The 143,491-nt window shown below is 45.8% G+C and overlaps 7 protein-coding genes and 1 long non-coding RNA gene across 14 annotated transcripts in view; 2 read left to right on the top strand and 6 right to left on the bottom strand.

Moving 5' to 3' along the window:
• Positions 1-2,157, top strand: part of uvrag (UV radiation resistance associated gene) — a 66,074-nt gene extending 63,917 nt beyond the window's left edge. The window contains exon 15 of the mRNA XM_077019455.1: positions 1-2,157. This exon is cut by the window's left edge and continues 62 nt beyond it. Coding sequence (XP_076875570.1) covers positions 1-692 — 692 coding nt within the window. The 3' untranslated portion in view covers positions 693-2,157.
• Positions 2,158-13,002: 10,845 nt separating this feature from the next.
• LOC143524890 (uncharacterized) lies at positions 13,003-24,628 on the top strand. Of its 2 annotated transcripts, XR_013133501.1 has the most exons (4): positions 13,003-13,500; positions 18,379-19,508; positions 22,063-22,177; positions 22,332-24,628. It is a non-coding gene; the product is annotated as an uncharacterized LOC143524890 (long non-coding RNA). The 2 variants fall into 2 exon arrangements; XR_013133500.1 differs by lacking the exon at positions 13,003-13,500 and having other exon boundaries at positions 17,553-19,508.
• A 27,520-nt stretch (positions 24,629-52,148) lies between these two features.
• Positions 52,149-62,928, bottom strand: wnt11 (wingless-type MMTV integration site family, member 11). The gene is made up of 6 exons (XM_077019453.1): positions 62,684-62,928; positions 61,058-61,273; positions 59,173-59,399; positions 56,894-57,174; positions 56,067-56,359; positions 52,149-53,639 (listed from the first exon to the last, which is right to left on the bottom strand). Exons 2-6 carry the CDS (start codon positions 61,138-61,140, stop codon positions 53,465-53,467), a joined length of 1,059 nt encoding a protein of 352 aa, XP_076875568.1. The 5' UTR covers positions 61,141-61,273; positions 62,684-62,928; the 3' UTR covers positions 52,149-53,464.
• Positions 62,929-72,974: 10,046 nt separating this feature from the next.
• On the bottom strand, positions 72,975-89,781 carry LOC143525451 (uncharacterized). The gene is made up of 14 exons (XM_077019447.1): positions 89,476-89,781; positions 88,838-88,958; positions 88,377-88,484; positions 87,734-87,770; positions 85,816-87,641; positions 85,547-85,574; positions 83,702-85,470; positions 83,513-83,561; positions 82,937-82,977; positions 82,789-82,849; positions 80,842-82,652; positions 80,676-80,712; positions 80,391-80,522; positions 72,975-80,255 (listed from the first exon to the last, which is right to left on the bottom strand). Exons 1-14 carry the CDS (start codon positions 89,562-89,564, stop codon positions 74,434-74,436), a joined length of 11,931 nt encoding a protein of 3,976 aa, XP_076875562.1. The 5' UTR covers positions 89,565-89,781; the 3' UTR covers positions 72,975-74,433.
• A 477-nt stretch (positions 89,782-90,258) lies between these two features.
• Positions 90,259-93,909, bottom strand: thap12a (THAP domain containing 12a). Its single transcript, XM_077019448.1, has 5 exons — positions 93,626-93,909; positions 93,001-93,121; positions 92,811-92,891; positions 92,621-92,660; positions 90,259-92,502 (listed from the first exon to the last, which is right to left on the bottom strand). Exons 1-5 carry the CDS (start codon positions 93,712-93,714, stop codon positions 90,632-90,634), a joined length of 2,202 nt encoding a protein of 733 aa, XP_076875563.1. The 5' UTR covers positions 93,715-93,909; the 3' UTR covers positions 90,259-90,631.
• A 563-nt stretch (positions 93,910-94,472) lies between these two features.
• Positions 94,473-98,228, bottom strand: LOC143525453 (cytoskeleton-associated protein 2). Of its 3 annotated transcripts, none has more exons than XM_077019450.1 (7): positions 98,126-98,228; positions 97,616-97,655; positions 96,570-97,369; positions 96,090-96,465; positions 95,940-96,000; positions 95,518-95,821; positions 94,473-95,412 (listed from the first exon to the last, which is right to left on the bottom strand). In XM_077019450.1, exons 2-7 carry the CDS (start codon positions 97,634-97,636, stop codon positions 95,115-95,117), a joined length of 1,860 nt encoding a protein of 619 aa, XP_076875565.1. In that variant the 5' UTR covers positions 97,637-97,655; positions 98,126-98,228; the 3' UTR covers positions 94,473-95,114. The 3 variants fall into 3 exon arrangements, with proteins under 3 accessions (XP_076875565.1, XP_076875567.1, XP_076875566.1); XM_077019452.1 differs by having other exon boundaries at positions 95,518-95,818; XM_077019451.1 differs by lacking the exon at positions 98,126-98,228 and adding an exon at positions 97,832-98,047.
• A 2,049-nt stretch (positions 98,229-100,277) lies between these two features.
• Positions 100,278-105,242, bottom strand: LOC143525449 (uncharacterized). 2 transcript variants are annotated; one of them, XM_077019443.1, is made up of 3 exons: positions 101,461-105,242; positions 101,092-101,194; positions 100,278-100,872 (listed from the first exon to the last, which is right to left on the bottom strand). In XM_077019443.1, the coding sequence occupies exon 1, from the start codon at positions 102,627-102,629 to the stop codon at positions 101,715-101,717; it is 915 nt and encodes a 304-aa protein (XP_076875558.1). In that variant the 5' UTR covers positions 102,630-105,242; the 3' UTR covers positions 100,278-100,872; positions 101,092-101,194; positions 101,461-101,714. The 2 variants fall into 2 exon arrangements, with proteins under 2 accessions (XP_076875558.1, XP_076875557.1); XM_077019442.1 differs by having other exon boundaries at positions 101,092-105,242.
• A 133-nt stretch (positions 105,243-105,375) lies between these two features.
• On the bottom strand, positions 105,376-129,445 carry lhfpl6 (LHFPL tetraspan subfamily member 6). 3 transcript variants are annotated; one of them, XM_077019445.1, is made up of 4 exons: positions 129,126-129,445; positions 128,220-128,817; positions 107,431-107,529; positions 105,376-106,952 (listed from the first exon to the last, which is right to left on the bottom strand). In XM_077019445.1, the coding sequence occupies exons 2-4, from the start codon at positions 128,602-128,604 to the stop codon at positions 106,834-106,836; spliced, it is 603 nt and encodes a 200-aa protein (XP_076875560.1). In that variant the 5' UTR covers positions 128,605-128,817; positions 129,126-129,445; the 3' UTR covers positions 105,376-106,833. The 3 variants fall into 3 exon arrangements, with proteins under 3 accessions (XP_076875560.1, XP_076875559.1, XP_076875561.1); XM_077019444.1 differs by having other exon boundaries at positions 129,229-129,445; XM_077019446.1 differs by having other exon boundaries at positions 129,262-129,445.
• Positions 129,446-143,491: the final 14,046 nt, after the last annotated feature.

Here is a 143,491-nt window from a genome sequence, read left to right as displayed (position 1 = left end):
CTGTGCCAGACGTGGGCCCTCCGGCCTCTCCGGACCGAGGACCCCGTAAGAGAGCCAGCTCAGAGGCGGACAAGCAGAAATACAAAACGCCTCCACCCAGCTACAACACGGCCACAGCTCAACCCTGTCCCCCAGCCGTCCTGGAGGTCCCGCCCACACAGGACACTTTCCTCTCGTCTCTGCTGGACACGAGCGCTGAGCAGGGCAGGGAGTCTGGGCCCCCAGATGTGGGGCTGGGGCCCCAGACGGAGGCTGTGACTGAGACGGATCTCGGCCAGCCTGGTGAAACCACCCAAGCCTGCCTGCCCAGCGCAGGTTCCTCAGAGCACACCCAGCACCCGGGTACCATGAACGGATCAGCTGTTCCTGGAGAGAATGTGGTGTTGGGTGATGTGGGCACAGTCATGGCTACCGCTGAGGTTTGCTGTTCTGTGGAACAGGCGGAGGAGATCATGGGTACTGAGGCTACGGAGCTGAGATTGGGTTTGGGCTTGGGTCTGGGCTTGGGTGGAGGCCCACGCCTCCATGACTTCCCCTGCATTCCTGTGGACCACGCCGTGGCTGTGGAGAGTGACGATCAGGTCCTCGGGGAGTTGGACGCCGCGGGCTTTGAGGAGTTCTCCCGCCGTATCTATGCACTGAACGAGAACATGTCCAGCTTCCGACGCCCACGGAAAAATTCAGACAAGTGACGGACCCACAATATGGACCTGAGGATGTGGAGGTCATAGGTGAAAGGTCTCCGGATAGACCTGACCTTCATAAAACCTCCCCACGACAGCATTGAACATAGACTTTACATAAAGAGATATATTATTCTTCTTCTTATTATAATAATAATTATTAGGAAATATCTGGAATATTGACCAATTTGCACTTCTATGAGCATTTCTATAACCATTTCAAACAAAATAAAGCGAATGTTTGTGGTTGAACTGCTTGGCAGGTGGTTTTCTGTGAGCGCCGGGCAGAACTGTCCAGTGGAGACTGCAGGTGTGGAGATTCTTTTCTTTGAGATGCTTAAGGAGACCTCCAGAAGTCAGAGTTCAGATCCGCACTACCACAAGAACGCAGGCGGAGAGGGTCACCAGTGACGCCAGCTTACACGCACGTGCACACATACACATGCTCATTTAGAAGACTTGCTCATTTATCAGGCGCCACTCAACAGTGTTATAGAATCATGTCCCAGTTCAGGAGGTCTGGAGCAAGTGGACCAGTCTGGTGTCTGCTGGGAGCTGCTGGACTCCCCGCTGCTGCAGAGGGAGGGACATTTCAACTGTATTCATCTCTATTATTAATGAATTATTATTAGTAGTTTTCCTCCACTGCTGGAGCTCTGTGCTGTGATTGGTCCAGGCGAGGAGATCACTGTCCCTGTGTTGTGATTGGCCAAGCCGAGGAAATCACTGTCCCTGTGCTGTGATTGGCCAAGCCGAGGAAATCACTATCCCTGTGCTGTGATTGGTTTGGCTGTGGAGATCACTGTCCCTGTGCTGTGATTGGCCCGGCCGAGGAGATAACTGTCCCTGTGCTGTAATTGGCCCTGCAGAGGAGATCACTGTCCCTGTGCTGTGATGGGCCCCGCAGAGGAGATCACTGTTCCTGTGCTGTGATTGGCCAAGCCGAGGAAATCACTGTCCCTGTGCTGTGATTGGTTCGGCTGTGGAGATCACTGTCCCTGTGCTGCGGTTGGTTTGGCTGTGGAGATCACTGTCCCTGTGCTGTGGTTGGCCCGGCCGAGGAGATAACTGTCCCTGTGCTGTGATTGGCCCCGCCAAGGAGATCACTGTCCCTGTGCTGTGATTGGCCAAGCCGAGGAAATCACTGTCCCTGTGCTGTGATTGGTTCGGCTGTGGAGATCACTATCCCTGTGCTGTGATTGGTTTGACTGTGGAGATCACTGTCCCTGTGCTGTGATTGGCCCAGCCGAGGAGATCACTGTCCCTGTGCTGTGATTGGCCCAGCCAGGGACGTCCTGCTGTCTGCTGCTCCTACTGCAGATGCTCTTTCTTTTTCTTTCTTTCTTTCTTTCTCATTTCTATGATCAGCAGCAAATGCTGTTTTGTTAACTGCTCATATGGGTTTTATTTAAACATAAACGCTTGAAAGAGAGCCTTCCTTTTGCTGTGACGATGTATATTTACTTTTATATGGAAAGTGTTTTGTTATTAAAGTTCATAGACGAATGAAATGACTGTAAGCAGTTCGGTTTAACTTCTATTCTCACTCTCTCTGTTTGTGTGCATGTTATGATTAAGTTGGCACTGTGTGTGTGTGTGTGTGTGTGTGTGTGTGTGTGTGTGTGTGTGTGTGTGTGTGTGTGTGTGTGTGTGTGTGTGTGTGTGTGTGTGTGTGTGTGTGTGTGTGTGGCTCCTTCTCAAGCACGCTCCATTTGACAGCAGTCGAGCTGCAAGCACTTCACACGTTCTACAAACAGCAGACTGATGACACACTTTCCAAATCATCTCCCCTCTGCTCCTCTGCAGCCAGCCCTCGCCCCACTAACACCACTAACACCTCCTAGAAGGTTACAGACGTTACTTCTTTCTCCCATCACTAACTGCAGTTTTGCAGAAGGCTGTGCGTGTCTACGCTTTGCTGAGCTGCCTTCATGAGGGTGGCATAAATGAACAAAATGTTGCAGTCATGAGAAAACCTCTGAAAATGGAGCGTAACCTTCATCTCTGTTGGTCCACTTATGAAATGTTTCAGTGTAATGTGCAGCTGGTGCTCATAAATGGAGAAAAAAGACAACGTTATGATCTTTGCTTATGACAGATGGTAAGTAAGACACTGTTAGCAGTGTGATGAGTGGGAAGTGTAGATGAAAGATCCGTTCTTCTCTGTCTGCGTTATGGCAGGATCGACGATGCCCTCTTGTCTGCTTTGTGGGGGTGTGGTCCAAGCATGAGGTGAACAGTTGGATCCTTTCATTATCAGCCTGCAGAGACCCTTCCTCACTTCACACACACACACACACTCCGGTTCCTTGCAGAAAGCTGCAGGACTGGGTAGAGAACTGTGCTTTGTTCCAAAGTTCTAATCCACTGCAGGTGTGTGGAATTCTGGGATACGGGAACATCACGACGCCCAGCGCCGAACGCAGCAGCGTCAGGGTCGGAGGAATGTGTGAGCGCGTGTGATGTGCTGCGCTGGGAGTGCAGCCGCACGCTGTGCATTATGGGTAGTTCATAGAGCGTTCCCAGCAGCTGGTGCGAGCTGCTCAAACCTAAATCATTTAAGTTCTGACTGGAACAGGCTGGTCATGACCAGAAATCCGTCCCTACACACACGGCTTCACATTTGGCTTTGTTCCCCTGTTTAACTTAAGCTTTTAAGTTTCTCTGCCAGAGGATTCCCATTTATATAAGTTGTCAGTTAAATGATTAAATGATTTATTTGTTTTTTCAGTCTGTTCTAGTAAGCTCTCTATGCCAATTGCCATCTAGCCCTTCCAGATACACACACCAAATTTGCTCTTGTCTTTTCTCTTTCTTTACACTCACCCTGTTTCCATCGAGAATAAGAGTGATGAGAGGAGGTTACATTGACTGAGTCTCTTCTGGCCTGAATCAACAGACCTTAAGAGGCTCACAGGTTTGGATAGTGGCCTAATCCCACTGCAGACTTGTGGATACCATGGAGGTGCCCAGCTCTCTCTCCTAAACATCTACCTACATCTCACCCTACATCCCTCACTAGGAGTCATCTCTGTCTCCTAAACATCTACCTACATCTCACCATACATCCCTCACTAGGAGTCATCTCTCTCTCCTAAACATCTACCTACATCTCACCCTACATCCCTCACTAGGAGTCATCTCTCTCTCCTAAACATCTACCTACATCTCACCCTACATCCCCCACTAGGAGTCATCTCTGTCTCCTAAACATCTACCTACATCTCACCCTACATCCCTCACTAGGAGTCATCTCTCTCTCCTAAACATCTACCTACATCTCACCCTACATCCCTCACTAGGAGTCATCTCTCTCTCCTAAACATCTACCTACATCTCACCCTACATCCCTCACTAGGAGTCATCTCTCTCCTAAACATCTACCTACATCTCACCATACATCCCTCACTTGGAGTCATCTCTCTCTCCTAAACATCTACCTACATCTCACCCTACATCCCTCACTAGGAGTCATCTCTCTCCTAAACATCTACCTACATCTCACCAAACATCCCTCACTAGGAGTCATCTCTCTCTCCTAAACATCTACCTACATCTCACCCTACATCCCTCACTAGGAGTCATCTCGCTCTCCTAAACATCTACCTACATCTCACCCTACATCCCTCACTAGGAGTCATCTCTCTCTCCTAAACATCTACCTACATCTCACCCTACATCCCTCACTAGGAGTCATCTCTCTCTCCTAAACATCTACCTACATCTCACCCTACATCCCTCACTAGGAGTCATTTCTCTCTCCTAAACATCTACCTACATCTCACCAAACATCCCTCACTAGGAGTCATCTCTCCTAAACATCTACCTACATCTCACCCTACATCCCTCACTAGGAGTCATCTCTCTCTCCTAAACATCTACCTACATCTCACCAAACATCCCTCACTAGGAGTCATCTCTGTCTCCTAAACATCTACCTACATCTCACCCTACATCCCTCACTAGGAGTCATCTCTCCTAAACATGTACCTACATCTCACCCTACATCCCTCACTAGGAGTCATCTCTCTCCTAAACATCTACCTACATCTCACCCTACATCCCTCACTAGGAGTCATCTCTCTCTCCTAAACATCTACCTACATCTCACCCTACATCCCTCACTAGGAGTCATCTCTCTCTCCTAAACATCTACCTACATCTCACCAAACATCCCTCACTAGGAGTCATCTCTCTCTCCTAAACATGTACCTACATCTCACCCTACATCCCTCACTAGGAGTCATCTCTCTCTCCTAAACATCTACCTACATCTCACCCTACATCCCTCACTAGGAGTCATTTCTCTCTCCTAAACATCTACCTACATCTCACCAAACATCCCTCACTAGGAGTCATCTCTCCTAAACATCTACCTACATCTCACCCTACATCCCTCACTAGGAGTCATCTCTCTCCTAAACATCTACCTACATCTCACCCTACATCCCTCACTAGGAGTCATCTCTCCTAAACATGTACCTACATCTCACCCTACATCCCTCACTAGGAGTCATCTCTCTCTCCTAAACATCTACCTACATCTCACCCTACATCCCTCACTAGGAGTCATCTCTCTCTCCTAAACATCTACCTACATCTCACCCTACATCCCTCACTAGGAGTCATCTCGCTCTCCTAAACATCTACCTACATCTCACCCTACATCCCTCACTAGGAGTCATCTCGCTCTCCTAAACATCTACCTACATCTCACCCTACATCCCTCACTTGGAGTCATCTCTCTCTCCTAAACATCTACCTACATCTCACCCTACATCCCTCACTAGGAGTCATCTCTCTCTCCTAAACATCTACCTACATCTCACCAAACATCCCTCACTAGGAGTCATCTCTCTCTCCTAAACATCTACCTACATCTCACCCTACATCCCTCACTAGGAGTCATCTCTCTCTCCAAAACATCTACCTACATCTCACCCTACATCCCTCACTAGGAGTCATCTCTCTCTCCTAAACATCTACCTACATCTCACCCTACATCCCTCACTAGGAGTCATCTCTCTCTCCTAAACATCTACCTACATCTCACCCTACATCCCTCACTAGGAGTCATCTCTCTCTCCTAAACATCTACCTACATCTCACCCTACATCCCTCACTAGGAGTCATCTCGCTCTCCTAAACATCTACCTACATCTCACCCTACATCCCTCACTAGGAGTCATCTCTCTCTCCTAAACATCTACCTACATCTCACCAAACATCCCTCACTAGGAGTCATCTCTCCTAAACATCTACCTACATCTCACCCTACATCCCTCACTAGGAGTAATCTCTCTCTCCTAAACATCTACCTACATCTCACCCTACATCCCTCACTAGGAGTCATCTCGCTCTCCTAAACATCTACCTACATCTCACCCTACATCCCTCACTAGGAGTCATCTCTCTCTCCTAAACATCTACCTACATCTCACCCTACATCCCTCACTAGGAGTCATCTCTCTCTCCTAAACATCTACCTACATCTCACCCTACATCCCTCACTAGGAGTCATCTCTCTCTCCAAAACATCTACCTACATCTCACCCTACATCCCTCACTAGGAGTCATCTCTCTCTCCTAAACATCTACCTACATCTCACCCTACATCCCTCACTAGGAGTCATCTCTCTCTCCTAAACATCTACCTACATCTCACCCTACATCCCTCACTAGGAGTCATCTCGCTCTCCTAAACATCTACCTACATCTCACCCTACATCCCTCACTAGGAGTCATCTCGCTCTCCTAAACATCTACCTACATCTCACCATACATCCCTCACTTGGAGTCATCTCTCCTCTCGTTCTGCCTATGAGCAGTCCTCACACCTACAGCTTCACACCTCCGCCCACCTGCCTAGCCCTCCAACAGCAATCCATGACCTTTATAACTCCGCCCACCTGCCTAGCCCTGATCCCTCCAACAACAATCCATGACCTTTATGACTCCGCCCACCTGACTAGCCCTGATCCCTCCAACAACAATCCATGACCTTTATAACTCCACCCACCTGACTAGCCCTAATCCCTCCAACAACAATCCCTGACCTTTATAACTCCGCCCACCTGCCCAGCCCTGATCCCTGCGACAACAATCCATGACCTTTATAACATCGCCCACCTGCCTAGCCCTCCGACAACAATCCATGACATTTATAACTCCGCCCACCTGGCTAGCCCACTGACAACAATCCATGACCTATATAACTCCGCCCACCTGCCTAGCCCTCCGACAACAATCCATGACATTTATAACTCCGCCCACCTGCCCAGCCCTGATCCCTCCGACAAATACCCAAGACCTTTATAACTCCGCCCACCTGCCCAGCCCTGATCCCTCAGACAAACACTCATGATCTTTATAACTCCGCCCACCTGCCCAGCCCTGATCCCTCAGACAAATACCCAAGACCTTTATAACTCCGCCCACCTGCCCAGCCCTGATCCCTCCGACAAATTCTCATGATCTTTATAACTCCGCCCACCTGCCCAGCCCTAAGCATTTTACCGTCTTTAGCCAGTGTGTCAATTACAATAAAGGGAAACCTAACCAGCCTGTCTCCTCACGCCCCTGTACAACTGGAATAGTGGGTACAAAACACAGATATGTGATGCTAGTGTGAGCCTGGAAGGAAAACACCTCCGCTTACCACAACTGAGATGGAATGGTTTGATTTAAATGCATTAGAGAGGGCAAGCCCATTACATCATAGCTACAGGTTTGACCTTTCCATAGAGTTCTTTGCTTTATCTGACAGCCCCTTGTTTTTGAAGGCTCCAGGCTCTAGAAGGTGCCATCATGTGTACCTCCACTCTGTCCATGTACTATAACGCAGACAAAGACTGCGTGAACTGTGCTGTGACTGGATGGCTGATGGTGGGGAGGGTGGTACTTCCTACAGGCCACGCCCCCTCCTGCTCACCTGCCATACTCTATCACAGACCAGTCTTCTGCATCTGAACATTTTAGCTGTCTCAACATCACAGACAAGTTCTGGAACGTCTTTGGTCTTCTAGAACCACAAAGTAAATTGGTCATGTGACCATGATTTCACACACAAACACACACACACACACACCCCTCTCGGTGGAGTCTCTAGGGCGCTGCAGACTGGGTCTGACATCACTTCTCCACAAAGGTACAAACTTAAACGTTTCACATATTGTGAGGGGGGAAACAAACCCTCAGCAATCTGTGGTTTTCTGTAATTACCATTATGACTTGTAAACGATGTCACCGACACCAGCCTGTGCAGTCATGTGGAACCCTTCCCACCATACAAAGACTGAACACACCTTTGCTGAAGACCTTTGCTCAACAATGGGTAACAATATCGCAGTAAGGCCTTGAAAAGAAAAGATCAGATTAGTTACAGTAGATCATACCTGCATGTACCTTTGTGTGTGCATATTTTGATCTATGTGGCTGTCGGACAATGCGTAACCTTTTCTTTGATTTCATCCCTTCTTTTTCTCTCTCTATTATGTGCTTGGTTCCCAGCTTCCTCTGTCCCGTAGCCGCAGGGCTTGTGGGGGGTGACACAGCAGTTTGTGGTTTACGCGTGAAGTGCTCACAGGATGCTTTTCCCAGACACGCCAAGCAGAGTGCAAAGTGTCTCGTCTCTGTTGTTTGGCTGATGTGCACCAGCTTCACTGGAACAAGCACACATGCAGAGACCTGTGGCGTCTGTAGAGGGAGAAGCTCTAGTTCGTTCTGCAGCAGAGGGAAGGTGTTTGAAGGGTTGAGGTGTGTGTGTGTGTGTGTGTGTGTGTGTGTGTGTGTGTGTGTGTGTGTGTGTGTGTGTGAGGAAGGGAATAGGGGGCCAGCTCGTTGGAAACAGCTGGAGTTGAACCAACGTGACATGAAGTACTCCTCAAGGTCAAAGGTCAGTTCTGCAGAGAGCACACAGAGTCCTGAATCATCAGACGTGGGGGACACGGGCAGTCCACGCCTGTAACAAAACACCAGCTTCATTCTGGACTAACAGAGTGATTTTATTCTAGCACTAACCTCGCCGTATCACCCTTTCAGGAGTTCTCTCACACGTGCAGGTGAGGACAGACTGTGTCTGCAGCGGCCAGTCTGCTGGACAGCGAGGAGGCTGCAGGATGCTGGTCACCTCTGACCTCTGAGTGGGCGTGGCCTCCATGTGACCCACGTGCCCTCTGAGGCGTTAGTATTATTAATGGTAACGGAAGTAAATGATAATGGCACTGAGACCCCAGCTGAGAGGTGATGTGCTGTGAACTCTCTCCAGTGTGTGGCCTACGCTTTAACTCCGATGCTTTTGGGAAGTTGGGCCCGCTTTACAGAGAGGGTCCGTACGGAGCGAAGATCAACACGGCGAACCGCTGCATCCGGCGTATTTATGGCCTTTGTTTTGGCGCCGTAGCCGGCAGCAGCGATGATGGAGGCAGAGGAAGAGGGAGATGAAGGATGAAACGAGCGGAATGAGGAAATGATGAATGGAGGTGAGGTGAAGCTTGGAGAGAGTGCGGCAGTGGCGTGAGGGGAGGGGGGTTGGGGAGGGAGAGAGACACTTAATAATGGAGGTCTAGCGGTGGAGGCTTCGTGAGGGGGGGTTCAGCTCCAGGCACCTCCGGGGTTATCGAGGTTAGACTAACACGTGAGCTCAGCTCTACAGACACCCAATAACACACAGCTGTGAACGTCTGACACCCTCGTTGTAAGTCTATCCTTCCTTTTCCGTACACACACACAGCACGTTGTGTGTGTGCTCTCTGGAATGCTCCCCATTCTCTGCCAACTCCTCTCTGTCAGTCCAGCAGCCTCAGGAGGCATTACCACACGGACCCAGGACCTACAGACCCAAAACCAACAGATGAAGGATTTACAGACCCTGGACCAACGGACAAAGGACCTACAGACCCAGGATCAATGGACCTCAGACTGGTTTAATACCACCTTACCACCCCAGACTGGTTTAATACCACCATACCACCCCAGACTGGTTTAATACCACCTCACCACCCCAGACTGGGTTAATACCACCTCACCACCCCAGACTGGGTTAATACCACCATACCACCCCAGACTGGGTTAATACCACCTTACCACCCCAGACTGGGTTAATACCACCTTACCACCCCAGACTGGGTTAATACCACCATACCACCCCAGACTGGGTTAATACCACCTCACCACCCCAGACTGGGTTAATACCACCATACCACCCAGACTGGGTTAATACCACCTCACCACCCCAGACTGGTTTAATACCACCTCACCACCCCAGACTGGTTTAATACCACCTCACCACCCCAGACTGGTTTAATACCACCTCACCACCCCAGACTGGGTTAATACCACCATACCACCCCAGACTGGGTTAATACCACCATACCACCCCAGACTGGGTTAATACCACCTTACCACCCCAGACTGGGTTAATACCACCATACCACCCCAGACTGGGTTAATACCACCATACCACCCCAGACTGGGTTAATACCACCATACCACCCCAGACTGGGTTAATACCACCAGTCCATTAACCAACAGGTTCTGCCTCACTTGTGCTGATTACATCTCTTCCTGTCAAACATTTTAGATCTTGTCATTCTGTTATTTTTCTCCTTATTTTATCCTAATGTGCCCCACACACACACACACACACACACACACACACACACACACAGCCATGGCAGTTACATTTCTCTTACACTTGTACAGTGTGTTCGTCACGTTTGTGCTCTTTCTGTGTTTTATCTTTCTCTTGTCTTCTTCACTCTGTCATCTTTCTCTCTCTGTTGCTTCCGTCTCTGCTGACTGGGAGTTTGGAGGCTTTTCCAGAACCTTGTTGGGACAGATCTGACCTGCGCTTGTGGTAGGATCACCCCAGGGCGAGCTTCCATACACACACACACACACACACACACACACACACACCAGCATTCCAGCACCTGCTGCGTGTGACACCGCTGTCTCTGCATGGATGGAGGAAGAGGCGTGACTTCTCACAGGAGTCATGCAGCACTGCAGCAGGCCACAGAGCACTGGTCTCACCCTGGTCTCACCACAGCTCCAGCAGTGCTCCTCAACTCTCAGGATGAATGGTACTAATCTAAATTCCTATTCTTAAAATGAGTGTGAAAGGTATCTGTAATAAAGAAGTCATGGGGGTGGAGTCAGGGTGGAGCGGCTCGTTCTCCTGCTGGAGCTCCACATCTGTGGTCTGTCTGGCAGCTGGAGGTGGTTCCTCACACCCAGCTCCACCTCACAATTCCTCCTCACACATCCAGCAGAGCTGCTGTTCTTCATCATGGAATTCATCATTGCGTAAGACAGAGAGCCAACTGAGCAGACTGACATAGTGTGTGGCTCTCTCTCTCATTCTCGGTCTATCTCTCTTTCTCTCTCTTTCTCTCTATGTCTGTCTTTCTCTCTCACATACTTTTAAGAAACCTAAATGTGCCTTTGTTATTTGGGTGTCTTAAGCCGAAGGCAAAGTTGTCATTTTTTAAGGGGACAAATAGAGATGTTTGGCTTTGATGTCCCCAGTGGGGTTGAAGTCTTTTTAGAGATGTTTGGAATGTCCTCCATGTGCTTGTTGGAGTCTCAGAGGTCCAGGGGCTTCAAAAGCTTTATGGCCCTGGCTTCTATTTGGTGGTGTCAACAGAATTACAGCTCTGTGTTCTGCTGGGGGCACTTTGACTTCGACTCCATGGCTTAGGAATGTCTTTAGCACTCGCCTGTCATTATCATGGTGAGAAAACTGCCCCGCCCTGCTCAGCCGGCCTGCTCTGGGAGGCGGGGCTATCTGCTTCCTCCTGAGGCAGGGTGAGTGGGGCAGTAGGACAGGGGTATAAGGGGCAGGACGAGTGGGGCAGTAGGACAGGGGTATAAGGGGCAGGACGAGTGGGGCAGTAGGACAGGGGTATAAGGGGCAGGACGAGTGGGGCAGTAGGACAGGGGTATAAGGGGCAGGACGAGTGGGGCAGTAGGACAGGGGTATAAGGGGCAGGGCGAGTGGGGCAGTAGGACAGGGGTATAAGGGGCAGGACGAGTGGGGCAGTAGGACAGGGGTATAAGGGGCAGGGTGAGTGGGGCAGCTCATTGGCTTGGATATGGTCAGCAACTTAAGTCTTTTTTGTCTCTCTGACTGTGTGTGTGTGTGTGTGTGTGTGTGTGTGTGTGTGTGTGTGAGACACAAACCACAGGACCAAGATGCTCTACATCCAGACAAATATGTTAATAAATATGGACATCCACTCTATCCTGTGGGATCTTCGTTTAATGCTTCGAGACACAGGTCATCTTCAGACAAGGACATTGGGCTCCATTACTTGACTATCCGTAATGTTTTTTGGCTGTAAGACATCAGGATCAAAGGACACAAACTGGTCAGCAGTGGGAGGGGCCTCCTTGGTGTGGGTGAGGCAGGCTGGGACCACTGATCCCTAATACAGAACAGTTCTTCACAACACATCCGTTAGTCAGACGCATGGTGCATCAATCTGGGCAGATTTTCTGCGGATTAAAGCAACACTTCTGGCTGTGTTCCTCCTCTTCCCAGCGTGGGTCCTCTCACAGCCGGCCAAACTCTTTCATAGTGTGTCTGGTTTCACAGTAAAACCGGTAATCACAGGGAGCTTAATGGAGCAGTACGACTGCACCATCATTAAAGGGAAAGTGCGCGGGGGGGAGTTGGATCCTTTTTCAAACAGGCTAATGCAGTTTGCACATTGAAACATCCACGCTGCAGCCTGTGGGCTTGGTGTATTTGTATTTCACTATGTATTGGGTTGTGTGTGCTAACCCTCACTGATGTAAAATTGCCCACCCAGCTAAATTAGGAAAAGACTCAATGTGTTATTCTGTTTCCTAAAGCACTTGTGACAGGGCAGAGGGGGGACTGCTGGATGGCATCATCACTGCTGCTCCGTGTGTGTGTGTGTGTGTGTGTGTGTGTGTGTGTGTGTGTGTGTGTGTGTGTGTGTGTGTGTGTGTGTGTGTGTGTGTGTGTGTGTGTGTGTGTGTGTGTGTGTGCGCGCGCGCGAGTGTGTGCGCAGGTGTGTGTGTGTGTGCGCAGGTGTGTGTGTATGTGAGACAATTACCAATGCAGCTTGGGTTCTTGGAACAGCTCTCAGTTATAGGCTGCTCCTTCAAATCTAACCGCAGAACGCAGAAATTTTAAATTGCTGGAATTTTTGAATTGTTAACATTAATTGTTATTTATCATGGTGAGACCTTTCATAGAGTAGTGGTGAGATCTTTCATGGTGTAGTGGTGAGATCTTTCATGGTGTAGTGGTGAGATCTTTCATGGTGTAGTGGTGAGATCTTTCATGGTGTAGTGGCGAGATCTTTCAAGGTGTAGTGGTGAGATCTTTCATGGTGTAGTGGTGAGGATTCTGTGTCGGTGTCGAAGTGAAGAGTCTGTCGGTCTGGATTCTTGAGCTCAATTTGTTATGGATTTTAGAGTTGTCGTGGAGCCCAGTTTGAGCGCCCTGCTAATGTGTGTCAGAACCTGAGTTTTGCTGCTAAGATTTTCCACCCACATATTCCTGCACACAGCCCGTGGCAGAGTGGTGAATTAAACCCTTTTTTGTTTAACGACAGAACTGCAACAGACGTATTAATTATAGCACAGAGGAAGAGCTATGCGCTTATAGAGACCGAGACTGACTCCAGAACAGATCTGTGTGCTTGCGCAACCAAATGTTTGTGTTCCTCTTCGTGTGTGTGTGTGTGTGTGCGGCAGAAGACACTGGGTGGTCTGCGTTCCAGTGTAATTCCAGTCTGCTGACCTTCACCTAGGCAGATGCAGGACTCCCTGGTGATGGACGGTCAGTGTGCACCACATTATCACTGCAGTTGGAAAATCTCCAAACAGTTCAAAAATCATTTGTAGTAAAATTTTGGGTTTTTTTCTCCCACTTTTTGATCTAGGCTCTCATGCACATGACGGGTGCGTGGGGTGTTGAGTAGTAGCTGCTCTGGGGCGGTGTGTTCAGTAGTAGCTGCTCTGGGGCGGTGTGTTCAGTAGTAGCTGCTCTGGGGCGGTGTGTTCAGTAGTAGCTGCTCTGGGGCGGTGTGTTCAGTAGTAGCTGCTCTGGGGCGGTGTGTTCAGTAGTAGCTGCTCTGGGGCGGTGTGTTCAGTAGTAGCTGCTCTGGGGCGGTGTGTTCAGTAGTAGCTGCTCTGGGGCGGTGTGTTCAGTAGTAGCTGCTCTGGGGCGGTGTGTTCAGTAGTAGCTTCTCTGCGGCGGTGTGTAGCTGCTCTGGCGCGGTGTGTAGCTGCTCTGGGGCGGTGTGTTCAGTAGTAGCTTCTCTGGGGCGGTGTGTTCAGTTGTAGCTGCTCTGGGGCGGTGTGTTCAGTAGTAGCTTCTCTGGGGCGGTGTGTTCAGTAGTAGCTTCTCTGGGGCGGTGTGTTCAGTAGTAGCTGCTCTGGGGCGGTGTGTTCAGTAGTAGCTGCTCTGGGGCGGTGTGTTCAGTAGTAGCTGCTCTGGGGCAGTGTGTTCAGTAGTAGCTGCTCTGGGGCAGTGTGTTCAGTAGTAGCTGCGCTGGGGCGGTGTGTTCAGTAGTAGCTGCGCTGGGGCGGTGTGTTCAGTAGTAGCTGCTCTGGGGCGGTGTGTTCAGTAGTAGCTGCTCTGGGGCGGTGTGTTCAGTAGTAGCTGCTCTGGGGCAGTGTGTTCAGTAGTAGCTGCTCTGGGGCGGTGTGTTCAGTAGTAGCTGCGCTGGGGCGGTGTGTTCAGTAGTAGCTGCGCTGGGGCGGTGTGTTCAGTAGTAGCTGCTCTGGGGCGGTGTGTTCAGTGGCTCCTGATCCCACAGCCTCCCTGCACTCCGCTTCAGGTTTAACCCTCCACATCTCATATTTTTGTCCTGAATTCTGTGCATTGTTTTTCTAACCCACCTGACTTTATTGAAGAAGGCCCAGATTTTACCCACTGAGTTTAATCATTTGTGTCAGAGTGGGAAAACACTGAAATGTGTCAAGCGTGGGATTCCCAGGTGTGGGATTGGGAACGGCTGTCTTAGCCCGAGCTGAGCACGCAGGTTCCTGATCTTAGCCTGCAGGGTGAAGCCCTCTCTGGAGTTGTTCTCTAAAGCCTGACTCGGGGACGTATCACCGGGATCAAAGATACCACCAGTCATTTCAAAACAACCCTGGGGAAAATGTATCAGAGGAGATTCCCCAAAGCCAGGAGGACAGAGTCAGTTCCCTCTCACATTCAGGGGCAGGAATTAACCATGAAGAGAGTCATGTGTGAGGCTTTGTGTGGTTTCATCTGCACTGTGTAGAAACACCAGAGTCCCAGTCTCCACTGTTCTAGCTCCCGATGGTCTGGAATAACGACATCTGAAAATGTGGCGTGTAGTTGTGAGAATATTCCAAACTCAAGCTGCTTGAAAACACCACGTGCTTTATGAAGATATGGAGAGGCTGGGGGATCTACAGAGGACGGGGATTGAGGGGAAAGACAGAGAGGTTGTAACAGAATGATTGTCCCCTGTGTTTCATCGTCCTGCCTTCTCCATCCCTCAGCCACAGTCTTCCTGCTGTCTTTCTCTTACGTTTTGCAGTGTCCCTGAAAGCTTGTCAGCTGCATTTACTCTTTCACTACAGCACAATGTTCTGAATGTGGAGAGGATCCCAAACATCTGGACCGTGGGGCATCTGGACCGTGGGGCATCTGGGCCGTGGGGCATCTGGACCGTGGGGCATCTGGGCCGTGGGGCATCTGGGCTGTGGGGCATCTGGGCCATGGGGCGTCTGGGCCGTGGGGCATCTCTGCCTCTGGGCACGGATGAGGAGGGTGAGGTGGTGTTATGGCTCACACCTGCCTCCCCGGTGTGAGTCTCCTCCATAACAGGCAGCAGACGCGTTGGTCTCTCTTCGGAGCTTGCATGATCAAAGAACATGGTCATGGTATCTCAGATTGAGTTAATGTGAACCACCTTCCATGTTCACGCCTCCCTTCTGAGCAGCTAACCACCCGGACCTCCATCCCTGTGATCAACAGCTTCTTCTCCTCCGAGTTCCTCTCCCCCCTTCAGCGTGATCAGCTTACAGGCTAATCATCCCCTGTGAATTCCTCCTGCACCCTACCAACCTCGTCATGATCAGCTAACAGCAGCTCTCCTGTATCGGCAGGTGCTCACTCCCCATGAGAGGTTTCCCTCCCAGACCCAGACCAGTGGTACTTTATTCAGTCTGAACCAGTGGTATCATTTGCTCGAGAGTCTGTATCTCTGCTTTCTGGTGTGATCACTCACTCTCGGACTGTGGCTGGAGTTGACATACTGTGTTTACCATACGGCAGCAGGGAGACTTCAATCGACAATGTCTCTTCCTCTATCTCCCCCCCCTCCCTTCTACTCTCTCTCTCTCCCTCCCTCTCTCTCTCCGTCCTGCCGTGTTGGCAGGCTATGACGATGAGTCCGCAGGTAGGTTGGTGAAGGCTGATGACAGGACGCCCCGTGTTCAGTCCAGGTCCTGTTAACACCCTCCATCTGGAGTCAGGCCTGGTCAGGTTCAAACAGACCCCCACCAACACGCTACACGTGCTAAATGCAAACAGTCTTTCCCCCGCCAACGAGACGGAGATCGCACTGGTCCACACACCCGCCACACCACCCTTCCAAGAAAGTCTTGTTTCACAAAAGCTTGGATTAAATGCTTGGATTAAAGAAAGCTTGGATTAAGTGATTGGATTAAGTGTTTGGATTAAAGAAAGTTTGGATTAAGTGCTTAGATTAAGTGCTTGGATTAAATGCTGCCTTACATCTTCCTGTGATGTTTTGTTTTTACTGTCAGCACTGTACTGGTCAGTACTGGTCTCCATGGTGATGGATGGGTTTAATCAAATGACTCCCGAAGCTGGGGGTTTTAATAATGTCTTTCAAACGCACTTCAAAGCTGCTCCGAGCAGGGCTGGAGATATTGAAGCTGTAATATTTGATGTGTGTCTTGTGTCCAGTGGTACCTGATGGAGCCCAGCTAAGTGAGTGAGCTCCATAACCTTACAGCTCTCAGTGGAATCATCTCCCACTGGGACAGCCATGCTGGTGATGACAAAAAATACCATGGCAACAGAAAGCCAGATGTCAAGAGAAGATTCCTGTTTTCTTTTTTGACATATTTGCTGCAGCCCTTGGATACTGGATATGAACAGAAGGAGTTTGGTAATCTACCACTGATGGTGGTGTCACAGAAGGATTGAGGCCTTTTCACACCCTTACACACACACACACACACACACACATACACAGTGTGTGGGCGATGTATGAAACATGTTTCTATTCCCATCACAGGGTCAGGCCTGTGATGATGGGAGACACTTAGAATAGTCTGCCTCAGAGGGTGGGGTTGTGGAGGGGGGGTGGAGTTTCTTGGTTCTGCGGGTGGGGTCGTGGAGAGGGGGTGGAGTTTCTTGGCTCTGCGGGTGGGGTCGTGGAGAGGGGGTGGAGTTTCTTGGCTCTGTGGGTGGGGTTGTGAAGAGGGGGTGGAGTTTCTTCACTCTGCGGGTGGGGTCGTGGAGAGGGGGTGGAGTTTCTTGGCTCTGCGGGTGGGGTTGTGGAGAGGGGGTGGATGGGTCATGATAAGCAGGAGAGTGTGCACGGAGCCATGGGACAGCGCGCTGATGGCCAGCCTGTCCCCCCAGGAGCATCTGGGGCTCAGGGGTAGGAGGGTGGAGGAGGGGTGGAGGAGGGGTGGAGGAGGGTGGAGAAGGGTGGAGGAGGATGGGGCTGCACTGCCTGGGCAAAGGGCAGATTTACGATGATCTGGTCTCTTAAGGCTCATAGAGGGGAGAGTCATGACTCTCAGGGGTTACAGAGATGATCCACTGGTCTAGTTGTTCTAAATTAAGTGTGTGTGTGCACGTGTGTGTAGGTATGTGGGGGTGGGTGTGTGTGTGTGTGTGTGTATGTGTGTGTGGGGGTGTGTTTGGCAAGAGAATTTACGGTAGTTCTTTATGACCCGGGTGTTCAAGTGTGTCACTCAAAGCTTCTCGTAATCTTTGGAGGTTTTCACATAAGCCTGGAATGAATCAATTACAAAGACTGTTGCTTAATATGTCCTCATTTATCTTCTCTACCTCAATATTAGTTTTCATTTTAAGTCTTTCATCGTTTCATGGCTTTCTTTATTTATAGTTTCTGTACTAATGCTATATTTCATTTGTTTTTATTACCTGTTTACTGTTTGGTTTTTATAACCTGTTTACCCAAGATATCTGGCCATGTTAAAGTCATTTATGAATACTGCAAAACTTGCCTTTTAACAGCATATCAGATACAAGAGGGCTTAACATCACTGAAAGATGAAAGATCTTCGTGTTTTAATGAATCCCAATCCTTGAGAAAATACACAGGGCATTTAAAAACCAAAATGGCCTTTCATATATACGGTAATAAAAACAGCTGCTTTCAGTAAGGTGATATTTTGACAGATGACCTGGGACTCTCTGAGCAGTAAATGCGTAACATTTGGGCTGTGAGGAAACTGCCTTTGTGTGTGTGCGTGCGTCTGTGTGTGTGTGTGTGTGTGTGTGTGTGTGTGTGTGTGTCCTCGCCTGTGTATAATCTGCTTCCTGATCACCAGAATGGGCTACACACCACCGTAGCTGTTTCTGATAAAGTAGTGACATATTCAACATGTTCTTTTACAGATTCGTGTTCGTGATGCTTCCAGCTTACTTTGCAGTGTTGACTGACTTTTCTAGGCATGAAAGACAAAAAGCAAGAAAGTGAATGGGGAAACGTTCAGTGCGAAGAAAGACCCTTTAGGACGAGCCTTGAAATGAAATTGGTACAAGGGAAGTCATACTTCATTTTTACCAGACTTGAACAAACAAATGCAACTGATGGCATTTTTGAATGGGGTGTTCTTTAAAAAATGGAACGCTCAGCTTTGGCTGACGGTACACCACTGTGGAAAAATCATTGTTCAAATTATGAAAACAAGGCAATAATCTTATGTAAAATATTTTCTTTTAATTAATACCTAAATAAATATTTTATTTTAATATCCAAGATAAACATTTTCACAAAGAATGTTTTATGTTCCAGGTTTTGCATTTTTTCCCTACAACATTTAGAGGAGTGGTTTGAATTTTCTTTTCAAAATTTAGATTTTTCTTTTCAAAACATAGATAACATTTACCTTAAAGCTATTAGCTAACATTACATTGTTACTTATTAGCTAACAGGCTTTGACTATGCATTGTGGGGAAATATGGCAAAGTCATTTGTATGCACATGCCACCTCTATTAGAGTAACACTATGCAGCCTAAGTGAACTGTTGGTAGTTCAGTTGATTTCACAGTTCATGAATATTCATATAAAGTAGCTTATGATTTGCTATAGTCATATATATAGTTTTATTAACTAAAGTGTAATTCCTAAACTGTAGACATGGGAGCAATATACAAAAAAATTTAATTATTTTATGCGCTCCACAGTGCCCAAGAAATGGTAGACTGAACAGAAGTGTCAGAATGCTAACAGGGTTCCTGCTAATAGCACAGATAGAGTATGGAAGGGAAAGATGTGGAGGACCTTTAATATTACTGGCTGTGTTTGTATGTCTCTCTCCCTCTCTCTCCCCCTCTCTCCCTCTATGTGTGTGTGTGTGTGTGTCTCTGTGTGTGTGTCTGTGTGTGTTTATGGAAGAATCCAGACCTCCTGCATCTTTGGTCAACCCTGTAATGTCACTGGAGAGCGTAGCCAACCGGTGGGAGACGTACTTCATCAGCTCATAGCCAGACTCATACATCGCTTCTGCCTGCTGTTATGAAGTTGTCTGCTGTAAGATACATAGCAGTGGCTAAAATACGACATTTATTTGCAAAGGTGCATATTCCCCTAAACGTCATCCATGAAATTCATAACAGAACTGTTGAAGCTGTGAGGAAATTACTCAGTCTTAATACTCAACCAGTGCATTATTTGGTGAGGATGTTAATACTCAACCAGTGCATTATTTGGTGAGGATGTTAATACTCAACCAGTGCATTATTTGGTGAGGATGTTAATACTCAACCAGTGCATTATTTGGTGAGGATGTTGATACTCAACCAGTGCATTATTTGGTGAGGATGTTGATACTCAACCAGTGCATTATTTGGTGAGGATGTTTTGTGAAGAACATTTTATTTTATCACTCAGTATCGTACATAATCTATGCTAGTGCCACTCTCAGTGAGGAGGTGATTGTGTGTGAAAGCACTTTAATAGGGTGCTGTGACTCAGTCTGCTGTTGCTCTCTGGTCACATTCATCTATGTTCCATACTGTTCTATTCAAAATCTTTCCCAACATCTGGAGTTGGTTGCACACATGAATAGCTGGAGCTTTTTAAGGGGCTGTGTGCAGCTATACATGACCGGCGTGTGGGCTTGATAGCAACTCACATTCTCACTACACTGCATGGGAAAATCTCGAAGCACTCCGAACTTAGATGTGCACCACAGCTGAAGTCTTTGAAGGAATCACTAATACACCGGATATTGTTTCTATCTTGGTGCTTCAAAAGACGTTTTCATTTTTGAAGAATCATGTGCTTTTGATTTAATCTTAAAAGAGTTACACACCACATCAGTAATGAAATTTCAAATCAATATCTTATCAACATGATATATCAACCATAAACTTCTACCAATGAAACACTTTGGCAGGTCTTGGACATCTGCACCGATTTGCAGTACGTGGATTTCATACTGCAGGACTGCAAAAGGCAAAAACGTTTGTCCCATCTCAGTCAGCAAAGGAAGCTTATCTGGGAGGAGATGCTTCTCCCCCCTTGTGTAATGGTGTTGTGGTGTAATGGTGTTGTGGTGTAACGGTGTTGTAATGGTGTTGTGGTGTAATGGTGTAACAGTGCTATGGTGTAGAGGTGTTGTTTTTATTGAATGTGGATTCAAATTAATTTTTAAAAAAAGCTGCGTGTGCAGGACAGTTGCTGTGTGTGTGTGTGTGTGTGTGTGTGTGTGTGCGTGCGTGCGTGCGCGCGCAGGATGAGTGTCTGCAGGACGTCTGTTTTTGTCTATGTGCGGGATATGTGTATGTGCGAGATTTGTGTGTGTCTGTGTGGGACGTGTGTCTGTGTGGGACGTGTGTTTGTGTGTCTATGTGTGGGACGTGTCTGCGGGACATGTGTGTGCGGGACGTGTGTGTGTGTTTGTGTGTCTGTGCGGGACGTGTGTGTGTGGTACGTGTGCATGTTTGTCTGTGCGGGACGTATCTGTGCAGGACACACGTGTGTTTGTCTATGTGTGGGACGTGTTTGTGTGTCTGTGTGCGGGACGTATCTGTGCAGGACACACGTGTGTTTGTCTATGTGCAGGACGTGTGTTTGTGTGTCTGTGCGGGACGTGTGTGTGTGGTACGTGTGCATGTTTGTCTGTGCAGGACGTATCTGTGCAGGACACACATGTGTTTGTCTAGGTGTGGGACATGTGTTTGTGTGTCTGTGTGCAGGACGTATCTGTGCAGGACACACGTGTGTTTGTGTGTCTGTGCGGGACGTGTGTGTGTGGTACGTGTGTGTGTTTGTGCAGGACACACGTGTGTTTTTCTATGTGTGGGACATGTGTTTGTGTGTCTGTGTGGGACGTGTGTGTGTGGTACGTGTGTGTGTGTCTGTGCGGGACGTGTCTGTGCAGGACACACGTGTGTTTTTCTATGTATGGGACTGTGTCTGTGTGCAGGACGTGTGTGTGCGGGATGTGTGTGTGTGGGATGCACACATTGTCAGGGATGAGCAGACTCTGCTTTGGTCTGCTGGAAGCTGGAGGTGTCTGGATTCCTTTGGAAAGTCTTAGTGGGAGATCAGAGGCGGCTGTGGTAGCAGGATCACGCTAAATGAGCCCAAAGGGATGAAGTTCTGATCCGAGGGGAAGCAGAGTCAGATTCCAGCAGCCCGTGGGAGGGCTGATCTGGGCAAGGCTGAGAATCGTAGGCCCTGAGACAAAGGGAGATGGAGAGAGGGGTGGAGGAGGGGTGGAGTGGGGGGCGAAGGGGGGTAGCAGATAATTTAATCTCCTAAAAACAGTCTTGTCCAGATTAATTCCTTCATTCTGTGATGTTTGGTTAGTGTTAGCAGCCTCCACTCTGACCTCCTCCTCCACATCTGCAGTCGTATTAGAGTCACATGTGGGTCTGGGTCAGAACCTCACTACGGCCGAGCATGACCCTGACCTCCAGTCCACCGTGGGTGTGGCTTAACAACAAATGATACTCCTCCAATGAAAGCACTCTGGCTAACAAAAGCAGCTTAAAATAGACCCCCGGTCTGAATTTGATCCTGTGCTAAGGATCCTTATAAAGAAAGGTGACAAGACCTGCTACATCCTCCCTGATCCTTGGGCTTTTGTTAGAGTCTAAAGGACATGTGTTCCCCATAGCAGATACCAGAGGGTAACGGATACCACCTCTAACACACACACAACCTCTGGAGTTCAACCTGTGTGCAGTGAGAAACTAGAGGATGCTGTTTCTGCCCCGTCTGACAGTGATTCACGAGTATGTCCCTCTCACCCTCATATCTTAGCAGCTCAATACACAATTTATTTTAATTCACAATTTAGCATTTATTTTTATTGTATTCTTGTGTACCTTTTTGCAAGGGCCTTTCTGAGGCGATCTCATTATGTAACACATTATTTTATTAATTAAGCACAAGAAAAATTAAGAGACTGTGGCTTGGTATGAAGTGAAGGAGAGAGAAAACACCAGGAAGAGAGACATCACTGGAGAGACCGTTCTGGAGTGAGAGAGAGACACTACTGGAGAGACCGTTCTGGAGTGAGAGAGAGACACTACTGGAGGGACCGTTCTGGAGTGAGAGAGAGACACTACTGGAGAGACCGTTCTGGAATGAGAGAGAGACACTACTGGAGAGACCGTTCTGGAGTGAGAGAGAGACACTACTGGAGAGACCGTTCTGGAGTGAGAGAGAGACACTACTGGAGGGACCGTTCTGGAGTGAGAGAGAGACACTACTGGAGAGACCGTTCTGGAGTGAGAGAGAGACACTACTGGAGGGACCGTTCTGGAGTGAGAGAGAGACACTACTGGAGAGACCGTTCTGGAATGAGAGAGAGACACTACTGGAGAGACCGTTCTGGAGTGAGAGAGAGACACTACTGGAGAGACCGTTCTGGAGTGAGAGAGAGACACTACTGGAGGGACCGTTTTGGAGTGAGAGAGAGACACTACTGGAGAGACCGTTTTGGAGTGAGAGAGAGACACTACTGGAGAGACCGTTTTGGAGTGAGAGAGAGACACTACTGGAGGGACCGTTCTGGAGTGAGAGAGAGACACTACTGGAGAGACCGTTTTGGAGTGAGAGAGAGACACTACTGGAGAGGCTCCGCCCCATTGCATTTGAATTTGGATTCCAGTAAGATGATCTCAAAAACCATGGGAACCAGCGGTCAGTGGGAGGCGATGCTAACTTGGCATGACCATTCACATACTCACATGCACATAGGAACTGTCTCACACACACACACACACACACACACACACACACAGAAACAGTCACACACCTCTAAGGTGACACTTTCTCTTGCTGGCATCAGTGATAAATGTAAAGAGTGTAAATGGAGATAAAAAGAAATCCTCAGTGAGATCTGTGTGTGTGTGTGTGTGTGTGTGTGTGTGTGTGTGTGTGTGTGTGTGTGTGTGTGTGTGTGTGTGAGTGTGTGAGTGTGTGAGTGTGTGAGTGTGTGAGTGAGTGAAATGCAGGAGCACTTCACTAGTGGTAGGGCCAGCTCAGAACTGACAGATGCAATAGGAAGAAACGTTAGAGTGGTGGTTTGTGTGTGTGCGCGCATACGTGTATGTGCCACTCTGCCTATATGCGTGGGTACATGTATATGTGGGTGTGAGAGAGAGAGAGACAGACAGTCTGAGTACCAGGGATGTAAGCAAATCCCTGAACTAATGGACAAAAGCATTAAGTAGTAGATGGTGAAACTAAATTGGCCTCCAGGTTCTAGTCACTGGACCACAGGTTCAGCACCTCCACACTGCCCCCTGCAGGCCGATGTGACTCCTGCTCAAGGTGTACAGCGTTTCTCACTGTCAGTGGAGGACTAGAGCAGAAGGTGTGAGGCACTGTAGCTGCATGGGGAGGGTGTTGAACTCCCTCTCACACACACATTTAACAGACAGCTCAGCTGCTAAGGCTGTCTCATCGTCACATTGTCTCACCAAGGACCTCATGGTGGACTTGGAGGAGGTGGGAGAGAGTACACCCATCGATTCACATCAACGGGACTGCGGTAGAGAGGGTCAGCAGCTTTGAGTTTCTCGGCGTTCGGAGGACCTGACATGGACGGTGCACACCACACAGATAGTGAAGAAGGCCCACCAGCACCTCTACTTCCTCAGAAGGATGAGGAGGTTTGGTCTGAACCCCAGCATCCTCAAGACCTTCTACACCTGCACTGTGTAAAGCATCCTGACGGGCAGCATCACCACCTGGTACGGGAACTGTGGTGCGAGCAGCACAGTCCATCACCGGGGTTCAGCTCCTCAACCTTCTGGGTTTATACACCAGCCGCTGCCTGAGGAAGTCCAGAAGGATCATGAAGGACCCCCACCACTGTCTGTTCTCTCAGAAGCTTTAAAGCCAGAACCTGTGGCGTCAGAGACAGCTTCTTCCCCCATGTGACCAGGCTAGTGAACAGCCAGTAATCTCTGCTCTGGCCAGCCCATACCCCCGATTACATGTATGAGCACCACGGCGCTTTTTTCTGCACTTTATTTCACGCTGCACCCCTGCACAGTTTGACTATTGGACTTTATCAGAGAGTATTTATCCAAGACAATACTCTACCACTGAGCTTGCACATAACTCATTCTGTACCTTGCACCTTCAATTACTCTAGCATCATACTCACTGTGATTACTGGCACATCTACACAGCATTGTAATACGCATAGCTAGTTTTACACTCATCTTACATTCTCTGTGCAATATTATATGTCTCTAATATATTTAAAATATCTAAATGTGTAACAATACTCTATTTTCTGGCTTCAGAGCAAGTTTTTTTATATGTATACACTAGTTAAATTGTTTATAATTCATATATCTTATTATAAACATTGTCTCTGCAATTTGTGGAACTCGCCCACAAAGTTTTTCACTCACCGGTGTCCCCGTACTCTGGTGATGTGACAATAAATCAGATTTGATTTGTCTGTATGAGAACTGTTGCTAAGGCAATCTAAGCAAGCTCCAGATGAAGCAGCCTGGAAAGCTGTGTGGCTATGTGGCTAACACTCTTCACTTACCTAGCTGCTATATGGCTAACGTTGTTCACTTACCTAGCTGCTATGTGGCTAACGCTCTTTACTTGTTAACTGCTACCAATCAGTCCAAAATCCACACCACCTTACTCAACCCTAGTCTACTACACTATACCCTACTGTAATCCTAGTGTACTCCAATATAGCCCACTCTAATCCTAGTCTACTTCACTATACCCTACTCTAATCGTTGTCTACTACACTATACCCTACTCTGATCCTAGTGTACTCCACTATACGCTACTCTAATCCTAGTGTACTTCACTATACCCTACTCTAATCCTAGTCCACTCCACTATGTAGAGTGTGAAAGTGTGTATGGTGTGGGAGAAACCTCAGCTTTAGTCTCTAAGCAGTAGAGTCTGTTAAAGTGGCGGGTGGCCTAACAACACAGTCAGAGCACTCTCAGTGTTCCTGAGGTGGTTCCTGTGGCGACTGTGGACTGTAAGGGCCTTCTGAGTGGCTCCCAGGTGGGCCACAGCTGTCCAGAACGAACGCACTCAGATCTAATCTCTCTAAAAATAAAAAAACACGTCCCCTGTGTCAAACCAGGAGAATTAATGATCCACACAACTGCTTTAGTTTAGAGACCCTTCACTGAGATGAAATGTTTGGGTAATGAAGCCCTTTTTGACCCTCAGTCTGCAGTGTGGACAGAATCCTGCAGTGGTTACAGGCAGTGCTAGTACTGTACTGTACTATCACCAGCACAGTGACATAGTCCACTGCATCCAGCATTTTACACTCAGTGTGTGTGTGTGTGTGTGTGTGTGTGTGTGTGTGTGTGTGTGTGTGTGTGTGTGTGTGTGTGTGTGTGTGTGTGTAATTGCACTGTTCAGTATGTATAAATGGGCACCCTGCAGAGAGGACAGGAGGTCAGCTTTGCAGCCTGGGTCAAGAGGTCAACCACATGCCCTCCAGGTTAAACAGGTTTCTACCTTATACCCAAACATGCTAGCTCCAAACACACTACACCCAACCATACAGCCATTAAGCATTTCAGAATGTGGCATTGACCTGGGGTGAAAGGTCATAATGCATACTGAGAATGTACAATCTATGTAAATGAGAATCTATCTATCTATCTATCTATCTATCTATCTATCTATCTATCTATCTATCTATCTATCTATCTATCTATCTAAATATAATACATTCTAAATATAAATTCTGAATATGAATTCTGAATACGTGTATTTTGTCAGCCTCAGCCTTGTGTGTTTGTGCAAGTACTATGTACCTTTTCTGTGTGTGTGTGTGAGAGAGAGACCTTGTCCTATGATGGTGGAAATTTTCATGCAGTTTGAATGTTTGCCCAAATGTTTGTCTGTGTAAATCCCATTTTAAACAGGGGTGTGATGAAGCCTGTTTAGTTTAACTGTACCTGTGGTTGGCTGTAGGAGAAAGCAAGGCGCCGAAAACAGCACCTCCTAATGACGTCTGAGCTCTGAGGGTGGACCTCTCTCGCCCCCTCTCGCTCTCTCTCTTTCTCTCTCTCTCTCACATACATCCCCTCTCTCTCCCTCTCTCACACATATACTCCCTCTCTCTCTCCCAAGCAAGCCTGTGTGTACAGCCGTCTTGACAGTTCATCTCTGCACACACAGTCTGAGCCAAACCCAGAGGGTGAGAGAGGGGTATGTGCCCCTCGCCATAGTCTCCCCTCTGTGCCCGCGGCTGTTGGCACGGCCGCCGAGGGAAACGCTGAGCGCTCACATTCACACACACTGACCCTTCTGACCCTTCCGCCACACACACTCTGACCACACACAGCAGACATTAGTGACTCTGACCACACGTACACAGACGCCTCAAGGTCATGTTTGCACGGCCAGAATTAGAGACTGGAGCTCAAAGCCTACGGAGAAGCAGTGAGACTTATCAAAGCAAAGCGGCCGGCGGCAGCCAAATACAGCTCCACAAGGAGAGGGAGAGGATGGAGAGAATATTTCCCTCACTACACATTTAAATAGTCCTTTATAACACAGGCAGTGGTCTTTAAATCACTGTAACTAGAGTTAGCTAGAGTCCTGATGCTCTCAGGGGTAGAGTGGCTAGAGAACGCTGCCTGAGGGCCTCAGAACTCTAGAACTGTGTGTAAGATGAGTCGGGAGCCTCGAGGCAGATCGATGAGGTGAGGCCTCCCCCACCGTGCTGGAGTTGATAACTCATCTCTTCACTGGAGTAATGGAGCTCTCTTCAAACCCAACCCAGCATGGAGCCTCGGGTGAATCAAAGCAGCCGGGCCTTTCCTGCCCAGCAGTGCAGGTTACTGAGAGGCGGCGGTGGCGGTAAACAGGTGTGGCTCCCCGCAGAGGAGCAGTGTTACTCCGGCTTCAGCACGCCACCAGAGGCCGTCCCGCACTGCCTGGCAGGAGGGGATCACCAGGGTCCCGCGTCACACCACACGAGACTGTTGACCTGGAGGATGGAACCACTGTGGGACTCATCGCTGCAGATGCAGGGTCCTCCGGTGTGACCTCCGGTGTGACCTCTGGTGTGACCTCCGGTGTGTCCTGGTTTTGTGAGCTTCATGTTTACAACACTGTGACTGAGCGAACACGCACTTCATAATGATGTCTTACATTCTAGCAGTGCACTGGGGTTTCTTCAAGTGCACTCTGGAAGCGCGTGTGTGTTTGGATGGCAGTGATAGTGCGGGTTAATCTAGTAAGCCGAATGACATCTCCAGGGAAGTCAGGAGTGTTTAGAGCTGTGTGAGGATTAATCAGAATACCTTAGCACTTTTTATCCAAGCTTACAGCAAGTGAAGGAACAACTCCTTTACAACTAAAATACGAGCAGCTTCTTAAAGGTTCTTAAAAAAAAATGCTGACTGCCCTACTGTACCTGAACGGTTCATTGAGTCTTTGTGTTCAGCTGTAAGGCTGTCCTGTACTCTGCTAGATTGTCCTGTACTCTGCTAGACTGTCCTGTGCTCTGCTGGACTGTCCTGTGCTCTGCTGGACTGTCCTGTGCTCTGCTGGACTGTCCTGTACTCTGCTGGACTGTCCTGTACTCTGCTGGATTGTCCTGTGCTCTGCTGGACTGTCCTGTGCTCTACTAGACTGTCCTGTGCTCTGCTGGACTGTCCTGTGCTCTGCTGGACTGTCCTGTGCTCTGCTGGACTGTCCTGTGCTCTGCTGTACTGTCCTGTGCTCTGCTGTACTGTCCTGTGCTCTGCTGGACTGTCCTGTGCTCTGCTGGACTGTCCTGTGCTCTGCTGGACTGTCTTGTGCTCTCCATGGGGTGGGTGGGGGCTTCCTCCACCCCCAGCCCTTGAGGAAACGTGGCTGGGCGGATCTGTCGGTGGTTTGGCCTGCTCTATCTGTCCCCTGGGCCCTCCTGCCCGGAGGCTGAGAGGCCCCTGTGCAGGGCCTGCATCAGACATGCTGGTCCCCGTTCTCAGCCCCCTTCCTCTTCCTCTTTTTCATTCTCCCTCTGTCTCTCTCTCCTTCCTTCTGTCTCTCTCTCCCTCCCTCCCCACCTCCTGAGAGTCGTACACACAGACGGTGGTGTTACTGGAGGTGTTATCCGAGACACCCCAACACACAGCTTTTAAAAGACAGACTGCGTAACAGAGGGAAAAGTGGGAAAAATACTTTTTTTTGTCATCTGTAAGAGGTTCGCCTATGACCTTCACATTTTACACACTAATGCATCCCTGCTTTTAATATGGAGTAAAGTTGAAGTCTCCGTGCCTCTCTCCTGCTCGGCACAGCGCTATCAGCTAACACCTGACACTGTCTGTGCCGACCCGGCAGCAGGAAACACAGGAGGTCACACGCCGTCATATTGGAAACCACAAGAACTCTGAGACAATCCAGACCTACCTGGGACAGACAGGGAGAGAGAGGAAGGGAGAGAGAGAGAGAGAAAGAGAGAGAGGGAGAGGAGAAGGGGGGCAGTTACTAGACGTTAAAGAGGTGAAGCATTTTGTTTGGGGGATTTGGGCTGTAATTTACCTGTGAAACACATTGACCTCTCACCTCCACTATTCCTCCATTGCATCTCATCCGGAGCTTCACTCCCAGCAGGGCGGGGTGCTTTGTTGGTTGGAGGCGGAGCTTTAACTCGCCGGCCCTCCCTAGCCTCCGCCTCCCTGCCGTGTCCCTCCCAATCTACAGAGGTCTCGCACTGAGATGAATTAAGCCATTATTAATGACCCTGCAAGAGCCCTGACCCAGACATAAATAACCAGAAACAGAGCACCACCCAAAGCAGAGAGGAAGAGAGAGAGAGAGAGAGAGAGAGAGGGAGAGAGAGTATGGTGAGGTAGAGGAGGTGTTTTTCGATGTCAGGAGTGTTGCATTATTAGCTGGTAATGAATGAGGCAGCCTTACACAGGCAGCAGGGGGATGATGTCCAGGCGTAAGCTCCGCCCACAGCTCCCAGCTCCCTCCTGGAAAACCGCTCACCATTTGTAACTGGTATCAGTGAAAACATGCCGTAATGAGCGATAGACACGAGTTCCTGTTGACCAGGTGTTATTAGTCAAGGTCTGCTCTTAAAAAAAGACAAAAAAAAACATAACAGCTCCTCTGGAATCTCCATAAATGTGCAGTTTCATGAATCAGCACTTCTCTAAACTTTGTTAAAGTGCCAACGTCTCTGGTGTAAACAGAACAGTAGCGTATCTCCTCCTGCTGTGTCTGCTTCCAGGGGATTTTTTTAATGTGACTTGACAATGAAACGCAAACATTTTAGTGTTTGGTCCACATTTAATAGACTTGTTCTTTGGCTTCTACTTCGGCTGAGTGAAATTCTACTGTTTGATTGTCTCTGGGGTCGGTTGACTCTCCCTCGCGCGCACACACACACACACACACACGTTTGTTACTTGGTGTTTTCTCTGCTGTCAGGATCCATGCTATATTAGCATTAGCAGTTTTGACTAGAACCAGCTGAAGACTGTCAAAGTGTTCACCTCCCAGATAGAAGAAAACACAGCGGATACAGCAGTTGTGAATGGAAGCGGTGATGTGTTTGTTGACTCGGGTTCAGCCGGACCGTCGGAGTTGGCACGGTGAAGCGAAAACATGAGGTGGATTTAAGCATCCGCCGCCTCTTCAGCACTGAGGTCTACGAAGACTAATCCCTCGTTGGTTACTGGACAAACATTTAATTTCAGGGCCTTTTCAGCTAAGCTCAGGCCTGCGTCCTCTTTGACTGCTGCCCTGTTTATGGAAGGCTGTTCACTTTAATGCCGTCAGGCCAAAGAGAGAGAGGAGCACAGCAGAGAGTGAGAGAGAGAGAGAGAGAGAGAGAGTGAATCACTGCAGAGAGAGTGAATCACTGCACAGAGAGAGAGTGAATCACTGCACAGAGAGAGAGTGAATCACTGCACAGAGAGAGAGTGAATCACTGCACAGAGATAGAGTGAATCACTGCACAGAGAGAGAGTGAATAACTACAGAGAGAGAATCACTGCAGAGAGTGAATCACTACAGAGAGTGAGACACTGCAGAGAGAGAGAGTGAATCACTGCAGCGAGAGTCAGTGAATCACTGCAGAGAGAGAGAGAGAGAGAGAATCACTGCAGAGAGAGTGAAACAGATCAGAGAGCCGGTGCATAAAGACAGAGTTCTGCACTGCAGTGTCCAATCATTTCTTCAGCAGTGAGAGGAGACGTGTTCAGGCTCTAGCAGGACTGTTGGATCACATTCACTTTTAAGGAGTTCCTATCTCTGCAGTGGCATACTGGAGATATCGGACCCACCTCGTACGCCAAAGCGTCCCATGAACGTTCATGACTCCGTGTGAGAGGCACCGTGGGGACAGACAGAACTAGCACAATGGCGTCAGTGTTGTACGTTGCAGGATTGCTGAAGCTCTGGCCTCCTCCAAGCCAGTGTCCTTATCTCTACATGCAGTAATTACACTGAGGTCACAGGGAGCCACACCTCTCACATTCCCTGAGCAGGACACAGACAGCACACACCACAACCTGGAAATGATCAGAGCCTCAGTCTTGGTCGTTTAGCGTAAAGAGATAGAGAGACCAGGAGAGATGGAGAAAGAGAGCATCAATCTCTTAAACACTACAGAAAACATTAGAAACATCACTGGAAAGTGTAAAGTGTTTATCTGGCCTTCCTGAAGATATATTTGTTGTTTATATAACTAGGATGGTAATCAGTTTGAAGTTTTTTCCATGACATAAAAATATAACTGTTGACACCATAATTCTGTTTTGGATACAAAGTTGCTGCTGTGATGATGTTCGTCCTTGGTAATTACTGCAAAATTTTAAATATTTTGACATGAATAATTTTGCCAAAAAAATCAAATTTCCTAAACATTCCTCCAAGCACATTGTACACCCATTGCATCACTAGTGGCGAACAATTAAGAAAGATGGAACTTTATGTAGATTTCATTAGACAACAATGACACACAAACTGCATGAGGTAATCTGAGTGTACATTTCTCCTCTATCGATGCTATACAAATGCTGAATACAATAGTGCTTTCCTCATACATGATTACGATTTACTGAAGCCTCCACCGTTGACCAGTTCAGTCGCATATGTAATATGTTCATAAAGAATTGTGAATTGTGTATATGTGTGGTTTTATATAAACTTTTGGACATGTCACCCTGTATTTATAATACACGTGTTGGTCACCTTCACCCATCCACCATGTTGGTCCTGTTTCGTTAATGAGCGTTACGCAGGGACAGAAGCTTCGTCTTCTCCATGGACACTGCACGCCCCTCGGAGCTGAATTCATTCCCCATATATCCAGGAAATAGGAAATAAATACATAAATAATGCGTGACTGAGCAGAGCACGGTGAAGATGAGGTGCGGATCAGCAGGATGAACCGAGCCTGAAACACCTTGATCGTGTTTGACGGCATTTGGACGCGTCACTGAGCACCAAAGTGTTCTGTGTTCTTAAAGAGAGGGGGGAGAGAGATGGAGAAAGGGAATGCTTTTAATCGCTATCACAAAGAGGGCGTCAGGCTGCCAGACAGGAAGTACAGTAGAGGAAGACACTCCATGAGCTCATAGCCATGGACCACTTGTTCAGACAGTCCACTGGACCAAGGATGAATTCTGCTCTGCCCGAAACTCCAGGAGCCTGCATGTCAAAATGGAGGTACATGTCAAAAACTTGTGGTACACTTCTGTGTATATCCAAAAAAACAGTCTGAACATATCTCTCTATGAGGATATAGATGCAGTCTGAGTGAATGTTTACCAGAAAAATAGTAGTTAAGACAGAGAGTGAGACAGTGGAAGAAAGAAGGAAGTGAATTTGTACTTTAAACCATAAACCTATAAAATGACCCAAAACCAGCCTGTAAAATATGTTAGCGTATTAGCTCTGCTTTGGGATCACAGTCTACAAAAACGCTTGAGGCACTAAACTCTGGATCCTGAGGCTTCCTCCTTCCCATCAGACAGAATTAACTTGACAGCCTTTCTGCTTCTTCTGTCTGTTTCCACACGCCAGCTGGAGTATCTGTGATGAGCTCCATTCCTCGTTTCCCTCACCGGTTCCTCACAGTCTCATGCTGATAAGCCCTCAGCCAGAATAAGCCCTTAGCCAGCCTCAACTTCCATGGTCTTCCTGTATCGTCACTGTGCTTCCTGTAAGGCTATATTGCCCTTCAGCTATATGGAATCCAGCATTAAGCACTCCACCATAGACATGCTTGTGAACCCCCAGCCTCTCCCCACCATAGAGCAGCAGGCATCTCTCCACAGAGCAGCAGGTCTCTCCCCACCATAGAGCAGCAGGCCTCTTACCATTTCACATTCCTGCCCTATTGATTTGTTTCAGCATTCTGTAAATGATTAGCAGGCCGTGGTTATGTGTGAGGAGCAGGAGGGTGTGTTGTGTGGGGGGTTGGGGGGGGGGGGGGGGGGGGGGACCCCTCCAGGCTGATGAGGACAAACGGGACACACAGGGCCTTCTGTAACAGCCTACTAATGCAAGACTCACGTAAGCACAGCTACACATCTCCCCCGAACATCTCTACACCCAACCCCCCCGAACATATCTACACCCAACTCCTCTGAACATCTCTACACCCAACCCTCCCGAAAATCTGTACACCCAATCCCCCTCGAACATCTCTACACCCAACCCCCCCACAAACATCTCTACACCCAACCAGTGATGGCTTAGTTACCTTGAAAATGTAATCCGATTACTGATTGCTCCTTTAAAAAGTAACTTAGTTACGTTATACTTGATTTTAAAAGTTACTACGTTAGATTACAAGTTACTTTAGTAGTTACATTCAGCAGCGAAATTAATTTTTCCAATACTCACTTTATTGGAAGTGCATTTTTAACAGTAACAATGTATCTCCTGACATCACGTTTGTGTAGCTGCGTGGTATTATTTGTAAATGTATTTGTAAACGTAATACAAGCGAACTACTCAGTCAGACAGCTACTTGTTGTGAAACGAAATACAATTACAATTTCAAACATTTTAAAGTAGGCTACTTTAGCCAAAATTCCAGCACTTTTCAAACCTGGAACACAATGCAACATTAAAATTCGTCAGGTAAATGTTCCTTCCCCTGTTTTTGAGGGGTATTTCTTTACACTATCACATATCGTTATGGACAACGCTGTACAGAATTACGTGAACGCGCTCGCGCTCTCACAGGTTTGCACGCAGCGTGCGGAGTCGAGCGCTACGGTCAGACGCAAATGTATAACTGAGCCAAGAAGAAAGCAAAAATATATATTTTTACTAGGGAGAATAAAAATAGTAATGCACAGTTACTTAGATAAGTAACTTTAATTTGATTACTAGACTGGGAATAGTAACTCGTTATATTACTCGTTACTGAAAAAAGTGGTAAGATTAGAGTAATGTGTTACTGACATCACTGCACCCCCCAAACAAATTCCACTTCAGTTTCAGTGGTCTAGAACTACTTGTTTTAGATTTGTCTTGTGCATCACTAAAATGTGTCCTGTTATTGGACCTGTATCAGTGAAGAACTGCTATCTTTCTCCTCTCTGTCTTTCTTTCTTTCTCTTGCTCCCTCTTCTCTCTCCCTCTTCCTCTTCCTTTATTCTCTCCATCTCTCTCTCTCTCCATTTCTGTCTGTCTCTCCCTCTGTGCCTTTGTTTCTGATAAGTATTAGGGAAATGTAATTGTTTCACATTTTTATTAGTTGAAAAACACAAGAAAGCAACCCAGAATCTGCCTGCATGCACGCACGCACACACACACACACACACACACACACACACACACCCTGAAATCACATTCACAGCTGCACACGTGCAATATTTAAGCCCCACTAGCCCCGCCCATGTCAACATGCCCAAACATTCCGCTGCCCTTTGATCACACTGAAGCCGTGAAGCTACAGATCAGTTTACCTTCATGATGCTTGTGAGCACCGTCAAACACATGCAGGCCACCGTACAAGCTGCTGGTGGAGGCAAGAGGCTGGCATAGTCCAGCAGGGGGAAGCAGGTCTGGTACTGGAGTGGGGGGGGCAGGCCTGGTACGGGGGGGGGGCTCAGAGAGCAGTAGAATCTCTCCAGCTGAAGACCTTGCTATGTGGGTCAACTGTGTGCAGATAGGTTTGTGCCTTATGACCTGACCCATTTCCCTGCAATAAACCCAGGTGCTGGGGTTGAGCTGCAGGGGCCCAAGGGCCCAGCGCCATCCAGCCGGGTCAGGGTGAGGCAGGCCAGCCGACCCAATCTCCTCCACCACCGTTCTGACCACTCATGTTCCCGTGTAGTGTAAGGTCACACGCACTGCCTTGATGTCTGTGACCTTTGAACTCAGGCTTTCAGGGAGGGCGGAGTCATATTTCAGCTTGCGGGTGACTGCACGGATCTGAAACCAAAGCCGACTAATGATAGAGGCTGATGCAGCACCACAGGAGCGGGTGTCCCTCCGGGGCCGAGCCGGGGCCGACACAGACCAGCCCAACTCTGTGTCATCTCCGCTCACAAACACACATGATGTACTTGTACTGTACAGTATCTACATACAGTAAAGTCCTGGAACTGTGGGTCTGGTGCTTTATAGGGTAACAGTTGTATCAGTGGGTTTATGTCAAGGTGGCAGATGAAAAAACTATTTAGAAATGTAACATTGTAACACCCTAATACTGATCCAAACCCTGATCACAGGACAGTCGGGAACACAGGACAGTCAGGAACACAGGACAGTCAGGAACACAGGACAGTCAGGGTGGAGCAGGTTTATTAAAGAACAGTCAAGGTGGAACATCTTTATGAAAATGAAATTTTATTGCTGCACAGTCACTTTCTATAAGATCTGTGACATTCAGATGCTGTATAAATCAGTATGAAGTGCTACTGTTTTAGCACTTGCACTCCATATTTATTTTTTAACTAAAAGTTGTATTTTTTATGCATTTTTACATAACATAGGGTTGTTCTCTCTCTCACTTTCTCTCCATCTTAACAAACATAATCATATAGTGTGCATTCATATAGTGTGCAATAACTCTGCATTCTTCCAGCTGGTGATTTATACAACATAATGTCTCCTGCTCTACACAAGTCCAGGACGTTCTGGACGCAGCAGGCCGTGGTGCAGAAGGGCCGATACAGACCAGAGTTCTGGGGTTTCAGCTCTTCTTTTTCTGGCCTGCAAGGAGCCACACCAACATGCAGGACGACCTACAACCTACACGGCTTTCTTCATCAAATATATCTCCACACAGCTCGTGAAAGTGCTCTGTCTCACTTCTGACTGGGTCTTCCTCATTGTGCGTGAGTCTCTTGTGATCCGATCACTCGATCTCCGTCCATCCTACTGTATCCAACAGATCACACAGTACTGACTGCTCATAATGCATAATGTCTTCCCAGCACTTTACACCCGTGATGTCCCTGCCAACGTCCACAGGTCTGGGGACAGATGTGTCCCTGGACACACTAGCAGCAATCAGATAACAGGGCCATATTAGTGAGTATGAGTTTCTCACAGCACGAGAGGTTGAGCTCCTGGGGGTGCGGCCGTTCCCACAGTAACACAACTCTCTGCACAACTGTGCCAGGCCTATGAACTGATTCCTTTGAAGCACCAGGGAGCCACCACCGTGTCTGGAGGTGAAAGACCCAGCATGCATTTCTCCAGACCATGTTTTCCAGAGTCAGTGGTCATATCGCTGCCTCCCACCAGGAGCGGCGAATAGCTCCTGCTGCACTGTTGACCTTTGATGTGGAGAGTGGGCCTGGCTGCTCAACCCTGACCCCTCCCGCCGGGCCTCGGGGTGGGCTCTGACCCTGGGCCTTACCCACAGGCCTCGGGCTGGGCTCTGACCCTGGGCCTTACCGCCTGCCACGGGAGAGCCATTACCCTAGTGGCTCCTCGCCGGACAAGGGGCCAGAGGCCAAGATTGTGGCCATAGTTTTGTCCACTGCAATAAAACCCGCAGCAGGAGGACTGCCCTGGAATACCCCGCAGCAGGAGGACTACCCTGGAATACCCCGCAGTGGGAGGACTACCCTGGAATACCCCGCAGCGGGAGGACTACCCTGGAATACCTCGCAGCGGGAGGACTACCCTGGAATACCCCGCAGCGGGAGGACTACCCTGGAATACCCCGCAGCGGGAGGACTACCCTGGAATACCCCGCAGCGGGAGGACTACCCTGGAATACCCCACAGCGGGAGGACTACCCTGGAATACCCCGCAGCGGGAGGACTACCCTGGAATACCCCACAGCGGGAGGACTACCCTGGAATACCCCGCAGCGGGAGGACTACCCTGCGGAGCAGGATGCGGTGTGGGAGCTGGAGAAGCTGAGGTTCTGATGTCAGGATCACAACCTCCAGACAGGATGGCAGAGCGCTGGATGATCGTAGTGAGGATGGGAGGTTTGGCGCTGGACCGCGTCTCTCCTTTACTGCCGTGGTTCTCTGTAAGACTCATATTCCATCTGACTGGAGGAAGTCTGCTCAGCAGTGAGGGGTGGACGTGTGTCCCAGTGGTACCTAAGAAACAAACTATGTCTGTCTGTGTCTGTCTTGTGCCTATATATTTCTTTCTCTCTCTCGAGCATTTCCCTCCCTCCCCCTCCATCTCCCTCTCTCTCTAGCTTTGTCTCCCTCTGTCCCTTTTCCTCTCTCTCTCTCTCTCTCTCTCTCTCTCACACACACACACACTCCCTCCCTCTCTTTCTCTCTCTCTTTACCTCTCTTTTTCTCTCTCTCTTCCCCCTCCTCCCTCCCTCTCTCTTTCTCTCCCTCCCTCTCTCCCTTGCTTTCTCTCTCTCTTTACCTCTCTTTACCTCTCTCTCTCTTCCCCCTCCTCCCTCTCTCTTTCTCTCTCTCTCTTTACCTCTCTCTCTCTTCCCCCTCCTCCCTCTCTCTCTCTCTCTCTCTCTCTCTCTCTCTCCCTCTCTCTCTCTCTCTCTCTCTCTCTCTCTCTCTCTCTCTCTCTCTCTCTTGGTTTATGATGCCAGTAATAGTGCTCAATGGGAGAGTGGAGAGTACTACAGATGTATATGCCCAGTCACCATAGAGATGAGAAAAGTATTTATGCATGTCTGTTTTCTCCGAGATCATAGTCTGGCATTCTTCTTTGTTAAGGTTGTGTGTGTTTGTGTGTGTGTGTGTGTGTGTGTGTGTGTGTGTGTGTGTGTGTGTGTGTGTGTGGAGAGGGACTGAGAGAGAGATGTCATTCATGGGCCCTTTCTTTTGGCTGTGTTCTTTTCTCTCTAGGGCAGGTGTTGTAGTTACACTGGATCACACGCCCACAGCACACTGGGTCACACACCCACAGCACACTGGATCACACGCCCACAGCACACTGGATCACACGCCCACAGCACACTGGATCACACGCCCACAGCACACTGGGTCACACACCCACAGCACACTGGATCACACACCCACACTACACTGGATCACACGCCCACAGCACACTGGATCACACGCCCACAGCACACTGGATCACACGCCCACAGCACACTGGATCACACACCCACAGCACACTGGATCACACACCCACACTACACTGGATCACACGCCCACAGCACACTGGTTCATACACCCACAGCACACTAGATCACACACTCGCAGCACACTGGATCACGCACCCACAGCACACTGGATCACTCACCCACACTACACTGGATCGCTCACCCACAGCACACTGGAACACACACCCACAGCACACTGGATTACACACCCACAGCACAGAGCAGATGGACTGACTGCAAATTATTATCAGTGCAGTTGTAATATTCATCATTCCTTAATAAAGTCCATTTTATAAAACAGCAACAAATTAATAATGAAATCAAATCTAAACTGGTAGTGGCTGTTTACAATATGTAATAATTACAATATTTACATTTACAGCTTTTTAAATTAATTATTAATGATTAAGAAACATATAACATTAAAGTGTGATTAAGTGTCTAAACACTAACAACTAACTAATATAGTAATACACAGTAACTTTTGTACACAATAAACAATAAACATAATGTATGAGCAATTATATATTAATGAAGCAGCCGTATCGTACTGTTTATTCTTTGATATGATTAGTATTTTATTGGAGCTGTTCTCCAGGGTTAAGACCTTGGACTAAATCACAGGACCCGTCATGTTTAGTGTGGGACAGTGATTCATAGCAGGGCTGAACTCGGTCCTCCGAGCTTTCTAAACAGCAGTAGTTATTTGAAGTATTACTGCCTATTACTCCACTAATGGTGTGTAAATTGTGTCTAGGCACAGCTGTAGTGCATCTTCTTCTGGGCCTTGAAGAAAGAATCCTAAAATACTGCTAGTTCCCTACAGCTCATCTGTGGTCTTAGCCGCAGGAAGACTGCAGATCTCCACAGCCTGACGCTGGTGCAGACATTCCAGTTTACGCATAGTACCCTAGACCTGTCAGAGACCAGACACTGGTGTACCTCAGCAACGTTCCCCATTCTGAATACTTTTAGTTTTACGGGGTGGGTGGAGGGGAGTTGTTTAAAGTCATTTCTAATGGACTATTAAATCTGCTCAAGCTGAGTTGATTTTCTCTGAAGTCACAATTTGGAGCAGAATTTGTTAATACAAAGTGAGATTGCTACCAAATTACTCAATGCAAGCCCTTTGTAAGCAGCGGTTATACAAGCCCTTTATACGCAGGGAATAATAAAAAACACCATGTTTGTTTTACAGCAGCATACAATGTGCTGAAGTCACACAAGGGTAGGATGGGGTGCTGGCGTCACAACAAACACAGAAAACATATAAGGACACGAGAGAGAAAGACCATGAAAGACGGAGAGAGGAACAGACAGAGAGAAAGGCAGAAAAACAAAGAGAGAGAGAACTGAAAGAAACAATGAAGCAACCTGTTGTAAATATTTGTGAGGTCTTTACTCGCCATGGGGCTGCAATGCCAGAAGGTTTTCTACTGTGATTTTGTAAAAAGAAAAAAAAGACACTTGGTATGAAGCAATGCTTCAGCTAACGTAAATAAACACAGCATGAAGACTCAGAGCCCGTGAGCACAAGCAAGAATTAAAGCACAATGGTAACACAGTCACATGGTCAGTCACATGGTCAGTCACATGGCTCTGAACATACACAGCTGGTTAGTGAATTCATCTCCTGACCCATCAGCTATAGGTTCACTCCATTACCCTGCCTGAGAACTGTCTTAGCTGTCATAAATAAACATTACGTGATCCTGCTGAGCTGATTAAAGGGCTTCAGGTTGGGGAGCTGTAACCTCACCACTGTAAGACAAAGGAGCAAAGCTGGCGTGATATCAGGACGAGGAAGTAATCCGTCAGCACCTCAGCCCAGGTGTGAGTGGAGAAACAGAACGGAGAAGAATCAGCAAACAGAGGTGTGTGTGTGTCAGGGCCCCACTCTGAGCTCTGCTATGCATTAGAGCATCAGTAAATCAGCAGTTCCACCCTCAGCTCCTGTCTCACACCAGAGAACACCCAGCCAGGCTAGAGAGGCCTGTGGTGCTGCCCCCCCCCTTGTCCATGAGGCATAACTCAGCTCACACATCCACAGGAAGTGTGTGCCCCCCCCCCCCCCCCGGTAAACATCCGCGCACACGCCTGCCCTCCACCCAACAAGCTGCAGAATCCACCTGCAGAGGAAAATCTAGTCATGGTTGTCAGTGTCTCTGAGATGTTTCTGCTCCGTTCTAGAAGTCCAGTGAACCGTAGAAGCAGAGGAACAGCAGGCAGGAAAAACCAGTAGTCAGTGTTTATTCTGGAGTCCACGCTACAGCAGAAAGATTGATCTGCTGGAGGGTATATGACAGCTGTCCTGAGCTGTAGGAGACGATCTTCATGGCCAGACGGACATGTAGATGTGTGCTGTGGTGGACGTGAGCAGGATTCAGAGGACTCGAGAGCAGATGAACTGTGGACGAGCGGAGCAGTAGTTGTGTGCACGCAGCCCAGCTCAGCGCCGTGTTCCACACGGATACTTCAACTCATGCGGACAACAGGCAAATTTCACAACGCTTTGGAACAGTCACGTGACGCGTTATTTGAAGCGATGAGTGCGCTGTCATGGTGTGGCACGTGAAAGCGGCGGACGATAAAACACATCGTTTATGCTCTCTGCATCCCAGCCGCTCACAGTCTGGCCCCCACGTTCCATTCCAGTGATGTTATAATCCGAAGATTGTTTCCCATCCTAAAGCAATAGAAGAGATTCATGAGAAGGCAGACATCCTGTGTGTGTGTTTGTACACTCTTAATCTACTTTTAAATGCTATAAAACAACTTTGAGCCACCAGATGCTGCTGTGTGGGGCTTGAGAGGGGAGAGAGAGGGGTGTGTGTGTGGGTTGAGGGGCAGGGAGAGGGGTGTGTGAGGGGGAGAGAGAGGGGTGTGTGTGTGGGGGTTGAGGGGGAGAGAGAGGGGTGTGTGTGGGGGGGGTTGAGGGGGAGAGAGAGGGGTGTGTGTGCGCTGTCCTCCGGGCTCGGTAGTACTGGTCAGGCATGTGGGTGAGCCTCAGGCCCTAGAACATCGATCAGGCCCTGACACAGCTCCGCCTCACACTACACAGTCTGCACTCTTTAGGGATTAGGGGCACTGTCAGCAGGAGAAGATGAGGGCCTCACAGGAAGTGATCTGCATGTGCTGGCCCATACCAATCCAGCCCATGGGGGACGGGGTGAGGTCTGAGGATGAGGGAGCTGGACAGGCTGCAGGACAGGGAGCAGGACAGGCTGCAGGACAGTGAGCAGGACAGTGAGCAGGACAGGGAGCAGGACAGGGAGCAGGACAGGCTGCAGGACAGGGAGCAGGACAGGCTGCAGGACAGGGAGCAGGACAGGCTGCAGGACAGGGAGCAGGACAGTGAGCAGGACAGGGAGCAGGACAGGCTGCAGGACAGGGAGCAGGACAGGCTGCAGGACGTGGAGAATGGGCTCTTCCCTGTCCCAGCGCTGCCACTGGGAATGGAGCTGCACCAAAGCAAAAAGCCCAGCGGCCAACGTGGAGGTTCGCCAGCCACATGGAAAACCAGCATGCTGAAGGCCAAACCAGCAGGAAGTGAAGAAGGGGGAAGACCAGTAACAGATTGCTTCCTTTATCCTGTTAATTTGACTGGTGAAGAAGCCGGGGGGCGGGGCTTGGAGCCCTGGGTCGCAGGTCTCAGGTCTGCGCAGCATATGAGCACGTCCCATAGCAGCACTTACTGTATTCCCGTCCAGCTGCGTCTGCGAGGGTCCTGTGTCTGCATGTGTTTCCTGGGCCCCCCTGACGGCCCTGTTGCCCTCACTGACTTCCACTCTCCTAGCAGAGCCAAGGACACTACCAGAGGAAACCATCTTGTCTTCTTCAGAGTTTTATTTATACATTTTGTATATTATTTTCTATCTACTGTATCTAATTGATGTCATATTTATACAGGAAGGAACCATGATATGTATGTTGTTATGGAGTTCATTAAAGCCTGTTTATGGTTTTCCTGTAATGAAGTGTCGGTTTACATGCAGATTTTCATTAAACTACGGTGAAGTTGGACCTTGATTGGCTGATCTACTGTTTATGTGAGATGCCGCACTAGAATGCTTTCAGGATCTGTAAATCTGTGAAGGGCTCACAAACCTCTTTGAACCTCCGTGCCTAAGCACACTGCAGAATCATGCCATGTTTATCAGAGTGCAGCGAGAGAAAAGTCGAACAGACGAACGATTATCAACAACAATCAACTGAAATATGCAGTCGGCAATCCGGCGCACGCCGCCGTCCTCCAAACGCTCCAAGAGAGCATTCTGGGACGTGTGGGTGGAGCTGGTGCAGGATAGGGGTCAGCTTTGAAGTGTGAGCTATCACAGATCTCCATCACACCCGTCCCTCGATGCTGCCTCAGTCTTGGTTCATGGCCACAGCACGAAACAACCCCCCCCCTCGTGTTTCCACACTGGCTCTTCTGTCCTCTCCAGCGGTCTGCTGGTCCACAGGGGTGTAACTGGAAGAACCCATGTGCTTCTGCTGATAGGTGTGACCAACCAAATTAAAAATAGAATAATTAAAAAGCTCAATCTCCCAATCTGCCCCCCCCCCCCCCTCATTCCTGGACTGGGCCAATCCAGACAGTGAGCACCTTTAGAATTCTCTTATATCCAGCACACAAGGATCCGTGTCCAGCTTGCAACAGTATTTTCTGTTCTCCCGGGCCTGATTCTTCTCAGCACTTTGGAGACCTCAGAATCAGTGCTGACTGTCACTGAATAAGTTCCCCTAAGATAGTAGGAGAGATTATACATATAAAAGTAAAACTGAATGAAAGAAAACTAAAGAGCTGTAATATTTTTCTGTAAATTACCCTTGATACATTCAAGCATGAAAGGGAAGAGCAAATGTAAAATATGAATAACTACTACTTTGGCTGTGAATCATTTGCACTGTTTCAGGAAACTGCATGGTTTAATAATGCTTCTATTTCAGGTTTTGAGTCTGTTAGAGGCTACAGCAATACTGTGAAATCAGCATGTGTAAGCCTGACCAAAAGTCGTTTCACTCTGCTTAGTCTGGAAATGACCCTCACAGAGAGACAAGTAGAGGGAGAGAGAGAGAGAGAGAGAGAGCGAGAGGGAGAGGGAGAGACTCAGGGAAAGGCATTGAGAGACATTATTACTCCATGTTACTGAGAGATGTGTAATTGGCCATGACTTCATGCCAAGGTAAAGTTGGCCTAGGTACAAGTAACCTGATTGTCCATGCTGAATAGTGTTGATATAGACTTTTCTAAACATGATTTAATTTCTATTTAATAAAGGCCTTCTGGCTGGTGCATGCCTTAACTCAGGACAATTACACATCTCCTGAAGTCCTTCAGTCTGTTCTCAGCCCGGTGCTGTGCTCATAATCTGTGCTAAATAGAGCCAAAGTCTCCATCTGTTATCTGCAGTGATCTGTTTCAGAACCATAGCCAAAGAATTCCACAATCCTTCCGTGATTTTCCGATTTTGTTCCGGTCAGTTTCTTTTATCCTGCTCAGAACATTCTAGAACGTCTATCAGAATCTGACCTAAATCCCCCTTCCAAACTGTACTGCTGTGTGTGCTCTCTCTCTCTCTCTCTCTCTCTCTCTCTCTCTCTCTCTCTCTCTCTCTCTCTCTCTCTCTCTCTCTCTGTTGATGCTAACAGCAGGTTCAAAGACTCTCCGTTGAATACAGCAGTGTTTATGGGGGGCAGGTGTGAATGTAATCGTTGGGATGCTCCTCAGTTTGGTTGCAGGCTGGCAGACATACCAGCGACAACAGCACACAATTCACCTCAGGACATCTCTGCAACAAACGGCTGCAGCAGAGAACATGTGACCGATTGTGGAATGCTCCAGCCCGGACCGAACCATTTAGGTGGGTGGGGAGGTGATGAGGGGGTTATTCTACCCACGGCGCTAATCTCCACTTGGCAGACTGGAGAGTTGGCACAAGACCGCAAGGCATGTCAGGAACAAAGTGAGTAGCAACAGAGACAATAACACCAAGAGGTCACTTTAGAGAGGTCACTTTAGAGAGGTCACTTTAGAGAGGTCAATTCAGACCCATATGATGCTGGTCTCTTCTTCCTGGCCACTGGGAGACACTCAGTATCTTCATTTATGGGCTCTGCGTGACTGATCAATATTGCAGTGCACATGTTTTAAGCAAACACAGTGTGTAAATAAGGCCGATGTTGCATTACAGGCTGTAGACAGATTGTGGGGGTGATCTGAGAGGCAGCGGCGGTGGTGAAGAGGGGCCTTGTGACCCAGGAGTGAGCTCCTTTTACACGTGTCTCAAAAGACGAGCGTGTGAATACGACGGCGAGGCTGATGGAACGTTTACTCCCCTCTTGTGAGTAATTACTCTATTTACAACACACACCAGCTCAAATATACCGCTGCACAAATAGTCTTAACAATTCAGTCTGTCACTGTCACGCATGCATGTACGCCCACACACACACACACACACTCTCTCTCTCTCTCCCCCCCCCCCGAGGTGAGCTGAAAGGACACTCCCTTTGAGACTATATTAATGAGAACATCAACTTCCAGATTGTATCTGCACTCATCCAAGCAAGGCTTCTAACTCCCAGTAAACATGAAGATATGCTTCAAAAAATGAGCATGGAGCACTGAGGATGGGGAGAGAGAGACTGAGAGAGAGAAAAAAAAAGAGAGAGAACAAATTATGCGCAGACATCTTTGGTGCACACTGGGAGGGTGTACTGGGAGGGTGTACTGGGAGGGTGTACTGGGAGCATTTGGACGGCAAGAGTCATGATGGTAAGATGTTCAGGAAGAGCTTCCATGCCTCTCAGACAGAGAGGAGTGTGCCTGGCAGGACTTACAGCAGGGAGGCCTGGATCCAGTCACACCAATCCCTTCTCTAGCATATAGCCTAACATTCTGCTAGTTCATCCTACATACCAGCCATACCAGCTCTGACAAACGACAAACCTCTCCCCCCCCCAAAAAAAAACATTCATGGTTATATCAAGACAGAGTGCCACATTTCTCTTTCAGTAAGTTAGTGTTGTCCCCTTAAAATAAAGATTAATATCTGCAGACCTTGCAGAGCAGAACACAACTGGTCTTCATTTGCTTCCTATCAGCTGGGAAATGTTGTTGTAGATTTGAACGCTAAATCACGTTCTCTTTTATCTGTGGGCAGGGTCAGAGGTCACTATTGTGACCCACTGTTGTGTAAGACATGAGGTACCTCCGTTCTAAATCATCGTAAGGGAAGCAAAGAGGTGGGAGGTGGTCTGTTTGGCCTTCAGCACACACGCCGCACTTTCTGTGTTTAACCTTCCAAACACAGTCATCACTGCAAGCTGAGACGAACTCCTCACTCCTGAACCCTGTGATAGCTGAATTCTTCACTCCTGACATTACTCCTCACTCCTGAACCCTGCAATAGCTGAATTCTTCACTCCTGACATTACTCCTCACTCCTGAACCCTGCGATAGCTGAATTCTTCACTCCTGACATTACTCCTCACTCCTGAACCCTGCGATGGCTGACTAGCATGACTAGCGTGGCTGTGTGGTGACGTCAGGAGAAAGGGTGATCATTACGTACCGTCTCATGTACTGCAGCACCAACCTGGAGACAGAGCGAAGATGTTAAGATTGTGCATTAGAAATACACTTTCATTAAATAAAATATATGCTAACTTGGTTAGGATTTGCGCTAGTTGCTAGCTAGCTTAGCAACTTAGTACACCAACAAGCTTAAATAATACACTAAACTCCATCATTTTCAATTGCTTTAGTGTAAATTTTGTTTTTATAGTGTTTAATTACAAAGTGTTATTACATTATTACATTGTAATTACAATGTAATAGTTACAATGTGTTTTTACATTGTAATTTCATTAATAAATTATGTGCAATTATGTTATTACGTTATTATGTACATCATTAATATATATCATATACATCATTACATCATATTTATCAATATTCATGAGGACATCAACCCTCCTTTTTGCCAAAAACTAGAGGAGTAATATCCATTTTAAAGTGTGTAAATTCAAGACAGAAATGCACTGAGGTTGCAGTAGTAATGCAACAGGTGCAGTAGTGCCTGTCTGGGACTGCATACATGCTGTAGTAACTCAGTCTCCCTCTCTGTAAATATCACTTTAGTGTTGTTACTATCATTTCTGCATAAATACTGCATTGTGGTGTATGCGTTTGTAGAAATGTATTAGTAATAGTAAAATAGCAGTGCTAACAGGGTTGTTATTGGTGTTAGTATGTGCACACATTTGAACTCTAATCACAGTTACTGAGTTTCCTGCTGAACACTGAGTGTTTTGACGATCCTTGATAAGTGCTATACAGATAAACCTGCTTTGGAGCTACTGTGAAGTGGTCTAGCGGGTAACTGGTTTGCCTTACAAACATTTTGAGAGCTTTAGTCAGAGTTAAGGTTCTTGCAGTATCTCCCTGTATCTCACCCTCTGTCTCACTCTGTCTCACTCTCTCTCTCTCTAAGGTTTTTTGAGGTCTGGATCATGTTCATTTATACCCAACTCTGCATCCAGGCATGTGCTATGCATGCTGAGTGGTGTTAGCCGCCCAGTTGAATGTTTAACACATCACTGCGCTGTTATAGGTGAGACTAAATCAGCTCTTTATGATGTATGTGGCCCTAGAAAGGGGTCAGCTGCTCTAGAAGTGATGGACTGCTCTTCCTGTCAAAACTCCACTCCGCTCAAATAAGCTGAAGAGTGATCACACTACCAGCGTATAAATCTAAATCACCAGTGAGTAACCTTACCTTCACCTACAATAACAATACACTCATGACAGATGATGAGACCAGAATGCTGATTTGCTGCGCTCAGACGCGACACTCTGAGCCTTGCGTCTGGTTAATGGGCCTGAATGTAAGAACGTGAGTTTCCTTTTTGTATTTTGGGTTTTTTTTTGAGGAATCGGTTGGGCTTCCCGCTGGGTGAACCTTCATCACACAGTCCTCATCTACCTAGGCGAAACCTCCTGCAAGCGTTCAGCTCTGTCACAATGTTCCTTCCCAACCAAATACGCGGCATTACCTCATCTACAGAAAATATATGGAAGCAATTAGAAGAACTGAAGGAAGACTGGCTACCTTTCAGAACTTCTCAAAATGACCCATATGTGGAGAAATCAAATGCAAATTGGTATAAATGGCCAAGTATATACATTTAATTTCTCTCCAATCACTTGGAATCCACTGTCTTCATTACTTAACGTAGTAAAAAAAAAGTTATGAAAACATTTGGAGTTAAATTAATTAACTGTCTGAAGATTGTTTTATGGGTTACTGTTGTGAGGAGGTTAGATGTCAGAGTTTAGTGGTTCCACCCTCGGAATTCAAATCCTGGACGTTCTTGTGCATGAGAACTAGCTCGAGTGTATTAGGATCCGTAACCGTTAGCAGAGCATTTACGGGGTTCTAAACCAATTGTTATGGAGATAACAGTTACTGTGTGGATACGATATTAACTGACTCTGAATACAATCCATTACTTGCGCACAATTTCTCTTTTTCTCACAGTGCAACTGTAAAATGAGATCACCCTTGGTGTTACATTATAAGATGTACAATAGCTTTTTTTGTCCTTAATCAGTAAGGAGAATGGGTCAAAAGCCATCTTAAATGACTAATCATAAATGACCTTTGGCATGGATTGCCTCGATACAGATCCTATTTACTGTTTACTGGGGTAGTTCACAGTTGCACAGTGGCCACAACCATGTTCTAGTGGTTATATGAACTTGTGTTTGTCCTTTGGAAATGGCGGTGGTATTTAATGTCTAATTTACAAGAGTTTATGAGCACCATGCAGCTTATCAATGGAGCAACAGCTGTATATTAGATTTAAAATCTGTACTGTAAAAATACATCACACGTGGCAGCATTACGAGCGGCCCCACAGACGCCCAGTCTACCACTGGCTGGAGGTCAGTTTTACTGAGTGTTACAGTGATTGATGTGGTTAGTGGTACTGATCCCAGGCCTGTTAGATCACACTCAGCACATCGGCACTCTGGCTAGGGCTAAGTTGAGCGTGTGTGTCATGGCTGCGACCCCACAGCCAAAGCAATGAGCACCATAACTCATTTGGATTTTGCATTTTAAGAGGGTTTAAGAGTGGCAGGGAGCGGAGGTGCTGAAACGCGGTGAGGTTTTCTGAGCAGCTGGCCACAGCAATTACTCCCAGTGACAATGCAGAGCCTCAGCCAAAGGTGATGAAGTTCAGTCCCGTTCTAACAAGAGGCTCACGTGAGGAATCGCACGCAGCCCGGCAGAGGCCCCAGGCAAACAGTGGCCATTAAAGCTGCTCTCAGATCGCCCTCTGATGCCCATTAAAGCTGCTCTGATCAGCCTCTAATAGTCTTTAGTCTGCCGTGTTTGTTGACTTTGGTGTTCGGTTCTACGCTGCTCACATTTTCTGTAATTACAGAGCATTGTGTTGACTTTTCCCAAAGAGCTTAAGTGCCCCAGTCCACTCAGCTGTTCCTGGATCAGTTTTGTTATTGTGTGGACCTCTCCGTCCTGCTCATTTCACACATAGTTGAGGATGGTTTTGGACGGCTTGCCTGAGAGAGGTTACCACCAGCACTTCATTAGCAGAACTTTCAACATATATTTTGGTATGTTGATTTCATTTTTTTAAGATCAACATCAAGACATCATTAAGAATAATTTTTAAATCATTCTAATAGTGTTTCAAAGTAAATGTTTTCACACCTGTCTTGCTTGGTGTTTTGACTGTTATGTGACTGTTGATTGAAGAAATGTCTCTCATTCTTGCCTCTATGTTCATGAAAGTTGGAGATGTGTTTTGGCCATGGTGAAGTGTGAATATTGCTCTTTGTCAGTATTTTCACGTGGCGAATTTTTAACCCAGCCACCTGCAAAAGACTGCATTTCACAAAGGATATTCAGTTCACCCCCCCAGAACCATGTTCACTATAGCAACACTATAGTGTAGACATTCAGAAACAAAACTCTACATTATTCCAGCATGAGGCTAGATCCACCTTCTATAGAACTTCTATAGAATCATTTACATTTACATTTATGGCATTTAGCAGATGCTCTTATCCAGAGCAACTTACAAAGTGTGACTGTATCACTGTTGCAGAAACCAGTATCAGACACTCTGGTGTGCCATCAAAGCATGGCATTGTGGGTAACTTCCGTCGCTGCTCGTGATGTTGGGGCTGTCTCAGTGACTTAATACTGAGAGATGCTGCATTCTTTCCTACAGTCCTCTCCATGGTGATATGCCCCGCCCCTAAATGCCTGACAGCAACCGTGTTGACAAAACAGCATTTAACAGCACGCACTGCTGGGGCTATTTACCCAAGGCCGGGGGGCCAGTTACACAAAAGAACTCTTACAGTACGGGTCAGCACATCTCAACAGCCACACCGATTCTCCCCGCTTCTTTTGTTCAGCGGAGAGCATCATGTCCATGCCACCGGCTCTTTATGGTGCAACCACACCAACCTCTCGCCCCCCTGGACACTCCTCCTCTAAGCTGGGCTGTTCTCGCAAAGCATCTTTCACCGGGGGGGGTGTGGGAGGTGGCCTAGGGTGGGAAGGGGGGGGGGGTGTAGGAGGTGGCCTAGGGTGGGAACGGGGGGGGGGGGGGGGGGGTGGGAACGGTGGGGGGGGTGTAGGAGGTTGCCTTGGGTGGGAACGGTGGCCCCAGTGACGCCCGCACGCTTCCTGTGGTGATCTGTGCCCTTATCGCCAACGGGAACCTCAGCCACTGAGTGTCGAGCTAATGAGGGGCTGTTGGTGTGCGTAACCAAGGGCAACCTCGATCTTTTAGGGCTCACTGTGGCGCCTCCGCTCAGGCCAGAGACGTGCGCGGATCTCACGCTGAGTTTGACCTCTGACCTCTCCGCCCCCGTTGTCTCTTAATCCCGCCTTTTACAGAGGTCAAAAAGGGGTCAGTCTAGCTTGGGTACCAAGACGCCAAGTTGTGAAGGAATCTGAAATGACCCGGATCAGAAACTTCAGCAGTTTGAAGCGGTTGTGATGAACTTCATTGAAAAGACAAAAGGGTCCAAACTAAGATCTAAATCCATGTGTAAACTCTAAAAACAGGGATGAATCATTTCTGTGTTTTCATTTAAAAAATAAGCTGATTGTAATGAAGCAATACGATCCCTCGATTTCCCAGCACAGAAATGTTCTTCTCTCCACTTAATAACATCATAGACCTGTTTAAAACTGCCCACCTGCAGGAAGTAAATGGTAAATTAACTTATTGTAAAGTCATTTACAAAAACAAAACCCATAATATGTGGGTCACATTGACGTGCTCTGATCAAATTACACTAAATTCACCACACTTAACTGAGCAGCTCATATTTGCCATTTATATATACAACCTAAAAGAAAATCACTATTGATACACATGCAGTGTCTTATTAATGACGCTCTTTATTTTTGGTAATGATCTGCATTTCAACACGGTCCCTTTTAAAATGTTCCATAATGGAGATGTTGAAGGCTGGTGTGGAGAGTGATGTTTGTGCACTATTAACCAGAATCTGCTCTGTGTAATGTAAGGTAGAGCAGACCCATTTCAGGCAGAGCTGCAATGCTCTGGCTGACCAGCAGAACTGATCTGATGGCTTCATGCATACCGGAACCAAACCCAGCAGCCTGGTGTTGGGCCTCTAGTGCTGCTCTAAGCCCACAGTCATATGTCCTGTTAACAGGACTCATGTCATGTGTCCTCTCACTCATCACTCAGGCCCCCCTGACAGAGGGAGGACAGGGACGAATGACCCTCCAAGCCCCCCAGCAGCAGCGGTCCGAGCTGGGCAGGCCACTGGCGGAGGTGTCCTGGAGTCTGCTGACAGGCTGGGCTCCTGGTGCAGAGGCAGAACTCTCCTGAGCAGGGTTACCAATTCCTTTCCTAATATCATACCAGCCATGGATGAAAACATTCACTAGCATACACGCATGTGATCACACACACACACACACACACACACACCTCATCTTGAGTTTGTTCTCGAGGGCGAGCGACCCGTCTAGACGAAGTTATATCACAGCTCAGAGAGGACGTCAGCTGGTAGACGACTCCTCTATGGGCTGGAATCAAAGTCCACATCTCAGGAGGCATTAGCCACCTTCCCTGACTGACACCCAGCCCAGGGGCTCAGCGGGCAGAGCCTGTAGACACTGGGTCCAGTGTGGCTGCCCATTGGTCTGCCTGGTTCTGCTTGGACCGATCTGCAGTGATTTGTGCTCATGCTGCTTCCGTCTCAGCAGTTCACAGATGATCTTGTGGGGAAGCGTTTTCATCACCACACACACGACCCCAACCGCTGTCCTTGGCCTGAGGACAATGATACAACAAAAACCCTTATGGCCCTGCCACAGCCTGACAGGTATACAGCCCTGCACCGTAGTGGGTGTGGAATTTGCACCGCAGTGCGCTTGAATCATTAAACCCCACTCAGAAAACAGGCTAATCACGCTAGCATGCCTTCACACAGAGCAGCAGTCAGCTGTAAACAGACTGGGGCCATAAAAGTGCCTGACAGGCGAATGTAATGATAATTGCGTCGTTTAGCAGGCCTCCCAGGGTGCTCGCGTGCTGTCTGTGGGCTGGCGGGGTTCCCGCGGCCGCAGGCCTGCGCTCCACCGTGGGCCTCCACCAGGCCAGAGCTCCAACTCCACCCAAGGGCTCCATGTTAACCCTTCACCTTCATTCAGGTCACAGGTTCAGGACATGAGAGACCAGCAACGTTAACCATAGCAGCAGATTCCTGACCCTGCTCCACATCCTTTTTATCAGAGTCTCATTCCATAACTCTCCTCCTATGTTGCTGAAGAAGTTGAACTGAACAGTCTCGCCCACGTTGCTGGAATAATGGGCCATTAAATGCTGAGCGATGCGGGCAGTGCCAGACTTGAGGTTTTCCTGGCAAGGCAGCGAAACAGAGTACGGTGGAATATATTTAAAGCCTTTCCCAGTGCTTTAGTATGTTAAGTGTCTGATCTTTCACCTTCAGTCTGAAACACAGCAAGTGTCAGATGATTTATACCAACGTCAGGCCTAATAGTCATAAATTATTATTTGTTCAAGAATTTAAATGAATGACACCAAAGCAGATCTGTGCAGTTAAAGTCATTCCTGGACTGGCATTGCACGACGGCACTTTAGTAAAAGAATAAACAACAACTAGACTTCAATGAACTTTGTAAAGATTCTTTAATTAGTCTATAAATATTTCTTTTTTAAATTCAGCATACAAAAATGATAGTATGTACATCCACAGATAAGTGGTTTATGATGTGGCATTGAGTATGGTATCAGTGTAACAGCAGGGATCTGCACACCAGATAAAAATGTAACAGAGTAACGTTAAGCTTACGGTCACTTACAGTCCTGCGTTCTCAGTGAGGATATATAGGTAAATGCAGGTATTCTCCCATTAAAATCATATTCATAAACTACTCAGACTGACACACACAGAAGCCATTTCACAGTTCCATATCCGTGAGCTGTAATAAAAGATTCCACATCCAGAACTTTGTACTGGGCTCTTTCTTCTTTTCCCAGTCCATCACACTTTTTGGACTGTACCAAGACGTACAGTACCATCTGATTCCATTTCAGAACTCCAGTCCCTCGCAACTCAGAGAGAGGATTTCATCAAAACTTGGAACTCATTCAGTTCCTCTTCTGTTCAAAGGAGAACTCAAAGTCACCGTCTCACCAGAGAAGGTTGACGGCACCGTTAATGCAAGAAGCCAGCAATGTAGAACAAAATAAACTCGTGATCCAGATATGAGACCAAATGTAGTTTTGAACAGCCTATAGGACGGAGGCCTTTGCAGAGACAGTCTGTACAAAAAGCAGGTACTGTCACACCCGCGTAAACCCGTGCTCGTCTTTAAACAATCAAGTCCAGAGTCTGGGTTGAAGTTTCATTAATAATATTCATAAGGCAAAAATAAACAATTCCTCGAAAATATACAAGCCAAAAAAAGCTTAGGACAAACGTAAGCCTTCTTTGTCACACAGTGCTTTGGTTCTGTGGCCCAGGGAAATTAGGTCGGTTAGGTTCTTGGGTTCTAGGAAATCACAACTCCGCCTTTACTCAAACTTTACTCAAACCAAAGTTCTAGATTTTGCAGCCAAAAGTACATGGGACTGGCACTGGAACTCTAAAACTCTACAACTGTGGGACAGAAACAGATTTGCCAGAAAGTTCTGGAGCGCCGGCGTGTTGAAAAAAAAAAAAACAAAATGCATCAAATCTGAAAAAAAACAAACAAACAAAAAAAAAGAACCCCAAACTGCAAACATGGCTGTAGAAGTCATGGCTGAGGGCCACAGGCTGTAGGAGAGGCAGCGCCAGGTGGAGGGCAGACAGCCACCGGCCCCGGGTGGAGGGCAGACAGCCACCGGCCCCGGGTGGAGGGCAGACAGCCACCAGCTCCGGGTGGAGGGCAGACAGCCACCAGCTCCGGGTGGAGGGCAGACAGCCACCACCCACGCTGACTCATTTACACACGTATCTCTCCACCGTCCTATTGCACTTCTTGCAGGTGACGTAGCAGCACCAGTGGTACTTGCAGTGACAGCGCTCCACCACGGTCTCCGTGTATGGGTTGTAGCCCCGCCCACAGCACATCAGGTCACAGCTGTCGCTGCCGCTGGACGTCTTATTGCACTGTCTGGAGCGGAGAAAGAGAATCGGTTAAACTGGCACGCCTCGCCACACAGCTCTTAACCACAGAGAAGGCAAAGTAAGTGGAAAGTAATTAGATGTCTTTAAAACAAGCCACGCACACACACACACACACACTCACACACGCAAAATTACCAAACTTCTCACTACACGCTAGCAGATTCTCCTCACACTGTATGGAAACTCCCAGGTACAGGCGGAGGCTCCCATTCCATCCCCCACCCTGAAGCACCACAACGTCCATGAGGAGGAATTTGATTTGTATCCAGGGAAACATTTCACTTGGTATTTCAGTCCAGCAGACCTGCACTCTTCTGGCTCTTTATCCGTGCCCAAGGCATCTAAAGTGAGCGGAGAACAGCCCTGCCATAAATCACGCTCCGTACACAGAGGGTTCTGGCCTCTTCACAACCCTCACCGTAAGTGTATTGTTTTATAATTGTGTGGTGTTAATGGCCTGTGTGTTGAGAGAGAGGCAGGGAGCATGGCTGCTGGGGAGGAGAGGTGAAGAATGGCGTTATTTAAAACCGGGACAGAGCTATTACTCACATACACTACAGCCCCTCTCACCCTACGCCCACGAGAATAGAACAGGAGGAAAGGGCGTGAGCTCCGTGAGACGAGACTGTCACTAATTGGCTGGAATTAACGTGTGAAGCATTCTAGAACTCAAGAGTTCTAGAACTCAAGTCCTGTTGTCTTCGGGACAGCAGGACACGATTCTAGAACTGAAGCTGGACGTTTACGCTATTACTCGTTGGTCTTAGTCTGTGAAGATCGCCTTGTAGTGCGTGTCTCCAGCTGGTGGATGAACATTCTCAAATTGTTCTCACATGGGTGCAGCTGTAACTCAGACGTCTAACTGGACTCTAATGAAAACATCCCATAATAGCGCTGCGGTTCCCATCAGAGATGCGAGGGCCCCAGGGCGCGTGGAGAGTGGAGGTGCTGGTCATCCCTAAAGCCTCTAGAAGATCTGTCCCACTTTACTTTAAATACACTCCTTGTATTAGAGGGGAGACTGTGACATGTTGCCAGCCTGTGCCATATAGAGACGCGTGCTGAGTGAGTGTTAGATGTTCGGCGAGAGATGGACTGACATGTTCACTCCAGTCTGTCAGTCTGTGTCCTTCTGCATCAAATCAGATCGTATGTCTGCTCTGTCAGGAACACGAGCTAAAGCAACACTCATGCTAAATTTATCCAAAGGCTCTCTAAGACACTGGGAAAGCCAAGATAATGGATTCACGGCCTGTTTAGATGGCTCAACACTCGTGTGACAGAGAATCAGGAATGGGTGTAATCGGGCCTTAATGGGTTTCAAATGTCTCCAGTCCCATGTGACTCTCTGAGACAACCACCAGCCCGGCCACGTGTCACACGTGGCAATGCCAGCATTACTTAAAGGTTACAAAAGGCAGGCCTGCCTTGTGACTCAGAGCAAAGCACAAAATGTATGAGCCAAGGGTACATAACTCCCTGTGTTAGTCTGGCCTGCGGACGTGCTGTCTGAGCTGGGCGCACTAGACCTCCAGAATGTCTTCAGGTTATCAGTGAGAGTGGTGGCCTCATGTCCTGTACTGAAATATGCACCCTAGAGGAACCAGACTGAGCTACACAGAGGTTTGTGGGCATCAGGTCCATGGTACTCAGACACGTTAGAAGTAGTACGACTCCTTACGACGTCGTAAACCAGTTTCACCATGACTCTGTTTGAGTGCCAGGCGTGTAAAGGGCCTTTCAGGAAACCTTCCGACACAAGGCACGTATGAGAGAACAAATGAATTCAAGTCGCCTACAGCCACAGCTGCTTCATCTGATTTCCAGGCCGTGTTAACCGAGCCCAGTAAGAAGCTGGCAGTCTGTGTTCGTTGTTAGTGCCTTAATCTCGGTTTCCTGTGAGAGCCGGTATCAGTGCAAGACGCTTGGCTCCCCAAATAGCTGCATTACTCCAGACACACTGAGATATGGCAGAGAGGGCACAGTCACTGCAGCCATGTAATACACACACACACACACACACGGGCATATAGCTCCCTCTTGCTTTATCAGAATGGGGCCACGACTGAGTGAAAGAAACAGAAAAAAGATTCAAAGGCAGAGAGACTCACAAACACTGGTTATGTGAGAAATGTAAATTTTTCCATGTTTGAATGGACAATAAATAACTCAAAAGAATAATAAATAAACAATCACAAAAAATACTCCAATAACTGCATAGCAGTTAACTGCCAGGCACACCCTCTTAACCAAAATCACAAACTCCCAAGCAACCCCACTGATGAAAACCAACGGTTAATAAAAACACGTCCCAGTTGTGAACAACGCCACGGCCCTGACCGGACGGAGAGCGGAGGAATCGGAGAACACGCGGCCATGTCTGTGCGGGACGCGGGAATGTCCTGCTGCTCACCGGTCCTGTGTGCCCACCGATCCCATTTTCTCATTGCGGCTACAGAAGTCCGGCGAGCTGTGCAGATACACCAACTCGTTGTCCCGCACCGGCCGGATGTCGATGTCTTTGGGCACCAGCTGCTTGCGTGCGCCCACGGGCCGGTGCACCACCTTGGTGGCAGACAGGTACTTGGCCTTCAGGTCCATGGCGATCTCCTTCAGGTCCTGTAGGCCTCGCCAGCACGTGCGTATGGAGCAGGAGCCTGAGACGCCATGACATTTACACTTCATGACCAGAGCGTCTCTCAGGGCCTGGGACGACAGCAACGGGACAAAAATCACGTAATAATACAAGATATGTTTCTAATAATAATAATAAATATTGAGAAAAAAATTTAAATAATGTGCCATATTTGTCAATTGTGATTTTTCACCGCAACCGAAATTTGTCCTCCACTTTTTACCAATCTGTGCATTATCACTTTGTTTATTATTAAAAACATTACATTTTTTATTATGATCCTTTCATACAATAATGTATTTGTATTTACACTCCACCTGAAACACCTGCAAATGTATATTTTGTCCATAAAGAACTTACAGTATATATATTTTTTATTATATAATGAAAAAATTTAATAATTTTTAAAATATGTCACTCAGTGTGAAATGTACACAGATTTCCTTATAATGTTTTTACTGCCATTTTCATGAAGGAACATTGGGTTAAAATTTGTTTAAACATATAAACGTATTTGTATAAACGTTTAAACGTGATGGGGATAAGTATCTTATGTAAGTATGTGACCCGTGGGGTTTATTGCAGGTCATGGGGGGGGTTAGTACCTGTCTTCCCACTTCACTGTTGTGCAGGTGCATCAGTTTGTTGGTGGGTAAACCCGACTTCTTTTTCATCTTCATGGGCGCGTCGGCGAACTTGGAGCCCATGAGGAGGCCATAGTGCAGGTTATCAGCACAGCCTCCCCACCTGTAGCCCGGCTCAGGGATCTCACCAGGGATCGGACCGCAGGAGCAGAGCCTCAGATCCCCGGTGGTACACGCTCGAGCTATAGTGTGGCTGATGGCTGCAGCAGACAGAGCATAAACAAACGCAGACTCCCGTGTTCCTGAGAGAGAGAGAGAGAGAGAGACAGAGAGAGAGAGAGAGAGAGAGAGAGAGAGAGAGAGACAGAGAGAGAGAGAGAGAGAGAGAGAGAGAGAGATGATATTAATAGGAGAACAAAGTGGGTCCTAATGAAGAGTCAGAAACACAGTGACAGCAGCACTAACACGGATCTCTGTGCACCGGCCAATGACCCAGATTAAGGAGCAGAATCGTCCAGCGGTCTGTCAGCACTGGCTAACGTGTGGGAAGAGAGGAAACTCGTCTGGACCTCCTAAGTGTCGAATGCTCCCCTGAAAGCACCACTGAACGCAGGTGACTCGGGTTTTTGGGGGGCTTAACACAACACACATGATCTGCCATAATGGCAGCAGACTCAATATTCTGTATCATCTCCCAACTTATTACAAAGTGTTACAGTTTCACCCAACTGAATTCATTTCTACGAGGCCGTTTTAACACTCCAGGGGCCACTGGTAGGTGTGTTTTTTTATTCCTCCTTCCAGAAACCACATACTGTACTTATACCACATACAATTTTTGCTTTAAAAGTTAGTGGAGAATTCAGAGTAGTTACTGTATAATATCCCTCTAGATGGATCACTATGAGAGGCTAAAGCTCTTTGCAAGCAATTAATTACAGTGACCGATGTTGGATCCACTCTACACAGAACGTGTGACCTCTGCTCAGCCCTGCAGCTGTTAATTTGATTGGTGAGTCTACTGTGGAGGTTAGACACCCACTAGAGTAGCAAGCTTGTAACAGCACCTGACCGGCATGTAACAGCCTGAAAGGCAATACAGTGTTGAACTTCAAACATACACAAAAACAAGAGGGGGAGGGGTGAAAGTTCTCTTTAACTTTTCAATTTTTAACTTACAACAATTCATAAATGTTCATGTTCTCAGTTGTAAGTTGCAAACGGAGAACACACAGCCCATAACAATGTAGGCATGAGAGAGACTGGTGGACAGACGTAGTCCATCTAGACCCACAACAGTGGCAGATCCTTGTCTGCCCCGCGTCTGCCCCGCGTCTGCCCCGCGTCTGCCCCACGTCTGTCCCGCGTCTGTCCCGCGTCTGCCTTGTGTCTGCCCCGCGTCTGTCCCGCGTCTGTCCCGCGTCTGTCCCGCGTCTGTCCTGCGTCTGCCCGCGTCTGCCCGCGTCTGCCCCACGTCTGCCCCGCGTCTGCCCCACGTCTGTCCCGCGTCTGCCCCACGTCTGCCCTGCGTCTGCCCCACACTGCCAGTTCTCTCACTCTCCGTCTGGACAGAATGGGCCGTATTGTTTGCTGCCACAGAAAACAAAGACGCTTCACACTCCGTCGCCGAGACGGGGGGCTGATCAAACGTGGCAGTGGAAAGTTGGTGAAGCTCTCTCTTTCAGGAGGACCAGAAGCTGAACTCTTTCATCCTGACACTCTTTAGCGGCCATTATGCGCTGCTCAAAGAGAGAGTGGGATGACGCCAAATTTGACGCCCTTCCTCTGACGAACCTGACGAACTCTGAACAATTAGACGGCCCCCGCGGGCGCAGAACGGCGTCGATATTGTAGACTCAGTAGGCGTGACACAGGGGATCAGTCTGGGGACATTTGAACTCTGGCATCTTAAAGCCGCACTGATGTGCACTGAGATTAAAAAACGAATCTCTTTGGGCATCGTGTTTCATCCCACCGTGTGCAAGGTAAAGTGTGTCAGCGATTTTCACCATTTTCACCAGCCATGCCCAAACAAAATCTCACCGCTGTGCGCCACTGACGCTTGAAAACACAGTAACATCTACGTTTATCCAGTGTGGCGGCTAGAGGCTCCTTGGGAACTGAACCCGTGATCCGTGTGTCATTAGCACCTTGCTCTGCATGTCCTGCTAGATGAGCTACTGAAAGAATCTGGAAGTGAGATGTGAGTCTGCGTGACTGGGTCTGCGTCTGCGTGACTGGGGTTGCGTCTGCGTGACTGGGTCTGCGTCTGTGTGACTGGGTCTGCGTCGGTGTCTCACCCCGCTCCAGGTCCGGGAGGTACTTGGGAGCGTCGATGGAGGAGCAGTTCCAGCGCATGTCGGAGAAGCTCTTCTGGCAGGTCTTCTTCACCTCACGCGCCGCCTGGACGATGACCTGCATAAGCTCCAGATTACTGCGGCACAGCTGGGCCTGTGAGGACACCAGGCCAGGCAACGTCTTACACTGCTGGGTCTTATTGATGTGCTCCATGGTCTGTGATAGTGCCCTAAACAAACATATGGGCAAGTGAATACATACATAAATATGTCAAGACGTTTAAATGCACATACACACGTGTGTGTGTGTGTGTGTGTGTGTGTGTGTGTGTGTGTGTGTGTGTGTGTGTGTGTGTGTGTGTGTGTGTGTGTGTGTGTGTGAGCGTGTCTTTGCATCTGACCAAATAGAGAAGGACTGAACTACCTGATTCTTTAGTCATAACCACAGTAAGCTCGACATTGTGAATTAGTTTCATATCATTATATGACCTTGAAGATGAAATACATCTAGAACAAAATACATTGAAGTACATCTAAAAACTGTAGGTCTAATAATGGAAATATCTGTTAATGAGTTTGTAATAAAGATACAGTAGAACTGCAGTAATATTCCATATAGTTTAAATTCCTTTCTTGCAAAAAAAGGTTTAGATTTGTAGCCACAGCTAAAATGCAGAACTTTTATCATGTAAAATGTGCTTTTTCTGAATGTATGCCAAAGGTGATTTACTTGTAAAACTATTCTTCCATGTCTAACATAGAGCTGAATAATCAAACAGTCTTAATCTCAAACAAATGCATGCAAACCCTGAACCCTACTCTCAGGGAATAATCTGTCAGGATTAGATACAGCGGAGGAAGTGAGGATTCTGGCATCATTAGCGGTGGTCTTTGGCACCCCACGGAGGAAGAAACACGACCATATACTGAATGCCAGTGGGAAGGAAGCCTTTGGTTGGCCGGCAGGTTTGGCTGGAGTTACAGCAGCAGTGTGGAGAGAAATTCCTGCAAAGAAACGGCAAGGCCTCCGCCTCTTACCACGGGAAGCTCTTCTGAAGCTTGACGCACCGAATAAAAACATCTACACAGCAAACATCCAAACTATCTGAGCCTACAGCTGGCAGAGGACCATAGAAATGGTATCGTCTCTGGTTGTTTTGGGGGGAGTTTTCTCTTATTCTCTCTCTCTTTCTCTCTCTCTCTCTTTCTCTCCCTCTCTTTCTCTCTCTCTGAGCCTTCGTGAGAACCTGCTTGTGCCTCTTGCACCTTTGTCTGTTTCAGATTAGGAGCAGGAGGCCGCCACTATATACTCCATGATAAGCTGTGACCCACAGACCCCCTTTTCCCTTACTATATACTCCATGATAAGCTGTGACCCACAGACCCCCTTTTCCCTTTTACACACTCACACACACACTCACACACACACTCACACACTCACACACACAGCTCTGTTACCCAGAGCTCACAGGTGTTTATGACAGCATGTGTTTTGGATTGTGCACTGTGCATTAGCGGAGTGCACGTGTCCGTTGGCTGTTCTGGTGTGTCACTCATGAGAGACGTTCCTCCACATTCCAGCTCTAGCAGCTGTACATTTCATATTCTTTGAAGTTACCAATAATCAAGACAGTTATAACTCTCAAGAAACAGTTTATATCTTACACACATGCCACAAAATACATGCAAATACAATTAATATTAGTAATTTATTTATTTTTTTTAGTGCAAGCCTGACAGACGTCCACGACAGACCCAACGGTGACTAATCCAAGCCAGAGTGGACATAAGTCGCGTTTGAAAACACCACTATATGGATATCTGAAAATGGCGCAGCGGCTGAACGACAGTTTCAGAGCGGAGAGCGCGCGAGATTCGGGACACTCACAGCCACCGGATCGCCAAGCACTGCTGCGACAGAAGCACGAGCGCCACGAGGCAGAGCGGGCGCGAGGGTGAAGCGCTCTTCATTCCGCTAAACTGGATCCAACTCGGTCAGGAAAAGGGCGATGCAGGTGCGCGTTCCGGCTCAACAGCTGGTTGGCATGGAGTTGCAATCAAACGCCAAAGGCCATGGCACGAGCTTCTTCTCTCTGTGCCTTTCCTAGTGAAAGAGTGGAATAAAAAAAGAAACACCCAGATGTTTATCTGAGACGGTAGAGACCTTCAGAGAAAAATTTCAAACAATAGTCTGGATTTATGGTTAGTACAGCAACATAACCGTTGTGCATTATACACTTCCACCTGTTGGAGAAATACGTGAACACGTGTCTAGTTAATTTGGACACTGTAAAGAAATCTATATTTCTTTAATTGGCTTGAATGCGCACACACACGTGTTTTAGTTGAGGGCGCCTACATATGTCCGATAGACGTGTATAAGTCTCACAAGCCAGAAAATGTTCTTTTAAATAACTAATGCAATAACTAACCCGTAATTCTACGTAATAGCCGTAATAGAAATTTGAATTTTCTGCCTCAAAATATACATTTTCTTTACATACTTTATGTGTTTTTACATATTCTGAGGTTTTGTTCATATTATATGTGTTTCGGCTGTAATGAATTCGACTGTAAGAAAACAAAGGAATGTTTTAATTGGTAAAGTTTCTATATAATAAGCTATTTGAACATCTGATTTTTAGTTTTTGGTTCTTGTTGAAGTACATGGTTATTAAACAAACCCAACATTCAGCAGCTGCGCGCTTTCTACGTTCGGAGATGCACGCGCTTCAGTCTTTAGGCCGTTCTGAATTATATGGAAGCCTAATTTATTTTGCAGTTGATGCATCCGCATACATTATCAGTATTATAACAGTATAATGAGTATATAATCAGTTTTATATACAACCTTGTTGTTTAGAGTCTTGGGATAAAATGTATGAAATCTGAGTTGGTGCAGCCTGTAGATTAATCTGTTCACTACTGTACTAATGACCCATAGGCAAACATCTCCATAAGCAATTATGCATATTCTTCATAGCTCTCATGTTTTTGCATATGTCTCGTGGCGCTTTGATGCGGATCACAACGCCAGCTAATTTAACCGTTTAATGATTACTTTATGTGTCTATTACCCATAAACTTCCAAAAGAGCAATTGTAAAACTTCCATAAAAAGTTATTTTTCTATCTACTTATGAAGCTGTATGCTGTTCTTGAACTTTTTTAGTCTTCCCTTTGGAACTATTTAAAGGTGGTTAAATAAACTATGATATGATTACATTTACCAGACGTTTCCCAAGTTTAGGCATGTCCCGTAGCCTGAATACGCAACTGTTCTGTGAAATTACTGCCCGGTCAGTTAACTTGCATCACGAATCAGAAAGTCTAAAGCGAATTTGCCTTCATCCAGCTCTAAAAATAGGCTATAACAAAAATAGCTTGTGCAAACAACCGAAAGCAGAAGCAGAAACAACAGTAGAATCAGAACCTATCCAGCTACCCTTTAAAGTGTCATTGCTAGAAACCAAAATCTTGACTCTAAGGAAAGAGACATTAACTTTCATCCTCACCTTTCTCTATCAAATACAATCTAAAGGAAGGAATTTATCCGATAGGTAATCCAAAATGTATCCTTACAATCCGGTTACACCTTTAAAATATAAAATGGTTTTTCTTTAATCCAGTCTTCGATCGAGAAAATTCCAAAGGAAAACAATCATCATTTAACAATCCAGAGGTAGTCTAGTACGCTCGCGCGCTCTCGTGGGTCTTGGTGGTGCAGCTCGCGCTGTGGAATGTGTTGGACTGACGGTGTGGGTTCAGCTCGAGCTTATATGTGCCCGTGCGCCACTTTGATCTCGCAGTGATGTCAGGAGCGATTAGCATAACAAAGTGGTTACGGCTCTGAAGCAAAAAAAAAAAAACATTAAGTATATGATCTGCTATACTCGCACTTATTTCCTTGGGATATGTGCAGAGTCTGGGTTCATATATGGGCTGCTTGTTTCAGGCCTGTTATTGTAGGCTACATAAAATATCAGCTTTGGATCTATCAGTTCTAGCACGCCGAGACCGCTGAATTCACCCACAGCTGGAAATATCTCGAAAATACTGTAGATACGTCGTGTAGAATAATGCGTGCCGTGCGGCGGTGCGCCAGGGTTTCCACGCGTTTCCATTAACTATGTTGTATGCTGTCCTTGCGGGCTAGTCTAAAAACAAGGCAGGACTCCAAGCACGCTAATAATGATTTCAGCATGACGAAAACGTATCGCTGCACGGTTTATATTAACCCGCACAGAACAATGGGCCTATTACCCCGCGCACCATAGATTTGTCTTCTATAATATTCCCCTTTGCGTATTATAGTCGACATTTTAGCAAAGATATTTCCTACGTTTTGTACGGGAGCTACTTAATTACTTGTTTATTGATGGTCCATCAATAGGATCACACGGTCTTGGTCAGGAGCACATTAATATTTTTGATTGCTAACAAGACTGAGTGAGTGCTGAACAAATATTTTTATAGAACAAAAAATAGACCCAATAAAATATGTTCACGCATTATGCCGTTCGCCAAACTAAATTATCCAGTTAATATTTTTACCTTCTAAGGTAACTATCATTTAATATAGTATCTGCTACTATTAAAGTCAAGATGTTCTTTCGCCATGTGCTTTACTGATTAACTTGGTTTTCTGGTGTGAGAAGCGTCCTGCGGGGAAATCCGTAACACGCGCCACTTTCTCCTTTTTAACACCTTCCTAACTCCACCCTTCCTAACGCCACCCTTCTTAACGACACCTTCCTAACGCCACCCTTCCTAACGTTAATTAGTAGGATTAGTAGGATATTATACAGAATAGTAGCTCAAAGCTTACAAAGTGTGTGTGTGTGTGTGTGTGTGTGCGCGTGCGTGTGCGTGTGCGTGTGTGTGTGTGTGAGAGAGAGAGAAACAAAGAGTTTCCTATAACATGTTTCATGTATTACTATGTAAGACATGTCCTGGAATGTCATACAAATTACATATCAGATTTCTGAGGGGTATTTCTAGTTAAAATACTAGTTAAAAATCAATGTGTGAAGTAATAATAATAATACATTTTATTTATAATACACTTTATATTTCAGAGAAATCTCAAGTCCTGAGCAGTTGTAACTAGAATCCTAATACCTGAGGGTTGTATTCAGTTTGTCTCTGATATCTGCGTGAGCAGGTACATTTTTCCAACCAGCCCCAGACCAAACTGCTGCTGGCCCATAGCCGCTGCCCTGTGGGGCTTGTGTGACCTCTGATCTCTTTTACAACCAGTGCAAAACCACGATGATCTTACAGAGATTTACTCCGCACGACGTGAGAAATAGGAGCAGAGCTGGAGTCTCTACCCAAAGCGATGGGAAAGCAAACACAAGCATTGTTGCCCCAAACGCACACGCCACTCTGGTGTTTACATGTGACGCCCTTATTAGAACACAGCCTGCTGCACCCGGGTTAGGCCTTTATACCCCGCACCACAGCACGAGTTCAAACGTTTGTCTTGAGCTCAGACCTGCCAAGTCCACGCTGAGCACTTGTCTCGTTTACGTTTCTGCCAGACTGGAAAAGACGGTGACTTTGACAGAACTGCTCGCTTATACTGTTTGATGACGGAAAGTGATATTTGATAATCTAAAGGCCTCGGCCCGACCGCCGTGCGCATGTGAATGGACAGAGCGCGCAGAGGTGAGAGAGTAACACACACACATACACACACACACCCGGCCTGCGGGGAAGGTGAGAAGCACCCAGTGACGGTGGAGTGTGAATGTCCGAGGCCTCTGTACGGCGGCCCGGGTGAGACAGGAACATTCTGAGCTCCCGAGAGTGTCTGAGGCAGTGACACTCGGGCTCTTAATTCCAGACGCTGGCTTTGATCTTCTCTGCCACGCAGACCTGGAGGAAACCTTGGGCTCTGTACACGGGCACAGCAATCCAGACCCGCTTGAAAAACCCAAAATACGAAACAGAAAACACACATATTCCAAATGAGGAAGTATTCTGGGTTTTTAGAAAATACCTGCTCCAAAGCAATATATATATATATAGTAATTCAATAGTCATAGTCAAGAATAAATAGATGTTATATATATATATATATATATATATATATATATATATATATATATATATATATATATATATATATATATATATATATATATATGATATTTTGATGGCATAGACTTCTTCATCCCAGCACATGCTCTACAGCGAGAGCACTTTGTTGTTTATGATAGGAGTTTGGTTGCCGTGGCTGTGGTGAGATATTTGGTCCTTTTATCTACGGCATCAGAGACCCAGATGCTGCATTCACTCCGACACGTTTCCCAAAGCCAGAGGGGCTGCGTGTTTACGCTGAGCTGGACGCAGCTCTGGAAGAACATGTTCTGTGGAGATCTTCCTCCTGAGGTTTTTACTCCATTTCCAGCTGCCGTGTGTTTTAGTAAAGGATTCTCGGGCAGAATCAGAAGAGAGCCATTCCGACTTGCCACCCACATGTTCTGATCCACATTGTTAATGAACTGGGCTTAACAGGGCTGACTATTTCCCACACTTTCGCTAGGCTGAGTCGCCGTAGTTCAGACCTGCTCTGGTGCTACAGCTGACCTTCTGGATTTAGAACGACACCACATTATAGCTGAGTTTCCCCTGAAAAACTACTGTTGGACCACAGAAGTTCATTTCTATGTTAAAAGGAATCAACATCACAGAAGTGTGAAGTACATGAATTGCATACTATATAAAAAGTAACTCTGTTTCTGTCAGCTCTGCCCTTTCGGTTTGTAGTTGGGGTTATCTGCGCTCTGGGTAACGTAGCTGTAGAGTCCACATAATTACAAACACTCGGACTGACCAGGGTCATATCACATTTCTCCCAAATGTGGCCTTTCTTTCAACAAATGTAATTTCTTCATTCATCAGGACCTCCATGGCTTTGTCATAAAAACAAATTCCATATATATTGCCACAGTAGACTGTTGATGATTCCACATTCTCTCATGTATGTCCAATAAACACAGCACCACAGAAGCTGCACTTTTATTTGCTTTTCATTAAAATGTTCGTCAACTATTTACAGTTTGGCTATTTACAGTTCAACTATTTACAGTTCATGTCAGGGTTTTTTTGTTTTGACATGCATGTCAAATGAGCTGAGACACATAATAAATACGTGTGTGTGTAAAGGGTTTATAATCACATATGTTCTACTTCAAATACTTAAACACTTTTCCACGTGGATAACATTGAGCTTCATGCTGTGACCACCCAGAATTAGCATCATAACTAAAACGGGTGATCAATTCAAAGCCCAAAGCATTGTTCCAGCATGTTAAATGTTTAGTCAGCCAATTAAACAGAAAAAAGCCCACAGTCTTCAGAGGGTTAAAAACACAAATGCATAAAATACAGAAATCAAAGAAAATCAAATATTAATCTTGATTTCGTGTCTTGTTTAAACGGTGCCTTTGCTCCTCTGCCACAAACAGAGCCAGAAGGAGTGTGTGTGTGTGTGTGTGTGTGTGTGTGTGTGTGTGTGTGTGTGTGTGTGTGTGTGTGTGTGTGTGTGTGTGTGTGTGTGTGATGCAGCCTTTTCTTGCTGTGATTGAAAGGCTGTTGCTGACTGACTGTTTGAGCTGAGGGGATATACATCATTATAGCTGCGGCAACAATGTGCCTTTTCAGTTTATTTAGGTAGGGATGGTGCTTTCTTTTGAAATGTTTTTAAATTGCTCTTTTATTGAACAATTGAATTAAATAAAACCCAGGACATGGAGAGATGCCACAAAGTGATTGGGTACATTTCAAATACCTTAACATAAACATTTATCTGTGAGCAAGTTATTTATTTTTAGATGGTATTTGTATGCGCAATCAAAGTTGAAAGAGTGAAACTGACATTTGCTTACAGCGTTTGATTGCTTTGTTTGTATTACTATTATTCTGATCTCTCACTTTTTACTCTTGATTGTCCCTTATTTCTGTTATTGGAGTGAATGTTTTTCCTGTGTGGCTGTATGAGCGGTGGAGCTGTAAGATGTGTGTGTGTGTTCTCAATCTCTCCTCTTGTGAAAACACAGGAGAGTCCCTCTCAGCAGGAGAAGACACAGAGAAAACGTTCAGTGTCCAATCCAGGCCTGTCAGAAGGCAGTCTGGACGTGTTCTTCAGAGGCGGCCATTTGTTTGAGGGCATCTCTCCGTCTTTGCTTTGAGCTCTCTGCTGCCTTTCATGTACCAGATGGGAGTCTAAAGAACAGGCCAGGGCAGCCAGTGGCGTGTCCCGCTGTCGGGAGAACACGCTCGTCTCGCTAAGGTCACTGGGCCCAAATCACAGAAGAGCAACACCCAGTTCAACTTCTTCCAGCTCATTCCGCCGTGGGTGAAACGGCACTCCAGACACACGGTTAGGGCGGCTGATCAAACTTCTAGTGCTGCTGGAAGCAACAGCCACTTCACATGATCATATTTATCAGTGAAGTTTAGTGTAGTGTAGTGTTGTGCAGTGTAGTGTTGTTTAATGTAGTGCAGTGCAGTGTAGTGTAGTGTGGTGTTGTGTAGTGTAAAGTAAAGATTGTCAGGTGTCGCAGTGAGTTATTTAGTAATAACTTTGATAAATAAATCAAATGCAAAATTTTTCCTGCATATTTGAATTACATTATTTAAATATTTACCTATGCAACTATGCATACTGTAAAGGTCTTAGTTTTTAACTAATATTTACTTTTTTTGCATGTATTGTTCTGCATTTTAACTTGTATTCTCCCATGTTGTTGGTATTTCATGCGTTCAGTAGTTTTGTTTGGGTTCACATTGAGATGTACCTGAATATGATGAACAGCAACTTTGATATAAAATAATGAAGGATTCTAATCCTTGGAAATTCTAGATCATTTTCTGGATAGTATCTGTGCAGAACAGTGTCTGGATGGTGCAGTCTGTGCAGAACAGTGTCTGGATGGTGCAGTCTCTGTGCAGAACAGTGTCTGGATGGTGTAGTCTCTGTGCAGATCAGTGTTTGGATGGTGTATTCTCTGTGCCAATCAGTGTCTGGATGGTGTATTCTCTGTGCAGAACAGTGTCTGGATGGTGCAGTCTCTGTGCAGAACAGTCTCTGGATGGTGTATTCTCTGTGCAGAACAGTGTCTGGATGGAGTAATCTCTGTGCAGAACAGTGTCTGGATGGTGTATTCTCTGTGCAGAACAGTGTCTGGATGGTGCAGTCTCTGTGCAGAACAGTGTCTGGATGGTGTAGTCTCTGTGCAGAACAGTGTCTGGATGGTGTAATCTCTGTGCAGAACAGTGTCTGGATGGTGTAATCTCTGTGCAGAACAGTGTCTGGATGGTGCAGTCTCTGTGCAGAACAGTGTCTGGATGGTGTAGTCTCTGTGCAGAACAGTGTCTGGATGGTGTATTCTCTGTGCAGAACAGTGTCTGGATGGTGTAGTCTCTGTGCAGAACAGTGTCTGGATGGTGTAGTCTCTGTGCAGAACAGTGTCTGGATGGTGCAGTCTCTGTGCAGAATAGTGTCTGGATGGTGTAATATCTGTGCAGAACAGTGTCTGGATGGTGTAGTCTCTGTGCAGAACAGTGTCTGGATGGTGTAATCTCTGTGCAGAACAGTGTCTGGATGGTGTAGTCTCTGTGCAGAACAGTGTCTGGATGGTGTATTCTCTGTGCAGAACAGTGTCTGGATGGTGCAGTCTCTGTGCAGAGCAGTGTCTGGATGGTGTATTCTCTGTGCAGAACAGTGTCTGGATGGAGTAATCTCTGTGCAGAACAGTGTCTGGATGGTGTAGTCTCTGTGCAGAACAGTGTCTGGATGGTGTAATCTCTGTGCAGAACAGTGTCTGGATGGTGCAGTCTCTGTGCAGAACAGTGTCTGGATGGTGTAATCTCTGTGCAGAACAGTGTCTGGATGGTGCAGTCTCTGTGCAGAACAGTGTCTGGATGGTGTAGTCTCTGTGCAGAACAGTGTCTGGATGGTGTATTCTCTGTGCAGAACAGTGTCTGGATGGTGTAGTCTCTGTGCAGAACAGTGTCTGGATGGTGCAGTCTCTGTGCAGAATAGTGTCTGGATGGTGTAATATCTGTGCAGAACAGTGTCTGGATGGTGTAGTCTCTGTGCAGAACAGTGTCTGGATGGTGTAATCTCTGTGCAGAACAGTGTCTGGATGGTGCAGTCTCTGTGCAGAACAGTGTCTGGATGGTGTAGTCTCTGTGCAGAACAGTGTCTGGATGGTGTAATCTCTGTGCAGAACAGTGTCTGGATGGTGTAGTCTCTGTGCAGAACAGTGTCTGGATGGTGTATTCTCTGTGCAGAACAGTGTCTGGATGGTGTAGTCTCTGTGCAGAACAGTGTCTGGATGGTGTAGTCTCTGTGCAGAACAGTGTCTGGATGGTGCAGTCTCTGTGCAGAACAGTGTCTGGATGGTGTATTCTCTGTGCAGAACAGTGTCTGGATGGTGTAGTCTCTGTGCAGAACAGTGTCTGGATGGTGTAGTCTCTGTGCAGAACAGTGTCTGGATGGTGCAGTCTCTGTGCAGAACAGTGTCTGGATGGTGTAATCTCTGTGCAGAACAGTGTCTGGATGGTGTAGTCTCTGTGCAGAACAGTGTCTGGATGGTGTAGTCACTGTGCAGAACAGTGTCTGGATGGTGTAATCTCTGTGCAGAACAGTGTCTGGATGGTGCAGTCTCTGTCCTCGCTGTTTTAAACAGGGATGAACACTGACCCCCTAATGTCACAGACGTAAGGGGCAGACAGAGGCTGTGAGGACAGAACAATAGATAAATTGTGCTGTCACATCTGTTTGTGTTTAATACCCTTCAGCAGGATTAGAGAAGAGAAATCAGAACACTGGTTGGTTTGTGGGGACGAGACTATAGGCAGCCAGGCCTGAAAAAGATGCAGACGAAGGACAAGCCGTCCCAGAGCAGTAACCCAATCCCTGCAAATCACACACTAATCCCACTTACCCCCCACAGTCAGAGTGGAGCCGTACTCAGCCCCAATCTGGACGGGTCGCATGTGTCTCACCAGTCACCAGGTGAATCCGCCACACACATTCTTAATTCTATTGAATTGGAATGGCTGAAAAAAAGCAAGTTATTTCAGGAATTTTAATAGGTGTATTAATGTCCAAGATATATGTCCATTTCTGTGCAAGACTTCAGGGCAAGATAAAAGCCAGAAAAGAGTGCTAAAAACAAATCAAAACAAAAAGGCCCACCTGCATTACAAAAAGCTATCTTAAAATCTTTGTGGTTAAGACTTGGATCCATGACAGAGTGGATGTGTATATTATAGGTCGGGTTTTACCTGCAGCCAACATGACAAAACAGAAATTCTGGATCTGCTCAACACTCTTGACATCAGAATAACTTAAACCAAATGCGCTATTTGTTGGTGGTTCTAAGTCTCCGGACAAACTGATTTTTTTCCCCCCAAGTATGGAAACCTTGAAATGAAATCCAGTTAAGCCCTCTGTTTCTTCCTCTAGAGTGTAGTTAACGAAACAGGCCGTGTATGGACAAGAGTCCACATGAGTCCAGTTCGTTCAGTCCAGCCAGAATTCGTCTTCCAGCAGGAAACTAACTCAAGACTACAGTCAGAATAATGCTCAGTCTGCCTGGAGATCCACACTCAGGGATATAAACCAAGGAGGAAAGACTTTAGAGACTTTCTTTTAAACAGATGCAGTTGGAAGAAACCCTGTTCGAATCTGCATCTCTAGCTAATATCTAACCACACACATGAACCCACTCAACCTGTTCTTGTATCCTCAAGGGAAGGCAGGCACTTCCTCCCTGTTCTGATCATTCTTTATGAAGCTCAAGAGGAACATTTGGACACTGAGTCACCCTGGGATTCCCCCAGAACCCAGCACCCAGGCCTACGGTACCCAGCACCCAGGCGTAATCCTGCCTGCAAACGGCCCCTGCTGCCGGCCGGCTAGGGGGAGGAGGGGCTGTATCGTTTGCTTTCAGGATGAGCTGCGGAGACCCAGAGATGCTCACTTCACACCAGCCTGTGCTTTAACCGTCAGGCCCTTGTCTAGGCAGGAAGAGTGAGGACAGGACCTGCTACATCTTACAGGAGTACAGGAGTCTCGCCGGCCGGGATCACACAGCAGGGGTGAGGACCACAGTTCACAGCGAGGGCTTCAGGGGCAACACAAGGAAGCAGGCAGGGTTGTAATCCCGAGATCACCAACACAATGCAGAGGTGCTTCAGGGACTCTGGGTCATGAAGCTGCTTCGGCTGAGCCACTGCTGAGCTCAGAGGTTGTAAACAATGCAAAGAAAAGTTACATTCTTTAGAATTTGAAAGGCAAAAGGCAAGAAAACAAAAATATGAGCATTAACACCAGGTCATTAGTCAGATCAAATAGCTTACAAGACAGGTTTCACTGAATGATTCAACTGCAAGAAAGTCGTATGAAACTGCAACATTTTGTAACATAAATCCATCATTTGTCTTTTTCACTAAGTGCCTTTTAACATAGCAAGCTTATCACATGCACGGGGATCTATTACTCTAGCTGATTTGCAGAGAGAGGAATTCATCTCCTAAACCCATTAGTTATAATGTTTAAATGTGAACACATGTTGAACACACAGCACGTCACTGTGCCTGGACTCACGTTAGTGCTGCAGGCAAGAAAAAATGAAGACAAAAATCTGGCTTGAAGATCACACAAATTACAATAATTTATTGCTTTGTGGAAAATGGGGCCATATTCAAATTCTGGAATGGAAAACTCTTTGGTTGATGACAGAGGGACAAGAGTATGGTTGGTCTGTGTTGTATCCAACTTTGCACAAAGCCCTTTGGGGACGTGGCAAATGAGCTATTGTTTTTGGGACGGATCTAAGTGGTTATTCTTCTAGATTAAATAGGTCCCCAGAGAAGCCGCATGTATCACTGTGATACAGGGCAGTGTTGTACAGCTGAGTCCCAACCAACAACACAGTGAGTGTAAATAAATGGACAACTATAAGCAACAATGATTTTAGTCATTCAGATGATGCTCCTAGTAAACAGTTCTTCTCCTTGGGATCTGGAGACAAAAACAAACATATATTGCCTGCTGCACATATTTAATACTCTACAATTAAGTTTGGTTTGATTGATTTGTGGTTACTGCAGCGCTGTCTTGTTAATAGCCTTATATGACTTTGCACTATAACCTCTCCTACCATCTTCCTCAGAAGAGATGACCCTAAAGAGATCAAAGGCCATTGCCCCAAAGGTGATTTTGGGTCCAAGGTTAAAAGTAAATGAGAGAGTGATTGCTTCTCAGCAAGATCTCAAGATCTAACCCTGAAAACAATATTCGGTGATGGATCTGTATTCTGTGAGTCTTGGGTTAAGAGTCTGCTGCAAATCATTGACTTGCAACAGGGGGCCAGGCGGACTCTGTGAAAGGCATGGCACAAAAAGGCCGAACAAGCATTCAAAGTAAAGGAATTAATCATTAACTTCCTTTAACCCAGTGGAAGAATAGAGGATTTTGGTAGGAAGTGGAGGACCAAAGTATTTATGCCTGTTTTTAAAAAACAACAAACAAAACCTTCAACAAGACAGCTAAACATTGGAAGTTCATTTCACAGCTGCCGTGGTAAAGAAGCACGAGGTTGTGGTGATTATTGCAAAGCGCTGATTCATTAAACTGCAATCACACAAATCAAGTTTGGTCAGGTCTAGTGTGATCTAGAATAATCATCATCAAGAATACAGCATATCTGATCAGCAATGCCCCTTGAAAAAAGGACTGCTACAATTCAGAAAATTATGTTCATATTGAATACAACATAAGGATTAAGATGAAAGTGTTTTTATTTGGCCTGTTTGTACATGTACAGCTTTGATAATGGCTGGATCCTCCACTGTATAACCACTACCATGCCCAGTCCCGGCCCTGGAGTGAACGTGACAGGACTTCCGAAATATACAGTTTGGCGTAGCAACGACATTCTGCTTTCACTGTTCATCACGCAAAGCCAATATGATGGACCTGCTCCAATGTCTCCAGGTTACGAGCTGAACTACTACAAGACTTGATATGGAAAAAAAAAAAACACATTAATAATGCACATAGGGAAGTGTGAAAGGGCTTTCCACATCTGACTTCAGAGGACTACATACATGTTTTATGACAAGATGGCTTCCTTTTGACCTCCCAGCTAAGAGCTCAGCTATGCAACATTGTTTAAAGGCACCAGGCTGCTGCCTAAAGATCACGTATAAATTCCATCAGAACATACAAACCTGAAGATTTGTGCTTTTAGCAGAGCAGCACAAGCCAAATGTTACTGTACAGAAAAATTAAAACAGCATAACAAATCAGTTATGGCAAAAGTCTATAAGCAGAGGTTGTATGTAGCATTGAGCCCGACCAAGATTATGGGCCAGATGCAACCAACCGCACTCTTTCTAAAGCACACAGAGGTAAGCCTGCCATCTTGTGGACATTTGTATAACATACTTCCACAGTCTTGAAGGTCAGAATCAACTGGAAACAAAAAAAAACTTCTTTTAAATTCATTTTATTTGTTTATTTTAGTCAAATATATACGAATGCTTCCTTCATGAGGAGGGTACTGGGGTGAGAATGTTTACAGAAATTAATCCATTTAAATCAAACTGGAAACAAATAATTTTGAAACAGAATGGAACACAGCGTGTCAATTTATGCCATGGGACGTTGGTGAACGGATGCATGCATTTTAAACTGATGTATGTTGTTTTTTTTAATTAAATGTAGGAACATGATGTGTGTCCTTGTAATGTATTTTATGCGATTTACATGATCAAAAAAATCCTTAAAATTTCCTGAAGATACTGGGAATCTTCCAAAAAGCCTAGCTTAAAAGCATTCTGTCAGACATCCTATGCCTCATGTTCCAAGAATCGGGGAAAGGTTTTGCATAAAGGCACAAAAGCATTAGAGCCCTCCAAGGGCGTCTTTCTGTTCCTCTTTCTTTTTTTGTTTGTTTGTTTTTTTTGGCAAGACATTGGTCCCAATAGGTAGTCCTCTTTCTTTTTCCACGTCACAACCAAAGAAAAATAAGACAACAGAACAAAAATATTAAACCATACAATAATTAGATTATACGTAATGTGTACAAGTCTAATTCATTTTTCTATTAAAAAAAAGTCTACAGAAACCTATGCTCAGATTTGATCAACAATAAAAGGTGGATACAGTGGGTCACTCTCTGAGGACTTCAGCAGTATAGGACACCCTAATGGAAAGCTAGTTAGGGGCTATAACCCTCTATAAGGGATGCAGCAAAGAGAAGGATCTCTGGGACTGTTGGACAAACTCAATAAGAGTCTTCTTTCCCCGTCCCATCATGCCCTTGTTTCTGTAGCAGGGCAAGACCATGAGGAGACGGAGAAGCATCTCAATATTAGGGAAAGATCTGACGTCTGGGACCTCGAGCGCACCTAGAACGCTGGTGTGGTGGGGGAGTTCAGAAGGTGCATCCACCCACTTCTCCCTCCACTTCAGCAGCTCCACCTGTAGAGAGCTCCAGTCAGGAAGATCATCCTGATATACCTTGAAATGATCAGTGTCCTTGCAGCACCCTTCTGTCTTAGATGCGACATAAGGCACAACCTGCATGCAGCGAACCATGTCCTGAACGCGGTCAGATAGAAGCTCGGCTATCTCACTGATGGACCACTCGATCGCTCCTCTGCAAACTGCCTCCCTGTAGTGTTCTTGTGAAATGTGGTCAACGCTGATCTGTAGCTTAGAAGCAAGATCCACTGCCTCTTGCAACCACGCTTGAAAATGAGAGTCAATATTAATGGTCATATCATTTAGGAAAGCAAACAGATTGGGCAGGCTGTTCACAGCTCGATACATCTCCAGAGGAGTGCCCTGAAGACTCTGACTTACATTTTTGGTGAGGCTCAAGATATTCTTCATTATGACCACCGTCAGGATAAACTCAAAGTTCTGGCAAATGTTAATGAAGTTCACAGCCTGTGTTTTTTCTGCCTGGTCACCATTTTCCTTCATACCAATCAAAAAGTGCACAATCGCTTCTAGAACCTCTACAGTAAGTTCCAGAATGTCATGGCTACTTTCCCATTGGTTTCTTGTTAGTTTATCACTCAGTTCAATGTGCTTTTTTTCGTCCTGAAGGAATGTGGACTGGATCACGCTTTGTAGATTAGCACGTTTCTCCGCACTGTCAGTCAACCACTGGAACAGTTTCTCCACCTGCATGAAACTCTCTGCTATTTCAGCAACAACAGATGATCTGCCCAGCCAAACATTGAGACAGACAGAGGAGTTGAGGGTGCGTAATATTGATGGATACCTCTGAGATAGCAATGATGCCACTTCTCGCATTTTTGAACCTGTAGCACCAACACTCAGTAAGCTCTGCCCTCGACACAAAGCCAAATCCAAACCCCACTTCTCAGTGAGAGCTGCAGTCACAGTATCAACAAATGTAGCAACATCTTTGTCAAGGGGGACAAATGCTAATGTGTCCTCACAGAGCATGTCGTGTTTATCTAAGTAGCAGATACCTACAGGGATAAATGGATGACCTTCAATCTGGACCTGCTCTTCAAATATTATGGAAAATAATTTTGAATTGGCAAGTTCACTACGACATGCCTCTCGAGATACTGTATCATAGAAAGACAAAGTCCCTTTAGGAGATACAGTGTTATCATGGGCAACCACTACAGGCTGGAGAACGTCACTCTGACTCACTGCTTGTACGACTCTTTTGGGATGAGACGAATCATCTTGAACTGTTGCATAGGACTGGGCCGTGACATCATGAACAATTATATTAACTTGTTTTTGAGTCTCTGCAGTAGCGGAATGGTCTGTGGCACTCGGCGACACTGTAGCGGCTTGACAAATAACAGCCTGAGTTTCTGTAACAGGCCTTTCGGCGCCATCTTGTACGTCAACTCTGGGCTGATCCAAGCCATCTTGACCTATAGAGTTGGCCTCGTCTGGAGTGCAGGTTTGGATCTGACCAGTATTGCCCGCTGCTGCTGCCAGATCCTGACTGGTAACACCTTTAACTTGTGGATCGGTTCCTTGGGCTGTTGCCATGGGTTCAGCAGACACATCCTGGTCTTTACTGAAACTTGAGGGGACATGCAGACATTTTGTGACGAGACTGATGGGCACATCCTGGACTTCAGTGACGGAATCCATAGAAACATCTTGGACGTCTTTAACAGGTTCTGTATCGACATACTGAGACACTACTATGGGTTTTGCAGAAACACCTTGGGTCTCCATCACAGGCTCCATAACAACATCCTGGACAGGTGCTACAGATGCCATGGTCATATGTTGGCATTTTGCGACAGGATCTACAGTGACATCTTGAGCAGGTACAGTGAATTCAGTACGTGTCATTACTATGGATCCCTGAGTTTCTTCTGTGAGCTCCATGTTGACACGCTCCGTTTCCGTTACGTCCCCTTCAGTTACGGCTCGTTCTTCCATAGAAGATTCCATGTTGATATCTTCAACTGCTGCCATAGACTCTGCAGTGCTAGAAAGGCCTTCTGCTGGTTTGGTGGTAATATCTGAGGCTGGTGTTAAAGGTTTCAGAGAAATACCCTGTCCTTCTAACATGGGTTTCAAGGTGACACACTTCGCAGAAATTCTGGGCTCCATGATAATAGCCTGGTGTGCTGATGTGGATTTCATGGGGATATTATGGGCTGGTGTTACAGTTTCTGTGAGGTTGTACAGGGCTGTGGCTCTGGTTTCCATGGTGACATCCTGTGAGTCTTCTGTAGGCTTTATAGAGGCATCTTGACCTATTCCTGATGCATGCTCCAGAGTAACAAACTGACCTGCATTTCTTGGTTCACCGCTCTCACCCTGGGCTGAAGTTGCCAGATCACTGCTCTGATTGTGGGCTGAAGTTTCCAGATCACCGCTCTGACTGTGGGCTGTTGTGGACTTCTCGACAGCATCTCCTGCACATGCATGCTCTGTGGGGACACCTTCAGCTTCCTTTAAAGGTTCCATTAAAGTATCTTGGTCTTGATCTGCTGAGATAACTTCCATGGAGACATCTTGGGCTGCAACATGCTCCTGGGCTACATTCTGGGCTCTTAAGGTTACAACCTGATCTACGCACTCAATAGAAGGAGGTGGAGATGCAGTTACACGCTCTGTGGTGACAAACGTGTCTTCTTTTGTGGGTTTAATGCACACATCCTGAGTTGCTGAGGTGACCTGGGATGCCGTAACACACTCATGGGTTATATTTTCAGCAGACGGACGGTCAGTGTCAACACCTGCTGCTGTGGTTACATGTTCTGTGGATTCGTTTGTAGGTTCCATAAAAACAACCTGGTCTGATGAGCTGACTTCCATGAAGACATCTTGGGATGCAACATGCTCATGGGGTTGATCCTGGGCTTTTGGGGTCATAGCCTGATCTCCAGTAGCCCCAGTGGCAGGCCCCAGTGATGTAGCAACATGTTCTGTGGTGACACACTGGTCTTCTGTGATTGGATGCATCGACAGATCCTGTGCGGCTGAGGTGACTTCCATCATGTAATGGGATGATGTAACATGCTCCTGGGTAACACAGTCATCAGCTGTGGGCTCCATGGCAACATCTGCTGCTAAAGATACCTGTTCTAGGTCGTCTTCTGTAGATTCGACAGAAGCATCCTGGGAGGCAGAAGTGACCTTCATGGAGAAATCTTGGGTTGCAACATGCTCCCGGGTTTCATCTTGGTCTCCTGTGATGGTCTCAGTGGTAACCACCAGAGGAGCCATTACTGGCTCCGCAATGACATCTTGTTCGGTCATTATGCACTCACTAGTGACGTCCTGGGCAGCTTCAGCAGGGCAGGTAATTATATGGTGGCTTGCTGTTGAGAAATCTGGGGAGACATCCTTGACTACAATATCTGTGTCCATGGAGACACCCTGGGTTGATGTTACAGGCTCAATTGCCGCTCCCTTTGCAGCTACTTCTGGTATTACCTCTGGTGGTGCTGCTGTGAGGTCTGTGGCAACATCCTCAGCTGCTGAAACACCCTGGGCTGTCATTTCTGTTGCGGTCTCTGTAGTAATACTCTCCACTGCTGTGGCAATCTCCATGGGGATGTCCTCTGCTGATTTTACAGGCACAATGGCAACACTCTCAGTTGACATTTGTGTTTCAGGCTCTGTGGTGACACCTTGGGCTGGTATTTCTGTTACAGGCTCTGTGGTAACACCTTGGGCCGGCATTTCTGTTACAGGCTCTGTGGTAACACCTTGGGCCGGCATTTCTGTTACAGGCTCTGTGGTAACACCTTGGGCCGGCATTTCTGTTACAGGCTCTGTGGTAACACCTTGGGCCGGCATTTCTGTTACAGGCTCTGTGGTAACACCTTGGGCCGGCATTTCTGTTACAGGCTCTGTGGTAACACCTTGGGCCGGCATTTCTGTTACAGGCTCTGTGGTAACACATTGGGCTGGCATTTCTGTTACAGGTTCTGTGGCAACACATTGGGCCGGTATTTCTGTTACAGGCTCTGTGGTAACACCTTGGGCCGGCATTTCTGTTACAGGTTCTGTGGTAACACATTGGGCCGGCATTTCTGTTACAGGTTCTGTGGTAACACATTGGGCCGGCATTTCTGCTTCTTGCTCTGTGGTGACACCTTGGGCTTCCATTTCTGTTACAGGATCTGTGGTGACATTCTGCACTGGTACTGTGAGATCCATGGTGACTTCCTCGGCTGCTGTAACTGACTCTGTGGAAAATCCCTGGACTGCTTTTTCTATAACATGCTCTGCAGTAGCACCCAGGGCTGGAATTTCTGTTACATGATCTGTGGTGACACTTGGCACAGCTTCTGTGAGCTCAATCATGACATCCTTGTGTGATCCAACAGGCTCCGTGGTTACACTTTGGGTTTCCATTTCTGCTATAGGTTCCATGGTGACATCCTGGCCTGTGTTTTCTGTTTCAGACTCCTTGGTAACATACTGTACTTCTACAGCAAGACCCCTTGTGACATCCTCAGCTTCTGCAGTAGGCTCTGTGACAACACGCTGGGTTTCTGTTACAAGTGGTACAGCAACATCTTGGGTCGCAATTTCTGCAAAACCCTGTTCTGTTTCGGGCTGTGTGTTGACAACATGGGCTGTTGTTGTGATCTCCATTGTGACATCATCAGCTGGTGCAACTGCTTCTGTGGTTACACTCTGGGCGGTCATTTCTGTTACAGGCTCTACTGTGACACACTGTGCTGTCATTTCTGTTACAGGCTCTACTGTGACACACTGTGCTGTCATTTCTGTTACAGGCTCTACTGTGACACACTGTGCTGTCATTTCTGTTACAGGCTCTACTGTGACACTCTGTGCTGTCATTTCCATTACAGGCTCAACTGGGACGCTCTGGGCTGTCATTTCCGTTACAGGCTCAACTGGGACGCTCTGGGCTGTCATTTCCGTTACAGGCTCTACTGGGACGCTCTGGGCGGTCATTTCCGTTACAGGCTCTACTGGGACGCTCTGGGCGGTCATTTCCGTTACAGGCTCTACTGGGACGCTCTGGGCGGTCATTTCCGTTACAGGCTCTAGTGGGACGCTCTGGACGGTCATTTCCGTTACAGGCTCTAGTGGGACGCTCTGGACGGTCATTTCCGTTACAGGCTCTACTGTGACGCTCTGGGCGGTCATTTCCGTTACAGGCTCTACTGTGACGCTCTGGGCGGTCATTTCTGTTACAGGCTCTACTGTGACGCTCTGGGCGGTCATTTCTGTTACAGGCTCTACTGTGACGCTCTGGGCTGCTGCTTCTGAGAGTTCCATGGTGATAATCTGAACTGATGTCACAGGCTCCGAAATGACATCATGGGCTGTACGTTGAGGCTCCACAGAAACATCCTGGTCTCCGGCTGCAAGCTCAGATGGGTTCATTGCAGTTGTGTCCTTGTGAATTTCACCCAATAAAGTAACTGTTGGCGGACTGACCATATTGACTAGATGACATTCCTGTATCCTCTCTATGCTACTGGAAACATTTGTGTCCATGACATAGTCCTCTGGAGTCACAGTGGTATCATTTAATGCAGAGGAGCTTAACTCTAAAAACAAAAGTAAAGGACAACACATGACTTATTTGGACTTAAGGCAGAATACATAAGAGCTCAAACTCAGTTAGACACAAAGTAGGAGTTTGTATAATCTCGAGGACTCAAAGGCATCAGAACGTTGCTCACCTCCAAGGTCACACTGAGACGCAGGGTTGGTTTGGTCTGGTGTGAGGGCGGGAGCCATGCCCCTTGCTTCCTCTGAAGTACCACAGCCGTTGGTCTCAACAGCCTTTTCCTGTGTAGCAATCTCACAAAGATCTGAGGAAAGACAAGTGTATGAGTGAGAGACAAAAATCCAAAATAAATGCCAACATACTACTACTTAATATCATACAGACACAAAAAATGGCATATTACTACATACTACAACACCAGAAATTACATTTTTCATGTATTTTTATTTCTACTCACCACTATCTACTCTCATATTGTTGACATACTGTTTCACCTGAAATTTTAAACACAGACCACATTCAAACTCACAAATCATAATTTCTACATTTAAAATATGGTAATATTATTATTATTTTTTTTAAACATTGTGCAACACCAAAATGTTATCTGTGTAAGTACATACATGAGAAAGGAAGGCATGACTTCTTGGGTCATTTTCCATACACCTGTCAACTACTTCCTCCAAAGTCTGCAGCGTCTGGTGGTGCATGAGAAGCATAACAGTTGTGGTTTTGCTAGCCCTGCAGATGCTGTCATTCTTGAGGTAGCTCCTCAAAGAATTTAAGGTGGTCTTCATCAAGTCACACTCCATGCTGACACTAGGTAGCACTGCCACGAGCTTTAGGAGAGCTATGACATTAGGGTGACCTTTAGCTTCAGGATGGAGCAGCGTCTCAGAGATTGAAGCTGGTGGCGATGCGTCTTGATATTTCTCTTGCCAAGCAGTGGCCCAGGTATTAATGTCTTCCTCTGCCATGTCTGGTTCAGGTAAATCACTTTGGTAGATTGTGTAGATTTTCTCCGTTGCCTCCGGGAGAATGGTCAGAGGATTGCAGGTTGGAAGTAGAGAAAGAACTCTGAGGGCCCTCAGATGACACTCTGAAAAGTTGAACTTCATTTCTTCAATCAGTCCACTTAGGACCGGTATGCTAACCGTTTCCCTGTAGCCTACCTCCAGCGACTCATAGCTGGCAACTGTCTCTGGATAGGACAACGCCCCAGCAACTTTAACAGCAAGCTGTGTGGCCTCCTCGAACCAGGAGGCGTGAACTGCTCCGATGTTCTCTAGCATCTTACTCAGGGACTCCATTATAAGAGGAATCTTGTCCAGCTCACAGATGATATCGGCTGGATTTCCACAACGGAAGACCGTGCTGCAGTTGCGCAGAGGAGCACATGCATTTTTCAAAATCACCAACGGAATGACGAAATCTGACTCCCTAATGGCGGTGGAAAGGATAAGGGCGTGGATGGACATGCTATTACTCCACGACCCGTTAGCATTGTTGCTAACAGAGTCTAAACAGCTTAGCACTCCCTCCAACATATCCACCAGAATGTCAAAGAAATCTTCCGTCTTTTTCCACCTTGACCAACAAGTCTCTGGGACCTCTGCCAGAGCTTCTCGAGGAGTATTCAAAAGACCTTCCATGGTCTGAGAGAGCTCAATATGCAGTCTTGGTGACTGGTCAAAGAAAAGTAACAAGTCTTCAACTACACCAAGAACCTTTGTGATGGGTTCATTATGAAGACTTACTGCCAGCCAATAAGCAAGTCCGCTGGACTCACTAGGCGCGTTAACAGCAAGTGGATAGCTCTCCAAGAAGCCCAATGCCATTTTTCTGAGACTTTGGCTCCCAGCACCCATGCACATGAAGGACTGCCCACGGCAGAAACCCATCTGGAGTCCCCACTCCTCCGAGAGGATGTCTGAGAGAGTCTTGGCTTGGGTGTTTGTGTCAGAACTACTATCAAAGGGCAGGAACCCCAAAAGCTCCACTTTAGGGGTGCAATCGTCAACATACCTGACAAAGACAGGAATAAACTTCTCGTCATCCACAGAGACCATTTTATCAGTGATAACAGAAAAAAATGGGGATTCCTGAACTTCAGAGATGATCGTTTTCCTGATAAACTTCACAATACTCTCTAACATTTCCGCCTCTGATAAGCACTTAACATTCTCCTCTTCCCAGGGACACTGGCTAAGCTCTTGAACGATGAGATCTTGCTCCTCCTTTGGGAGATCTGAGAAGAGGCCTCTTCTCCTAGCCAGTCTGACAGCCACCCTGAAGACACCATCACAGCTTTGAAGATTGTCTGCAGGTTGATCAAGGTGAGCATTCCCATCCAGCTGCTGCCCCACAACGACCTCTGTCAGCACCTCCGACACCTGCTGGGTCTCCATTTCATCTACAGCACCAGCATGGTTGCCTATTATTTAAAAAAATGGATATTACAATAAGGTTTCTGTGAAAAGGTATGATTACATATGTAATAAAAACAATATTACACAAAATTACAGGCAGAAAACACACGTCTAAAATATAAACAAAAAAAATGAACCAACCTTCTGTCTTTATCTCAACAGATATTGGCAGGGTTTCAGTTGATTTGTTCTGTGTAAAGATCTACCATTTCAAAAAAATTATGTTTTATAAATGCCACATCAAAATAACAGATAAATAAGCTAACAAATGTTTTCTGATTTTACAAACCTGTTGAGTGTCCATGTGATCTACTTCATCTTTATGGTTGTCTACAGTAAAAACACCAGCGCAAGAGCTTAGAAGCAGAAACATTTAAATGTAGTCTAGTTTATACAATAAAACAAGTTATTAACAATTGTTATAAGGCTGAATCAATACATGAACAATTAGGCCTTGAGATTATGTGATATGCAAGTAAGGATTTCATAATGTTATAAATAGGGCAAGGTAACTAGCTAGCTACTGTAAGCTAACTGTGTTTGCTCATTCATTTAATGCTGTTCAGTGATGTGATACCATATGGAAATGTTTAGTTTCCATTAGGGCAAAAATGTTAGTGCTGCAGACATGATGAATAATCCAAGTACAAAATAGTATATACTGTAAAATAATAAAGTGCATAGAGCATGACTTAACAGTTTTTTTATAATACATAGCAATATAACAGAACAGTTGATGTTTTTCATGCAAGTATCCTAAGATACTTTAACCTAAGTATCTAAGAATCCACAAAGACACAAACCAAACTAATAGATAATAGTCTGACAGCGATAATGGTACATAAAACACTGGTCAAGGACATACCTTCCACTTTTACTTCAGAACTCCTTAAGAACGTTTTGGACTCCTTGTCCTGTGTAAAAGAAAATTTTATATTAAAAATTATCCATATAAGAAGCACCAATAAAAATGAACCAGATAGTAGGCCTGTATACTATAGTATAGCAACATTACTAAATTTTTTTAATGAAGTTTAAAACAAAAAGATCCTACCAAGCAGATGCCCTCCAGGGTCTTTGGAGTAACCTTCAGGCACTGTGCAACCATCCTGTCCAGATCTCTGTTAAAATTTGTGCCCACCTGGAGCATGGCTATGCAGGGAGACCTGTCCTTGGCACAGGTGTTTCTCAGGTAATCTTCAAACATTTTATGGCGCTTTACCTCCCCACAGAATTCCAGTGCGGTACTTGGTAGCACGCACATGATCTTCAATAATGTGTTAATGTTGGCAAAGTACTGCATGAGAGGCAGACGAAGAGTCTGGAAAATTGTGTCCGGTACAGTCGGAGAAACAACTTTGGTCTTCCATTTGACTTTCCAGCAGGAAAGCTCGGTGAAGAAGTTGTCGGGATCTGGGAGGTCACTAATATACAACGGTGGTTTTGATTTCAAGCTCTCAAAAGTGTAGCTAACGGTCACAGAACATGGGACCAGGGATAGGAAGTTGAGTGCTTCCTTATGGTCATCTGAGAAGTGGTCCTTGACAGAGTTGATGAGGTGGTCAACTAAGGGAAGACTAACTGCGTCTTTGTAGTACCCACCCGGTTTTAGTAGGCTGTCCCTGGGAACTGTTACACTATCAGGCACTTTAATCTGCACACCTAAGCTTTGAGCAAAGGCACTGGCTTCATCAAACCAGTTTTGGTGGAACACCTTGATGTTGGTCTTCACACGGTTGAGAGTTGCTACAATGCCACTGATCTGACAGAGCTGTGAAGCAGCACTGAAATGGTCTTTCTGCAGAGATGCGCTCAGCTCTTTGGTGAAAGAGGAGACGTTCTTCAGTGCAACCATTGCTACAATGAAGTCAAAGTCTCGAATCAGCTGCAGAAGTTTCTTTGCTTGGTTGATCACAGCCAAGCTCCATATCTGTGGACTGCCGCACTGAAATCTCTCAAGACAGTCTGCTAAAGGTTCCAGAATCTGAGCAAAAACGTCATAAGAATCGTGCTTCTCAAGCCAAGAGGAACAGAATGTCCCTTGAAGCTCATGAACTTTCTCATAGTTCTCTCTCAGACCAACAGCTATTATCTGGTCTAGCTGCTTCTCAAGGTCAGTGGTACTGCTGAAGAACAAAACAATCTTTTCAAATATATCGAGGGCTCTGCTGACCGATGGCACAGGAACAGACCTTGACCACCATGTATTAAAAGAATAACAGGAGCTGTGAGTGCATATTGCGAGGGGGTATTTCTCCTGCACTTTACACGCAAAAGCCTTGAGTTTGTACGCGACTTCACCGGAACCCAGATAAGCCTGACCTCTGCAGTATTTCAAATCTAGACGCCACTCTTTGGTGATGATGTCAAACAGACAATCACACATGGTTTCTGTATCAAGGGTCACGTCCACAAATCCCATGAGCTCCAGCCGCATCACATCAAAACTGTCCACAAACCTGAGAAACAAAGGGAGGAGGTCCGTTTCTCCAAACCTCACCGCCCGATCTACGAACAGGGAGAAGAATGAATTGCCGACTTCGGAGAGAATCCCCTCTCGCACAACGCCCTCGCACACTTGTAAAACTTCGTTCATTTCTGATTTGGTCACATATTCAACTTCGCCCGCATGGCCTCCCTGATACAACCTAGTTTGGCTGCAGCAGGCTCCAGTGACAGCAGCCTGCAAGGCGGATCTTAATGCTTCTTTATCAGTTCCTGTACAGTCAGCTGCTTTTGGCCTCTCCAGCTCCATATCCAAGGTCATTTCTCTCAACTCCTCCAGATCTTCCTTTGAGGCATCATTTGCATTGTTTTCTGCAGCTAAAAAAATACATACAATTAATAGCAGCATCAGTAATAATAGAGTATGAAAGTAAAAATACGAGTTTAATTTTACCTGAAGGCTGAACGTCCATCATGTCATCCTGAGAACAAATATGAAGCATTATCGTTACTATATGGCTACAGGAATACAAATTATGTAACAGATATTGGTGAATGTATAATTAACATGTCACACAGAGAAACAAAACTGACCACTATTCATCACAGATCTTGAATGTAAAAATGCTGTGGTCTTTTGTGTTAGGCTGGAAACCTGACCAACAACAGACACACCTACACACCTACACACACACACACACACACACACACACACACACCTACCTTATGAAGCAGCTGGAGTATGTCTGGATGATTATCCACATACGACTGCACCATATCCTCGATGTTGAAGTGTACGTCCTGGTTGACGTACACAAACGCCATGTTGCACAGTCTCTTCTCGGCTGGTACCTGCTTCATGTAGGAACGATATCTGTCCAGCACCATGTCATACTGTCCGTACACATCTGCGTCTGCGTTAATGCAAGGGATTGAACCCAGGACCCTCAGCAGGCTCTGCACATTGGGGTAGAAGCCAATGTCGGGGATCTTCAGGGTGGCAAAGACGGTGGTGGGCAGGATTCTCCGTTTGCTGGCATGTCTCCACTTCACCTCCCAGCAGCCCAGCTCATCGTAGAAGGAGTCGGGCCGAGCCAGGTTGTTGAGGTTAGCGTCGGCCACCTTGTCTTTGCGGATGCTGAAGTTGTGGTCGGCCATGTACGACGGCACCAGAGACAGCCACCTCAGGATCCTGACCATCTCGGTGCCGAGGACCTTCTTCACCTCATCGATGAGGTACTGCAGAATCATCTTGCTCAGTGCGTCCCTGTAGTAATCCTCAGCTGAGGGCAGAGGCTTGGCTTCGGTGTCACCATTGGCGGCAGTGTCCACGGGGAGAGTGACCGACACCCCCAGCTTCTTGGCCCGACCCACTGCGTCGGAGAACCACTTCCTGTGAAATATGGGGATCTCCTGCAGGTGTTTGCTCAGCAGCTTCAAGGCATTCGAGATGGTGTATTGCAAGGTACTGCTGATGCTGATTATCCCCCTCAGGCTTGGGTTCAGGATACTCACACAACACAGGGTGTTCTTCAGGACCACCAGGGTGATGATGAAGTTGAAATTCTTCAGCTTCTCCTTAAGCTTAAGCAGCTGTTCCACAATAGCGGCGTCGACGTCCGACAAAGCGCTAGTGCACATCTCTCCTATGCTGTTCAGAAGCGGCTCCAGAATGTCCAGCATGGTCTGGAAGGCGTCCGTGCCGAATTCCCAGTTGTTCTGACAAGCATCCTTGACGCGGTCCACCTCACCTTTGATGTGACTGTACGCTACAGTTATCTTAGCGTGCAGCTTCTTGGTCAGCGTTGAAGACTGCCTCAAGAGGGCAGCCACCTCCTCTACGGTATCGACCACCTCCTGTATGGAGATTACAGGCAATGAGCGAATCAACCACAGGTTGAAGGCGTATGGGTCACTGGGGGCGAGGACAACCTGTGGAAAATCCCGTAGCATCCTACAGGAGAGTTCTTTCAGCTTTTGACACAGGCTGCCCGTCGTCAGGTATGTAAACCCTCGACAGTGCTCCATCCGCAGACCCCATCTGCCGCGGATCTCGGACACCAGCATGAGGAACAGGCTGTCCGAGTCCACATCACATGGCAGGAACCCCAGCAGGTGCTTCTGCGGAAAGCCGTCGCTGGTGACGGAGCGGATGAATACAGGGATCTGAGCTTTGCCCTCGATGTTCGTCTCGTCTTGGAGAAGTATGGAGAAAAAGCGAGCCATACGTAGACTGTTGCGGATCTCCTCACACATCACGTCCTCGCCTAGCTTCAGCACTTCCTTTGACTCGATCTTCTCCGCACAGACGAGGTCGACGCTAACCTGCCCAACAGGGCCACTCGCCATTGACTTTGTAGCGGCACTGTTGCCAATGCTGAAGCCGGTGAAAGCTAAAGTTTCCTTGAAGTAAACCTTCAGGGTTTCCTTGGCTTTGGAAATAGCAGGGTCCTCCTTATCCAGATCCGCTTGAGGAGGATCCAGCACTGCACTGTTCTCTGCCGAGGCTTCCTCGGGGATCTGTCTGGCCACTGTAGCTTGTGGATCATCTGAGAGCAAAGGGGGAGAGAAATTAATAAGAATCACACTGTGACTTGTTATGCAAAAAACATCTAAAATACTGAAATTCAGAACCACTAACCTTTGGCCTTCTTTGCATCCACAGGATCCCCTGCAGCCTGCAATTAGAAAAAAACAAACCTCTAAATGTAAAGGCAAATCTTCTTTACTAACTACTAATGTACTCAAGCAGAACACCTGACCTAATTAAATACAGCCGATTCACTACCTGTCAAAAAAAACCCACAACTAGGTCAAATATATTTAGAGTAACATAACCCACTCACAATTAGTATAGTGTTTCAGTTTGCTTAATGAGAATCCTAATATATTTGATATATTAGGTAGATTCAGGCAGACTTGTACAAAGAAGTTGGTTAGGGTTTGTCTCAGTTTGCTCTATTTTGAGAATGTAATCAACACATTAGCGGTCAAGTATTTTCATTCGATGCTCGCTGTCTGTTGCCTGCACAAAATAGTCCGTTTCCTATACATTCCAGATGAAGAACTGTCTGTGATTGGCTGAAACTCATTTGAAGCCATGAGTTTCCATCGGAAACCCATTTTCCCGAGGCATCATTTGCATTTCCATGTTGTGCAAGGTGACATCTTAATTTGTGTTGAATCTGATTAAGCTCTTGAGAATGGAAAAAAACTGTCACAATTAGAACGTCACCCTGATGATTTCACTACAGTAATACAAAAACAGGTCGTCTTGAACTTACTGGTGGCCTTCCTCTTTTTCTGCTGCTGTTTTGAGCATTGTCTTTGTTGGTTGTAAAGTCAAATATAGTTGGAACTGCGCCATCCTTCAAAACACACTTTATTTCACTCTAGAATAATACACATTTAAAATGTTCATGAGAAGAGATATCATAACATACATAGAAAGAACATGAAAGCTAATGTTCTACAACATCAACATCCTGCAAAAAGAACACTTTAACACAGAGAAATTTGCACACAGAACTGTGGCAAAATTTTAGCACTACTTTCGTTATAGCTCCACTATTTGAAAGGATAGCCAACAGAAATTATGATACAGTATTCTTAGATTGACAAAAGGCCAAAAATATCAAAATCTTCCAAAAGAAAATAAAAGAAAACAGACTCATCAAAACTACAACACGACTATATAAAAGAGGTTAGAGTGCCTAATTGTAGTAAATATGAGGGGAAAACTTACTTCTCTGTGTATCATTGACACCTCAAAATGTTTTGAGCATAGTTTGAAGTTCCTATGTAGGTACTCGGGCGTTTTAGTCTGCAGGTCGGATCTTCCACAGTTACCCACCCATTGTTTGCACCTGAAAATAAATGGATACATGTCACAAGTTCAAAAACACGAAACGGGGTTTTCCTCAGTGCAGGGGAAATACGGCGTACACGTGTTTATTCAGAAAATATGTGAACTAAGAGGAGAAAGACACGACAGACAGCGAGGCGTCCAAAGCAGCGCCGGGAGCCCCTGCCATTTTGAGGAGATCCTGCTGATGGCGAGCGAGCTCTCCGACGGGCTGTCTTCATGAAAAAGTTAAAGACTGTAAACCAATCACTTCATACACACGCCAACGATCACTCGGTGGGTGCAAAGCGCGTTGGGTGTTGTCAGGAGGCGCGACGCGGCCGGTTCGGGTTCGGTAGGTCGTGATCGTGAACATGCTGACGGTAAGACGCGCAGCACATTCATTGAATCAAGGCAGAATTAGCTCGACGGCTAGCAAATAATGCTAATATGGTCACCGTAGTGTCCGCCAAAGACAAATAAGCAGCGTTAAGGTTGATCTGCACACCCAAATGACGGTAGGAGGACGTCGTGCTCACCGCTCGGGCTCCAGTGGGAACCTGAAGAAGGAGATGTTGGACTGATCCGCGCTCTGCTTACAGCTCGCTGCGGCACAGCAGTCGGGCATTTTGGACTCACTTAATCACAATGAATGTTGCATCGTAAAACCTTCCACCACTGACCCAACTGTGATCGCCCGCTCGGTAATTTATCGCCACATTAACATCGACTGTTATTTATTTGTGGAGATCATTCTACGAACTTGCTCGTTAAGCTACCGAGATGTTGCTACTTTATCCGAATGCACAACCAGGAAGAACACCGATGTGGACCGGAAGTGCTCACCGAGCACTGCCCCCAGAAACCGACACCGGACACATTCGTTCCTAGTTTTTCAGTATTGCCAAAATTATTTATCATTTACGGTGACATACTGGGATAAACAAGCAAACAAAAAGATGTTTCTGAATTACTGTTTTTCCAAGTTACACCATGAGGCCCCAAGGATTTTTTCTCACTTGACCACACTAACAGTTGAGGACACTTTTTCGTGGTAGGTGGGATCACAGAAATGAATCATGTTTTTATTTAGATCAGCAGCAAAAAGGGCTTATTCTGTCCTATTTGTTTTGGTCTTTTATAAACTGAAGTAATACAAGTAATTATGTTATAAAGTGTACCATATAGAGCACCTTAGATATTTCTAGTGTGCAGAGATTTATGGAACTAATGAAAAGCAAAACTGAAATCAAAAGACCAATATATTTAAACTATACCACAACTCAATTAACACAGAAAGTAAGTAAAATGTTATTTATTTTCTGCATTTGATCAATGAAAAGCATAATGAATGTTTATTTTACATGTAAAAAAAATCTCTCTGTTGAGAATTTACCAATATTACACAAAAGAAGTGCCTAAAATTTTAACAGACAAAATTAACATTTTATTATTTGGCCAAACATGACATATTCCAAGAATTAATAAAGAGTGACTTTAATTTGCACTGCAATTTCATATTATATACAGTCAGCAATTGTCCTAATAAATGATCCAAGACATTGCAATATCTTTGCAGTGGGGGACACTTCATATGAAACCAACACTTGTTATTTTTCAGCTGGAAAGTGTGGAGGCTAATTCACTGACAGGGCAATCAAACAGACATGTAAATTTAAGATTCATCCATATAAATCAAGCAGGTCTCTCTGTTGGCTCTTTATTAGGATACATTTTCAGGTACGTCTCAACCATCAAGTCTAAATCGGGCCCAACACCACAGTTAATGTTAAACACAGCCAGACTCCTGTTCCTGTGTTTGGCAGGCGTGTCCTGTAGGTACGCCGTCAGACGTCTCCTCGCACTGCTGCACCTGTCTGCAAGCGAAAGTACCGGCAGGCAGCACAGCACTTTAAGAAGCGCGCAGACATTGGGGAAAAACTTCACGTCAGACAGCTGAAGCGTCTCGTAGATGGTGGCAGGCAGTGTGACGTTCTTGGTGCCGTGTTTCCATTTGATCTTCCAACAGTTCAGTTCAGTGGGTAGCGTGTCTGGATTGGGAAGGTCACTCTTATAAATATCCATGCTGGTCTCTTCTGTGTTGAACCTAAGCTGTCCCATGATTGCAGGCACTAGGAACAAAGACTTCAGCGCGTTCAGGTGATTATCGGAGAAGACGTCATTCAGCTCCTTAATGACATGGTTGACCACAGGGAAGGTGAGGTGGACTTTATAATAGGTCTCAGGCTGGACATCCTCCCCATCGTTTGGCCGTTGTTTTCTGAAGAAAAGCCTGGGGATTTTCACAGGAATTTCCAACGCAGCGGCCAAACTGACAGCCTCTTCAAACCAGAACTCGTGGTAAACTTCGATGTTCTCAAGAACTTCGTTCAGCGAATGGAGCACCGCCGTCAGGCTGCTGGCAGCAAAGAAGACCTCGCTGGTCTGTCCTTGCAGATTTTTACCAAACGCTCTGGAGAAGGAGAGAGTGTTTTTCAGCACAACCAACGTCATGACGCACTCAAAATCGGACAGCGCTTCCGATATGACAAATGCATTGTGCGCAATTTCATCGCTCCATTTGAGCTCCTCATTGTCATGGACGCTATCCATGCAGAGGAGCAGAGACTCCAGCAGGTCAACCGCCAGCTCAAATGTGTCGTGCTGCTCGGTCCAGTTTGTACGACACGTTTCTTTGAGGAGTGCTGCTTTCTCCTCGTTGCCCTGGTAGTAGATGGAGATGGCGTTTTCCAACTGATCTTGCAACGAAGGAGATTTGCCAAAGAACACCTCTATCTTCTTCAGTGTTGACATGACGAGCTGAACACTTGTGAAGTTCATGCTGTTGGCCAGGAAGATGTTTAGGGAGTGATTAGAACTGGGAGTGAGCACGGCTAACGGGTACTGCTCACACAGTCTCATGGCGACCGCTTTGACCTTAAAAGCGAACACGCCGGTAGAGAAGTACGCCTGTCCTCTGCAGTCTTCCATACGCATGCCACATTTCTCCATCACTTCAGCAGCCAGGCACTCAGAAATGGCCTCCACCTCTCCCTCAAAGAGCACGAACCCTAAAAACTCCTCCCGCAGACAGTTAGTCTGGTCCACGAAGCGAACAAACAAGGGCAGGTGATTCTCCCCCGAAATCTCCACCAGGTTGTCCATGACCAGCGAGAAGAGGCGCGCCTCCTTCACGTCAGCGAGCAGCTCCTCACGAACACACTTCTCGCTCACCTCCAGCATCTGCTGCAGCTGGGTGGAGGAGCAGTACTCCAGGTTCACCGCAGACGTCTCAAACTTCCGCCGCAGCACCTCGTCTCCAGCGTTGATGCGATACTCCAGCAGCGCCTGGAAGTTGCTGGGCGTGAAGCTCTTGCTCCTCGGTTCCTTTTCAGAATGGCCGTGCAGTGGGATGTTCTGCTTTCCCATCATGACCACGACGTCAAACAGAGACCTGAGGTATTCCCTGTGCTCCCGTTCCTCACTGGAGAGCTGGGGGCCACCGTCAGCATCTTGGCCATTGGCACTCTGACTTCCATCTTTATCCGTGGTTGCCTCTTCCTCCACTAACATGACAAAAAGGACACAGAGATTACATTAGTATACATTAGTATAAACCCACCTCTCAAACTATTTAAATGAGAAGGAGTGAAGCATACAGAGTGGCACATCATGGGGACTGACCTTTTTTTAATTTTGCCTTGGTGGCATCATCTTCTGCCTCCTGTTGTGGGGGGGGGAAAAAATCTTCAGCACATCACCACAGCACTTGACTGTCTGAGCCACTCAACACTAAATGCTGCTGAGGTCACTTTCAATCATACACATGGATGCAGGAATAACTACAGCCTCAAATAAACAATGAAACCTTGACCTGATTGTTTGCCCGCTTGCAGCTAGGATGGTCAAAGATGGTGGGTATGGCAGTATCCTTCAGAACAGTCCTGAAGGGGCTCTAAAACACAAAACATTCACATGAAACATATTGCACATGCAACGAAACTAAAGGTAAACTTGTAATAAAAAATGCATTACATCTTAATTACAAATGTAAATTTCCTTACTGTTTTTAAAATCAGATCTGGTTCAAAGTGTCGCGCGCACAGCCTGTGATACTTATTCAGGTGTTCTGGAGTTTTGTCTCTCAAATCAGAACGACAACAGTTTTCCACCCACTTTTTACATCTACAAAAGAAACAAGAGGGGAATAATTCAACACTTAGGTTTGTCACGAAGGTGCCGTACTGTTCAAACAAGTATAAAACAGTTTTGGTTCTCAAGTGTGGGTGGTGGAGAGTTCAGGGCGACTGCTTCACCATCGCTGTAGTGACGGCTGCCCGTCGGAGCTGACGAACCGGGCGCTGTGGCGGCCGAGGCGGCTGTGCGCACCAGCCCAGCTCTTACTGTGGCCAGGAGACATTTGACATTTTCCATCTTGTGATGGAAAGCGCCGTTTTACCTCCCGATTCGGACCGAGCCGAGTCGGTTCACCAGCCACACGGCGAACCCTAAACTTCTGTCACCTCGGTTGGTTAGCGCGCTAGCTCGTCAGTTAACTCCGCTAACGGTTTAAAGGCTGAAAGGTTTTCCGTGCTAGATATGTGGCAGACTAGTGGTTTGTTAGTCAGGGTCACACGGCCGCTCCGTGTGTCGGGTGGTAACACTGCTGCTGTCCGCCATTGCGCTCACCTCTCCGGGTCCCGCGGAAACCTGAAGAACGCCAACACCGAGTGGGAGCTCATCCTGGAGCAGTGCAGCGCGGCGCAGAAATTGGGCATCTTGTGTTCGGACACCGATATTAAAGTGTATGCATTAGATTCTGTTACGCCACTATCCAAACGAGAGGAAAAAACTTTTAACAAATGTTGTTTGGGTGATTAATCAGGCGCTAATTTAACGGGCACTCTAGTGCTTTGTGTGGCCCGGAGGAGTCAGCGCTTAGGGTCCGTCTCTGTCCCATAATGCTTTGCCTGTTGTTCCGCGTGCTGAATTTTTAACCAATAGCGTGTCGTTTCCAGAGTGAAGTTGGCGCCGTCGTGTAGAAGGCAACAGCAAAAGGGCGGGAAGGTGGAGCTGATGGGACCGGTGTTGATAACACTAATGTCAACACCGATGTGTTCCGCTGTCGTTATTTTACAACGGTCATGGCCTCCTATTTCTTTTTTTTCTTTTACAATTTAAGCAAAGTAATTCAAATAATACATATTTTGTGAAATGGGATTCCATTTAAATAAAATACTTCATGATTTAGCCCTGCAAAAGATAATGAAAAGATCTTCACTGCTGCACTTTTATAAAAGAATCAGGTTACCTCATGAAACAGAACAGATCCATTACTGCACTATTCACTCACTAACCCTACTAAGATGGCATAAAATCTCAGTTCACCTGCAACTGTTTCCACTGTAGGTTTCTTCCTCATCTCAGTATAACACTGACATCCAAATTATTCAGTTTCCTCAACCTTAATGCAAGTCAAAACGAAAAGTAGTACATCAGGAAGAATAAACACTTAAATTGTACAAGTTACAATAACTCCATGAATGTAAATTTGTATTTATTTAAACGTTACACAATTTGTCCATGAATTTCTCTTTACAAATATTATTTCACCAGTTACTAAAGTGGTGAAGCCAATCTACAATATGTATTAACATTAGTAGCATTTAGCGTTTAAAATATGATACATATCTTTTGAGAAAACAGTACCATTCTAGAGCAGTAACATGGAACTTTTCCCATCTCTAAATGGCATTTTGCATTTGAAAGGCAAAATATATGTTGTGCTTAGTTTACCTAGACTATGGGAAACATTATGGTTTGCCTTCAAACATGTCATCAGAAAGTGCTGTTAAAATGATAATTCAGGTATAATTCATAATATGGTGAGCATACATGCAGGGTTATGATTGGCTGTTACGTAATGGGATGGTAGTACCAGTGTTAACTAAGAATGAGCCCAAGCTGACACAACATGGCATTTAGACCGTTAGAACACAGCAGCGGTTTGTTTTTCTAGTGTACTTTTTTTTTTTATCACTGAAAGCAACAGTCACCAATAGTGTTAGAGTATAACGGTTTTATGTTTCAGTGTTCTGTAGAACATAGACGTGCATATAAATTTAGTAAAAACACATTCATGAGCCTCCGTTATGTTATTTTTCTTTGTCGTTTCACCCTATTTTATCTCAGCTGACAGTCTCTCCAAGTCTCTGGGATGGTCAGGCAGGTGGTCGAGCAAGGCCGGGTTTCTCCTGTATATGTACGCATTGGCATCTGCATCGTCCAGCTGCACCAGCTCAGCCAGTGAGGAGACACAGGGGTCGTGCTCACTGAGCATGCCCGGCAGGCGGGATGACTTGCGCTGGATTCGGGATGAGCGGCGGACAGGCGTAAGGAACTTCAGGTCTTTGATGGCACTTTTACGGCGTGGGCCACTGCCTGGCACAGACTGGTCCTCAATCCTCTTCTTTACACTGGAATTACATGGTTAATTTTTTTTTTTCAAAATTAAAAATGTGTTATTCTTGACAAAGTACCAGTTTATGATAAGAGCAACTTGTAATTTCAGTCAAACTCACCTTTGCAGGAAAGGTGTCGTTTTCACACTGTACTTCACAACAGATGCTCCTGTAACCTCTGTAGGTGTTGAATCCATCTTTCTTTCCTCATCTTCATCTTTGATGAGCTTCTTCTGTTTTTGCTCTAGAACCTTCTCTTTGGACTCATTCTCAACCTCCAGCTCATCAACTGTGGCAACATTCACCAAATCTTCATTTATTTCTAGATCTTCCTCCTCCAAGATTTCATATTCTTTGGCCGTTTCTTCTTCCACATTTACATTCAATATCTCTGCTTCTACTGTCTGGCCCATGTGTGGGTCTTCTGGAGAGGAGAAAGGGTTGTAAAAATTCCAAAATAATATTAGCACCAACACAAGCTCAATTTTTGCTGCTGAATGCTACTGTATTTGAATATTGTTGAAGCAGATGAAGAGACTCACTGTTCTCACATGACGAAGGTGTTTCCATCGCGTCCAACTTTTCACACAGGTTAAGCACCAGCTGCCAATGGAGAGGAGAGAATGTTTAAGACTAATAAATGAGAACTCACCATTTTGGTATCTGGTTAATGAATGAAATATGGCTTGTACCGATTCCATTCTGATCTCTGGATCTACAGGAAGATCCATTTCAGAGTTGTCCAGCAGATCCAGTGTTGTGTTTATTATAGGAGTTGGGCTGCTGGAAAACACCGGTTTACTGTGCAGGACCTTCTCGAGTTGAGTCTCATCATCCTCGGCCGACTCCTGCCTCGCCTCGGCCGACTCCTGCCTCGCCTCGGCCGACTCCTGCCTCGCCTCGGCCGACTCCTGCCTCGCCTCGGCCGACTCCTGCCTCGCCTCGGCCGACTCCTGCCTCGCCTGGTGCCGCGGGACTAGTTTCAACGGTTCAGGTGCTGACTTTTCTGTCATCGCAGGCCTTTTCAGAGTCTTGCCCTTTGACGCCAGCCACACTGCCAACTTTGCTCTAGAATACATAGCCAGGACCAAAAATACACAAGATTAGAAAACTGCATCCTATTCAGATTATTTCAATATGAAACCAGTGAACCATGCAGGTCTGTGACTCACCTCCTCTGATCAGCCGTCTCCACATGTACCCTGTACTGGCTGGTGGCACTTGGACCGGGTCCTTTGTGCTCACTGGTAGTTACTGCAGGTTTGGCTTTGTAGCTTTGCACCACTGGTTCCCTTTTTTTGATGAGCAAGCTGGGCTTACTGGAGACTGGGCGTGCAGCAGGCGCTGGAGCTGGTTTAGGGGGAACGGGAGCCAAGCGAGGAACCACAGGCCGGGTGGATGCTGGAGCTTTGGCTGACATCTGTCTTTGAGACACAGACCTCTGTGCTGGTTTCTCTGCCACATTTAGCTGCACATCTGACACAGACTTGGCTCTGCTCGACAAATTGGGCTGGAGTCTGGATTTTGATCCAGGCAACACAGTCACAGATTTTGATTGAGCTTTAGACAAAGCCCCCATCCCAGGTCCAGCTACTGCTGTTCCATCACCTATCTTCACTTCCCCACAATGGGGTCTTCTGAAGCAGTCTATTTTAGACTTCACCACTCTGCCTTTATAGGTGCCAGGGACTGGTTTTGGAGGAAGAGTGGAAGGGGGTTTTTGCTCCACCAGTTTTCTGTGCCTCACTGACTGTTCAGTACGGAAGGCCTGACTTAGTGTTTTCCTGTTCTTAGGATCAAACTTGGTTTTGGTGAGTGGTCCGACTTGTTCTTTAAACTCAGTCTTCTCTTCAGGGTTCCCCTCCCAGTTTTCTTGCTTCAGGTCATTTTTTGATTGCAGTGGTTTTGATACAACATTTCTAGATTTAATTGTTTTCTGACAAGCCACTGGCTTTGCATTCTCTTTGTTGTTCTGAAATGCAAAAAATATATGTTTTGCACACTTTTGTGTAAGGGCCCGAATTTGCCCGAATTTAATTCCAACATCCATTAAGTTAATATGGAGCTAATACTCATAATGTTCATTAAAGTTATGAATAGGGTCAGAGATCAAAGTAATTCTTATAGAGTTTAACAGCTCTAGATGCAGTACCACAGGCTAAATTGTTTGCTTTGCTGTTTGATGTATTCACTTGGTGTAAGTAAATAGCAATCCTACCTTTGTCACAGTCTTGTCCATCTTAGTGTGAAGTGCTCACCTGTGCCAAGAACAAGTGATCACGTATGTTAGCCAGCCACGAACTTAACAAACGCCTCATTTAGAAGTAGTTATCCACTTTAACTCAACACCATCTTACGGCCAAGGTGAAATGGCATATAGGACTAGCAAGCTAACTAATTGTTCAGACAACAGGCTGTTGGCTAGTTACCTTACCTGCGAATAATAGGATCCAAATTATATCTGCACACTATTTTAGCTCAACACGCACCGCTGTGTTGTTGTTTGGGTGTTGTCCGCCATTTTCGATACAGGGATATTCTAACTTGCAAACCATGACATTAGTTTTTACTTAAAACCGCAACACGATATAATTTTACAGTAGCAATTTGTGTATAACAATTTGAGAACCACGAAACTTACACCGATGTCAGAATATTTCGGGATAATATATACATACACAAGCTCTGTTGGTATAAATCCCCCCAAAAAGTATCGACACTAACTTACCAAAAGAACGTCGCTCTCCACTGTCCCCTCAACGGCCCTTCCACATTCAAACAAATCCGACTTTGGCGCTGCAGTTCTTCGTTCGGATTGGCGTAGACAATTTGTGACTCACTCAATCCGACCAATGATATGACTCAAAAGGGCACGTGACACAATGGGGCGGAGTTCCAGACCCAATCGAGAATTAAGCGCTGTCTCTTTTGAACCATAATAAAATTCCTTATACTGACCCGTTTTGATTTTTGAAGAAACCAACTCCCAATGGAACTTAGATGTGTTCCTAATGTATTAATGTTTCAGTCCATGTTTAAAAACATTTATCATCTGTGCTTATAGTATATCTTGGACTTGTCAGTACTTTGACAATACATTATTATTCTGTCACCCTATTTTAGTGTTTAAATCCATTTCTTTATTCCAGTTTGCTATTCAATTATCACGCAGTGTTATTTTTGTGTTTTCTTTTTAAATGCATAGTTTTATGTAACCTTTATTTTATAAAAAAATATTTAATGAGTGATTAGACGTCGGGAAATAAGCTTTATTATATGCATGTCTATATTATTCCACGCTTTGTCTATGGAAAGCACTAAAGTTGTCTTGAGTTTTAACTAAAGCTGTGTGAGGTTCAACTTACCACACAACTGAGTAAATCATATTAATTTATATATACCATAAAACAATCCAGTGTAGTGGTGCCAGTTTTGCCTTGAACGTACATTATGCCATTCATTATCGATTAGCGCTTGTACTACCCCACGTTTAGTATTGCAGTAGACGACACGCGCCACTAGGTGTCAGTATATTCTGGATGTGTCAGGATATTCCAGTCCCACGAACTCCCACTCGCATTATACGTTATACGTGTAAACTGCGATTTAAATTCAGCCTTTGAACCGAAAAGACATAAGAACTTTTTTCTAATGAAGTAGTAAATAAGTCACATGAAAGTGTTATTAGAGGAACTATTGGAGGAACTCTCTCCAAGTCTTTCTGTCTCTGTACATTAATATAATAATTTATGACATATTCTGCCGGTTTGACGGTCGTATGTGGGCAGGGGCGGACTGGGGAGAAAAAGTGGCCCGGGAGTTCCTGACAGACTGGCCCACTATATATATATATATATATATATATATATATATATATATATATATATATATATATATATATATATATATATATATATATATATATATATATATATTAGTGCTGTCAATTCCAGGTGCCGCGATTAAAAGTCCTCACCAGGATTTTGCTCAGGCTTCCTGGACTGCGTTGATTCCACTAATTTTACCTGGATTGCTAATTAGATCTATATATATATATATATATATATATATATATATATATATATATATATATATATATATATATATATATATATATATATATATATATATACTGTATGTGTGTGTGTATATATACTGTATAATCTATACATGGCACGTAGTGTATATGTCAGCTTTTATTGTCATATGGACAATATTACTTCCAGCAATAATATGATTACAAATCAAAATATATCAAAATAACTAACAAACTTAACAACTTGACCCTGACAAAATACAGGGGAAAAACAACTGGAAAGCTACTGAAACCTACATTGTTCACTCAGTGAGTAAAACCTCTACAGCTTTTCTTTTTTCTCTCTCAGCTTTTCAGTGCCACCTTTACGTTTGGTAGTTTGTTTAGACCAGGGGTGCCCACACCTTTTCAGCTTGCGAGCTACTTATAAGATAACCTAGTCAAAATGATCTACCTACAATAAAAATGCAAAAGAAATGTATTTCTTCTATATTATAATTATATTATTTAAATTATTATTACTATTTAATAGTATTACTATTAATAATAGTATTGCTATTTAAGAGTGTATTAAAACAAGGACCCAATCAAGGTCCAGGACCCCTTATATTTTACACGACATCTTCACTTTTTTGATAGAAACGCCTTCTCTCTCGTTACATTCATCCATCTCTGATTAGTTTTTCGGGTTTGTTGTTCCCGCTGTCAGCGCTAATCTCGCAAGAACTGACACTCAGGCTACTGCAGGTTGACACTCTCGTGAGGCTAGCGACATAATTCCTTTTGGGGAGGCACTTGAATGCTTTAAAAAAAATTATATTATATCATAATGATTGTAACATGGTCAAGTCAAGTCAAATTTATTTATATAGCGCTTTTTACAACACATCACAAAGCAGCTTTACAATTGTATGGGTCCAGATCCCTAATGAGAGAAAGAGACGACAGTAGCGAGGAAAAACTCCCTATGATGGTGGGGATTAGGAAGAAACCTCGGGAGGACCAAGACTCAAAAGTGAATCCATCCTCCATCCTCTGCCCGCTAGCAGAAGTCTGTATTTATAATCTAAATATAGTTCTATAGTTATAGTTCTAATTCCAGGCCAAGCAGTCACAGTCCCTTCAGTGCAGATGGTGAACCTCAGATAGGAGTTGGCATCAGCGCGTCCTCTGTGGCAATGGCACATCCAAACAAAATGAATAAGTTCATAAAATGTGTTTATTATTATTAATATTATTGTGAAATGCCATAATATTATTTATAATCTCTCTAGGACACAGGTTTGTTTACTACCCTTTCTGTAACATACTAATCAGGCAGACAAGGATCCAAGTGCGGATAATAGCCGTCTTTATTGAAACAATGATCACAGAGCTATCAAACAGGTGAGGGTGCCATCTAGTTGCAGGCTCCATTGAATCCCCTGTGGTTCTTTGGCCTAAAGAGAGAGAGAGGAGAAAAAGACAGGAGAAAATGATTATTATGAGTATTGATGTGATATGAATTTGAATTTGTTGCACATCCTTGGTTGTTTTTTATACGTGTAATGAGTGTATACGTATCCAGTAAGTGTTCTCTAATACTGTGTATTCACCCACTATGGGATATGTATATGGGTAGACAAAACTGAGTTGTCATGTGTGAGGAGTAAACTCACATCACTCTGCAGGCACATTTTGAGGCAGACCAGTTCATCAGAACCAAACAGGGCAAGACTAGGCTGAGAGCAGATGCTGTTCCCACCATTTTTGTGCATCCCCCTGCACAATACGGAATGACAGAAAGAAGAAACAGTTAAAAGATGGTCATCTTGGAAGCAAGGCCCAATCCAGAAAGGTGAACAACTCCAGTAGCCAAGCTTCAAAATCCAGCAACCCCCAAACAGCTCCAAATAATAGAATACAAGTCTAGTACGGTTACATATAATTACATATATCATACTGTACTATAACATTTTAGTATGTTGTATTCCTCTTTAGTCTTGTAAGATTCATTGATCAAAACTGCCACCCTAGTTTCAACTTACCTTGTGTTTTCTATATGTTCTCTATATGGTTCTGGTTCAGAGGGACTAGGCAGGGGACGAGGTCTAGGAGGAGAGCAGAGGTCGGTACACGGGGAAGGCAGTAAGACGGAGAGACCGCTCGGTACGTGGCATGGCACCAATACTTCATAAGAAGAGTGAGGGGGAAGATTAAATAGTTGCGATGGGGAGCCGCGATGAGCGGCAGGTGAACCGCATCTACACGGAGATCATGTGCGGTTCCTCACACTTTCATTTCAGCGCTTGAACCATTTTCGCCATATACTCTTCTTTCTCGTCTCCTTCCCTTCGCCGGGGCAGGATGAGATTTCTGTTGTATTGGCGGAGCTTTTCTCCTGGTTCTGTTGGAGGCTGCTCTCCTGGCTCCTGAAGAGCACGTTGTTCTTTAAACTCTTCCACCATCGTACCAGCGTGCACTTCTCTTTTTTTGCAGGCGCTGTAACCACCATTTGCTCCATCTTCAGGCGGTATGAAGCCATCTCTCTCGTCAACTCTTCTAGCTCTCTCTTCCTTTCCTCCCTCATCCTGTTCCTTTCTTGCTCTGTTTCCAACTTCATCTTCTCCACCTCTTTCTGACATTCCGTCAGTCTCTTTCTCTCCGTCTCCAACTCTCGCTGCCTCACCATCTCCCTTTCTTCGAGCTCCCTCTTCATCATTTCATTCTCCTTCATCTTTTCCACATGTTTGTCCACCTTTTGCCTGAGGTTTTCTATTTCCCTCAGTCTCGCATTTTCAGTTATTTGATGGAAGCGGATCTCCTGCCTGAGCCTGATCTTATCCAGATCTTCCCCCAGTGTGTAGTCAGCCGTCCTCATCTCCTTTAAACACTCCTCCATTTGCTTCCAGTCCTCTTCAATCTCCCTCTTTTCGTCCTGCAGGGTTTTGCACTCCTCCTCCAGATCCTTCTGTCTGCTCATCATTTCTTCGCCCTCTCTTGTCCACTTCCTTTCTATCTCCTCATATTCACTGACCAACTGTCTGTTTTTTAATTTCTCCCTCTCGATTTGATCTGTGGCTTTCTTTATCGGGGACAATAAATCCTTAATCGTGTTGCACATGACGTCCTCTACACTTAGCATGTCACCCTTTCTTTGTTCCTGTCCACTTCTCAGATTTACACTTGCCATCTCATTCTTTATAATGCACTCCATCTTCTTATTCCACTGTCCACTCTCCACTACTGTATTTATATGTTCAGCTGTGATTTCTCCTCTCTCAACAAATATCACACTGGTGTCGACCGCCTTGAGTATGGCCTTATATACGTTCGGTTATGTTGTGTTATGTCGTTACTATAGAAACGGAATTCTACTAATTAACAACGTCATGTTTTGTGACGTCATTTAGAATATTCAATTCACAACATCAAAGTAAAAAAAAAAAACATACCGCGGTTATTAGGGGTGTCGCGAGACGGAACTCCGCGAGATTTTCTGAGGGGTAAAATACGGTAGTTTCCCGGCCAAAACGGGAGACTTGACAGGTGTGGATTTGGGATTAAAAGAAGCAGCTTCTTTTTCTTCATCAAAACAGAAAATCAGGCCAGCACTATTGACCACAGTTGAATTTAAAAACAAGGGTAAAATCAAACTAATAAGTTTAAAGAATTTATTTCCAGATGTATGTCCAGAAGTGGTGGACGCGAGACTGGGAGTCTGACCCTTAGACTGCTCCATCTTTATGGCAATGTGGACAGGGAGATATAATGAATGTGGCATTAGTATGGACGAGGCTTTTCCAGTTCCTGACTACTTGTATTAATAAGTGAAACAGCTGCTGTATGTTTTCGTAGTCCGGCCCGGATTTTCTGGGACAAGCTGGTTTTTTTTCTGATCTCTGCTGCATACCGTCAGCCCGCATCAGCTGGCCCAGTCCGCGGCCCGGTCCAACTCGTTCATGTGTTTACAGGCCCAGTCCGCGGCCGCGCTGAGCAGGTTAGTGTGACTGGAGCGGGGGAGGTAATAACACCGTTAAACAGCAGCGTGACTACGGGCCGCAGTGCGCGGCAGTGTCTCCTCCACGGGCTGAGTTAACCCATCGGCCCACCGGGGAAATCCCCGGTAGTTATGTATGCCAGTCCGCCCCTGTATGTGGGTAAATTTGCCGTGCTTTTTTGATCTATGTAGGCATGGCGCATTTAGTCTCTATGAATCCATATCAGCTATACATAATTTTACTGGCATGGTGTGTACACATATGTTGACGTTTTACGTGAAAACACGGCAACATCTTATACTCGTTCGTTCTTCTGCAGTTCCTCACAGCCAGGCGAGTTCAGCAGTGTTCTGTGAAATGGGCTGGTCCAAAAGTTGGGCTGTGTCGTTTTGGACAGAGTACAAGCGTTTAACCCAAAACCTTCCCATCTGACTTTTACCTAATACCATACAGATGCGGGAACCTCCCTTGATGACCCAAAACCGCATCAATATGCGTATGATTATGGTTCTTACCGAGCACAAAAGACGAGTATTGTACAAATCACACAATTAATGAAATTAATTGATTTAAAGTGTTAGTTACTTTGGTGACGTCGAAGAGGAATGTGGTTGTTTTTGACAAGGATGTGAAATCAAGGACAAAGCATTTGAGTTGATAGCAGCGTCAGTAGTAATGGGTCCGGTGTCATTCCCGCATAATAACCACACTGCTGCTCCGGGAGGGACATACATTACAGGGATTAATGCGTTAGAGTGCAGCACAGATGTGACAAGAAGAAGAAATGTACGCTGTGAATTTTAACTTGTGCATTGCTATAAATGTTTGCAATATGTAACATACTGTAGTTATATGAGACTCAGCTTAGTTGGCTTTGAGTGTGCCTGTGTGTGTACGTGCGTGTGTGTGTGTGTGTGTGTGTGTGTGTGTGTGTGTGTGTGTGTGTGTAATCAATTTATTCCATCACCTCACATGCAGGCGCACAACAACTGCAGACAGATTGAAGGGACTGAGCTATGAACTGGATCCCTTAACCAAGCAGACAGATTTACTGTTCAGGGCTTGGCTTCACAAAATCTTCAGAACCCAAAAGATTATAATTCGCAGATTATCAGAGATTTGGACTTTTTGTGGAAAGTTGACCTGGAAGAACCAAACTAGATATGAACTCCAAATTCAAGCACAGCTGGAAACGAAAGGGAATCTCAGAGGGGCCAGTTTCCCGAGCCCAGGAAGTGTGTTCTCCATTTAACCCGTGCTTCCATTTGTCTACCCAAGGTTGTGAAAATAGGTACAATAATTTTGCCTGGACGTCACAAACCAGAGGAAATTGATTTTCTGCTGCCTGTAATTTACTGTGAGAGCAGGCGGTGACTCTGCCCAGACCCGTAATGGCAGGTCTGGCAGGGAACTGCCTGAATCTACCACCTCCTGACTGCATTTATCAGTCCTGTGACAAACTGTAGATGAGACTGTTTAGACACTGTGATTAACAAAGCTTGTTTTACAAAGAAGTTGACTTTCTTTGCGCAGCACATGCACGCGCGCGTACACACACACACACACACACACACACACACACACACACACACACACACACACACACACACAACTCACAAACTCACAAACGAATTACAATGGATCTGAATAAAAACAAAAACACGACAGATCGCTGGCAGTTCCTGTTTGCACCAACATCTGTCCACAAAGTGAAACTCTGCTGTTAATTACAGCGTCTGATTGGGTGTCGCGTCGAAACAGCCCTCAGCTCTGGATCCCACTGCTGTTAATTAACACCAGCTCATCCATCACTGATGGAGAAAGAGGGCATTATAGTGAAATGCAAAATGCATCATTCTTGCTTTAGCTTCCATATCGCCTGCTTTGTGAAGAGATCTAGATTAATGGTAAGCTAAAGTTATCATTAGACAAGCACACTGAGAAAACAGGGCAGCTGATATATTTAACAAACATGGCTGGGTGTAATTCAGTCACCAAGTCTCTGTAACATTGCAATAGTTTTTTACAGGTGCAATTACTTGAATCTGATTTTTTTTCATTAGAAAAATCTGGAATAATATGCCAAATGCAAAAGTGCTTATATCAGACACACTTATCAGATAGATATACAGTATATGATAAGGTTTTTGTATAATGAGGTTTTTATATATCTGAAACAAATGTCCCACTGGAAATGGTCTTTACTGGGTGTGAAATATTTAAGGCTGTAATAGGATAACAAGATGATGTTATTTAAATACAGAATATCACATATATTATAATAAAATACAATCAAAACACACTGTACTAGAATAACTTTAGTTACATATTGATGACAAAAAGATACTATATTCCAAATAAATGAAACATGAAAAGTAAATCATGAGTAATAACTAGAGAGTCCTTAGATATTTGGTCTTTAAAAAACTCTATACTCTCTTATTTAAGAAGAATCATCTGAACAGCTGGTCTGAACCAAGGACTCCTGTCAGGTTCAGTATTTAACCATTGTGTGCAGACTCCTGGGGTTCAGTTCTAATCACCACATACAGACTCCTCTCCGGTTCAGTCTTCACTACTGTGTAGTCTCCGGTTCAGTCTTCACTACTGTGTAGACTCCTCTCCGGTTTAGTCTTCACTACTGTGTAGACTCCTCTCCGGTTCAGTCTTCACTACTGTGTACAGACTCCTCTCAGGTTCAGTCTTCACTACTGTGTACAGACTCCTCTCAGGTTCAGTCTTCACTACTGTGTACAGACCCCTCTCAGGTTCAGTCTTCACTACTGTGTACAGACCCCTCTCAGGTTCAGTCTTAAACATTCCTGAAGACTCCAGTATAGAGACTGTCTCCATATGGGTAATTCAGCTTTAGTAAATACTGCAGCCATCATATGGGTACTGTAGACTAAGTGTGGTACTTATCAATATGGGTGTTGTAGCATCAGTGTAGATACTGTATTCTCAGTATTGGTACTGTAGTTTCAGTATTGATACTGTAGTTTCAGTGTAGGAATTACAGTCTGAGCACTGGTACTGCAGTTTCAGTATTGGTACTGTATTCTTAGTATGGGTATTGTAGTCTCAGTATGGATATTGTTGTCTTGGTATTGGTACTGTAGTCTCAGTATGGGTATATAATCTCAGCACTGGTACTGCAGTTTCAGTATGGGCACTATAGTCTCAATATGGGTACTGTAGTTTCAATATGGATATTGTAGTCTCAATATGGGTACTGTAGTCTCAATATGGGTACTGTAGTTTCAATATGGATATTGTAGTCTCTGTATGGGTACTGTAGTCTCAGTATGGGTACTGTAGTCTCAATATGGGTATTGTAGTTTCAGTATGGGTATTGTAGTCTCAGTATGGGTACTGTAGTCTCAGTATGGGTACTGTAGTCTCAATATGGGTACTGTAGTCTCAATATGGGTATTGCTTCTGTTTCTTCCCAGCAAAGCAGGCCATCCATGTACATACCAACATGGCAGTTGCAGCCCCTGCTCCAGCACAGTAGAAGGCCCAGCCAATTTCACAGGAACCTGTGGTTACACACACACACCCACACACACATGCACATGCACAACACACACACACACACACACACACACACACACACACACACACACACACACACACACACACACACACACATGCACAAACACATGCACAAACACATGCACAAACACACACACACACACACACACACACACACACACACACACACACACACACACACACACACACACACACACACACACACACACACACACACACACACACACACACAAATGGTTTACAATACACTGATAATCTCAAGCCACAAATCTGAAGTTCTTGAAGCAGGAATGTTTTCAATGCAGTCAAACCTCAAGGAGACGTCACAATACTTCTCAACAGTGATAATGTCCTATTTGTTTTCACAGTGGCTAATGTTAACACTACACTCTTAGCAACTGGTAAAGTAATTGACCTGCTGAGAAACTCTTGTCAAGTCTGTCATGCGTTTGGTCATCTTACCCAGATCGAACTGGCTGGAGCTGTTGTTGCAGGTTTGTTTAACCTCTTCGCTGTCCCACCCCAGGGGGTAGAGGGCACAGCCGGAGCCGATCAGCAAACCTACACACACACACACAGACAAACCGGCAGGTTGGGAGTGATTCTCTTCTTTTTGGATGAGGATATGCAAAAATACCAGAATTATGAGCTTTCATCCTGGACACCAAATACTAAAAACTGTTGTAATGCAATACAGTCTCATGCAAACATTTGAATTTATCCCAGGACAACCCTAAACCAGCATCTGCTCCTTAGTTCTCTCTCTCACACACACACACACACACACACACACACACACACACACACACACACACACACACACACACACACACACACACACACACACACTCACTCACTCCAAAATGGTGTCTGATAATGTATAAATGTGTTTAGTGCTTTTGCCCTAACAAAATTCTTTCTGTGCAAAATAAACACTTTTGGAGTTCGATTATTCTGTAAATAAACATGTTTCGAGGGTTACGTCTTCTTTTTCACAGTCCAATGGTGGGCGGGCCATATGATAAGAGTTTTTCTCACATTTCCCAAGTGTTGTAAGAGGGGCATACAAGTACACACGAGTAAATGATTCAGCCTGGGTGTTTATTCCATCAGGAATTGCTTTTCATGAAGCAAATGCAGTTAGCTAAGATACAGAGATGTGTAATCTTGCATTCCCATCAGCCAGAAGAGAAAAGACGTCTACTCCAACCCTCCAAGCTAGCACAGAAAACCGTGGACCATGTAGAAGCTGCACTCATTAACCAGTCGATGAGCTAACTGGTTAACAAGCTAAATGGTCAGTGGGCTAACTGGTCAATGAGCTAACTGATCAATGAGCTAACTGGTTAACAAGCAAACTGGTTCAATTTAATGCAGTCTTAAGATGAACATAAAATCAAATCAAGCTATTGCTACCTCCTTTTAACCCCAATGGCAACTCTCTGCCCCCTCCCACGTTTTTCCATTCTGTTGCACATAATGTATGTGTTCACCTAATTAGCTTCTGAGAATTTTTGGAACATGAGACTCTGTACTAACAAAATCAGACTGATACTAAATAGCTAGCAGTGTTCAGTCAGGCTATTTTATCCAGAGACAAGCTGTACCAAAAATACTCAAATGTATAAATAAATATCAATATAGAATATAGAATATAATATATAAATATATAATATTTTTAAAAATCATAAAGTAAAATAATAAGAAAAAACAATCTCCACATAGAGGATACTTTACATATTCTTGGTTACTATCATTTTAGAATAGGCAGTCTGCCTGCTACCTTAGCCAGCTCTTTTCAAATGGTGACCACACGTGAGGCGGCCATTGTGACGACTAATTGAAAAGGGTTTTTTTAAAGGCTGCCCATCACAGCATCTGCCAACTACATCTGTAAATCTTAAGCAGAAAGGATTAAGTTATGTGCACAGACTCTCTAAGTTGAAGTACGAGAGGGATGCTTACAACTGCAGCAGACACACACAACGTGCGTTTTGTTAACGGTAGTTGCATTTGGAGCACTGCTTTTGGAATCAAGTGTTTTGGAATCCAAACACTATATAAACATGTGGAGGGTGCTGTAGGCGTGATGACTCTCTGCTCTGTGCACTGCAAGCCACTGATAGCTGGTGGAGGTCTGGAGGTGTTTTGGAAGTCCTGCATGTTCTGAAGTACCTCAGTTGTCCACAAGGAGGAGTATGGATGGCATATGGATCAGCTCCCAGAAGCTCTCAACCACAAAACAATGGGTACTGTAACCACTCCGAGACAAATTTAAAACAAGCAGGTTAAATGCGCTCACACAAGACAAATTTATCTTGCTAATCAAGTGGCCAAACAGTATAAATCACGTACTATAAAATGTCAGACGTTCTCTAAATCACATGTTCTCTAAATCCCACATGTTCCTCTCTGAGCACCATATGCCCTGCTGCAGCTCAGAGCACATTTCATGTTGTGAGATCCTCACAGGGACCAGGGCCTTCTGGCAGGCTGCATGTGCTGTGTGTATGTGTGGGTCCAGGAGGGGTGGGGGTGTTATTGACCATGTGTGCTAATGAAAGGAGGCATGACTACACTCAGGGGCTTGGTCACATTGTTCTACAGACTGGTTTCCAGCTCTGAGACAGAACTGGTGGAACTGTCAGAGTCCTGGGTAAACACTGTGATGGGCAGGTTGTGTTCTGGGAAGTATCACGACACACAAAGAGTTGTGCTAGGGCTATAGGTACAAACATGATCTCTACTATTTGTTTGTGAGCGTCTAAGTCTGAAGTGTTTGACATCTGTTGAACCTGTTAAGCACAGGCTACTGCAGCTCCAGACACGACACAGTCAAAAGTTGAAGGTTGAACCATAAGGGAGACGGTCGGTCTGCTCAGCCTTAGACCTGCAGTCTGATGGATTTGCTTTTTGAAACCCTCAGGTGTCTGTAACTGACCGCTGTTACATGCTTCCAGTTCGTCTCCAGATCCTCCTTAGCATGACCTCAAAATCGAAGACAAAGATCCATGTGCCCGCAAGAAAGTGGAATTCAGCTATTCAGCTTTCATCAGAGAGTGACGGCATTCAAGCTCAGGAGCTTATAATGGGTGCAGAGGGGTGAAATAGAAAAGAAAATAGACTTTTGTGTTGTTCTTAAGTGATCCATTATTTGAAACTATGTAAGTATTCAATGTGTGTGTGTGTGTGTGTGCATGCAAAATATTCATAATTCTGCTGCAAAGACACACCTTACAACCTACCCCTGCTCCACTGCGAGTGTGTGTGTGTGTGTGTGTGTGTGTGCTATGCCATACTATGTGGTCTTATACTTTGCAGAGGGGGTGACAGAATGGAAAGTAATCATGGAGAATGTGTGTGTGTGTGTGTGTGTGTGTGTGTGTGTGTGTGTGTGTGTGTGTGTGTGTGTGTGGGTGTGTGTGTGTGGGTAATCATGAAGAATGTGGCTACGAACAGGAACAAATATAAAAAGCGCATTCCCAAGAACACGAGGGACTTAAAAGGAGTTTTCCTTGGCCATGGAAAACTAACCAAGGAAGACCAAAGAAAGGAGATGGAACGTAAAGTCTGGCTTGATGGATAATGATCTCAAAGAGTGGAATGTGTTTACCTCATATGTGTTTAAGGAAGGGTGATCAGGCACGAGATCCAGGGCAAAGCATAGCGCCCTCTACTGGGCTCTGGAAATGTTCTTCAAAGCCTGGCGTTAGCGAACAGGCAACAGTCAACCTGTAATCTGGCATTCCCAGGAGCATATAGCATAGCGCCCATGCGAGAATGAATCTGTTCTGTAACACCCTCTGGCCTCTTTGGGCATTACTCACCAAAATCACTGAGAGGAACAGCATATTAATACAAAACATGTGAGCTCATGTCTTAGTATAAAGCTGCACACTGAGCTGCCAAATGTTGGGGTCAGGGGAGACGGAGGAAGAGAGAGACACACAGTGAGGGGGCAAGGGAATCATTTTGCCCTCCTTCTGAGAATTTACACGCTGTTCACACATAATCCAGTTTTAAAGCTCCATGTTCTCCCGGGTCCCTGGAAGGTGAACAGCTGGTAGCTCCATCAGGAGCAGCCAGGAGCCCTCAGCTCCCCCCTCACACCTGCATGTGCTTGGATTAAGTCACCTATAGCTGGACCTCCCACCTGGTGTCACTGGCAGGGTTGCCAGATCAGAGCTTATATACTGGCAGGGTTGCCAGATCAGCATTCCTAAGTAAAGGCAATCCACCGGGCATGTGCTGCCTTTAGTAAACAAAAATGCTTTCATCAAAGGGAACCTAACTCAAAGGGAACCTAACTCAAAGAGAACCTGACTCAAAGAGAAACTAACTTTGACCGAGGAGACAGAGCACTCAAAGCATGCAGACACAACCTGCCCGGAACCCTCCGCCCCCTTAAACACGCCACACAAAAGACACAACACACTAAGCTCGCAGTCATACATGAAAAGCCAACATCCTCTCGTGCAAACAGACACGGCGATGCCGGTTCTTTCCCAAAGGCGTGAGCAGCTGTCCTGACTCACCGCGCTGAATCACCTCGTCAGCAGCCCCATGGCCACAAACACTGAGAAAGGTTTCACTTATGCTGAATCTCTCAAGGTCTGTAAACAGCTTGTGTTTTATATTCTACCCTCTGCCAAATGACGCTATAATGCCACAGATTATAAGGCAGAGAGAAATAATGAAATGAAAAGAAACAGTAGTGGAGGGGGGGTGTGTTACCATGACGAAATGACAGACAGCCCAGCCCAGTCTGCCGATAAGGGCTGTGTGGATCATGTGCGGTTCAACATAAACATATCAGTGAAGCAGATCTTTGCAGTCAGACACCACCCCAGTCAGACACCGCCCCAGTCAGACACCGCCCCAGTCAGACACCGCCCCAGTCAGGCCCGCTCTCAGGGGCTCTTACGCTAACCACGGCAGAAGAAAGAAAGCAACCACATCGCAGGAACGACTGGACATGCCTGGAGCTTGCTCGCCCCTGCCTGGAACGTCCCCGTGCGGCCCCTCTGGGCACCTCCCCTACGGGGGTGAGATAAAGAAGGAGCAGATGAAGGACTGACAGACCCGTCTGTCAATCCAGTTTTAACCAGATTTTTAAAATACAGAATAGTTGTGAGACTCCTTCACTTATACATTCCACTACTAGCTAGGCAGGAAGGGGGAGGGGTGGGGGGTTATTTCTTTAGTGTACTGACAAACTGTAAAATATTTCAAATTCTTTTTATCCATAAATCCCAATTTCTCCCCCACCAGGAGTTAGCAGGTGGGTGGGAGCTGTTGACTGGACTGTGATGTGGCTCCAACGTGTCTCTGGGCTGTCTCTGTAACGGCTCCGTGAAGCTCCCAGCAATGGCACATGTCTAGCAAGTCACTCTGATGGCGACATAAATTCCCCCTTACAGATCAGGCTGCCCACGGCTTGGTCGTGCTCTGACGGAGGGCAGGCATGGATGGTTTTAACTCTGACATCACGCGTCATCACTCTTCACAGCTGCAGTCTTCCCGGCTCCTCTTTGACGCCACTGTGTTCTCCACTAGACAAATTCATGCAGCTCTGCACCAGTTAAAGGTCTCTGGTATCACCCAGCAGAGGCCCTGGGCGATGACTTAAAAATGGAGGACAAATCTCGCTCCCAGAACTTCTTTCTGATTCCTTTTGCTGTTTTTTTCTCAGTGGAAACACTGGTCTGGGCTGTGGATGAGAGTTATAATGAGGACCAACCATATCACTGTGGCATGCAAAGCTGTGGGAATCACCACAATCCTGAGTGATCGATCCGGTTCACATTTTCCAGCAGGTTCTGATCCTTGCAGCCTCCAGCAGAGTCTCTGCTAGCTGCCTAAGGGCCCCTGGCAGTCGGATCTTCTGATGAACAGGTGTAGCTTCTACATTTCAATTTACAATTTGCACTGGCTTTACACCGACACCATGGTCCTAAAATATCCGCCAGTGTCACACAACTTCTGTCACCTCTACCAGGCAGTAAATAAACAGCCTTCAAACCTACCTGACCCTAGTCATCCCTGTAAAACAAACAAGCAGGAAGGCTCGTATTCTTAGTATCTGGAGTTTCATCATGGCTTTAAGGCTGAGATCCTCTTGTTTGTGGCTGGTCTGGGTGCCTGGTGAGTTGTAGCACAGGCGATTGACCAACCCTGCTCTGTGGCATAGGCCTGTTGTTCAGACCAGCCCCGAAGACATCAACATATCTGGTACTGTAGCTGAGTGTTAGCCATTGTTGGCTAACATGGCTATGGGTGGATGGAGGCTCGTTCAATACTTTAATTACATTAAATAACACTGAGCAACATTAAACTGTATTCAATTAAATATTGCTGTACTGTACCTATGTGTCACACTGTGGAGGTCAAGCTGAAAACATTGACAGTTGTAGTCACAAATTTCCACAGATTTACCTGTAAAACCAGTTAAATGGCTGACAGTATTGCTTCTTTCCTCAAATGAAATGCTAGGTGAAAAGTGAAAGGGTAAGGATGTGTGTGTGTGTGTGTGTGTGTGTGTGTGTGTGTGTGTGTGTGTGTGTGTGGGAAGGCTATGAAGATATGTGAATCATTATCTGAGAATACATTTCCAATCTGTGATTTTCCTTCAACACTACCAAATATGTTCTATATCCTGTGGGGTATTATAGTTGAAAACATTTCGATCAGTGAACTTAACCTCTCTCTGCTTCTGACGTGTGTGTGTGTTTGTTTATGTGTTTTATCTATTATTAACAGCAAAGAGTGTGTGTTTTGGCAAAGAGATCTGATCACAGATGGTTTTATTATACCACACACACACACACACGCACACCACTGAGACCATCACAAAAGTCCCAACCCCCTAATTATGAATCCTGAAAACAACCTTGCTTTGAAGGTTACTGCAGGTCTTTAATTTGTAAAATATATTTATAAAAGTGGCAAAAATGTGGCTAAAATAGAGAATCTCTAAATGTGACCATATTTTGGACCAAAGGTTTAAGCCACTTTAACAGATCTTGGAAATGACTAGAAAATTGCACTAAGCACTTCTTACTTTAAAACCAAAGCATCACCTTCATAATGGAAACATGTAGGAAACATGGAGGAAACGTAGAGGACATCCCCTCTCAAAAGCCTCTGCACCCTCTTCTACAGTGATGGCCTCATTTACTGGACATTCGGTGTAATACGAATGCCATCCAGATGCTCCCATGCACTCTCTTTGCTCAGCTAATTTTAGGTTTGCTCAAAGTTAAAAAGGATTGAGAAAGTTGCTCAGGATGTGGGATTTGATGCAGGATAATCCCCACAGTAAAGCTACAGGATAATCCCCACAGTAAAGTTACAGGACACAGTGTCCTGCTCGCAAGACCGTTCACTTCTCACAGGGATTCATCTCTGCAACCTGCAGTCAGCCACACACTAGAGCAGCACCGCCTACTCCAAGAATGTCGGGTAGAGTCAGTCTCAGAGCACGCACTCCAACATCACTCCAACAGCACTCCCATAGCACTCCATCACTCCCACAGCACTCCCAAAGCACTCACAACACTCCCGCAGCACTCCCACACCACTCCCACAGCACTCCCACAGCACTCCCACAGCACTCCCACAGTACTCCAACAGCACTCCAAAAGCACTCTCACAGCACTCACAGCACTCTCGCAGCACTTCAAAAGCACTCTCACAGCACTCTGACAACAGACCCACAGCACTCCGTGCAGAGGTTTGTTTTTAAGCACAAAACAGCACCCAGCTTGTCTGCCTCACACAGAGCACACTGGGACAGGGCTAAATTTGGTTTGTTTGGACAGACATCTGGAGACAACTTTTGATTAATTGTGTGCAGACTATGTTTTTGTTCCCTTATCATCCAGACTCACTCCGCTTCTCATAGAGTTGACAAACTACAGATGTGGTACAGATATGATTTTATAGCTCAGATGATCTTGCACTTCAGGCGAAGTTACAGAGCAGGTCCCCTGGGCAACGCTTCTGCACCCAAAGAGAGTAAGCGGTTTACACAGTGGCACCGCTGTAGATCATGTAGGACAAAGCCAGACACCTTCAGGACCTTCGAGAAGAATGGAAGCACCACGTCCCAGCAGAAGGGGGTTTGCAGACAGGCAAACGCTGCAGACAGCTACAACCCCACAGATGACAGCCCCTCCCCCACTGAAGACATCCCCCACTAACCCTTTAGTAGGGCAGCTACTAAATGTCACAAGACAGCTGAGTTGACACCAAACACAGAATTCCAGCGTTCGGTATCTACGGTAATGGCTGTAGATTTACAGAGCACAGTGATAATTCCATCAAGACACACACAAGACAACCATCATAATTAGCACTTACAGTGATCATCTCACACAAGTACAGAGGCGAGGTTTATTGAGCAAAGCAAAGCCTAGAACCCAACAGGGCCTTAGAGGACGAGCAAAAAAAAGTGCTTTCAGTCTGTTTCATATTAAAACTGATGCTTGGCATATTGATATGCAGTTTGGAATCCAGCTGTGAACACAAGACTGTTGAGCTTAAATGACAAATCCGTTTCTTCTATCCAGAGAGCTCAGAGCACACGGACTAAAGCGCAAACAAATGATCTTTTGTGATTCGTGTGGTGTCTCTGACTTGAACCAGGAGAATATGCTTATACTTAATATAAGTCATGAGTCTCATGCATAATTAATTGGGGCTCATATATAATTAACTTGGTGTCTTCTTTAAGCACAAAATTGAATATGTGGTTTATATACCTAAAGGTTTTTTCCCACTGGGACTCTCAGATCACAGTGAACTGCTTTCATCTTGCAGTGTAGGCGTGAAGACACTGGCTCTGAAGGGAGCACTCTGAAGGGAACACTCTGAAGGGTGCACGCTGAAGGGTGCACGCTGAAGGGTGCACGCTGAAGGGTACACTGTGAAGGGTACACTGTGAAGGGTGCACTGTGAAGGGTGCACTGTGAAGGGTGCACTGTGAAGGGTGCACTATGAAGGGTGCACTATGAAGGAAGCCAGTGACAGCACCATGGATTCAAGGAGCACTGAACACTGACAATAACCATCACTAGGAGAGAAATGAGATATGGCAGGTCAGACCAGAGAAACTTTGGCCAAAAAAGAAAATCAATTCAGATATGTAACTTGACAAAGAAGAATCTTAATAATAATCAGAGCTGTTCACTGGAAACATAAGGAAACACAATGTACAGCAACTTCAAAGACATTTCAATTGGAGGCAGAGGAGAGCGAACATGGGAAAAGAACATGAGAAAGACAGAGAGAAAGAGAGAGATCCTTAATCCTTCAAATCCTTGAAATAAAAAAAGACTTGTGGCCCCCAAAGCATCAGAAATTAGATGCTTAAAAACAGCACATCTGAGGTTCAACAGGCAGGGCTCAAATTATTCAACCTCAACATGCGTTTTAGCTGGTTCACTGACATCTGAATCCAGGGGCTTAAACCCCAATCCATAAGATTAGAGACAAAGTGGACCCTTTGTCTCTGGAACCAATCAACGTAGTAATAATAATAATTTTATATATATATATATATATATATATATATATATATATATATATATATATATATATATATATATATATAATTATTATTATTACTATGTTGATTGGTTGATATATATATATATAACTCGTGCAGTGTAATAATGCACGAGTAATATAATATAATGTAATATTTAACTCGTGCAGTGTAATAACTATGTAAGAACACATTATACATTGTAAAAACTATGTAATACTATATACAATTTAATAACATTATAATTACATATTGTACTATTGTACTAACTATATAATACACATTGTAATTACAAATTGTAATAACCATGTATTATATTGTATACACAGCGCTCACATTGTAATAACAATGTAATAACTTTGTAACACATTGTAATAACTATGTTATAGCATTCAGATAATAAAAGATGGCCATCTCAAAGCTAGCAGAAATGAGAAGTAATGTGCTCAGGACTGAGACACTCAAGACCAGTCTCAGAGACATACTGCATTTCTAGACCATTCCAAGAGAAACAGCACTTAAGAAAGAGAAATTAGCTGTTGAACAGGGCAAACATAGAAAGAGAAACGCGGGTGTGTGTGTTCACTGCATGACAGGTGAGCCTGACACGCACTTTTTCCTTTACTGTGAAAACAAGTGATATATTCACAATGAAAATAAACAATTCAGTAATATGAACCACACAAAAAAGTGCAATATGAGAGACAGGCAGCGAGATACTTCTCACAACTAAACCACCCCACCTCACACACACACACACACAGACAGATACAAATACAGACACACACACACACAAGCAGACACACACATACACACACAGACACCCACACACAGCACCTGACACACACACACACATACACACACACACACACACACACACACACACACACACACACACACACACACACACACACACACAGACACCCACACAACCCCTGACACACACACACACCCAGACACACACACACACCCAGACACACACACACACCCAGACACACACACACACCCAGACACACACACACACCCAGACACACACACACACACACACACACAATCCCCTGTATATATACACATTTACACATATACCTATACACACGAACACAACCCTTCCCAACAGTCCTTGCTAAATGTTTACAAGTTGTCTTATATGAAATATAATGTCCTTATGTTCTTATAATGTCCTTAAAACTATCTGTTAATATCTGTTTGAATATAATTAACATTATTGATAGCATTGTTGTGGTGTTATTAATAATAAAAAATATTTTTATTAACAACAGTAGTATTATATAGTATACATTTTCAAAGTGTTGTGTATTGTACATTGTTATATACTCATCTTGACTTGAGAAAGATAGATGAGGGAGACAGATTAATAAATAATTAACAGCCTTGTGGGGGGCAGGGAGATTAGAATGAGTGTGTGGGATTAGACATGAGGATCCCAATTTAGATCACGATCTCTCTCTCTCTCTCTCTCTCTCACACACACACACACACACACACACACACACACACACACACAGGTCTCTGTTAAAGAGCTCGCAGTTAAAGACTTGTCTCCGAGTCCACAGGTCTCGTCTATCTGTTGCCTATGGCAACATGGATGTGTACACACACGGATGTGTTCACACACACGCATTTACGCAGGTGTGTGCATTCAGCTCTGTGCTCCGAGTCCCTCTGAAGCACCATCTCCATCACAGCCCTCATCTTGTTCACTCCCAGCACCTCCCAATCTCCTCCACCCCCTCCATCCTGGAGATGGTGCGTTAACCCGCTCTTTCTGGCCGTGTGCTGGAGCCTGTCTTGGAGTCGCTGCTGGGTCTGCAGGGAGCAGACGGCCTGCTGGGTCTCCAACTGTGTGGCCGTGAATCAGTGCCAACAGAGCAAAACCCCACCGGGCCCTCCAGCCCTAGCCCTCGTGTCAGAAGACCAGCCAGTTCCAGCAGATGGGCACTGCACGAGTGTGAACCACCACTAATAAAGCATCAGCTGTTCCCTACAGACTACAGCAGGGGACCAGAGTGAGACCACAGGACCCTGATAAAACATCAGGTAGGATGTCCTGGAGCTACTGGCTACGGAAGCATCAAAGTGTATTAAGGTGGATGATCTGTGACCACGTGTGTTTGTGGGAACTCCAAACGTGCACTTTGGTAAAAGAGGATCACAGATGAGCCCGGGTGCTGGGCACTTTTAACGGCCTGTCAGGCTGCTTTCCTCTGCCTCTGGGGCATGTTGACACAGCCAGGTTCACCGCTGGAGAAACCAACATCCTCCGAATGGACTCGACCTGTTGCACTGGAGCAATCGCAGGTCATGTGCTGTGATTCATAAGGGCTAAATTCTAGATGTCTGGTACTGTATTTAAAGGAGTCCATAAAAATTCACCACTGGCAGACAATTTTGCTTATTTCAAGCATTGAGAACATGTGAATGCAGGTAACACACACACACTCTTCTGTGACATACGCTCCATCAAGAAATCAATTGGAATGCTTTATTAAAAGTTTAGTCTGTCATTAAAAGTAATTAAAGTAATTTCAGATCCAATATCACTACCTGGGCAAGAACAAAGCACAGAGCTTAATATGGTCTTTAGAGACGTTTGCCCAGCGCCAATTTAATCTCTGTACTTTGCAAAATGGGAAATGTATCCTCTTTGATCACAGACGCTGTGGAATGTTCCAGAACCCGGAGATTTACCTTCAGGCCAAACACTGCAGCAAAAAACTCTTTCATTTCAGCTCTGTTGATAAAACTCACCATGAAATGGTAAAAATGTCCAACTGAGTGAAGCAAATTTAATGTGTAAATTAAAAAAGGTAAAAGCATAATAAGTAATGGCAGACAAAGAGAAATCTCCAGGAAGAGAAGCACAAAGACATCACCTCATCTCACTGTCCATTTACCCAGGCACAAACCGAGGTGGGTAAACCCATAGACTAAAGATGGGACAAACTCAACACTGCTTAATATCAAGAGCTTTTTAATGGTTTCTGCAACAATTAAATTCAGACAATGTATTTGTGTTTCTATTAGCCCAACTGTTCACTGCAGCTAGATCTCAGGAATGCATCTTTAAAGTTCATATCCATTTCCTGAGCTGTGATGTGTTGTGAGCATCATTACATTTATTTAGGGGTTTTGTCCCATGTTGTTTTTGCCTCTGATTACACTGTGTCTGGACTCACTGTGAGGTTCATTCAGCAACTGAATCAAATTTTAGAATCCCACCATATGAGCACAGCGTCAAAATAAAAGTCAGACAAACTCAAACGCAGCAAATGTGGTCTGTGCTTACAAAATCCCAGTGTTTTCTCCCAAACCTATCAAGGAGAACCTCATGAAAACATGTAGTTGCACTCTGAGTTTTCCTGAGCTGACAGGTTCCTCTCAGTGAGTCTAGTTGTGAATATGCTAGTGAGTTTGCTCCAAGGAAAAGAGAGAGAAAAAAATGAGGAAGCAGAGAGGTACAGTAACCAAAGTCAGACACAAGCAGCCAATCACAGTCAACGTAACATAAAACAGGTCTGAGTCAGAGTGTGTTGGGTATATGTTACAGTGTAGAGTGTGTTGGTGCAGCATTCACTGTGTGCTAATATCTGAACAGGACCAGCCGAAACTGTGTGTGTTGAAAACTGTACAGCTTCGCCACAACCTCACACTTCAGCCGTCTGTAAGACACTAGATAAACGAGACAGTGATCGAACTGTCCAGCTACACTTACAGCGGTCAAAACAGGAGCTACACAGCACCGGTCCTCACTATCCTATTTTATTTTTTCATTACAACTGTCATTTGTTTTCAGGGTATAGCATTTCAAACCTCGATGATGATAATGATGAGACTACACTGTACATTTCCTTGTTTTGAAAGATTGAGGACTTCTCAGGGTTCTGAAGGTGTAAATGATCACTGCACTGGCCTTAAGCCCAGCGGTTCATTTTGAAGACATTGGTTAACATCCGTCTTTCCATCCCGATTACTATCACTGAAATAAATGTGAGAAACAAACAAATAAAATTTTTTTTAAACTCTCTCTGTGACTGCCAATCAAAAATATCATAGAGGGTTTGTCTATCGTAACCAATCCAGAAGCTTCTTTACAAGACGGTGGTCCTACCTGCCTGTTAATCATTCTGTGTTTGCACGCAGCAGACGTGAGCAGAGCTGAGGGCTAAACCTGTCTGTCTGTGGAGGGAGACGCTCAGGAGAAACCTGTCTGTCTGTGGAGGGAGACGCTCAGGAGAAACCTGTCTGTCTGTGGAGGGAGACGCTCAGGAGAAACCTGTCTGTCTGTGGAGGGAGAGGCTCAGGAGAAACCTGTCTGTCTGTGGAGGGAGACGCTCAGGAGAAACCTGTCTGTCTGTGGAGGGAGACGCTCAGGAGAAACCTGTCTGTCTGTGGAGGGAGACGCTCAGGAGAAACCTGTCTGTCTGTGGAGGGAGAAGCTCAGGAGAAACCTGTCTGTCTGTGGAGGGAGACGCTCAGGAGAAACCTGTCTGTCTGTGGAGGGAGACGCTCAGGAGAAACCTGTCTGTCTGTGGAGGGAGACGCTCAGGAGAAACCTGTCTGTCTGTGGAGGGAGACGCTCAGGAGAAACCTGTCTGTCTGTGGAGGGAGACGCTCAGGAGAAACCTGTCTGTCTGTGGAGGGAGACGCTCAGGAGAAACCTGTCTGTTTGTGGAGGGAGACGCTCAGGAGAAACCTGTCTGTCTGTGGAGGGAGACGCTCAGGAGAAACCTGTCTGTCTGTGGAGGGAGAAGCTCAGGAGAAACCTGTCTGTCTGTGGAGGGAGACGCTCAGGAGAAACCTGTCTGTCTGTGGAGGGAGACGCTCAGGAGAAACCTGTCTGTCTGTGGAGGGAGACGCTCAGGAGAAACCTGTCTGTCTGTGGAGGGAGACGCTCAGGAGAAACCTGTCTGTCTGTGGAGGGAGACGCTCAGGAGAAGGAGGACGTGTGACTAAAATGGATGTGGGACTCGTTCACTTGGTACATTTGCAATACGGTGTTAAGTGAATGGTGTGATGTATGGTGTCCCTCTGAAAACTGTGATAGGGTACGAGTTGAAAACAGACCCTCTGATAACTGTGATTAGTTACAGGCTGACGAACGTATCACAGACTAACTGTGATTGGGTACAGGCTGACAAACGTATCACAGACTAACTGTGATTGGGTACAGGTTGACAAACGTATCACAGACTAACTGTGATTGGGTACAGGCTGACAAATGTATCACTGACTAACTGTGATTGGGTACAGGCTGACAAACGTATCACTGACTAACTGTGATTGGGTACAGATTGACAAACGTATCACAGACTAACTGTGATTGGGTACTGGCTGACAAACGTATCACAGACAAACTGTGATTGGGTACTGGCTGACAAACGTATCACAGACTAACTGTGATTGGGCACTGGCTGACAAACGTATCACAGACTAACTGTGATTGGGCACTGGCTGACAAACGTATCACAGACTAACTGTGATTGGGTACAGGTTGACAAACGTATCACAGACTAACTGTGATTGGGTACAGGTTGACAAACGTATCACAGACTAACTGTGATTGGGTACAGTTTGACAAACGTATCACAGACTAACTGTGATTGGGTACAGGTTGACAAACGTATCACAGACTAACTGTGATTGGGTACAGGCTGACAAACGTATCACTGACTAACTGTGATTGGGTACAGGCTGACAAACGTATCACTGACTAACTGTGATTGGGTACAGGTTGTTCAGTGAATGACAGGTTCTCTGCAGGTGCAAGTGTAGGCGCCACTATAGCAGGTGTGAGACACAAGGGAGCGTGAGAGTCTGATAGAGATCACAGACAACCTGGAACATGAAACCCCCCCTTCATGGGGGGTGGGGGGTGGGGCTGCTGTGTGAGTCTTAGTAGTGTCGTAGTGTTTTTCATTTAAAGCTGGATCGTGTATGCTCTCATGAGATGCATGTGTCGTGTGAATATATCTGTGTGTGTGTGTGTGTGTGTGTGTGTGTGTGTCCACACAGCAACTCTTGTCATTAGGATATCTGGTGTCACCATGCCACCAAGGGCCCCCTATAGTGTGATGTCTGGCTTCTCTGTGCCATCAATGGCCACTGGTGTAACGTCTGGTGTCACCGCACCATCACTGGTCAGTCGTGTGATGTCTGGCTTCTCTGTGCCATCAATGGCCACTGGTGTAACGTCTGGTGTCACCGCACCATCACTGGTTAGTCGTGTGATGTCTGGCTTCTCTGTGCCATCAATGGCCACTGGTGTAACGTCTGGTGTCTCCGCACCATCACTGGTCAGTCGTGTGATGTCTGGCTTCTCTGTGCCATCAATGGCCACTGGTGTAACGTCTGGTGTCACCGCACCATCACTGGTCAGTCGTGTGATGTCTGGCTTCTCTGTGCCATCAATGGCCACTGGTGTAACGTCTGGTGTCACCGCACCATCACTGGTCAGTCGTGTGATGTCTGGCTTCTCTGTGCCATCAATGGCCACTGTTGTAACGTCTGGTGTCACCGCACCATCACTGGTCAGTCGTGTGATGTCTGGCTTCTCTGTGCCATCACTGGCCTCTAGTGTGACATCTGGTGTCACTCTGCTGCTGACGGCATGCTCTCAGCTCCTGCTCATTTACAAGCACATGCCATGCAGAACCGAGCTGTCGACACCCTCCAGAACACACACACACACACACACACACACACACACGAGCACACACACACACACACACAGACGCACGGACGCATGCACATTGAAGTCACACGGAGAGGGAGGAAGCGCGGGAGAGGCAGGGAGTAGAAGAGGGATAAGACTGCTGAGGGAGATTTGCATGCAATGTTGTGCACAGGCGTGAATTAATTTTCATGTCATTATTTCAGTGCTGCCGATAGACAACAAAAGCACGTTTATAGCTATAACAATGCCAGATGATTTTACAACACTGGGGTCTTTCTGCCTCTTGCGGGGAACACCAGCACACACTGGACATACCAGCAAAAAGCCTGACTGCACAAGACAGAACAAAATGTCTCCGGCCTAAAGGCGAATATGAACCGTAGCGGTTTATCACTGCCGATTTGGAGAGAGAGAGCTGAGTGTCGGGTGAAGAGAGGCAGACATGGTTCGACACCCTCCAGACACCCACCCTCCATGAAGCTCTGTGAGGCTCCATGATTCCACAGTACTGGAGCTGGCCGGTGAACGACGTTCTTTAAAATATTCCCCGAACCTCAGCGAGGAACGCCTGCTCCTTCCGTTTGTCCGGAAAAACAGTACCACTGCGGCTCCGTCCTGCCCGAGCTGGCAGAGAGAGGGCCATCTGGAAGGAGGGAACATTCCAGAACAACTGCCCCCGAGGGCAATGCTAGGCCACATACCACAGAGGACCTGAGAGAGACCACGCAGTGCTGCAACCAAGCCAGACTGACAACGAAACCTCTCAGAGAGCCCGAGCACAGGGACACCTTTGTTCATCTGGTAATGGAAAGTTGGCTTTCATTAAGTGTCTGTGTGTGTATGAGCGAGAAAAATAGAAAAAGAAAGAGAGAAAGAATATGGGACAAAAAAGTGAGAAGAAGGAGAGGAAAAGAATGTGGGAAGTGATTAACTTCTGGCACCCACCACACTGCAAAATGACTTTGTAATTCATAATTGAAAGAAATCAGAGAACCTCAGAGACTTTTATCTCTCTGAATAGATTACTGCATACCTTATCAACACTGCCACACAATGGAACAGGAAGCCGACTGTGTGTTTGGCCACCTGGTTTAACATTAAAGACTTGCCAATGTCCTTCATGTCTGAGAAAGGAAAACAACTCGTGTTTACTTAGCTTAGCTGCTAACCCAGCTGCAGAGTATGACCAGCTGTCCAACCCCATCATGGCTATCAAAGATATCTCCCTAAAAGCAGGTGTTAAATACTTCAATGTCCTTTCCTTTACACTTTTAAGACATTTAATTGGCTTCTCTGTTTCTGTTTTGCACATTAAAAGTGAGTCTCTAGGCTAATTCTGCTGTCTCTGAGCCCAGAGAACACACCACGTCAGGTCCACACACACAAGCTTCATTCAACCCGCACGCTTTAAGCCTCATCAAGGGCCAGTGCTGAACTGCCTTTGTGGAGAGGGCCGTGTCTCGATGGGATGATCCTCTTCACCCGTCTAGACCACTTATGCCGTCCCGATTCCTCTTCCCACAGTTCTCAGCTCTGCACAGCACCAAACTTCCCACCTGCGTCCACGCCCCCAGCCACGCCCCCACTGCAAACCGTGGCTGCTATCACATTCATTTATACTAGAAGAACTTCTTTTTCAAAGCCAAAATCTCACGTGGAATTCAAAACCTTATTTTGTTTTTAATCAGATTAAGTCACAATGAATAATTCATCAGTTAATTATTTTCCCCATTGCATATCTGTGTTCAGTGTTCTCGCATATTCATGGGGTTCTGCACCCTAAGCACATGCATGCAAACTCACACACGCCTCCCCACTGCCTTGGCCAAAAGCAGCAGCACAGGAGAAATAATCCCTGATCCATTCCTCTCTGTATGTGTGTGTGTGTGTGTGTGTGTGTGTGATTGTGTGTGTGTGTGTGTCTTTTCCTGTACTCTCTACTCACTGCACTGGGCAGACTGCTTTCCTTTTCCAGTTCCCACCACACCAGCCCCCACAGCCAGCAGGACTGCCGTCTACAAACACAACAACATGGTGGAGAACTGCAGGGGTGAAGAAGGGTGTGTGCCGTCCTCACCGTAGCTGGGGCTGCGGTCACAGTGAACCACAGGGGTAGGCAACTGTGTTTTCTGACGTGACCTCGGGTGCTATCTGGCAACGTTACAAACACAAGCCGTAACCAGGCGTGAGACGCTGCACAAACTCAGTGTTGACACATTCCTTTCATAGTACACGTGTAGAGTTGGAATGGTGGGGAAGAGTCCGCAGATAAAGCCCAGAGATCCCGACTTCCTCGTCTTCATCAATCTCAACGTCAGACACTAATCTAACCTTCAAAGGAGTGAATGCAAAGGCAAGACACTGCTAAGAAACCTCAGAGATTATTGATAAGTAGACTGGGAAGCGTTTGCTTTGAGGTTTGTGTTGACGTTCTCTTCTCTCCTCTGCTCCACATTTGAGGTTCAGTTTCAGGTTTGAAAACCTGGAAAACAGCTCCAGGTTCGCTGGGAGGCTCAGCTGGGTCAGGGTGAACAACGAGGGATTTACATCAAGGCCTTTTGTGGTTTTCAGGAGAACAAAATTAAACATGTCTGTGAAATCAAATCAAGCAGCCACAATTTGTGCATGCAAAACAGCCCTGTATGACCCAAACCAGATAAAACCGGTTATAGAGCTCAAAGTCCCAGTCAGCTAAACGACTCCCATGTGCCTCTGTAGACCGGGTGCAGTCAGGGCTTCAAGACTCCTGCTCTAAAGGACCTGTGCGTTCCTCAGACTGCACTGCTACTCTCTCTCACTCTCACTCTCTCTCTCTCACTCTCACTCTCTCTCTCTCTGCCAGGCCTCTGCCCAAACACTCACCCAGCACTGATCTCTCTCTAATCACACACTCATCCCCCTCTACCCCACACTCATCCCCCTCTACCCCACACTCATCCCCCTCTACCCCACACTCATCCCCCTCTACCCCACACTCATCCCCCTCTACCCCACACTCATCCCCCTCTACCCCACACTCATACCCCTCTACCCCACACTCATACCCCTCTACCCCCACTCATCCCCCTCTACCCCACACTCATCCCCCTCTACCCACACTCATCCCCCTCTACCCCACACTCATCCCCCTCTACCCCACACTCATCCCCCTCTACCCCCCACTCATCCCCCTCTACCCCCACTCATCCCCCTCTACCCACACTCATCCCCCTCTACCCCACACTCATCCCCCTCTACCCCACACTCATCCCCCTCTACCCCACACTCATCCCCCTCTACCCCCCACTCATCCCCCTCTACCCCACACTCATCCCCCTCTACCCACACTCATCCCCCTCTACCCCACACTCATACCCCTCTACCCCACACTCATACCCCTCTACCCCACACTCATACCCCTCTACCCCCACTCATGGAAAATATCAAAATATTACATTTTGCTTATTTAAAATGCTATCAGATGTTTTGTCTGTGTGATATGAATAAATCAACCCACTGCTGAGGTAAAAAAAAAAACAACTTTATTCTCCACTTAACATGATTGATAAAATGACCTCAGAAAACAGTAGATCAGGGAATGACAGAGCCATTGTTTCACATTCAAATCACACGTGAAGACCACTGCTGCTGAGTCCTAGCAAGCCATGCTTGACTCCCGAGCTAGGGAGACAGTTCTCACTGTTAAACATCTGAAGCACACGTGCGACAGAGCGCGTGTCCGCCATACATACAATCACGTGTGACATGCTCCGACATACCGATCGCAGCATGGCTGCAGCCAAACGCGGATCTGAATGTGCAAGGAATGAATTAGAGCTGAGGGAGAGAGAGAGAGAGAGAGAGAGAGAGAGAGAGAGAGAGAGAGAGAGAGAGACAGACGGGTGTGTGAGGTGAATGGGAAACAGCCTAATCTTAATGAAGAAAAATGGAAAAATGAGGACACAGTAAACAGGAGATATTTGTTTGTTATTGACCATATTAGTAAACAAAGCATGTTGTGTGTGTGTGTGTGTGTGTGTGTGTGTGTGTGTGTGTGTGTGTGTGTGTGTGTGTGTGTGTGTGTGTGTGTGTGTGTGTGTGCGCGTGAGAGAGAGAGAGAGAGAGAGAGATAGAGATAGAGAAGCAAAGGAAGACAGGGAAAGAAGGTATAGATGCTATATGGCCCTTTATCAAAAGGTCAGCAGAGGAGAGGAGATTAGTCCTATTGGTTTGCAAGGCCACAATACAGATTGAGCTTAGCCCACACTCCTTATATCTCCAAGAGAATGGCAACACACACACACACACACACACACACACACACACACACACACACACACAAAGATTTGCACCAGAAAACAAGGAACAAAACGTAGGGGCAAGCTGTCAAAACTACAGCATGTTTCAGTGTTTCAGTCTGTGTCAGAGTGTAATCACGTCTGTGCACTTGGGAGTGAATGAGTGAAAACAAAGGAGAGAGAGAACAAGAGAGCAAAACAGACAGACAGACAGACAGACAGAGAGAGAGAGGAGAGAGATAAAGCAGATGTAGACACACCTCTTATTTGTGGCATTTCAAACTAGAGTGAATAGGAAATTCGTTTTTGCCTCCTTTCTCTCACTATTCAGAACTCTCACTATTCAGAACTCTCACTATTCAGAAGCTGCTCATGCTCTTTATCACCAGCCCGTGAGTTTATGACCTCTGTCTCAATCAGCACACGACCGCCGCCCTGATCTCGCAGAACTGCATGAGACATCACAGCTGACCACCAAAACAAACAGAGTCCATGCAGAGACCACCAGACCTCCACACACAGCTCAGGCTACTGGGGGAGCAGGTATCAGACTGTAAAAACAAGCCCATATGTCCCAGGCTCTGTAGGCGGGGGGGGGGGAGTTAGTCAGGCCTGCTCGGTGTGGGGTGTGAGTCCCAGGGAGCACACATGACATGGGGTGAAAGCTATCCATCCATCCATCCATCCATCCATCCATCCATCCATCCATCCACCCATCCATCCCCTGACTCACCTCCCACGAACTGGATGCCTCCGGCCACGCGTCCGATGGTGCGTGAGATGAGCTCAGAGATGCAGCAGCCCATCAGCGCCGTGAGAGCCACCAGCAGCAGAAGGCCGCAGCCGGTCCCCGTGACCACCGTGCAGATCCTCCACTCCAGGCTGGGAATCCCCTGGAAGGAGGCGTAGCGCCCACACTGCTCCACCATCGTGGTTCCCCCGCGCACCTCGTCCCGGACCGGATAGGAGCAGCGGCGGAAGGTCCCGAAGGCCACGGGCTTGCCCATCTGAGACCCCAGCAGCCAGTAGGGCATGAAGAAGCCAACGCAGGAGGCAGCAGCACACAGCAGCGACAGCAGAGCCCACACCACCCCAGCGCACGTGAGGCTGGAGCCCATCTCTCACTCTCTCTCACACACACCGGGTGCCTCCCGAGAGAAGAGCAGTGAATACCGCGTGTGTGTGTGTGTGTGTGTGTGTGTGTGTGTGTGTGTGTGTGTGTGTTGTTTTATGAAGCTCTCTCAGTCCACATGTCCTGTGTGAAGTGCTCGTTCATTTGTATGTCAGGTTGCTAAGACCGGAGCTCCGGCGTCCATTTCTCCAACACGGACCTGCAACGAGAAATAAGGAGTCGTGAGAGCTTAGCCAACGGTCTCAGTGTGGAAGATCTTTTGAGACTAAAGTTTTGCCAAAACCCAATGGGAACTTAAGGCCCGTGTTCACGTTTTGCTTGGTATTACCCTGTTACCCTTCATCAGTGTGTTGAGCCGATGACACTAAACGTGTAAGTACTGGAAAATACACAAAGAAATGTCTACCAATGTACCAAAACACAGCGCCACCAGCTCGAAAAGAAGTGATTATAAACGTCTGCATAAATGTCTAACAAATTCTGTAACATCTCATTAAAAGATCTTACACTTTTCGACCCCAGATTACCGTCGATTCCGACCGATCCAGACAAGCTGTGTTACCCAAATAAGTTCTATTAAAATAAAACTTGAGGCGCAAGGACAACGCACGCGTGTGATGTACTCCTGTGGTGCAGTGTGGACCTTCATCTGGGGTTCGGCGACCACCACAGCGACGCCACGCACGAGACCTCCGTCTGCATGTCCACGCGCCTCTGCCCGGAATGTCCCGACGAAGCGAGTCGGGCTGGGAAAGGGCACTCCGCTCCGGTACTCCGGTACTCCTCCCACAGCTCCTTCTGCTGCGGCGCAAGACTCCGCCTGGCTGTGGCACGGGGAGCTACTGCGGGCGCCTTTTACAAGAGGGGGCAGTCTGCATCAAAATGCCCACGTTCATCACTAAAATAAGCTTTGGCGACGTGCCTTTGCAGGATAAGCAGTAAATATTTAAAGCTTCATTTACAACCACTATAAAAACCGCCTTATACTTGCCAAAATATTCTAGTATGAGATCCAACACAGGCGCCTAAACGTTCAGGTTAACGCATGGAAGACACGCAACCCTGAGCTACCGCAAAGGTCTTAACACCACATCAGATCCAGGAGGGCATAAAACGAGCTGGAAAACTAACATTTATTATTGTATACTTCTATTTCAGTGAAACAACCACCTGCTTATACACGCAACAGATTTGATTCGTGTCTGGCGAGGACAGGGTGTGTGTTTCACGTCTCGGAGTTTCTGTTTGGGTCTTGGTTTCTTCTTTGTTTTGCACTGTAAACGCGGCGTTGCCCTCTTAAAACAGAAAAAAACGAATAATAAGAGAGAAATCCGAGATTAAAAGTTCAACCTTTTTCGTTTTTTTTCTTTTTTATTGCTTCTTTTTACACTAATTCATTCCTATGGGGTCTAGAGATCTATTTGAATTGGTAGAGAACAATAATTTAGACGCGAAAGGGACCATTTACTGTCTTGTATGAAGTAGCTCTAACGGAAATAGCCTGAGGTTTAGAACAAACGCCTGTGAAAATGCTGCTTCTCCTGGTCCGTGTTCACACCAGTCAGCAGCGCGCCTCATTAGACCAGCGACCATAAGTATGCAGTCGTTCTTCTGAACTGTAAAGACTTTGCCTGTTCGAGTAGTGGTGCAACCGACAGGTTTCTTCTATCGTTTATTACCAAATGCAGTGTATTGCACACTATAACCTCCTTCACCCGTGAGCTCCAATTGAACCTAGCCAATATTATATCCAAAGCAAAATCATTCAGGTAGGCAGAGTGTGTGTGTGTGTGTGTGTGTGTGTGTGTGTGTATCTTTCTGTCTTACTCCTCCGCTGATTCTTGTGAGTTGTAGGGACTACACTGTCATCCTCTGAAGTACATGTCAATGGGAATAGCGCAGAAATGTTTCTACTGGTGCTCTGGACCCTATAAATGCTGAAGCACTCCAGAGTGGGCAATCACTCCCTGTTAGCGCTGCATTAGATCCCTCTAGATCAGCTGCTGAGACAGGACTAAACCTGAACTTAACCTAGCTCTGGTTTAAGGTCTTGTGGCAAGTTGATAAACACAATTATTGAATGAAAATAAAACCGGTAAAAAAGAGATAATTCAGAGATTAAATATAATTTTAACACAATGTACCTGTATATTCATTTTTGAGGTTTAGAAGTCTTTTTTTTTGCCTGGATACAGAGAGATCATAACACAATATATATGTGTTGACTGGCATACTATGAATTATTAATCAAATATCTATGACATGCAGAAAATATTTACATAAGTACAAAAACACAGCCGTACAACTAAACAGAACAGACCTGACACATCTAGCGTTTAAAACACAATATTTGTCTATGTGGAAACACTTCCAGGTCTGTCCTGGCTGGAGAGGATGTTGTGTTTACTGCATGTTCATGTAAACCATGGAGTGTAACCTCGGAGTGTTTGATCATGGACTGAAGTACCATGGAGTGTTTGACCATGAAATGTGACCACGAAGTGTGTGAAAATGGTGTGTATAACTTCAGAGTGCATGGCCATGGAATGTAACCACAGAGTGTATGACTGTGGAGTGTGTGATCACAGAGCATGTGACCCAGCAGTGATCAGGTGTCCATGACACACTGACCCAGTACAATAGCTGCGTGTGTTACACATTTCAGAATAATGTCCGCTGTTTATTATTACTCAAGCACAGAGGGATCTCAAGCACACAAAAGAGCCAACAGCCTGGTCAAACACCACCCATTCAACCATCACCAGACTCCTTTACATGCACACGGCGTTCACCATGACGTCTGGAGCCACAATCCATAATCCTGCTCACCTAATTATAATAATTATAATAATGATATGAGGCCCAGGTCACACAGTCAGGTGATTCGTTTCTATGGTCCATTCTGCTATGGGAACGAACACGAGTCACCAAAATCATTTCAGTACTGCAGTATTAACAGGTTGAGGAGTCAGGGTTCAGGGGTCACAGCCTGCTGGTATCTCTCTGCAGAGATCAGGAGCTGGTCTCTTTTTAAAAGTCTTGCAGCATTTTTTCCCAGTTTTCATCACCACTCATCAGCTCGTGCTCGGCAGCCAATCACGGCAGGTGCTGCAAACGTATGAGGGAGTGAAGCCAAGCAGTGCACCTTCTCAAGCTGTTGCCCACGCCACGTCCCACAGAGTCACGGGAGACTGGCGCAGAGTGACGCCATCCCCCCCCCCCCCCAGACAGAGGAGCCTCTCCGCAGGTGACTGTGACGTCATCAGGGCTCACAGCGGCGGACCGGCCCCGGCGGAGCGGAGGTTCTGTCTGCTGTACCCCTCAGGATGCTCTGCTGTAGGGTCCAGGGCCTGATTGTCGGGCACCACGCAGCCAATCATATGAGCGGCTAAAGTGACAGGTCGTGTATTAAAAAAAGGACAGCGTGTGAAATGCTTAGTGCATGTGAGTGTGTGAAAGAATGTGAATGTGTGTGTTTGTGTGTGTGTGTGCATGCGTGTGTGTGTGGTTTATGATAGAGCTCAGCCTCAGTGCTGATGACACATTTATGGACTTCATAAATGCCATTATGTGCTTGCAGTAGGTGTGAAGTGATACGACCACTTTGTTTTTTTCTGTGTGTGTGTGTGTGTGTGTGTGTGTGTGTGTGTGTGTGAGAGACAGAGTCTCAGCTCAAAAGGTAAAATAACAACACACCCACACCTCCCTTGCCTCAGGGATTGCAAGAAACAAACCCCCCTCTGCACACTCTATCATTCTCTGGTGAACAGAAGCTAAACGCTACCACAGTGTGCACTTTAATGATGATTGCTTCTGCAGTAATGACAAGTGAGTCTTGCTAGTGCGGCTAATGAGGTCTAACACAGTCGTCCCCTTCATTTAAGTCAAAATGTAAAACCAGTAACTGCATTGAAATTTGCCGGCTGATGCAGATGGAGTTTAATGTAAGCTAAAGTTGTAGCTCAGACATCTCATATATTTTAAGCCTAATACACAATTACAGGAGAGATGAAGTGCGCCTGAATCTGCAGTGCAGAATGTGTGTGTGTGTGTGTGTGTGTGTGTGTGTGTGTGTGTGTGTGTGTGTGTGTGTGTGTGTGTGTGTTTGGGGGGTGGGTGGGGGGAGGGGTGGCGACAGTTGGCTCTATTATTTGCCCCTCTGGTAATAACAGTCACTACCACTAAATAATAAATCCAAACCACAAGCAACACCAGCACCAGTGAGAGAATGAGAGAGAGAGAACAAGAGAGAGGGAGGTAGAGAAAGAGAGAGAGAGAGACAGGGAGAGAGATGGGAGAAGGGGTAGCAAAAACAATTTTCTTCTCTCTCTGTTTCTCTCTGTCTCTCTTTTTCTCTCTCTCTCTCATTCTTTCTCTGTCTTTCCCCTAATCTATTTCAATTCAATTTAGTAAGCTGTATTAGAATGGACATACATAGTTATAGCATTGCAAAATGAACACTGAAATTACTATCATTACGGTTTATGAGAAATGTCATCTTCAGTTGCAAAAGAACTTAGTCTGAAATTATGAAATGAGGAAATGTGGACTATAAATGTAGCTTGTCCTTCCAAAACCCAAATGAGAACAATCTTTGACCAGTAATACTCTACCAGCCCAATAATAATGGTAATGGGGCTTTTAGTTTTGAATGGATATTAGTGGCAAGTTGTAATTTTAGGGCTGAATATGAGAGACCGAGTTCTAATCCCAATAAGCTGTCTTGTCACTCCACCTTAACTGTGAGTGACTGTCCCGTACGTTTTCTACCCTAATGCTCCAACCATATTAGTGGTGTAGCTGACAAAACTGTGACCCTGACTCCACCCTTCTGAGTGCCATTCCAGGAAAACTGAAGCTCTTCCAGCAGGAAATTATTGAAAACAAAAGTGGTACATGGGTTTTGTGAGCTGTCAACCATGCTGCCTTTCTTCAGGGTTAGGGTTCAGGAAAGGACTTCAGGGTAAGGGTTCAGGAAAGGACTTCAGGGTAAGGTTTCAGGATAGGACTTCAGGGTTAGGGTTCAGGATAGGACTTCAGGGTTAGGGTTCAGAGAGATCCTGAGACACTCTGACATGGTGAAGATTTGCTAAAACACAAGCAGAGGTGGAGGTTGAAAGGACCTGTTGGAGACCGGGTCAGCTGTAATGGGAGTTGTAGTTTTTGGCCTGAGGGTGGAGATGGTGTGTCATTGGTGATCTGCAGAGTATCTCTGTACGCTGTAAGAAATGATCCTGTTGAATGTGCGTGCTGAAGACGACCCACTCAGACAGCAGCTGACCCTAAATAACAGGCTCATCTCTGCCTCCCTCTGACAAACACATACTTGGACACACTCAGACGTGCTGGCGACAGCAAGCTCTCTCTCGCTCTCTCTCTCTTTCTCTCTCTCTCTCTCTCTCTCTCTCTCTCTCTCTCTCTCTCATCACTCACTCTGCCGTGCTGGTGTCACCATATACACATCACTGTCCCTCAGAGTCCCAACCCAAACGTACCCCACTGAGAGACAGCGAAGCTCCAGACTGAGCTGCCGTCATGTTCAACTGCCAAATAGTTCTACAACAACTGAGTGAATGTTTTGGAATTGTCAGTCAAGGAAGTTGCTGCTACCCCAAGAGATTGTGGGTTTGGTTTCAGCTGCCATTGTGTTCCATAACAGGGTTCTGAAGGTCCTGACACATTGCAGGACACACTGTGGGACGCTGAACCTTGGTCTCCCACCTGGACCAGTTCCACATCAAACAAACAGCAACAAGCCCCAGCAATCTAGAGCTGGTAGTTGGCAGCAGAATGTCCAGACAGAACTAGCGAGCCAGTGATCTACTCCAGACAGACAGAACTAGTGAGCCAGTGATCTACTCCAAATAAACAGAACTAACAAGCCAGGGATCTTCTGCAAACAGGGATCTAAACCTTCTGGACTTAAGGAAACACACCATTCACAAAAACACATATCACTGAGCACTAAGGTAGCTATTAATATCCAGCACACCCTTCTATTAAGTAAACAGACATCTATTAAGTAAGCACAAAACCACTGCAGATGAGCAGTCATTATGAAATCGCTTTGAACAGTAAGCAGTATAAATATAGAGCATAGATAGGCCTAATAAAATATATCAAAGGCTTGGCTGCATTTTCCAGTTTAGCCTCCGTAAACATAATCAACAGAATAATAGAATGTAATGAGACGCTGGGAGCCATCTAGTGGCCAGAAGTAGAATGACCGAAAGAGCGACCTATATTAAAACAAAGAGCTTTCAGCACTCATGAGAGTTCAAAAGCGTAATTCATACACGCTGGTGGCGCGAGAGGCTGTGGCCTGTTAAATGTATTTATGAATGGATGCGTCCTGTATAAGGATGTGGCAGACTGTCGATTTTATTGCTATTAGGGCGTCTGTCTGAGGTTCAGTAATAGTCCATCTCTGTGAATTAGAATTTTTTTATCGTACACGACCAGAGACAGACATGTTTACAACGCTTTTGTGCTCACGTCCGGTGTTGTTGCCATGCAAATCTGTCAACTCAGAAAAGAAATAGGTCTACGGAAGTAGCCACATGATGAACATTTTATTTAATGGACTGTTAACATTTGCCTATGACTTACTTTCTTTTTAAACTTTTTTTTAAAACTTATTTCTTTTTATCTTATAAACGTTTATGGGTGATTATTAAGTTTCTAATATCCAGCTCCTAATAACGTGTGGGTTTTTAAACAGTTTGTTTTTGTTTTATTTAATAGGAAAACAAGTCTTATATACTGTACTGAATTTACTAGGTATTAATAATTTATCGGTTAGTTAGTTTTTATTTATCTATTAATATTATTTGTACTCTGTAATGCCGTTCACCTTTAAACCACCATTTGAGCCCTGCAGGGGGCGCGATTCAACTACATTTAAAGTGTTCACCTCCAAAACTTACCGAGCCTTTGAACTCAACATTAAGTCATATTCATTAAGTGAACCCTGTAGTCAGACCAACTAGGCTAGACTGTGTTTGCAAGCCAATTCTTTCCTCTGTGGTACTCAAGAAGATTCTGATATGTCACTCCTATGAGAACTGATCTATGTTTAGTCACTACAGATTCTAATTTATGCACTACAGATCCCAATATTTAAAAAAACATATCTGAAATATCATTGATAAAAAGTTTTTCATTTTCCCCAGCAGTTCCTATGATCTCTGTGTCAGTTTTTAGCAGCTAAGTCCATGATTCTGGCTCCGTCTGTGAGAGAAGCCTTATTTGCATACTGAACATTATTGCCAAATTGTCTCATTTCAGCAAAGATGTGTCCATCCTTCCCTACTCACAAACACCATTCCAGCAAGGTCAAAGGTCAAAGAGCAGGTGAAACAGAAATCATTAGAGCACGGAAACAAGAAACAACTGGAACAATGAGGTGGGGAAATACTCAGAAACGCACTAAATATAGGCAGCACAGAACAGTACAGAAATACATACACAACACAGGCATACATGCTAATTATAAAGCAGGAATAGTTCATTATTAGCAGCACTGGGTGGGGGAGGGGCTTCTTGTAAGCACACTTTCAGACTCAACCAATTAACCCATTAAAAATAGGCACTTTCAGTGAATCTCAGTTTCAGAGTCCTTTTGCCTTCCTGAGGAGGGAACAAATAACTGTCTAACAGAACCACTAAAAGGATGTTAATACCCTCAAAACCACACCAGTTTCCTTTTAACTTTTGAAACCAATGTAGTTTATGTGATTTGTACTTAAAACATGAATCATGGTCCTGCAGCTGTTTGACTGATATGTGAACACACGGCCCTGATCCAACTGTCCTGTTACTCCAGCTCACCACATAAGAGAAGTCAGCCTGGTAACTCTGTGTGTGCTCCCTGTTTCTAAAGGCAGGAGTGGAATTGTGGCTCATTGACTCATAAGGTGTTGTCTCCACGGCTGATGTTTTGTTACTTGTTGCGGAGAGACGACTCAGAGTCGGCTCATAAGATGGCTCAACATTGGCTCAGAGTCAGCTCAAAGATGGCTCAACATTGGCTCAGAGTCAGCTCAAAGATGGCTCAACTTTGGCTCAGAGTCAGCTCAAAGATGGCTCAAAGTAGGCCCAGAGTCAGCTCAAAGATGGCTCAATGTTGGCTCAGAGTCAGCTCAAAGATGGTTCAACATTGGTTCAGAGTCAGCTCAAAGATGGATCAATGTTGGCTCAGAGTCAGCTCAAAGATGGCTCAAAGTAGGCCTAGAGTCAGCTCAAAAATGGCTCAAAGTTGGCTCAGAGTCGACTCAGAGTCTGTAGTCTCATAAAGCCACACCAATCTCATTCCAATTGCAAAATCTCTGCTCTTTTTCAAAGTAATTAAAAATGTGTTGATAGGAAGAAGGAAGATTTTTCCAATATGGATCAGAAGCAAGCAAGGCTCACAGCTGGAATAGGACCACTCCTTTTTAAAGAATCTCATTCTCTCCCCCATGCTGGTGGCTGGAATTCAAACAGCTCTTCAGTGCTGGGTTCACAATTACATTAAGGTCCTCCTGACCAGGCAGCTGGTGCGTCATGTCTCACTATGAACGTGATATGTATCCTATACCCAACGTGAGTGAGCTAAACCAGGCCTGGGACAAAGAGCCGTTCTCTCCTGTCTACAGACTCAGTATTTGTCGTGTGTAAAATTACAATGTGGGTTTCACTGAGGTTTTATTGAAGGCCCATGAGGCCTTAAACAGAGGAGAAATTGTCATTTATAACGCAGAGACTCTTGTGGAATCTTGGCAAGATGGCCCTGTCTTGTCCGTGGTTTGTGGTTCACTAGTCTGTCCCCTTGTCTGTCCCCTTGTCCACCCCGAGCGATGCCTCCATGTCTAGGTGCATTAGACTCCCAGGTTTGTTGCTTTCATAAAAAGGAAACTTTTATACACACTGAACCTTCACTTCCCCTCCTCATCTCTTACATACAGGAGTGATGTTTCCGTTCTCAAACCCACACGGCTTAACCATGTGTCCCTCAAAGGAGGTTGGGATGTGTCTTTTTGGCCTTTCTGTTTAGACTTTTAGACTTGTTTTTGTTCTGACCTGATTTGTTAAGTGAATCTAAATACACCGCTCTAGAAAACACGTCTGCTTTTCAACACTAAAACAATTTTCTTCTGTAAATGTAATTCAGTGCAGTGGCAAATGGCTGCGTGTCCTGAGGAAGCTTCAGTGTGGTTAAAATCAGATTAATGGGGAGTTTATTTTCAGCAGTCAGCTAAAACAGACTCAGCTCAGTGGCTGGAACTCCAGCTGAAATCATGTCTGTTATAAACACGTCAAAGGTGTGGCCCAGTGGCAGAGAGTCACACTATTTGGTAGTATATAAAGCCTAAGAGAACCTTTGGTGTGTGTGTGTGTGTGTGTGTGTGTGTGTGTGTGTGTGTGTGTGGCAACACAAGAGAAACACTTTCTAAGACAGAACAACATTATTTTGAGGGGTAAAAGTGATCTCTTTTTAGTCAAGACTTTGAGGCTAACTGTAACTTCAGTGGGATTTCTGTGGAATCAACTAGCCTAGCATCAGCTAACCTGAATGTCATTTAGGAAGAAAAATATAGGCAGGAAGAACTGCATTAATGATGTCTAGCAAACCTGCGTAACTCTAGTGTCGTTGTGTAGTGTGCACATGAGACAACTAATTAATTAAGGGAACACTGCCCCCTATGCTACTTAAGCTGGGCTGAATAAAAATACAAATTCAGGAAGAATTAGAGTAATGCAATTGTACATGCACACGCCCACCAATGAGATCACAGATGCAAATGGCTCTGCAGTTCATGCAAATGAGCATTGTTCCCAGCTGCTGATGGTGTTGTAGGTTCAATGTTCTCAATCAGGATTCAAGTGAAGCAAACATACGTTAGCTCTCCATGGATTAGCTCTGCATAGACTTGACTGCAAATCGAGTTAGCTTAGCACTGAGTGCCTTTGGGTCTTCCTATAGAACATATCAGCGGAGCCTGATGTAATGTGCATTTTTATATGTTTAGACATTAACTTGTGATTGTTCAGTCTTGGCGTCACAAGGGATAACTCAAGTTGTGTGAGACCATGTCATCTACAAAATCATATTCAGGTCTGTGCAGATTCCAAGATAATCAACATCGTGTCTTAATGTATATGGTACACAAAACAGTGTTTCATTTGGATTAGGATGACCAGAGGTCCTCTTTTACCAGGACATGTCCTCTTTTACCAGGACATGACCTCTTTTACCAGGACATGACCTCTTTTACTAGGACATGACCTCTTTTACTAGGACATGTCCTCTTTTACTAGGACGTGACCTCTTTTACTAGGACATGTCCTCTTTTACCCGGACATGTCTTCTTTTTGAAGATTAAAAAAATGTCCAAGCAAAATTTCACAAATGTCCAGGATTTTGTTTCACCAGAGCTTATGTGGAATTTCAAGAAGCATTTTATTCACAAACTAGTTCCACCCTCCCCAACTCTGTTCGGTTCGCTTGAGTGAGCAAACCCAACATAAGGACCAGGCATTTAACACTGGAGGGGAGATGTCATGGCAGAATGGATCGGTCATTCATTGGACTTTGGAGCATTATTCATAGGACACATGTGTGTGTGCACTGTGTGTGCAGTAGAGCAGGACCAGCCCAGATTTCCCTTGGGTCCTAAGATCAATGGTAGTGTCCCTGTCACCTAATAAATATTCCATTAACTTTAACCTTTATCGTGTAATGTTTTTGTTTCACAGGTGTTTCAAGAGTGAAATATGAGTGAAACTGAAATCTTTATTTAGAAAGAATAAATCATGCCCTGTGATGTGAATTCTTTAAGGGTGGGGTGTCCACTCACTTCCAGTGTTAAACCCAGCTCCCACCGCCACCGCCCGCACACTCCTGTGGAGAGATGGAATCGTGCCTCACAACTCCACCGTGGGTTCCTCACCTCACCCCACACTGTCTGCCAGGTGAAATGTTGAGTCAGCTTCTCTCCCAGATGCTCAGATCACCATGGGACGCGGGGACAGGTCAGTCTGTGGAGGCTGAGGAGGTATTTGTAGTGCGGGACACGCTGTACTGAGACGGGTGTGTACATGTCTCCGCCTGAGGAAGACCAGGGACACAGAGGGCGTGCTTACAGCGCACTGCAAGCAAACCGGGTCCCTGTTAACTAAGCTGTGTCTACTTTGTGTGCTTTCAATATAATGTGAACATTTTAGTGGTTTCCTGAAAGGGAGAGAGCAAGAGTGAGAGAGAAGAAGATAGAAAGAAAGAGGGAGAGAGAAAGCAGCATTCACAGATGGCCAGCCATGACTCCAGTATGACTAGAATATGAGCAAGGTGGTGTTAATTAGAACAGATAATGTGTTAACCTCTCTCTGGTGCTGTTCTGGTGCCTTGTGCTAATCACAGCTTTCTCTCAGACCACACAAACGGCACCGGTGTCAGCCAAAGGAGAATCTGGCACGCAGACAGCAAACTGGGACACTGAGTTCATGTCTAACTTAAAAACACTGAAAACTTTTATGAGGATCTACAGCCACTTAGCTTACACATATATAACCACATAATATAATTCACGCTGATTATTAAAAATGTTGTGTCTGGTGAGCGTGTCAAACCACTTATTTATCCAAAGACACAGACAGGTTTTGTAAATCGCAGTTCATACAACAGGTACCCAGTAACATATCGCATATAGCAAATCACCTGAACATCAAAACAGCCAAACACAGACCGTAAGTGATGGGTCTTACACTTTCTGAGCTGTTTTTACATCACTGAATGTATCTTTCAATGAGATCTCAAAATGTCCATACAAATCCAATATAGATAGATAGATAGATAGATAGATAGATAGATAGATAGATAGATAGATAGATACATATCCATCATGACATACATGTACATATCAACATACAGTACATATAAACATACATACAGTTTTAAATGGACAGGTTTAGTTTATTATTATTAATGGCCGAATATTCGAATGACTGAATGATGGCTTGATTATTCATTATATCTTATGCCAAAGGATGCTCCACAGTTTTTGCTGTTCCGTACGGTTTGTAAAAGGGAACAGAGAGCTATTATTGTAAATGCTTGTTTGTTTATCATTATATTATATTACTCATGTTTTTTTTTCTTTTCCTTTTTGGAAGAATATTTTGGTTCTGTTCCCAGAATGCTAAAAAGTTGCATGTTAGCTCACTGAAGTGTTGCACGTTGATGTCACTGTTGGACATCCTGTGCAAGTTTACTATCAAATTTATTCTTACACGAATGCCACAGATGGAAGGTAAGATAGACTAAGAGTTTATTCTTCTTGAGAAATGTAAAATGTAGTAGTTGGCGTTTGCAATCCCCGCGGTGATGGAGCGACAATCTCTGATGGTCGTGCTTTAATAGAGAAATGCATTAAAGTCTAAATTTGATTAGATGCGCCATAATCGAATCACAAAGAGCCCACGATAGTTTGTTTTGCGTCACTGATTCAACACAATTTCCTGGAGAGTTAAAGCAAGGCAAGACGAGGCATTCGTCTGAACATGGATGGATATAACAGACGGAGCGGAGGACGGAGGACCTAAAGGCCGCTGCAGAGCTATCAGCTCCCGGCGTAACCCGCGCAGACCAGCCGCACTGACGGAGCTGAAGAGCCTCTTTAGTGAACTTTAAGAAGGAACTTTAAAACTCTTTTTTCAGCACATTTTTTAAAAGTTCGAAGTTTCAGAAAGTTTTAGCCTTTGGAAAATACTGTAATTCGTTCTCCATTATGTTCATTTTGCGAATCTCGCTGCACAAGAAATGGAGCTGCATTTTGATCATTTATCAGACACTTAAACAATCGCAGTGTCACGTGCGGGAATATTACCCATGGCGCAGTCCCACTGGTCATTACATCTACTACACCCTACACTACATTTTTGATGGTCTTTAATTCAAATAAAATCTCCTGCCTTTTCACAAAGATACAATTACTGTATAAAGAGAGGACTGGGCCTTCAGTCGAGCTGAGCTAAAAGTAGCAAGCTAATTAAGATTGACCTTTCAGTAGCACACCTTCATAGGCTTGTAAAAAAAGGGTTCATGATTAGTGCTTTTATTCCCTTTCACGTGTTCAATGACACCCTCTTATCCTCATGCTTCCCTTTCTGTGTCTTTTAACAGACAGAGCAATTATCTGCTCCTCCATTAGGGCCAGACTTGCTTTAATTCACTCGTCTCTGTCCAAGTGTGCTTTTACGGAGATGCATTTTGTTCTCGTGAGGGGGGAAAAGGAAAAAAAGGTGGACAAGGAGAGAGACGAACCTGATAAATCATCAGATCGCAACATCTGAAGTGCTATATCCGCCCACCCACTTACCAAAGCAATGAGTCCCCATGCATTAGCTCTATATACCACTGCACACTATGGGGATAAATGCTTTTCAGGAGAGAATGCTCTGCAAATGGGAGCTAGGTGTTATTGTAATTTTTTGGACAGGGGGAGGATGTTGGTTAAAAAGGGCATGATCTTTGCTAAGGATAGTTATATCATTTAAAACAAGGCTTCTTTCTTCTTTCAGTAAGTTCATGTCCCAGAGCACCGGGGAGCTCCTTGTGACCTCCCTTTACCTGTTCATCAACACCAAACACCTCGTTAGTCCCAGGAGGAGCAGGTGTGTTCCTTAGCACCTTTGCCTAGGTTCCCCCTCACCTGTCTGGACTTGTCTGTGAGCAGCAAGTGCCCTCAGCCCCACGCTAGTTGCTCACGGTCCAGGTCTGGAGTGGGGTAATTAAACAGCGGCTCACAGCTGGGGCACTTCTCACAGCCGCCCCAACACATACTACACGGATACTGTGCAAGATCTGGATCACCCTCAGCAGAACGCCACCCCTCCCACACCCCCTCAGCCCATCCAATTATAATTGTTATTATTCTTATCAACTCATTTTAATTTCCCCCAGAGTTTTCTCTCCTGGTACTTATGAACCTGGGAGCAGTTTACAAGTGAGGCAGTTCTGTAAATGACTGATTCCCTTGGTTGAGGAAAGATTTCATGCCCTAAAGCAAGTGATGTATATGTTGCATACAAGGTTTCCTTATTGCTAAGAAGATTATCTCTCCCATGTGCAATACTCAGAATTAAAGCTACAGCAAAGTTTTTAGACATTATGGATGACATTAGAAGTTAACTTAAGCAGTCTTTAAAAATGGACCGTAATAAACATACATTTTTGCATATTCACCTTTTATGTAGGTCATGATCAGGTAACTTTGGAACAAAACTTCATTACTTCACTTGCACACACATCAAAGCAACCCTTAGAGTTCCAGAATGTCCAGTGAACTCCGGAACAAACAGTGAATTCTAGAACTCAGGCTGAGGTGTGGCATTAAAGTCCCCATCCAGCCGGCAAGCCCTGGCCATACCCCACACACGCATGCGGATGACAGGACTTCAGAAAAGAGCAGCTATTGTTTGTCATCCACTGGGCTCACAGGTTCCTCCATCCCAGCGGGAGCTGTGTAGTGTAGGAGGGTTTAGTGAGTCATTACCATGGTTACATTTGATGATTAAAAGTCATACGTGGAGAGTTCCCGAGCAGATCACAGCCGTGTTTTCATCTGTCCTGCAGACATGTAGAGGACATGTAGTGCAGTCCAAATAGCACCTGAAAAGCTGAGAAATGTTTTTTTTCCTTCCTTGTATGTACAACAGTAGTTAGAAAACATCAGTTCATTTCTGAATGCAGAAGCAGTCACAAATAAGCTAACCCCCTCTAACACAGCAACTGGACCCAACACTTCAAAGACAGACAGACAGACAGACAGACAGATTAACTTTTTATTGTTTTTTTTATTACTTATGACAAATCCAAAGGAATCTTTCTGAATGGT

This window comes from Brachyhypopomus gauderio, chromosome 10 (assembly GCF_052324685.1).
Source record: "Brachyhypopomus gauderio isolate BG-103 chromosome 10, BGAUD_0.2, whole genome shotgun sequence".
Taxonomy (NCBI): domain Eukaryota; kingdom Metazoa; phylum Chordata; class Actinopteri; order Gymnotiformes; family Hypopomidae; genus Brachyhypopomus; species Brachyhypopomus gauderio.
This window is presented reverse-complemented; position numbering and strand designations above follow the sequence as displayed.

Bases quoted from the DNA above. Each gene is read 5' to 3' on its own strand.
- wnt11 (XM_077019453.1), bottom strand. From the start codon at position 61,140: ATGAAGAGCGCTTCACCCTCGCGCCCGCTCTGCCTCGTGGCGCTCGTG. The intron at 57,175-59,172 runs GTGAGACACCGA...TCTCTCTCTCAG, and splicing joins CCTCCCGGACCTGGAGCGGG to GAACACGGGAGTCTGCGTTT. The intron at 56,360-56,893 runs GTACTAACCCCC...CTGTCGTCCCAG, and splicing joins ACAGTGAAGTGGGAAGACAG to GCCCTGAGAGACGCTCTGGT.
- LOC143525451 (XM_077019447.1), bottom strand. From the start codon at position 89,564: ATGCCCGACTGCTGTGCCGCAGCGAGCTGTAAGCAGAGCGCGGATCAG. The intron at 82,850-82,936 runs GTTTGTAAAATC...TTGAAATGGTAG, and splicing joins ATCACATGGACACTCAACAG to ATCTTTACACAGAACAAATC. The intron at 80,523-80,675 runs GTGAGTAGAAAT...GTCTTTCCTCAG, and splicing joins CAATATGAGAGTAGATAGTG to ATCTTTGTGAGATTGCTACA.
- thap12a (XM_077019448.1), bottom strand. From the start codon at position 93,714: ATGCCCAATTTCTGCGCCGCGCTGCACTGCTCCAGGATGAGCTCCCAC. The intron at 93,122-93,625 runs GTGAGCGCAATG...TTTCTTTTGTAG, and splicing joins TTTCCGCGGGACCCGGAGAG to ATGTAAAAAGTGGGTGGAAA. The intron at 92,892-93,000 runs GTAAGGAAATTT...TTTGTGTTTTAG, and splicing joins CAGATCTGATTTTAAAAACA to AGCCCCTTCAGGACTGTTCT.
- LOC143525453 (XM_077019450.1), bottom strand. From the start codon at position 97,636: ATGGACAAGACTGTGACAAAG. The intron at 97,370-97,615 runs GTAGGATTGCTA...TTTGCATTTCAG, and splicing joins TGGACAAGACTGTGACAAAG to AACAACAAAGAGAATGCAAA. The intron at 95,822-95,939 runs GTGAGTCTCTTC...TCTCCTCTCCAG, and splicing joins ACCTTCGTCATGTGAGAACA to AAGACCCACACATGGGCCAG.
- LOC143525449 (XM_077019442.1), bottom strand. From the start codon at position 102,629: ATGGAGTGCATTATAAAGAATGAGATGGCAAGTGTAAATCTGAGAAGT.
- lhfpl6 (XM_077019445.1), bottom strand. From the start codon at position 128,604: ATGGGCTCCAGCCTCACGTGCGCTGGGGTGGTGTGGGCTCTGCTGTCG. The intron at 107,530-128,219 runs GTGAGTCAGGGG...GTGTGTGTGTAG, and splicing joins AGGCATCCAGTTCGTGGGAG to GTTTGCTGATCGGCTCCGGC. The intron at 106,953-107,430 runs GTAAGATGACCA...GTGTAACCACAG, and splicing joins CTCCAGCCAGTTCGATCTGG to GTTCCTGTGAAATTGGCTGG.